This window comes from Onthophagus taurus, chromosome 7 (assembly GCF_036711975.1).
Source record: "Onthophagus taurus isolate NC chromosome 7, IU_Otau_3.0, whole genome shotgun sequence".
In the NCBI taxonomy this organism is placed as follows: Eukaryota; Metazoa; Arthropoda; class Insecta; order Coleoptera; family Scarabaeidae; genus Onthophagus; species Onthophagus taurus.
The window spans coordinates 19053786-19197964 of record NC_091972.1 but is presented as its reverse complement, the minus strand read 5'-3'; the positions used below and the strand labels follow the sequence as shown (position 1 = coordinate 19197964).

The 144179-nt window shown below is 33.8% G+C and overlaps 6 protein-coding genes and 2 long non-coding RNA genes across 10 annotated transcripts; 6 read left to right on the top strand and 2 right to left on the bottom strand.

Annotated features, from left to right (window-relative positions):
• Positions 1-58773: 58773 nt before the first annotated feature.
• On the top strand, positions 58774-64281 carry LOC111413553 (Origin recognition complex subunit 6). Its single transcript, XM_023044565.2, has 5 exons — positions 58774-58940; positions 59007-59375; positions 59435-59625; positions 59677-59803; positions 62706-64281. Exons 1-4 carry the CDS (start codon positions 58870-58872, stop codon positions 59796-59798), a joined length of 753 nt encoding a protein of 250 aa, XP_022900333.2. The 5' UTR covers positions 58774-58869; the 3' UTR covers positions 59799-59803; positions 62706-64281.
• LOC111413552 (phosphoenolpyruvate carboxykinase [GTP]-like) lies at positions 59729-84700 on the top strand. Of its 3 annotated transcripts, none has more exons than XM_071197338.1 (5): positions 59729-59803; positions 74414-74462; positions 82485-82757; positions 82807-83380; positions 83433-84700. In XM_071197338.1, exons 2-5 carry the CDS (start codon positions 74440-74442, stop codon positions 84501-84503), a joined length of 1941 nt encoding a protein of 646 aa, XP_071053439.1. In that variant the 5' UTR covers positions 59729-59803; positions 74414-74439; the 3' UTR covers positions 84504-84700. The 3 variants fall into 3 exon arrangements, with proteins under 3 accessions (XP_071053439.1, XP_022900331.2, XP_022900332.2); XM_023044563.2 differs by lacking the exon at positions 59729-59803 and adding an exon at positions 67477-67799; XM_023044564.2 differs by lacking the exon at positions 59729-59803 and adding an exon at positions 73773-73896.
• Positions 61265-61930, bottom strand: LOC139430399 (uncharacterized). The gene is made up of 2 exons (XR_011640880.1): positions 61754-61930; positions 61265-61472 (listed from the first exon to the last, which is right to left on the bottom strand). It is a non-coding gene; the product is annotated as an uncharacterized lncRNA (long non-coding RNA).
• Positions 84701-99302: 14602 nt separating the features above from the next.
• LOC139430670 (uncharacterized) lies at positions 99303-101765 on the top strand. The gene is made up of 2 exons (XR_011641057.1): positions 99303-100668; positions 101270-101765. It is a non-coding gene; the product is annotated as an uncharacterized lncRNA (long non-coding RNA).
• A 21289-nt stretch (positions 101766-123054) lies between these two features.
• LOC111417673 (phosphoenolpyruvate carboxykinase [GTP]-like) lies at positions 123055-125460 on the top strand. The gene is made up of 3 exons (XM_023050024.2): positions 123055-123306; positions 123364-123624; positions 123683-125460. Exons 1-3 carry the CDS (start codon positions 123260-123262, stop codon positions 125322-125324), a joined length of 1950 nt encoding a protein of 649 aa, XP_022905792.2. The 5' UTR covers positions 123055-123259; the 3' UTR covers positions 125325-125460.
• Positions 125461-137343: 11883 nt separating this feature from the next.
• On the bottom strand, positions 137344-138246 carry LOC111417676 (NFKB inhibitor interacting Ras like 1). The gene is made up of 2 exons (XM_023050026.2): positions 138071-138246; positions 137344-138017 (listed from the first exon to the last, which is right to left on the bottom strand). The coding sequence occupies exons 1-2, from the start codon at positions 138167-138169 to the stop codon at positions 137502-137504; spliced, it is 615 nt and encodes a 204-aa protein (XP_022905794.1). The 5' UTR covers positions 138170-138246; the 3' UTR covers positions 137344-137501.
• Positions 138247-138316: 70 nt separating this feature from the next.
• On the top strand, positions 138317-139380 carry LOC111417675 (Dolichyl-phosphate mannosyltransferase subunit 1). The gene is made up of 3 exons (XM_023050025.2): positions 138317-138566; positions 138623-138833; positions 138887-139380. Exons 1-3 carry the CDS (start codon positions 138469-138471, stop codon positions 139295-139297), a joined length of 720 nt encoding a protein of 239 aa, XP_022905793.2. The 5' UTR covers positions 138317-138468; the 3' UTR covers positions 139298-139380.
• Positions 139381-139675: 295 nt separating this feature from the next.
• Positions 139676-141778, top strand: LOC111417671 (kinesin family member nebbish). Its single transcript, XM_023050022.2, has 2 exons — positions 139676-140958; positions 141015-141778. Exons 1-2 carry the CDS (start codon positions 139765-139767, stop codon positions 141726-141728), a joined length of 1908 nt encoding a protein of 635 aa, XP_022905790.2. The 5' UTR covers positions 139676-139764; the 3' UTR covers positions 141729-141778.
• Positions 141779-144179: the final 2401 nt, after the last annotated feature.

Here is a 144179-nt window from a genome sequence, read left to right as displayed (position 1 = left end):
GGCAATACTTTTAGCACGTTTCGTTATCTATTGACGTTGTTCAAATTGTTAAAAAAGTAGATATCATGATAGAAAGCAGAAACCTTGAAGAAACTCGTGGTGATTGTCACTTATGACAAATAGGTTTGATATTACCTTCTATATGAGACCAAGTTATTGCACAAGCTAAGAGAGTTATGACGTCTTGTTAAGGATTGCAACCTCTTATTCCTTAATAAATCATTAATGTCCAACAGGAGGTACAAAATAAGGATTTGAATGAACCAAAGTAATATTAACATGTAAGGTTTATAAAATATCTTTTCAAACTCTGCCTTTCTTACTCATTTATGCTCTTATAGCATAGTGCATAGTGTAAATTAATATTGTATTTATTTAATTTTTATCACTACGTTTCTTCATTACATTTTACTTCAACTCATTTAGCTCATAATTTAAATTTGTTCGCTTTTAATCAGTAAGTACATGCAAAAATATGCAATTGGAACTGACGAATAAGGACAAGTAAGCGCGTCGATGAGAAAATCATGAAATGATATATAAGAAAAGAAACTGTTATTTAAAAATAGAACGATTAAATTTTTTTTATTGAATTACTTATATAATTTTGGTTGTTTAAAAATCGTTTAATTTATGACCATTTTCCGTTGGTCGTTTATTAAAAAAACGTTCTTGTCGAGGAGACTTCTCTTTTCGTGCCGCGAATGCACATTGAATTTTTCGGAGCCACGAGGGAAAAAGATAAATCCATTTCGGATCTCGCATACCAAAAACTTCAAACGGGCAATGACCACAACCGTGTGTGTCTGTCAAGCACGTAAATGCACTTGTGTACCAAAAAAAATTATCGATTTATAAACAATTTTTCTCTCATCTTTGTTACAATTAGAGAAAAGTCAAATAAACTAAATCAGTAATTACACAATTTATGTATTCGAGATATTTGTTTTACCTAAATACTAATTGATTTGAAATAAAAAAATTAGGTTGAGAAATATAAATAAGATAAATTTGAATAATTTTTATTAAATTTTTTCTTGATATTAGTAGAAAAAAAGAAAAGCGAAAGCCGGAAAGCTAATTATTCGTAACGTCCGCTATGAACAGTTAAACATAGTTATTATTGTTTACTCCGTGTAATCGAATACGTGTTGATTGCGCATTATTTTTTTTTCTGTTTGCACAACAAAAAAATCTATATCCCAAAATCGTTTACGTAGACGTCTCAAAAGTTAACTGAACCTTTAAATGAACGTACTAAATCTTTTCTATCGCATCGAAAGTTATAAAACTTTAGAAAGTGTCGGATTAAATTGAAAACATCTAAAACTATTTCTAAACATCCACACGAAAGATGAAACGTCCAGCTGCTGATAAAACCAAAGAAATCTTAAACTATTTACAACCAAAACAATGTCATCTGTTGTTTTTAGTAGATTACCATGCATCTCGTTGTGTACATATCTTTCAAAAATAATAACATTTGAGAATCAATTTCATTCCGTTTAAGATTTAAATTGAAATCGAGCTAAAAGAGTTTCAAATATTTCTTTTAAATTTATTTATTTATTTATAGGGTCAAAATTCTTTTAATAAAGTTTCTTCTTTAAAATGATGTAAATACTACTTATTATAAATGATACTACTTAGTAGAAGACTATAAATAATATAAATGTGTGTTTCTATTAAAAATGTGGTTTATATTACTATTTTATTAATTTTCTAGAAAAAAAGTTACACGATGAGTCACTAACACTTGATCATTATTTGGTTGATTTTTATTTGGCAAATCATTTTAATCAGCTTTTCAAGTTTATCTCCAGGAATCTTAGGACTTATTAAATAGTTGTTTATCAGAATATAAATATACTTAAAATAAGCATTCTCTCAATATTCTCTCAAGATATCTCAAGATAAGTAGCTATATAGAAGATAGCAACTTCCATTCAATGTTTATAGCATTTAAGGTGGTTGTTTATGGAAGTGTGAAATTATCGACAGTATTTGAACAAATGTGACTGAAATAAAAAATAATGACAGTTTTATATGGAATGGAAAACGAACAGAATCAATCCTTTTTTTGGTACTAAGGAGGAAAAATGCTTTATAGAACCCGGCCTACTAATTGTGTTGATGATGGAAGGTAAAAACTAAGAAACCATCTTGGTTTCAGACTAAAATGCACCTTTATTTCCTCCTCATTTAGAAACGTCTCATTTAGGAAATTCTTCGCTTCGATACAACCTCGATAATTCTTGAATATGCATCATTCTGCATAAAGAGCCATAACAAAGAGAATTATAGAAACTAAGAAATAATTTTAGGAACACTAAAACTAGATTCAATTGGCTTCAAAATCCATTATAACTTATTGAAATATCCCAATCGGTTCTTAAGATACGATTTTTTAAATATTTTCCATACAATCTCGCTAATTCTTCAATATGCATCGTTGTGCATAAACATCCATAACAAAAATATTTATAGAAACAAAGAAATAATTTTAGGCACACTAAAACTGGATTAAATTTGCTTCAAAATTCCATTTTACCTCATTGCAATATCTCAATCGGTTCTTGAGATACGGTTATTTAAATTTCTCGTTTTTCCGATGCAACCTCGATAATTCTTCAATATGCATCATTGTGCATTACCGGCCATAGCAAAGAGATTTATAGAAACTAAGAAATAATTTTAGGCACACTAAAACTAGATTCAATTGGCTTCAAAATCCATTATAACTTATTGCAATATCCCAATCGGTTGTTGAGATACGATTTTTTAAAATTTTCCATACAATCTCGCTAATTCTTCAATATGCATCGTTGCGCATAAAGATCCATAACAAAAGTATTTATAGAAATAAAGAAATAATTTTAGGCACACTAAAACTGGATTAAATTTGCTTCAAAATTCCATTTTACCTCATTGCAATATCTCAATCGGTTCTTGAGATACGATTGTTTAAATTTCTCGTTTTTCCGATGCAATCTCGATAATTCTTCAATATGCATCATTGTGCATTACGGCCATAACAAAGAGATTTATAGAAACTAAGAAATAATTTTAGGAACCCTAAAACTAAATTCAATTGGCTTCAAAATCCATTATAACTTATTGCAATATCCCAATCGGTTTTTGAGATACGATTTTTTAAATTTCTCGTTTTTTCGATGCAATCACGATAATTTTTCAATATGCATCATTGTGCATTACCAGCCATAACAAAGAGATTTATAGAAACTAAGAAATAATTTTAGGCACACTAAAACTGGATTAAATTTGCTTCAAAATTCCATTTTACCTCATTGCAATATCTCAATCGGTTCTTGAGATACGGTTGTTTAAATTTGTCGTTTTTTCGATGCAATCTCGATAATTCTTCAATATGCATCATTGTGCATTACCAGCCATAACAAAGAGATTTATAGAAACTAAGAAATAATTTTAGGAACCCTAAAACTAAATTCAATTGGCTTCAAAATCCATTATAACTTATTGCAATATCCCAATCGGTTTTTGAGATACGATTTTTTAAATTTCTCGTTTTTTCGATGCAATCTCGATAATTCTTCAATATGCATCATTGTGCATTACCAGCCATAACAAAGAGATTTATAGAAACTAAGAAATAATTTTAGGCACACTAAAACTGGATTAAATTTGCTTCAAAATTCCATTTTACCTCATTGCAATATCTCAATCGGTTCTTGAGATACGGTTGTTTAAATTTCTCGTTTTTCCGATGCAATCTCGATAATTCTTCAATATGCATCATTGTGCATTAACAACCATAACAAAGAGATTTATAGAAATTAAGAAATAATTTTAGGCACACTAAAACTAGATTCAATTGGCTTCAAAATCTATTATAACTTATTGCAATATCCCAATCGGTTCTTGAGATACGATTTTCTAAATTTTTCTATACAATCTCGCTAATCCTTCAAAATGCATCGTTGTGCACCAAGATTCATAACAAAAATATTTATAGAAACAAAGAAATAATTTTAGGCACACTAAAACTGGATTAAATTTGCTTCAAAAATCCATTTTACCTCATTGCAATATCTCAATCGGTTCTTGAGATACGGTTGTTTAAATTTCTCGTTTTTTCGATGTAATCTCGATAATTCTTCAATATGCATCATTCTGCATAAAGAACCATAACAAAGAGAATTATAGAAACTAAGAAATAATTTTAGGAACACTAAAACTAGATTCAATTGGCTTCAAAATCCATTATAACTTATTGCAATATCCCAATCGGTTCTTAAGATACGATTTTTTAAATTTTTCCATACAATCTCGCTAATTCTTCAATATGCATCGTTGCGCATAAAGATCCATAACAAAAATATTTATAGAAACAAAGAAATAATTTTAGGCACACTAAAACTGGATTAAATTTGGTTCAAAATTGCATTTTACCTCATTGCAATATCTCAATCGGTTCTTGAGATACGGTTGTTTAAATTTGTCGTTTTTTCGATGCAATCTCGATAATTCTTCAATATGCATCATTGTGCATTAACAGCCATAACAAAGAGATTTATAGAAACTAAGAAATAATTTTAGGAACCCTAAAACTAAATTCAATTGGCTTCAAAATCCATTATAGCTTATTGCAATATCCCAATCGGTTTTTGAGATACGATTTTTTAAATTTTTCCATACAATCTCGCTAATTCTTCAATATGCATCGTTGTGCATAAAGATCCTTAACAAAAATATTTATAGAAATAAAGAAATAATTTTAGGCACACTAAAACTGGATTAAATTTGCTTCAAAATTCCATTAAACCTCATTGTAATATCTCAATCGGTTCTTGAGATACGGTTGTTTAAATTTCTCGTTTTTTCGATGCAATCTCGATAATTCTTCAATATGCATCATTGTGAATAAAGAACCATAACAAAGAAAATTATAGAAACTAAGAAATAATTTTAGGAACACTAAAACTAGATTCAATTGGCTTCAAAATCCATTATAACTTATTGCAATATCCCAATCGGTTCTTGAGATACGATTTTTCAAATTTTTCCATACATCTCGCTAATTTTTCAATATGCATCGTTGTGCATAAAGATCCATAACAAAAATATTTATAGAAACAACGAAATAATTTTAGGCACACTAAAACTGGATTAAATTTGCTTCAAAATTCCATTTTACCTATTGCAATATCTCAATCGGTTCTTGAGATACGGTTGTTTAAATTTCTCGTTTTTTCGATGCAATCTCGATAATTCTTGAATATGCATCATTCTGCATTAACAACCATAACAAAGAGAATTATAGAAACTAAGAAATAATTTTAGGAACACTAAAACTAGATTCAATTGGCTTCTTGAGATACGATTGTTTAAATTTCTCGTTTTTCCGATGCAATCTCGATAATTCTTCAATATGCATCATTGTGCATTACCAGCCATAACAAAGAGATTTATAGAAACTAAGAAATAATTTTAGGAACCCTAAAACTAAATTCAATTGGCTTCAAAATCCATTATAACTTATTGCAATATCCCAATCGGTTTTTGAGATACGATTTTTTAAATTTCTCGTTTTTTCGATGCAATCTCGATAATTCTTCAATATGCATCATTGTGCATTACCAGCCATAACAAAGAGATTTATAGAAACTAAGAAATAATTTTAGGCACACTAAAACTGGATTAAATTTGCTTCAAAATTCCATTTTACCTCATTGCAATATCTCAATCGGTTCTTGAGATACGGTTGTTTAAATTTCTCGTTTTTCCGATGCAATCTCGATAATTCTTCAATATGCATCATTGTGCATTAACAACCATAACAAAGAGATTTATAGAAACTAAGAAATAATTTTAGGCACACTAAAACTAGATTCAATTGGCTTCAAAATCTATTATAACTTATTGCAATATCCCAATCGGTTCTTGAGATACGATTTTTTAAATTTTTCTATACAATCTCGCTAATTCTTCAATATGCATCGTTGTGCATAAAGATCCATAACAAAAATATTTATAGAAATAAAGAAATAATTTTAGGCACACTAAAATTGGATTAAATTTGCTTCAAAATTCCATTTTACCTCATTGCAATATCTCAATCGGTTCTTGAGATACGATTGTTTAAATTTCTCGTTTTTCCGATGCAATCTCGATAATTCTTCAATATGCATCATTGTGCATTAACAGCCATAACAAGGAGATTTATAGAAACTAAGAAATAATTTTAGGAACACTAAAACTAGATTGAATTTGCTTCAAAATGCATTTTATCTCATTGCAATATCTCAATCGGTTCTTGAGATACGATTTTTTAAATTTTTCGCTTTTTCGATACAATCTCGATAATCTGGACCTGGTTGTGCATTACTGCAGATTGTCTTAGTGTAAAGTTATTAATTTTGCTTCTCTTGTGATTTTCCCTTTCATTTCTCTTTTGTCACCATTACTTTTCTAAGGAAGTTCATCACATTTTCTCTTGTGCCTGTTTTAACTATAACTTCGCCGTCATTACTATTCTTTTTAACTGAACCAAACATACTTAAAGATTGTGTGCTAAGGAGTATCTGCTTACCAGCATCCAAACCTACAAAGATCCAACTCCAGATTCCGGATCTCTTTCAGATACTTGCAGAATATTCAATAAGCTGTGAGAGCTTGTATAGTATAGTATTCAGTATAGGGTCCTTCCTGCTGTCACATGTAAAAGTTTTTGCACAACCAGTTTATCTGTCACTCCGTTTTTGCCTTCTATTTCCCAGTTTTTGTTGCGCTTTCAGTAGGGGTACCCAATTAACACACCATACATGATCTTTTTTGAATCTATCTGAGTATAGCTGCATACTTTCTGATAAAATCGTTTATTAAGTAATAAAAATCTATATAAAAGTGATTGTCCAGCTTACGAACGCAATACGCAAGCTCTCAACAACTACAATTAAGCTATGTGTTGTTCTTTGATCACGGATCAAACTTTTATCCATTTTGCTATGTTCCATATAGAATCTGCGGCCTTTAGGTAGAGGGATAATACTTAATATCTGTCACACTTATCTGTCACTTCTAGAAAATAGTGACATATTTATATGGAGTGGCAAGCTAACCCAATCAACCCTTTTTTGACACCGAGGAAGAGAAATACTTTACACAACTCACCCTACAGGTGGTGTCAATAATGCAAGGTGGAAGCTATGTTTTGGTCACAAATGTTAGACTACGCTAAGCAAGTATCTGGGTTACCGACTAAAATTCGTCTTCATTTCCTCGGATTTTAGGAACTTGGACAACCTAATATCAGGAATTGGGTTTTCGCTCACAGTTGTGTCTTGAATTGGTTTTTGAATCGGAATCTGGTTTTCACGCATGCACCCTAGATTTATATCATGAAAAACTGAAACTTCCATTGGAGTTCTATCCTCATAAACATTTTTGTTATCAGAATCAAAATGTTTCTTCTTAAGTTCTTCTACATGAACTAAACTTCTTCTTTCTATGCAATATTTTTCCTTCCAATTTTTCCTTTTATTTTCTTGTTTTATCAATTTTTCTTTTAATATAGATAGTCTTGTTCTTGGTGAACGTTTAAGAAACAGTTCAGCTGGAGTCTTTCCTATTGTTGTTAAGAGTGTTTCGATAAGCAAACAATTTGTTATCTAACTGATGTTGTACTCCTTGCTGTGCCGTATTTTCTAACTTTACTGGACAGTATCTGCACTGTCCTTTCCGCAGCACCGTTAGAATGAGCGTGATATGGTGGTGTTTTAATATGTTTAATTCCATTTTGTTGACAAAACTCTTCAAACTTTATTGAAATCAATTGTGGTCCAGTATACGGATACTAACTGCTCAGGAAGACCATATCTAGCAAATACTGAACGGAGATACCTCTGCAGTAGTTGTCTTCATCAAGTTTATTTCGTCCTATTTTGAAAAAGAATCGATCAAAATTAAAAAGTCATTTTCGTTTTTGGTTGCAAAATCAATGTGAACTTTTTGAAATATCCTAGTCGTCTTTGGTCAATTTATTTCCAATGTAAGACTTGCATTTTCTTATTAATGTTTCCAGATCATCATCTATTTTTGGTCATCACACAACTTCTTGCTTGTAATTTTGAACGAACAATGCCAGGATGTTGTTCATGCAGCAACGAAGTTTTTCTGGAATAATGACTGTTCTACCGCAAAGTAAACAATTCTTGACTAAGGAAATTTCAGAATGTCGAAGAAAATATGGTTTTATCATCGTCTGCATAATTTTTCCAGCCATTTAGTGCATTGTCATAAACTTTTGAAAGAATTGGGTCTTTCTGTGTATGTTTCTCTATTTCTTCTGCTGATATCGGTAATTCATTCACCTTTGTATTCTAGCGGCAGCTAAACTTGGTACGAATTTATTTGGATAAAATATGTTTTGTAATGGCTTGTGATCAGAATAGATAGAGAATAATTATTTTCAGCATTATTAAGCATTCTAGATGCAAAATATATAGGCTTGTCGAATCCATCCACCATTTGTGAAAACACTGCACTAATCATACCTTGAAGCGTCACATATCAAAATTAATGGTTTATCCGGGTTATAAATTGTAAGAACCCCACAATTTTGTAACATCTTTTTACTCTCGTTGAAGCATTCATCACAACTTTTTCCACAATCCCATTTATTATTTTTTTCAAGCAATTTATATAACGGATGTAGGATTTAGTAGATAGATTTGGTAAAAACTTAACATGCCTAAGAAAGAACGTAAACTAGTTAAATCATGAGGTGTATGAGCTTTCATGATATCTGCTATTCCTTCAACTGTTGGATGAATTCCTTCTGATTTTATTTAAAATCTTAAATAATTCTTTGTAAGTGCCCAACCTTTCTACAGTTTTTACAAGAATACGTTATGTATCGATATTTTCCCAAATGAATTCCACAGCATTTACATTTCCTTTTCTCTTGATCCATTTCTTCATTTTTCTTCCAGTTTTCTTTTGATTTCCCATCTCATTTTTCATTTCTCAATTTTCTTTCTTCTTTTTGATTATTCTTAAAATAGTGAATTTCTTTTTCTTGCATTCCTTTTGCTCCTTTGTTTACCAATTCTAAACTTGTTGCCAAAGTCAATGCTTATTATTATTATTATTGCTGCTGGGCTGAGCGGAGCGGCCCCTCTCGCTGCCGCGACCTATAAGATCGATTGTAACTCTAGCCCTCCAAAGGTTTAGGGTAAATGTAGGTCCTTGATGAACCTTAGTATTGCCCTGAGGTCTTGAACCTTAAAATTTTGTGTCTTAGACGGCCTCTAGCGACGCAATTCCACTGTATATGTTCAGCTGTTTCTGACTCGTCGCTTCAAAGTCGACAAGTTTGATCCTGTGCTTGTCCAATGTGGAAGAGCTGAGGCATAAAACCTCTTTGGTTTTGTTTTGCGACGGAGTTATCATACTCTTTGCTTGTCTGTGACCTGGAAGTTCTTTCCAGCGTAAGGCTACCTTTAGGACCTCCCATTGTTGATTATTTGGCTTTTTTGTAATCCACAGCCAAGTTGGGGTCCAATAAAGGGCGTGTTCGCTGCTTCTTTGGCCAGCTTGTCCGCCTTCTCATTGCCCTCAATGTTACTGTGACCTGAAACCCACCATAGGGTAACATCATTGGCCCCAGCGAGTTCTCACGTTGCTGGTACACTCTCTGATTAGTGCGGAGTCACACGTGTAGGCCTGAATTGCCTTTAAGGCGACCCGACGGTCTGTGAAAATGTTTATGGATTTAGTGATAAGGCACTTGAAGCTACCTCCTTTTGTATATATAAATGGAGCGGTGTGAGACCGAGTAGGACTTCCAAAGCAGCCAGCGAACAGGATCTCATTGCACCCGTTATGTTAAGACATGCTAACCGCTAGATTTGTGTCAGCTGTTGTTGTGCTGTCTTATATATTGTTTTTGGCCACCAAACCAATGCGGCATAGGCGACCATGGGTTTGATTATTGCTACGTAGGCCCAATGAGGCATTCGTGGTTTGATACCCCAGTTCCTTCCTAGGAGTCTGCGGCAGATCTGGTTTGCCATGATGGCCTTTTTCCTCACCTTATCTAAGTGGTATTTAACCCACTTCTAGGTATTTAACTTCTGTTTTTAGATTAATAGTTCTGCTTTCAATGGAGGGTGCTTTTATTAAGTCAATGCTTTGTTAAATGTTCTTTCCTTCAACATTATTTCTTTTTGAAATTTTTCATTCCTTAATCCCGTAACAAACCGATCTCGTAATGCCTGTTCCAAAAATGCCTGTATTAAGCTATCTGTTCTTCTTAGACCACGGATCAAAGTTTCATCAATTTTGCTTTATTCCATATAGAATATCCGGCCTTCAGACAGAGAGACAATATTTGATATCTGTCAGACTTATCTGTCTCTTATAGAGACTTAGTACTATCTTGCTTCTTTCATTTTGTCTAGAGAATCTTTCAGGTATTGTATCGACCGTGAACTCTTGTAACTTGTTACTCCACGACCATTAGTATACCACAGGCCAACCTCTAACCTCATCCTCAGTACTTGGTTATAGAACACATTCCAAGGAGTTCAATCACGAACCCCAGCTGGGCTTCGTAGATCATCTTCTCTTCATTTAAATCTTCATTTATTTTTTTTTCACGATGCATGGTTAAACGCATTCCTAATATCTAGTAATTACTCTTTATCTACCTTCAACGAAACGAACCTGGGGGTAATTTAACACGAAATCAAATTTCATCTGATTAAATCGATGCACTGCTCAATAGGTATTATAATATGTACTGCTCAATATTTTAACTATGACATTAATTATAGAGCTTTTAGGCGACGATTTAACATCTCGCGTAACACATCTATCCTAACTGCTATAATTTTTGTGATTGCCTTAGCTCTAAAAGTAATAGAATGAGTCTCCCTGTGACTGATAAAGAAATCCTTGGCTGGTACCAACTCCGACCCATTGCTCTTAATTACTTCCATACTCCGTGTTCATGTCACCTGCCATTCAACACTGTTCAGCACCAATCTCTTTAAAATACACTCTGCCATTTTCTTCCAAACCATCCCTGCTTTGACATAAATGTTCAATACATCTCTGTGTTTCATCAAGATTCTCTAGGCCTTGATCAAGCTTCTCCACATTCCTCATCAATCTAGGAATTCTCACCTTGTGCCTATTAAACTCACGCCTCCACCACTTAACACTGTCTACTGGCATCCTAGTAAGCACATCTCGCAGATCTATTCGTAACCAGTTCAATGTTTTCCTCTCCCTCAATCTATCCTCAAACGCAACCCAATCCACTTTTTTTCAAACATTTTCCCCCAATATACACGCTCAAAGTGTGTTTGTTTTGATCTTGCAAATTAATTTGTTGGGTCTGACTATTTACACAATCATAATAAGGATGATTCTCCCCACATTCCAGATTGACGCAGACACAATTTTCGTTTATCTTAGAAGTTTTCGACGTTATGGCAAGCATGCATGATTCAAACATCATTTGTTGCTCTGAGTTCTGGAATCAATCAAATGTTTGATCTTAAACAACAAAAGTTTATTGAAATTAAATACTTATTATTTTTCCTATGTTTCTCAAGAATTTAAGACCGTATTTTAATCAAACAAAGACAAATCAAATCAAATGTAAATTTAAACTAAAATTTGCATGATTTTTGTTTCTAAATGCATCTTTGAATTATTCGAGATGATTATCAAATCCGATTTTTCCCCATCCGATTACGCCAGACGATATCAATTCGGTTGTCTATTTTGTCTATCTATCTATTTTTATCAATTTGGTTTTTCAAGTCGTGATGTTATTTACCTGATGATGATCCTCCGGCATAAGTCACGTCGCGACGACCGACGACGGGTCAAAAGATTAAAGATCGGCAGAACGGCCTCAGTCCGAGGAGAAATCTGATTAATATTTATAATTAGCCCGACGACGACGGGCTGGATGTCAACGGATGTGCCACCGAGAACAATGGACGTGAGGACCTATGACGACGGCGACGACGGTTCCTTCTATGTCACAAAGCGGACCTCTCGCTTTTGTAAACAAAATTACCGAATAAATTAGCACGATCGGGGCGCATCTTATCTGTCGTCGTCGCCTGGTTTAAAATTTCAAATTAACCACGTTCCGAAAAGAAGCGACTTCAAAAAAGTGGTAAAGGTAAATCTGATATTTAAACTTCTTTTAAATTGTGGGGTACCCAATTTAAATACAATAACGATTCTTTTTTCGGGATTATTCAATGAAAATGGGATCATAACAGGATGTGAAAATTAAACGATTTTTTCTTTCTTGTTCTAGATTCTAGAAATTAGTATTTAAAATTGAACTAAACTTTATCGGGAAAATTATACTTTTAAATTATCTTTAAGTTCAACCACAGATATGATACTCAAATCTGCATAGCGTCGTGTACACCTGCTTTTTGTTTCTTTTTTACATAAGAACGATTTAAAATGTACGAGAAAACCCTCAATATCTAGCAATATCAATACAATGGGGCCGTTACGCTCAAGACTTTAAAAGATTTTTGCAATAATTAATACTCCCTCTGAATTATGGTATACATTTCTCTAAAATTTATGGATTAAGGAAAGTTTGGAGAATTAACGAGTTTCTATCTATATAATATAATATAATATAATCTTAATTTAATTAATGAAAGAAACTAGAGTTCTGTTTGTCGAAGGTTAAATCAAATCGGTGTTTTGAGGATATGTACGATTCAATGCAAATTAAAAGGTCATACTACATGACGCTGGACGAAGCAGAACCAAAAAGGCGCTGTAAAAGCAAACGGTTCATAACTAAAGTTATGTTTATGGCTGCAGTGGCCAGACCACGCTATGACAGTGCTAAAAGACAGTATTTCAACGGCAAAATAGGACTCTGGCCTTTTGTTTATAAAGAACCTGCAAAGAGAAACAGCAAGAACCGGGTAAGAGGAACAATGGTGACCAAAAACATCGAGTCCATTAACGCAGCAGAATGCAAAAAGATGATTATCGATAACATTGTACCAGCCAGTAGATCCAAGTTGATTGGTTCCATATTGATGATAATGGATCAAAATAACATAATTCATAAGCAATACCACCATAGTTATCTCAATTTCTTATGCACAAGCCAGGAATTCTCAAAATATCAACATTGTCAATCATCTACATTAAATTCAGTTATGACTAAAAAAACTAAAGGTGATAGAGAAAAACGCTTTGCTTAAAAATTGATGATAATGAATCAAGATAACATAATCTATAGTCAATGCCACCGTAGATATCATCATTTCTTAGCTTCAAGCCAGGAATTCTCAAAATATCAAAATTGACAATCATCTGCGTTAAATTCTGTTAAAAGTAAAAAATTAAAGGTGATAGAGAAAAACGTTCCCAAAAAATTAATGATAATGAATCAAGATAACATAATTCATAACCAATGCAACCATAGATATCACCATTTCTTAGGTTCAAGCCAGGAATTCTGAAAATATCAAAATTGACAATCATCTGCGTTAAATTCTGTTATAAGTAGAAAATTAAAGGTGATAGAGAAAAACGTTTCCCATAAAAATTAATGATAATGAGTCAAGATAACATAATCCATAGGCAATGTCACCATAGATACCATAGATGTTGAATGCTTTCTTTATGTTGATGATGCTACCCTGTTGATTCGTAGTCCATGCATTGATGATTTACACCGTATATGGGATAATGTGATGCGTAGAGTTCATGATTGGACTGTGGCAAATGAACTTTCTTTTAATAACTCTAAAACGGTACATATGTCACTTGGCCTTAGAGATCTTCCCCCTCAGAATCCCAGAGGCACTAAGTTTTTAGACGTAATTGTAACTGCTCCAAAATTAAGTTTTGACGAGCATGCTCAAGCTGTGGGGGCCAGGGTGAGCCGAAACATTTACGCACTAAAACGTGTAGTTGATACGGTTCCTCCTGAAACTGCGAGAATGGCATACTATGCTTTAGTCCACTCGCTTTTGACATATTGTATATTGGCATGGGGAAATATTCCAGCTAGTAGTCATATTTTCAAGCTCCAGCGTAGAGCTATCCGTGTGCTTGGTGGGGTCGGTTTTACGGAGAACTGCAAACCTCTCTTCAAGAGGCTAAACATTTTAACTATTCCATCAGAATTTATATTGGAAGCAATTTTATATGCCAATAAGAATAAACACTCCTATGATATCTCTTCTAATTTTCATCATTATGACACGAGAGGCAAGCATGATATTCGGACTAATTTTTGCAGATTACAAAAGTCCCAACGGGGCCCGATATACACGTCCCAGCAACTGTTTAATCGCTTACCGCTTGACGCGAGAAGTCTCTCAAATGACTCTTTGAAGCGGCGTTTAAAGCCATATTTATTATGCGGCGCTTTCTATTCTGTTGAGGAATTCCTAAACACAGAATGATGTGTCTGAATTTTAATTGTAACTGCTTTCGTAACTATATAATTTTTTGTCAATTTGTAATTATATTATATATGTATTTTTTGTTAATACTAAGTAATCCATGACGAGTGTAAAGGAAGATATCTTAAAACACAATAAAATGAATTTGAATTTGAATTTGATATCATCATTTCTTAGGTTCAAGCCAGGAATTCTCAAAATATCAAAATTGACAATCATCAGCGTTAAATTCTGTTATAAGTAGAAAACTAAAGGTGATAGAGAAAAATGTTTCCCATAAAAATCAATGATTATGAATCAAGATAACATAATCCATTGTCAATGCCACCATTCCACATGATTATGAATCAAGATAACATAATCCATTGTCAATGTCACCATTTCTTAGGTTCAAGCCAGAAATTCTCAAAATATCAAAATTGACAATCATCTGCGTTAAATTCTGTTATAAGTGAAAAACTAAAGATGATTGAGAAAAAGGTTTCCCATAAAAATTAATGATAATGAATCAAGATAACATAATTCATAACCAATGCTACCATAGATGTCACCATTTCTTAGATTCAAGCCAGGAATTCTCAAAATATCAAAATCGCCAGCAAACATCGCCAAAAACCATGAATGAATTAGTAGATTGTGTTAAAAGTGCCTTCGACGCATTAACTAAAGAAAACTTAGATAACGTATTCTCGACACTACAAAAGTGCATGGCGTCATCCATGATGTCCTCAGCAGGCAACAACTATAAAATTGAATAAATTTGAATCTGAGTATGTTACAGAAAAACTTTATGAAAGTTGTACCAAATTGTATTCTTAACAAAATTGCTCTCTTGCGCTTTTGCTCTCAGACGCATAGATATCGAGAAAAATATGAAAATTTATAAATAAAGAAAAGCTTCGCCGTGAAGGGCGTTTACATTGAACCAGCTGAATTGTGTTTATATGTGTAAAATTTTCATTAATGTATGTTTACATTAAGTTACAAATTGAATTACTAATTTTACAAACACAATAAAGCAGTTTCCAAAGTTTTGTATACCAAATAATTTAAGACAAATTGTATACCATAATTTGGAACAGAGGGAGTATCAAAATTCAAAATCCCATCTATAAAAGCTTTGGTGACGTTTACGATGTTTTCGCGTAAGATCAAGAAGACACAAACGTGCATCGTTCGGATCTTTTCTTCTAGTGCATAAGATTCTCGTGGCATCTCGCTCATGCACCTTTTGTTGATTTTTATTTCAACCAATCGCGTGCACAACGACGGTGACGTCACCAAAGTTTTTCAAATTTTCATAATTTTTTTTTGGAAAAACTAAAGCCCAGTTTGAAAAATAAAAAATTATGGAAGTTTTCAATTTTACTAAACTATCGAATAAGCCAATAAACAAAAATGTGCAACGGCCCCATTAATAACTTATCAACTTGATTCTGTTATTCTATAATAATTAGTCGATGTTTACAAAAATTATAATTATATTATTGAAGGTTTGTAATAATAATAATAATAATATTCTTTTATTACCCAACAGGCATAGCTCAAAAAAGGATAACAATATATATTCAATAATGTAATAATACGATAATATATATTTGTATGTGTGAGAAAACACAAAAATTACAAAAATTTAAGAAATTAACAATTGACCAAATTATAAAGAAAATACTAATAAAAACTAAATAAGTGAATTTACATACAGGTTGTTGGCTCCTGTCTCATAATGTTTGTCCTGGCATAAGGAATGACGAATACGTAGCTATATCTTGAGTTCCTTGGAACTCCTTGGAACAACAAACCCTAGTCGATGTTATATGCGATAAGCTTTTGTAGAAACTTTTCATAAAACGCGTTTCTTCTGTCCGCCAAGGAAACCATATTGTGTCGCGTAAGCATATCATTTTGTGGTATACCTCGCTCAGAGTAAATTCCATCAGGTTAAAGAACTCACACGCATATAAGGGACTCCAAATCAGCCAAGCGTATTCTAACTTACTCAGAACGTAAGCACAATACAAGGTCTTTAATAAGCTGACAGTTGTGAAATATTTAGACAGACGCATCACAAAACCTAAGGGACTTAAAGGCCTCCGAACACAAATTATTGATATGTTTTAAAATCAAGAGGACCCCCAAATCCCTGTACTCCTCAACACGACTTAAGGTGCTGGCAGCAATATTGTAAGGATATATGCATGCTGACGAGCATCGGCTATAAGTAAGTACACAACATTTATCTATATTAATGTTAAGTTTGTAAGTCTTACACTATTGTGTTTAAGTTGTGCTGCACCTTATCTGCATAGCATACCCCAAAATTCGACAATCAATTTTTAGAAGTAAGTCATTTATGAAAAGAACAAATAATAGAAGGCCCAAATTTGATCCCTGTGGAACCCCTGAGGTAAGAGTGAACTTATTAGAAAAATATCCATTGTAAGCAACATAACATTTTCTATGTTGCAAATAAGAGGCCAGAAGTTGAATTGCTGAAGGAACAAATCCGAAAGAGCTCAATTTATGCAAGAGATTTCTATGGTCCATCAGATCAAAGGCTTTGGATAGATCAGTGTATATAAGATCCACTTGCCCACGTCTATCCAAGGTGCTGCAGATAAACTCGGAAATCGTAGCCATGTTGGCCATGCTAGGAAGCTGACACAAAGGGGCGTGTACTGGTGTACATAAAAAAATATAATAACTTTTCAAATAGTTTAGCAAAATTGGAAATTATCGAAATTGGTCTATAGTTTGAGAGGGACGTACGATCATCCTTTTTATAAACAGGCACAATTTTTGATCGTTTCAAGAGGGCAAGCAAATATATAACGGCAGTTAAAACTTGGCAACAAATCATCTCCAGCAGTATGCTTATTAGAAAATGTTGCCATTCATTTAATTAGCTGCTCTTCTGTAATGGGATGAAAAGAGTATGGCAACGGATTGAATCAAAATCAGATTCAGTGAAAGTTCGGTCAGTAGATACAGTGTGAACAGCAGAAAATATATTAGCAAAAGCATTTACAATATCTTGAGGATCAGCAAGAACATTGCTCTCATGATTAATCAGATTACAAGGTATTCTTGTGGTACATTTCTTAGCTCGGTGAAAATTTCGTATACTGGACGGATTTGTTTTGATGGTATCTTGTATGCTGTTAAGATACTTAATATAACTGTCGTTTATTTCATTTTTTAACAACCTCCTTAGTCGCCTTATCATAGAAGGCATCCAAAGCCTCGTTGACATCGGTATGAGAAAGCAAAAAAAACCAATCATACTTAAAGAAGTGAGCATAAATAAGATCGTAAATTATCAGAAGATGGAAACCGCTGTTGATTAGTAGGTGTAGAGTAGTAAACTTCCCCTTCAAAACTGGGATTATAAGAATCTTCTGGTACAACTGGATTATCAGATCTTATTATTTGAAAATTCAGGTCAGCATTAGAGATCAACAAATGCAACATTCTGCCATCTTCATTCTTAACGTTATTGTACTGTTTGGCATTAAGAACACTTAAAAAATCATGAAAGCCCTGCTTTTAATTGAATATTGACTAGAAGGTAAGATTAAATCAAGAAAATTGAAATCTCCAACAAATATAAATAAATGGTTAATTACAATAGCCTCAAGAGCAGTAGTAAATGTCTCCATATCATTACAAGATATATCAGGAGGAATGTAGACTAGTATGATTAAAATAGACTTGTCATTAATAAGACACCTAGAGATTACTAAATCTATCATAGGTACTGTTGCACGAAGATGATTAGTATCGATAATGTCAAATGGTATGATATGTTTTAGTGCAAGCAAAACCCCACCAAAAAAAAGTTCGTTGTCATAAATTGATTGATTCAACCATGATTCCGGAATCAATACCATATCAGCAGAAACATTAATAACGTTGTTATAGAAAATGTGGGTTTTTGAATTCAAAACGTTTTGGTAATAAAATGAGAAGGAACTATTTTGCCTGTTGGGTGTTATCAGTTTGTAAGTTTAACCACAATCAGATTGCTTTCATACAAAAGTGTTTATGTAACCACTTGAAGATAAAAGTTGTTACATAGTATTTTGAAAATGTCTATTGTAAAATCAACTAAGTGTGACAAAAAAAAATAGTCGTTGGTGAGTCACACAGATGTATAGCTAGGTAAGCGGCGATGTGTTCGGGTTATCGCTCTACTTGGCTAATTATGCACCCAGGTCTTTACTATCATCGAAAGGCAGGCGCAGGTGATAGCGGAGACATGCGGGCGCGAAACGTGCTCCGTTGTTGCGCGCCATGTCGCGTCGTTCGATTCGTTAGTTTTGCCTCTTCTGCTGCTACAAAGTCAGACACTCCGAACCATATAGTAATAGACATAGACCGATAGACGTAGACTCTGTAGGTGGAACGAACGCACAGGATGTAACCGTGATAACGGGCGACGGTACAATTCGAATACGTGATCGGATATCTTCATGGAAGCGACGTTTCAGGAAGCGCGTTCCATTTAGTTTGTTCTCTTTCTATGTATGTGTGAATGTCTGTGTAGTATGTCTCGAAGAGTTTAAATCGAACTGAATAGTTCAAGAATTTTTTTTTTTCAACTCTTTAAAAACCTGCATCTCAGTCGCAGTCTGATCACTTAAAGATTAAAACTGTCCAAAATTAAATTAATAACATATTGGTCCAAAATCTCTTTGAAAAATCTTGCAAGGTTAACAATATAACAAGATAAAATAACTTGTGACCAATCTTAATGATGAATCTTAGAGGCGTTAGCAATCAGAGGTTCTACTATTCTTAGTTTATGAGTAACTAATGATGAACTAATTGGAGATCATAATGAGCTCCAGCATGATCCATGTGAAGGAGATAAAACTTATGGCTGAGGAACTTCAGGGAGTGTTTTGGCTGCATTAGCAACCAACTATTTAGAGCTACAGTCTAAAAAGTGAAAATTGTCTTAATTTTTGATTGCCAAAAATCCAAATGAGTATAGCTGCATACTTTCTGGCAAAATCGTAAAAGATAATTAGATAATAAAAATCTATTTACAAGTGATGTCCAGCTTACGAAAGCAATTCGCAGGCTCCCAACAACCTCAGTTAAGCTACTGTGTATTAAGCTATCTGTTTTTCTTAGATCACGGATCAAAGTTTCATGAATTATGCTATATTGCATATAGAATATACAACTACAAATAGACCACTATCGCATTTTTAGATATAGGTAAAGGCTTTTTTACAGTTTGGACAGAGGGATTAAAATTCAAACTATTGCATCTAGGTATTGATGACTATATTGCCACAATACTTATGTCATATCTTCAAGAACGAATTTTTTGTGTGAGAATAAATGGGACCTATTCAGATACAAGATGTATTAGAGCAGAAGTATACCATGCCAAAGATGCAATGAAAAAGCTCTGTTTGCTGATGATATGTTGATTATGATCCAAGGTAGTTATTTGGAGGAAGTTATAGAACAGCTACAAGATGCTATTAACGACATGCAGAAATGGCTCACTAAATGGACCTGAATGAAGGCAAATGCGAATCTAAGATCTTTACGTTACGACGTTACCGAAATCCAACACGTATTATGATCAATAATATAGAACTTCATTGGAATCCTAAAGGCAAGGCTGTCTAATACTTAGGCCTGCATCTTGATCAACGATTAAATTGGGGTATTCACCTAAACAACAGATTAAATTTGGGATGTGCTATAAAGTTTTTAGGTAGTGTTTCCAAATACTTCCGTGGTCACTTTTATATTAAAAGTGCCCAAAATTAAATTAATACCGTATTGGTCCAGTCTCTTTAAAAAATCTTGCAAGGTTAACAATATAACAAGATAAAATAACTTGTTGTGATCAATCTTAATGATGAATCTTAGAGGAGTTAGCAATCATGGGTTCTACTATTCTTAGTTTATGAGTAACTAATGATGAACTAATTGGAGATCATGATGAACTCCAGGTATAACATCATCAATTAACAGGTTACGATCCATGATCCATGCGAAGGAGATAAAACTCATGGCTGAGGAACTTCAGGGAGTGCTTTGGATGTATTAGCAACCAACTATTTAGAGCTACAGTCTGAAAAGTGAAAATTGCCTTAATGATTGAAAAAATTCTCATGTATTCAATACAATTTACCAATTTTTATGTTTTAATAATGCTAATCAAGATTTAGACAAATTAGAACCGATTAAAGCTTTCTTCGAACAATATATTTCTTGTAAACCCACAATATATGGGATAAGGATTATCTAGGTTTGCCAGATTTTGAACTTTGTTTTGACATTCTCTAAATATGCCCGTACCAGATTAGTTGTCTTTGTTGAGTAAGGATATAAACCAAGGAACAACTTTTGCAAATCAGAAGATGGAAATCTGTGAGCTAGTGATCATGAATTGATGGAAAGAATACTTTCAAAAAGTTCTAACAACAAATACACCGCAGCCCCAATATGAGTTAAACCCAGAAGCACACAAAGATTAACCAACTATCGATCCGTCATCTATTGAGGATACAATAAAAACACTCAAAACCATAAAAAATAATAAGGGTATCCGTCATAAAATATGAGGGAAAACAACTTACAACCACCCTACCTACATACACTCATAGTAAAGATATGGAAAACAGAAGAGATCTCCGGGAAATCAGCATCATTTGCCATGTATAAAAAAGGAAATAAACTCAAGTATGCAAATTATAGGGGAATAACACTTAGCACAACTGATCAAGTCTATCAGACGTAATGCATAATTGACGTCATAATGCACGATAGCAATATACCAAACCCAATTAGTAGGGTTGGTCAAATGCAGATTAATACACAGCACATGCTGAGTGAAAATATTCTCAAGCGAATTCAAAGTGTACTCTTCAACATATCACTCGAATGTGTTACAAGAAGAATCGGACTCGATCTAAACGCAACCTTGATGAACAAGTCCGTCTAAATGGTGAGATTTGCATATGACCTTAGACATCCTTGGCAGATCAAAGGGCGGTCAAGGAAACTTTGCAAACCTAAAAACTTCTGGAAAAGAGATTGGACAAAAAATCAACGAAGACAAAAACATACTCCTGATTCAAAGTAATAGGTAACTTCAGCTACCTAAGCAGCAATGTAAACACTGAAAATGATGAGACATGGGATATACAAAAACGAATAGCCACTGGAAATCGCGCATTCTACGCCTTGTTACCTATTATGAGATCTCGAAATATCTATAAAGATTAAGAGGAAGATACTCAGAAAAATGAGAGTGGAAGGTAAGATATAAAAAACGAATTATATAAGCTATACAAAGCTCACACATAAAATTAATGCCGCAAAGAAAGTGTTTCTAAAACAACCAGGAGGAGGACGCATGGCTGGTAGACCAAAAGCAAGATGGGGAAACAACGAGACCAAGGGCGCTTAGGAGATTCTCGGGATGAGAAGCTGAAGAAGAGGCCGCAGACCGAGATAAATGGAGGCTAAGGATCGATTTGGACTAAAACGCAATTGAAGAAGCAGAAGAAGTCCTAAAATGTTCCATGCTCCAAAAATTATTTTATATCAATGCAGATGACGTCCTAAATTTTTGGCTGGTTTAAGATCAGCGAAGACAAAACCAAACCCCCGATTCCAAGTAAGAGACGGAGATTTCGTGTTGGCTAGAGTGTCACAAATGGAGACTACAACTTCGAAGTAGTAGACAACTTCAGCTACCTAGGCAGCAATACAACACTGAAATAAGTAAACACTGAAAATGATTTCCCAAGTATAGGAAATCGCGCATTCTACTCCTTGTTACCTATTATGAGGTCTCGAAATATCCATAAAGATTAAGAGGAAAATACTCACAAAAATGAGAGTGTACAAAGCCCACACATAAAATTAATGCAGTAAAGAAAGTGTTTCTAAAACAACCAGGAGGTAGACGCATGGTTGGTACATTAAAAGCAAGATGGGCGACCATGTGTCTAGGGACGCACTGGGATATAATGCCATTGAAGAAGCAGACGTAGTCCTGGAATCTTCCATATTCCAAAAATTGTTTTATGTCAACGTAGTTAACGTTCTAATTTTTTAGTTGGTTTATGTTTTTCCTGAATAATAGGGAGTAATTGCTTCCATCTCCAACATGGAGGATTAAGAGATTTTTGATCAAGATTTCCTCCTTCTAGCCTTTGATCAGCCAACTTCTAACCACAAGGTAGCAGCTTTACCATATCCTTGTAGGATTCCTTACAGGGAGCTATCATCACTACCAGATGAACTCTGTTTTTTAAGCGAGCTAATACATCGCGATCAATCACTCCTTTTTCAACCTTAACATTAATTGCCAAATATACATTGAGAAAATAGGAGACCAGCGTAAACGCAACTAGGAGCAACGTGCTGTCTTGGATATGCTAAAAAGTTGGAAGGATCATGAAGAAATGTGATAAATGCTAATTGTTTTTACAAGCCTTGACATAGTAGCTTGACATAGGAATTGGAACATATAAATTCTACACTGCTGATACAATTCTAAATAATAATAGAAATTTTGCTCCAAGATAAAGTCATCTTCACTTTCCTAAAAAAGGGAGCATCCAAAAAATTATCTTGCAATCAACTATGCACAATAAATATTTCTAATAAGCTTAATATGTCTTGTACACCAGAATATGGAGTCACTATACTCTATTTTTTAATTCGGAGGAGTAAAATGAAAAGTCACGTTTACAGAGTGTAATTTTTCAAAGCTATTTTTTGGCGAGAGTTTTAAAACCAGAGAGGATTTTAAGTAAACTGTAATTACGAATTTAATTACTTATTTGTTTAAAACTAGAACTAACACAAGAAAATTCTTAACATGAACGAGATTCTGTACGAACCGGACATCCTGCAAGCAAAAGTGGAGGAGGTAATAGCATACTTAAAAAAAGGAAAATCTCTAGGATACAACGATATAATACTCCTATTTTTTTTACTCCTAACTTTTGCAAAATCTGAATCAACATGGCTCACTGATTGGTCTGCCTCTACTTTCATTCCTATACATAAGAAGGGTGCAACAATCGTACCATTTCCTTGATTTCGTACCCGAGTAAGATTCTGCTCTGAATTATTAATCTAGAAGTGTTTTGCTGAAGTTCAGCGACTTTTAAAATATTTTGCAAAAGCACACTACTTATTTGTGCCGTAACCCAATCTTATCCTTATTTCTAAAAAATCTCGGTATAACCTCATTATCCATAAAAAAAAAGTTGCAACTCAGCCTGACATTTTATAAGATTTTCATTTTATACAGAATCATTCCAATCACGTCACGATGTTTCAAAGCATCTTTAATTCTAGAATGTCTAAATCCAACCATGTAAGCATGATTGTCTCAACCAGATCAGATTTTATTTCATACTGTAATCTCATCTGTACAGTATAGAGGTTACAACTCCGAGAAGGGTTAAGAAAATATGAAAAATAGTGTACTTCCAGATCATTACCAAAACTAATAAGATGAAGAAGCTCGACGAGGAATACAAACTTATCATACTAGAAGTATCGTACTTGAACTCGGTATTGTTCCAGATCCTTCTAGACCACCAGCCAGCGCTGACGTAAAAGCAACGTCACTGGACGGACTTCTATTGATCTTGCACAACTGATCCCAAACATCAGCAAACAAAGAGTCACACTAAACTTCATTGGATCAATAGTTAAAGGAGTATTAGGAACCTTAGACGCAGAAGATACCAGCTTTTGAGGAATTTTTGCAATTTTTGGTATGAACAGTGTTTCTGATCAACTTAATTTGAACTCCTTGTTATTTAAATCAGCAAATAAGGAAAGAAAATATTTTTTTCAATTTGCATTTTTTTGGAAACCAGGATTTGCAGGATTCTTTTGCAAGATTTGGGTTGAACAGAATTTCTGATCAGTTTAATTTGGGTTGTATAGCATTCATTACTAATTAGAACAGCAAATCAGGAAACAAAACATTTCTGTCAATTTGTAATTCTTTGGAAACCAGGTTTTGCTGATTTTTGTTGCAAGATTCGGGTTGAGAAGAATATCCGATCAATTTAATTTGAATCGCATCGCATTCATGGAATTAGTTAATATAGTTTTAGTGTTAGTTCTAGTTTTGCATTAGCAGTATCACCAGAACTAGCACAAGACCTAGAACTAGAATCATTTCCGTTTAGCCATATTGAGAAACGTGCGGATAAACCCGAATCTTTCTAGTTCTAGTCTAGTTTCTAGTCTAGTGTTAGTTCTAGTTTTACAGTAGCACTATCACTAGAACTAAAGCAAGACCTAGAACTAGAGTCATTTGGGTTTAGCCATACTGAGAGATGTATGGCTAAACCCGAATGTTTCATATCTAATTTTCCTAGCGCAATTTCTAACCCGTCTTTTTGGCACTTCAATTTAAAAATACTCCTCCGAATTAAAAAAATTGGGTATAGTTGCTCTTTTGTATTATATATTTATCTAAAATGCATGTTTATATACTTCTACTATAAATAATGAAATGCGTATTACATATTAATTTAGTTTTAACATTTTTCTGTATTTTTTAAGACATCAATTTTATTGAAATGTAACGAACCCGTACCACAAACCAACAAACACATGCCTTTTTTCCCCATAGTTACACATTACCATCATGAACCCAACACAGACACCAGCTGATGGTATACACAAGATGCATCTCCTCGGCCCAGTAGACGAAGTCGACCGGCGGCAGATGTTTCATAAGAAGACAGACGGCACGCGCCAGTAAAAGACGCCTACAGTGCGTTTAAAAAAACATGACGTACAGTTACCGTTTATATTAATAAAGATAATAAACGGTAAATGAAACGATCGCATCTCTTTTCTAATCTAACGGTAAACAATAAAGTATTGTTTTAGAAACGAAGAGATTTCTTAAGAAAATTTTTTCAAAAAATTAACGGTTTTGATCGGACTGTAGACGGGTTAGGGACCGACTCCCTCGAGATACACCTGAGTCGAAAGACCGTTGATGCAACAGAAATAATGATTTTCTTAACACGTGTCGCGGCAGAGCGCTCGTAACGACTTTTACTTTTTCACTTACCGCACATGGGGGTAGGTTTATAGGGCAGATGCTGTATTATAGTCCGTATGTCGTCTTATAACGTCTTCGTTCAATTAATTACAGTAGTTTACAAAATAACAAAAAAAAAGGGAGTTAAAATAAATTTCATTGTGTGATTTTTCACGTTAAGTAATGTGATGTAACACATTTCTCATCAATTTTAGATTTCGATTGTTCATTTTTTTTTGTTTTGTGGCTAATGAAAATGAAAATTGTGCAGCAAGGTGAAAACCTGAGAAAAAGAAAATATATCGGGTTAATAAAGTTTTTTTTTCGTTTTCAAATCAAATCAAGTTATGTAACATCTCATTTTTTGTTTTAATTTCTTATTTTCATTCTATGGGTGTAATTAGGGTTTGTTGAGGAGAAATAATTGGGTTATGAATAAAAAGACAAAGATAGATAAAAAGAAGATTGTTCTGGGTGTTTGGATCCTGGGCAGGTGGCGCTCCAGGTCGATCGATACTCCTGCAGCTACTCCCAAAGCATCATTCCCGGTAGCCGAGGCAACGGTGCCACCCCTCACACCTGTACCTGACAATCGGCCGACCGAAGCTCACCGTTCCGCCCCCGTCCTAGGAATCATTCCGAATAAATTATTCATCCGAAACCCTCGCACACATAAACATTGAACGCGCCCTTTTCACACAAAAAAAACACAGCGTACCCACACCTTATCTCTCCTTTCACATAAACAGCCACAACAAAACAACTCACCCCTAAGATCCAAACAAAAAAATTTTTGATTAAGTTACAGCAAATTTAATAATAATAATAATGTTTATTACCTCAAAAACAAATATTTACATAAATATATACATTCATAACAAATCTAGACATCAAGACAAACGGATCAATTTATCGCAATAAGCGATATCTTCCAAGAGACCCAACTGGTAACAGTGTATATGTAATTTTAAATAAATAATTATGGCTACCAAAAAAGTCATACTAAATGATGTGCTAATAAAACTGAGCGAATTAGCATATTTGAATTATGTAGCGAATCGACAGTCAGTTACTACAACAAGGAAGCAGACACAAAAGAGTGCAGCAAAAGATAGATGAAAGGCGTATAAACACGTATAGGACAAGAAGAAGATAGTTGAAGAGATAGCAGATGGCGCCTCAAGGCATTTTGAAAACTTATTAAACTAGCTGCATTGCGAACAACGGCAGGAAAATCGTTCCACAACACAATCGACTGGAGACAGGAGATTTTGCAAAGGCATTCACTTATCTCTGGTACTATCCCGTTAATGATACCACCTGATTCAGTTCAGTTCGTTACTTCTTCCTTATACTTATCTACCTTACCCTCTCTGCCTACTCATCATCTTCCTACCTCACATTCTCTTCTTGATCTTATTATTACATCCTGTCCAGACGGCATACTTACAGCTACCTGCTTTGCAATTTTCCAACCATGATTTAATCTATTGTGCTCTACGGGTGCAGCATCTGAGTCGTTCTCGGCGAGTTGTGACTTACCGTGATCACTTAGGCAACGCAGGATGAGGCACCCGCCTACACCTTGGCTGAGTGATGAGATAATGCTAAGAGATTTTATTTCTACCAGAGGCTGTCTGGAGTCGCGACGAGAACATTTTGGAGGACTATGAGGTCTCTTGGAGCGATTGACTTTCCGTCTGTCCAGATGGATCTTGATTGAAATTCTTACCTCTCTTTAAATCTTGCTCCTTCTCTCTTACGCTTGTGACCGCGACCGAAGTAGGTGAAATATAGACTGTTCCAAAGAACAGTTGAAATATGAGTTAGGGGAGTAATAACTATATCTTGAATGGTTAAGAGGAATCTGAATCCAATACCACCTGCTCCAACACTAGTGGACTTGGAGTAAGTTAAAGCATCCCCGATCTCAGCATCTGTAACCAAGCTGAATGAAAAGGAAGCACGTTGATAGATTTCATTAATAATATTCTGCCTAGTTATGTTACCAACCACCACAGGAGGATTCGCAAAATACTCCGCCAAAGCAGCAGCATCAAGAGTGGGTTGATCTGTGGGAGACTCTATAACACCAAGTGGTTCCATTGTTTTCTAAAATGTCTTATGAGTGGCTCCAGACAACCGCTGATAGTAGTGCAATCTTTTAGCGTTTTGCATCGATGATTACAACGGTTGCGCAGCACACGATAATGTTTCCGATTGGTAGCAGAAGGTCTACATTTGAAAAATAACTTAGCATGATTGCACTCCCGCATGAGAGACTTAATCTCATCATTTAGCCAAGGTGCCGGCATGTGTCTAACTCTCCAGAGCATGCTTGTCATAGAGGTCAAGAACCTTGGAATTAAAGTACTCCACCTTAGCATCTATATCAGGCAATCAGTAAAGTGGCTGCCAATCAATTTCGTTCGTATCAGACATCAATAACCTGCAATTTATACTTTGAAGATCACATATCTCTCAATCACAATGATTGGTGTATTTTGAAATTTTATATAACTCTTAAGAGGAGGTTGTTTTGAAGTTGGATAATTTTGATTTTTATATAAATAAAAGCAAATAACAACAAAGTGGTAATAACAAGTGGGCTACAAACATAATTACTGTACGAGTGTGAAGAATTGTACGACGAGGTCTAAGACTGAGTCGTGTAATCACACGAGTACTGTAATTATGCTCTAGCCCACGTGTAATATACAACATTTTATCTACGACTGCTAGAAAATTACTTAAAAATCAATTTCTTTCAAAAGGTCTATTTTGACATTTATAAAAATATTTTGAAATGATTGTTGACAATTTTGAATTAATGTCGGTTTCAATAACATGTTTACTCATTTGGAATAAGTGTTTAATAATGTAAAAACATAACAATTAATGTTTATAATAAATAGTATTGTTTCTCTTTAAATAGGTAGTACTTTTTCTTTAGTAGTGTTGCTCGTTTCAATAAATTAAGTCTGTTCTGATTGGACTAAAAATGCGTTACGTAATGAGACCAGTGCAGTAATGAACTTCATTACGTAACTCAAATCATTTCAAATGAGTGTGGTAATGATGACTTATTCAAGCCGTCGTAAATAAAAAAAGTTACAATAACTTACTTACTCAATCATTGAAGCTAATAGAATCGAGAAAATTCTTGGAAAAAATCTAAGATTTTTTTCATTTTCAAACATTTCTCTGAATTTTAAAGTTTTCACATCAACTTCTTTGATTTTTCGACTGTTTTTTTTCCAAGAATTTTCTCGATTCTATTAGCTTCGATGATTGATAGTAAGTTATTGTAACTTTTTTTATATTTTATTATTGATACTCTTTATATTTAGTTTTCGGCTGAAGATGGAATACTAATTTCGAAACCGGTACCGATTTAGAAAGTTATTATTTGTTTTTATTTATATAAAAATTTACACTTACAACATAGATAACCCTCTAAATTTTGATTTTGTCTTAAAAATGATAGTAACGTCGTCGTTGACGTGTGTAAAAATGCAAATTACTTCGGAACTCTGATTAAACTATCACGGCGGACGATCTCGCGGTGTACTTTTCAATTATACGAACCTGTTACACTCGCTCTGTTACGTACAATACAATTTTCACTCCGTCTAAACGGGCCAATTTGCGCCTGCTTAACTCGCATTAATCAACGCGTCCAATAAAATTTCTCTTTTTACACTTTCGCTATCTATTTAGTTATTATTACACACAAAAAATCTTACGAAAATAATTGCTCTATATGATTTTTTTTTATTCAGATTAATAATGCATGATTTTTGTTTCATCCACTTCGTGTTCATCAATTCTGAGTAAAATATGTTGCAAATCATATCATTTATTAAATCTGGTGTGGGCAGAACGAGGGAAGAACGAGAAAGAAGGTAAAAAAACGAGGGATAAATTGGAGGACTCACATAGGGAGGTGATATATGCGATCCTGGAATCATTTGGTAAAGTGGAAGATATAGTAATAAAACTACAACTCAAAAAGGGGGAGTTGAAGGCTGCAACGGAAGCCGAGGAACAAATAGCGAAATTAGCAACTAAAGAAGTTGAAACATATCATTTATTATTTTTGATAATTTTAAATACTTATTAACATTTTTTACTAAAAAAAAAAGAAAAAATAGGAACTTGTTTTGTGGTTATTACCGATTATCTCAATTTTAATCATGTAACATCCTGTGTATAGAGACATTTCTTTGCGTTTTTATGCAACAAGTAATAATTCTCAATCAAAAAGCAATTTTAGAAAATTAAGCGGAAATAAAAGATAATTTTTAATGATATTTGTCCAAATTTAATGGTTATTTCGAACCAAAATCGACTATGTTTCGATATTTTGTAGTGAAAGTAGAGAATGTTAATATTAAAATTAGAATAAAATAATCATTTCCGACCTTAAAACTTAACATGTCTTTCGATTATATCTAAAAATCAGTTCATAAAGATAATAATATTCGCAAAGATTAAGACTAAATCTTCTCTTAATTATGGATATGATTTTGAAGACTCTGATAGAAATAGTGATGATGAAGGAAAATTCAAGGAAATGGGTTTACTATACTACATGCGGATTACAGAGGTGGATTTTTAGAAAATTGCTCTTTACGCTTCCAAATATTTCACAACTGCATTAACCAAAATCTAATTGCAGCAGTGCAAAATTTACCTGGCAAAGCTGTAGCGATCGCCATTTTTGCATATTCAACCTACTTATCAACAATGTGGTATTTCCAAATGCCCAATTGTAGCAGGAACAAAATGTGAATTGAACAGTTCGGCTATGGTATAGTTTTGATAAGGTATTATCACTTCCTTTATCATAGCAATGTTGTAGATGTCTTGATTTCCGATGGTTGATGAATTCCTGTGGACCATTAACTTCCAGATTACATTTCCCAAGAAATCGCCGATGTGTTTTGCCTATAAAGTTGTTTAATCTAGCGTTGCAATTGGGCTGTTAGCAGACTTGGTCAGAATAATCTGGGCAAAGATTGTGGTTAGGTCATTGTTCCGCTCCTGCTGTACCGTCTCGACCGCAGGCAACTTCGGCTTGATACACTAAAACAATGATGGCGAACCTTTTGAACTGGACGTGTCAAAATTTTCAAAACTCTCATACACAAAAATTTTAATAAGTATTTGGTATTTTCAAATAAAAAAAGATTTATTTTTTGCAGTAGTTAACCCAAAGAATAACATCTCACAGTAATATGTTGAAGAATATATTGTTAATAACGCCATTGCTAGATTCTTTATGTTACTAAATGTTACTGTCAGATAATCTGTTCCAAGCATTCAAAATTTCCAGTTCCGTAGTTGCACTCTCCTTCATTATTTAAACGTTTCCGCTCCAAATTTTCAAGCTTCACTCTTAACTCAACGAATATATGACTCCAAACACTTTCTTGAAATTCTACCAGTTCCATTTCTAAATTTTCAATTTCCAACCATTGAAAATCATTTAAATCCAAAGTATAGTAAATAACTACATCCGGATATTTAATTATTTTAATGCTTTCTTGAAGGCTTCTAAATTGGTTAAATCTTTTACTGAACTCTTCAGATAATTAATTTATTATATTCTGGTAAAAAGTATACACTTCGTTACATTAATGGTCTTTTCAAAGTACCTTTTAACGGAGGAAAATATTTGTAAGTTTTAGATTGAATATCTCGTTCAAAAATTTTAAGTTTACTTTCAAAAGATTTGATGTATCCAAACATAAAATCAATACTATTGCCAAAACCTTGTAATTTTAAGTTTAGTTTATTCATATGAACAGACAAATCTGTAAATAATATCCAATTATGTTTCGTCAAAACATTCCACAAATCGCTCATGAACTTTAGCCATCTCACATTCATTAAACATTAGCAATCCACTGTAGGTTGAATCGACTTCTTGCCAAAGTGCAGAAAATTCTCGCTTATGGAGAGGTCGAGCAGTGATAAAATTAACAATTTTTGTTACATCAGACATTACATTATACAGTTCTGAAAATCCTGATTTAGCATACAGTACCTCCTGATGGATAATGCAACAGAATGGTACAATAAGATGTCTAACAGTTTCCATAAACAATTTCACGAATCTCACATTTTTTCCAACCATATTTGGTGCCCCAACTGTTATGACTGACCGACACATTTTAGAGATATCAATGCTAAGTCACTGAACGTTTCTATAACAAGCTTACATATTTCGTTTCCTGATGTGCTTATTGGCACTGATTCTAACTTTATCAACTTTTCTCTCATAGTAAGGCCTTCAGAATATCTCGCAATAATGGTAAACCGTGCAATTGATGTGATATTATTTATCACATCAATTATATTATTATTTAAGTCTTTTTTTAGTTGATGTTGTATGTACGTTTTTATTAAGATGTATTATTCTTTCTTTCTTTTCTATGGAATAAGCAACATAATAACTCGCTGATGCTAAATTGATAGAGGTTTTTACAAATTTAACAATGGAGTTTGATTGAAATTTATAGACGTTTAACTGCCTAGCAATGTATTCCTTTCTATCATCCATAGTTTTCTTCAAGAGCTCACAATGAGTAGTTTCAAAGTGTCTTTTTATATTCCATGTTCTGCTTACTATCGTTTCATTACACCAAATACACAATGCTCTGTTGTTTCTGTCGACAATTCCGTGCATCTCTGTTAATACACTCAATGTCACGAAGGTATCACGATGACATTAACCCATTTAGTGGTGTGAATACGCACCGACGTTTTTAAAATTATGTTACAGCCATATACTTCCAGATTTGTGCTGGCTGTTTGTACGATAATACTATAAGGTTGTTAGACTATACATATCAAAATATTTCATAATTCTTGCTATTTAAACCATATTTGCATCAATTGTTTTCTATTGAAAAATTCTGTTCTAAATATACAATAAAAATAAAACTATTTTTAGTGCATAATTCTTTAAAATTTTGACATTTGCAAGTTTTTACTGCATATTTTCCTCATATCTTGAAACGTGAAATAAAAATATGAATTCTAAAAATACGTCTTGAAACATTAAAAGTGCAAAAGCACACGATTGGGATGTATGATGAGATATAAGGATTACATCATCTTTCGTATTATCAGAAACCAGTTAGAACCATTTATTCGATGAATTCCCTAGAAATAGTCGTTTATGGACATAGTGTGTCAATATATGTGTAGTAAGTTTAGCGTTCATTTACATGAAGAGTGCTTTGCGAAGTATCACCATAAATGATTATACTGTTCATCCCATTGGTGCGTTTTTGCATCAATTTCAGTATAATAGTTATTTATATTACAAGTGGGCTAGAAACATAATTACAGTACGAGTGTGGAGAATACGACGAGAACACGACTCGGTCTACGACGAGGTCGTAGACCGAGTATCACACGAGTACTGTAATTATGCTTTAGCCCACGTGTGATATACAGCATTTTATCTACGACTGCTAAAAATTACTAAAAAATCAATTTCTTTGGAAAAGTCTATTTGACATTTATAAAAATATTTTGAAATGATTGTTGACAATTTTGAATTGTCAGTTTCAACAACATGTTTACTCATCTGGAATAAGTGTTTTGAAATGTAAAAACATAACCATTAATGTTTATAATAAATAGTATTGTTTCTCTGTAACTAGATAGCACTTTTTCTTTTGTATTGTTGCTCGTTTCAATAAATTAAGTCTGTTCTGATTAGGCTAAAAATGCGTTACGTAATGAAACCAGTGCGGTAATGAACTTCATTACGTAACTCAAATCACCTCAAATGTGCGGTAATAACGACTTATCCAAGCAGTCGTAGATAATAGTTATTTATATTATAAGTGGGCTAGAAACATAATTACAGTACGAGTGTGGAGAATTACACGACGAGGTCGTAAACCGAGTCGTGTAATCACACGAGTACTGTAATTATGCTCTAGCCCACGTGTGATATACAGCATTTTATCTACGACTGCTAAAAATTACTAAAAAATCAATTTCTTTAGAAAAGTCTATTTGACATTTATAAAAATATTTGATGATGACAAAAATGATTGTTGACAATTTTGAATTGTCAGTTTTAACAACATGTTTACTCATCTGGAATAAGTGTTTTGAAATGTAAAAACATAACAATTAAAGTTTATAATAAATAGTATTGTTTCTCTGTAAGTAGATAACACTTTTTCTTTTGTATTGTTGCTCGTTTCAATAAATTAAATCTGTTCTGATTAGGCTAAAAATGCGTTACGTAATGAAACCAGTGCGGTAATGAACTTCATTACGTAACTCAAATCACCTCAAATGAGTGCGGTAATGATGACTTATCCAAGCAGTCGTAGATAAATATTTTTTATCAAACTTCATACTAAAGTTGGTATTTGTTAGTCTTATGTTAGTATTACTATTATTGTTTATTTATGGGTAATTTGTTACTAAGTTAATAAATGATTATCAAAATATTTTTGTGTTGTTCGTTTATCTTACCAGTGCCAGTGGTTCATTTTTGCACCATCTTATTATTCAAATACCATCTTATCTCAAATTATTTCATCAGCAACTCGAGTTACAGATACGTCAGCTACACTCATTGATTATGTTATTGTCGATGCAGATGCACCCGTAAACGATTCGGGGGTTATTCCGGTGCATGACATAGCTGACCATTCCTTAGTTTACGTGAACTTAAATTTATCAGGCGTGAAGGTATTGCCTAAAATATTACACTACAGGGATTTTAATAGTTTCAGTTTAGAACTGTTTTCAAGAGATTTAGTAGCAATGCCCTGGCAAAATATTGTCAAACTTAACAATATTAACGATAAGGTAAATTTCTTAAACTTTTTTATATTGACTCTCTTTGATGTCCACGCTCCAACACGCATTATTACAACTAGAAAAACTTTTCGCCCTTGGATCACCGACAATATAAAACTGTTGATGAAACTTAGGAATGATGCGTACACTAAATTTAAGAAAACAAGAAATCCGGAAAATTTCAAATACTACAAGGAGTTGCGAAATTTTACTAATTCTTCTATTCAAAAAGAGAAGAGGGCGTATCTGTCACATATGTTAGATAGTAAAAATTCTCGTGAACTTTGGCAGAGTTTCCGGTCGATGGGTATTGTTAGTGTCAGGCAACGGACAATTCCTGAATCTATAGGCAACGCCGATCAAGTTAATGAGTTTTTCCTCGATGCACAGATCAGTGTGTTGGGTGACGCCAATTTAATTCGGCATTATCAATCTAATATCTTCCCTGGTGTCATCGAATCACTGTCCTTTTCTCTCGCTTCGGAAGAGGAAATGTTGGATATTCTTTGTAACATTAAGACAACTACAGTTGGAGTTGACGGTATTAGTGTTAAAATGTTGAATATGTGTTGTCCAACAATTATACCGTATATATGTCATATTGTGAACTATTGCCTTGAATTGTCTGTGTTTCCTGACCTTTGGAAGATTGCTCAAGTCACGCCAATTCCAAAAACATCCAGCCCTCGGGAACTTAAAGATCTCCGCCCCATAAGTATTTTGCCTATATTGTCCAAGATTCTGGAAAAAGTGGTTGCTACTAGACTTACCCAGCATCTAAATAAATTTAATATTCTACCAGTGCGTCAGTCTGGCTTTCGTTCAAGACACAGTTGTACGACAGCCCTTCTCGATGTCACGGATGATATTTTCCATGCAATTGACCAAAAAAGCGCCACGATCCTGATTCTCTTGGACTTCTCTGAGGCCTTTGATACCATTCACCACCCCACTCTCTTAGCAATACTCCACCATATTGGCCTTTCGGAGGGTGCCATAAAGTTTTTTAATAGTTACCTCCTGAATCGGTCACAAACTGTTAAGCTTCATGGAAAGGAATCTTCAGCAGCAGTGGTGTCCTCAGGCGTGCCGCAGGGTTCAATTCTTGGCCCTCTGCTCTATCTAATTTATACGGCTGCTTTACCAAAAGTACTAGACTATTGCACTGCTCAGATGTATGCTGACGATACTCAGGTCTATTACTCATTCAATGAGAATAACATTGACAAGGCTGAAAGAGCTATCAATTCTGATTTAGACAAATTGGCCCACGAAGGTTCAAATCATTGTTTGATTATTAATCCGTCTAAATCAGCAGTTATGGTATTTGGGAGTGGTGGTGTGGTAAACAGGGTCAAGGGGTCTCTGAGTGTCGGAGTGGGTGGTGTTAAATTGAATTTTACGGACGAGTGCTGTAATTTGGGTATACGTCTTGATACCGCACTCCGTGGACATGTTTCTTCACTAATTCGTAGAGCCTACGTGACGCTTAAATTATTGTACAGTAACAGGAGCTTACTTAACCAACGTTTGAAAATCCAATTATGTGAAGCTCTTGTTCTGTCCATATTCAATTACGGAGATGCTTTATATCATCCATGCTTAGACTCTGTAACCAAAGTGCGTATCCAAAGAGTGCAGAACTCATGTCTGAGGTTTATATATGGTATTAAAAGACGGGAAAACATATCACACACTCTGAATTGGGCAAATTGGTTGAATATGACGCGTCGTAGAATCCTTCACAGTGCTTGCCTCTTTCACAGAATTATTATGTATAAATGTCCACCATATTTAGCCAATAGAATCAGGTATCGCAGTGACGTGCACAATATTAATATACGACATCGGCACATGTTATGCATACCACGCCATGAACTTCAAATCTTTAAAAGATCTTACTCTTATAATGTAACTACTATTATGAATACCCTTCCTGATTCAGTCAAGCAGCTGAGTGAGCGAAGTTTCAAGTCATATTATAAAAAAATTCTTTTGATTGAGCAGAACAGCATTTAAATTTAAATTTTAAATTTAAGTTCTTATTAAGAGGTAATATTCACTTTTTACATTTCTGAATTGTATGACCTAACAGGACAGGGGGAGATTGTTCGCGGCAGCTTGTTCAACCTTTTCTTCATTTTGCTATGTTTTTGTTCTTTAATTTTGTTGTATTTTTTTTATTATTCCTTATTATTGTTATCTTTCATTGCTAACTAATTTAGGTGCTTACTTCTGTTAATATAGTTTTTTTATATATATATATAGTTAGTGCTATCTTGTTTGAAACCACTTTATTTATTATTTCTATTATATAAGGGCCGATGAAAAACAATAGCAGACAAGCTATGTCTGCATTGACTCGGCTCTTTTTGATGATGCGCTGTTATTAAGTCCGGTTTTGTTGATAATTTCAGAGTGTTTATTATTTTATTTACTTTTATGTATTATTTTTTGTATTTTTTTTGTGGGCTTGTAAATTCTTTGTTACATCATCAATAAACATATATATTATATTATATATTATATTATTATATATATATTATATTATATATTATATTATATATTATATTATTATATATATATTATATTATATATTATATTATTATATATATATTATATTATATCTCATAAAACAATTTTTTTTTCAAACGCCTGTGTTCATTTTTATACTTTTCATTCCATCTTATCTCATGGAAAATTATAAAAAAACCGATTTTTTTTAATATAAAACAGCGTGGGACTAAATGGGTTAATAATAAAGGAGATTGTATTAAGTACTAAAAAATCTTTGCTATAGTATTTAACTATTATTTACCTATAAATTATTAAGTTGTTCTACTTTTTCCAACTCAACTTTCACAATTCTGTTTAATTTCTATAAAAATAAAGCTAGCTTTGTCAAATTTCGACTACACAATTACTACATAATAAATAATAACTAATAACACACATATTAATACACATTGCCATAGTAATATAAAACCTGACGAAAAACAAAAATTTATAATTTGATATAAAAAAATTAAAAGTTGCTCTACTTTTTTCCAATACTGTATGTCTTATACAGATTTCGGGGAAGAACCTTTTTTACACCAAACTCTTGCGGCTCCCAATATTTTCAGATAGGTAACTACGACTCTTATTACAAAAAGTCTGGCCAGCCCTGCTATAGATTGTGTGACCCGTTTGAAAGCGGAACACCCTCGTAAAATTTGTATTTATTATTCGATTTCGATAATTTCTTTTTTAATTGTAGAGCGTAAAAAACTGTACCTTAGGACAAAGAGTGATATTTTTCTTAAAAAAACCAAGGCCTACTATTTCACTTTTTAGGTGCTAAAAATGAAGAAATCATATTAGGAAATTTTTTACAAAAAATCTGAGTACACCACTGCATTAAGCACCGTTTGAAATGGGCATATACCAAATTTTATCAAAAATGGTTACAAATTAACACCGTTACAGATAATTGAAAAATACAATATTTTATGAATTTATTTGATCAGATGGAGTAAACCATGACAAAAAAGAAAATAAAATACAGCCAATAATACAAAAACTATTTACATTTGTAACCATGGAAATAAAAGATAGTTATCTAGTAAACCATGGAAATAAAAAAAAAAGAATTGAATTCTATGAAAGTGATTTAAAGCATTACTTCTGTCAGTTTTGTGCTTATAAAAATTTAATAAAAAGTGTGCAATTTAGTGGTGTAATTATGGAACGACTAAGTGTCAGACACAAAGTTGAAATTGTACGCCTTGTTGGCGATAATATTATTACGAAAAGAAAAGCGGCTATAGAATTTAATAACAGGCATCCAGATATGCCTCCGGTTAGTGTTAGCACCGTTCACCGGGTAAATAAGGTATTCAACGATACAGGCAGTGTATCAAAACAAATTCTAAAAGTTCAAAATCCACGCCGGGAAATTAGAAATAATAATCAAATAGTGGAATATTTTTATAATAACCCTCATTCGAGTTTGAGAACGGCTGCCATAGATTTAAATATTACAAGAGAATGTATTAGAAGGTGCCTTACAAAAAATAAAATTAAACCCTATAAACCAAAATTTCTACACACTCTTGAACCAAGAGACGAAGAGAGAAGACTAGAATTCTGTTTATGGGCTCAAGGTGAATACTTGGAAAACAGATACTTTTTAAGGGAAATTTTGTTTAGCGATGAGGCCACGTTTACAACAAATGGCGTGGTGTCATCGCAAAATTCAAGGTATTGGTGTACAGAAAATCCAGAGTGGATCATCAACGCAAGGCGACAGTATTCGCATAAAATAAATGTGTGGTGCGGAATACTTGACAACAGAATTATTGGTCCATTTTTCTTTGAGGGCAATTTAAATTCAACAAAATTTTTGTATTTCTTAAGAAATGAGTTTTCGAATGCGCTAAACAATTTACCAGCTCTGGTATGTGCGAATATAAAATTTCAATTAGATGGGTCTCCCGTGCATAACGCAGTAGTGGTAAAGCGTTGGTTAAATGAAAATTTTGAAAATCGATGGATAGGAAGAAATAGTCATCTTATTGAATGGCCGCCAAGATCTCCTGATTTGACACCACTCGACTTTTTTCTTTGGGGAATCCTTAAACAGAAAGTTTACAGGTCAAGGACACAGTCGCTAGATGAACTGCGTGCTAGAATAGTTCAGGCATGTGCAGACATTACCCCAGAGCAACTGAGGAATGTAACAATGAATGCACGAAGAAGGTACTAGTATATTAAAAAACAAGTTTCGTAAGACACGTTTGAAGTGCACAAATTCAAATTGAAAAACGAGTGGCGAAGCCATGAGTTTTTTAATGAATGAGTGCTTTAAGTCTTATGAAACGTGTTTTTTATGCTATTTTTTGTAATTCGCGTTTTATCCTCTTTTTTTTCTCAAAAATAAAATAAATTTTGACAATGTAAGGAAATAGGTATGTAGCAGTTGGTAACACCGTAACACTTGAAAATAGAAATTTGAATTGACAATTAGAAACTGTCAAAACACAAAATGTATTCACCTAACAAAAATATTTCATGTACACCTCCCAAAATAAGAGAAATTGCTCAGAGTTCAATGTCCTCATCATTGTGGACCTTGTATTCGATGCTAAGAACGTGTTTAAACATCCATAGACAAACATTGTCACATTGACAAGTAGAAAAATTAATGACCCAATGCCACCAACTTGAACTGGTTCCATAAAATGTTACTAAAATCTCATTACAGCATCGGATGCTGTAAGGAGTCTCATTACAGCACCCGTTTGAGTACTGTTATAGCTTTCATTACCGTCGCGAATTACAAAAAATAAATGTATCGAACTTAACGGTGGATTGGTGGAAGCAACAGACATTTAACTAGTTTTTATTTTCTATTAATACCTTGAGTGTTGTTTTTTTCTTCAATTTTTTGAATTTCTGTTAAATATTGTTAAATAGTTTTGTATTATTCTCTGTATTTTATTACATTTTTGTCATGGTCTACTAGATCAGATGAGATTAATTTATAAAAAATTATATTTTTCAATTATCTGTAACGGTGTTGATTTGTAACCATTTTTGATGAGATTTGGTATATGCCCATTTCAAAAGGCGCTTAATGCAGTGGTGTACTCTGATTTTTTGTAAAAAATTTCCTAATATGATTTCTTCATTTTTAGCACCTAAAAAGTGGAATAGTAGGCCTTGTTTTTTTTTAAGACAAATATCACTCTTTGTCCCAAGATACAGTTTTTTACGCTCTACAATTAAAAAAAAAAATTATCGAAATCGGATAATAAATAGAAATTTTACGAGGGTGTTCCGCTTTCAAACGGGTCACACTGTAGATAGACATAGTGCTAAAAATAGTTAAAACAGTTTCATAAAAATGTCGATGTAAATTATAGCACTTTAAATTTTGTGCGAGATAAAAAATTTAATTATAAATTAAAAAGTTTAGGATACATAAATATTTTTAGAAATGAAATTACTGATAAAATCTAGTTCAGTAACGCATTATAATTGACATAAGGGCGTGAACTCGGTGGTTTCTGGCGCCGAGACGCCCCAGACGACGTCCGTCGTCCCCGCTTTGTCTGTATCAGAGGGCGTCGCCGTGACTACGACGCTGGCGTCGCCCGGGCGTCGGTCCGAACTCCAAATCTCATTGGCTTCCGGACGCCCTACATCCGTTCAGCGGCGTCCGTCGTCGTCCCTCTTACGTCCCGACGCCCGATCATCTCCGTCTGACCTACCTGTGAGTCATCTCACACCAGGTTAGTACAAGTTAAAATTTCACTAACGAATAAAAATTTTTATTTTAACATTTTTAAATTATCTTAAATTTTAATAATAATTTATGGTATACAGTAGTTCTTAGAGTTAGATTGGGATAGAAACATTTAACATATTTTATACACGGTGTTCAGAATATTTAAAAAACTTTAAATTTTACAAGAGTAAAGTGCATTTATTTGAGAAGATAAGGAAATAAGTTACTAGAAAAAGTTATTCAAAAGTAAAAGGTATCTGATATTTGATCATATAATATTTCTGATCATTTTTGTACTAATAGGCCTTGATAGTGACAAACTTTATTGACACTTCGCTTTTATACTTTATTAGCCATAGTATTGTCAGCTTAAAATGCTAAAATGTTATGGGAAAGGCGAAAAATGTTATCGTCGAGTTATTCAGGAATTTAATGAAAAATTCCCCAATGTGGACGTTTCTGAGACTGCCGTAAAATAATTTTGAAGGTATTAAGCACTGGGTCATTATTGCGAATACCTAGAGAAAAGAAGAGATACGATGAAAATGATGCACTTTGTTGGTATTACGTTCAGTAGAAGAACACCCGAAATTATCATTAAGAAGAAGAGCTGAAAATCTCCAATTTGCCAAAAGTCGCAAATTCAGAAGATCAAAACAGTGTTGTTAAATACCTGGGTATTTATTTTCAAGAGTGCTACAATGACGGAAAAAATGCATGAAAGTACTGAAGAGAGTAGAAGTAGTAAAGTACTGATTTGAGTAAAACAAGGCGATACAATGTTGAATCCAAATTGTTCCTCACAGTCCTCAGAGCGCATTTAAACAACTGGATTGGACCCAAAAAGGCATAAACATTGATTGCAAATGCTTACATAATTTGCGCTACGCGGCCGATATAGTTCTTATATCGTATAGCCTTGGAGAGATTAAACTAATGCTGAACGACTTAAAGGAGGTGTGTGCAAGAGTTGGGCTAAATATCAACGAGGAGAAATCAAAATTTATGATCAATCTTGTTCCCAGCTCTAACATCAACATTGTGAATAATGAGATTGAGAGGGTTGACAGCTATGTATATCTTGGATAAGAGGTTCGGGTGTTGAGAGATAATCAAACAAGCGAACTAAACAGAAGGATCACACTCGTATGGGAAACTTAGAGACATCTTCAAGAGAAAAGGTTAACATTAACGATAGTCACTGCCAAGAGGGTCCAAGTAACGCAAAGATAGATGGAGAGGTCGATCCTGGGTCTAAGTCTGAGGGACTATATTCGAAATGAAGACCTATGAAGATGAAAAGCTTAAGTGGAACTGGGCGGGTTATGTCGCGCGAATGAAGAATGAGCAGTGGACAAAACGGTTCGTTGAGTGGAGACCGCGAGCGAACAAACGAAGTAGACGTCTAAAGAATGACCAACAATTGTATTCAGACGGCATAGAATAGAATCGAATGGAACAGAATAGGGGAGGTCTATGTTCAACAATGGACGCAGAGGACTGCTTGATGGTAATAATCATAATAACTTAATCTAAATACGACAGATTCGTCTAATGATAATCTCTTGGATTGTTGAATACCTACCCGCCAGATATTTACCCAGCGCCCATCACTGATCAAAACACAACAAGATACATCCATACAAGCCAGTTTTTAGTCATGTTTTGGAAGTCGGCAATGAAGCAAAACGTTTGGATTTTGGATTGTGGGTTGGCAATATTGAAAGAGGATTTCATAAGAAAATAATGTTTTCTGATGAATCATTTTTCTGACCAATGGTGTTGTGGCTTCGCAACATGCACGATATTGGAGCATTTTCGAATACCACGGAGGCGTCAGTACTGCGTTAAAGTAAATGTGTGGTGGGCCATTTCTCATTACGGAACAATAGGGCCATACTTCTTTGACACTACTTGTAATGCGAAGAGTTATTTAGCTATGTTAAGAAATTTCCTCGACGGTGAATTAGACAATCTTCCATTAGAATACAGTCGTTTTCAACAAGATTGATGCCCAGCACATTATGCCAGTTAGACCATACGTTTCCAGACCACTGGATTGGGAGACAAGGACCAGTTCAGTGGCCTCCTAGGAGTCCAGATTTAACATTAATGGATTTTTTCCTATGGGGCCTATTGAAACAAATTGTTTATCGCACACCTCAAATAAATGCCACTACTGATGCGGGGGAAAAATTAAAAAATGCATTTTAATTAAAAAAATATATATAATCAAAGAAATATAAATAAACTTAAAAAAAAACTGGAATAATCATAATCCATACTAAAAAAAAAAAAAAAAAATTCAGCAAAAATTTAAGAACTATACTGGTGAAAAACCAAACTTAAGAGAATAGTCGGGAATACTCTGGTCAGGAGGTTAATTTGCAAGAAAAAGTCTGAAATTGCAATAGTTATAAACTAGACTTCAGCAAAAAACAGGAGTTACATTGTTCAAAGTCCACATGAAGTCTGAAATTACTGTTCAGAGAAATCAAAAAATTGATTATAAACTAAACATGATTTTTCATGGCAATACTTATGTGTTCAATAAAAGAATGCGAAGAATATGAACAAGAAACCAATGGACTTGTCTTGTTATTGCACAGGACAGGAAATCACCAATATGGAAACTTTGCCAATGCAGGATAAGCACAAAAGCAAAGTAACAGCTGCAGAAATGAGGTACCGAGTGGTACAAGATCCGTATAGATAATAAGAGGCTCCCAAAAAGATGATGATAGCTGTCAGTATCAAGAACGAAACATACATAACGTTGGCAGAAGACTAGGTACTACTTCTAAAAAACTAAACAATGCTTTCTGAAGACTAGATACTGCTCTGAAAGATTAAATACTACTTTCTGAAGACTAGATACTGCCGCCAGGTCTAAATACAGCATCTGGAACACTAAATACTGCTTCCTAAAGACTAAAATTGCTTTGTGGAAACTAAATACTGCTTTCTGAAGACTAGATACTGCTGACAGGTCTAAGTACTGCAAAAGAAAGATAAGATATTGTTGGAGAAAACATACATAATGTTGGCAGGAGACTAAATTAACCCTAATTAACACTAAATTGCTTCTAGAAGACTAAATACTGCGTTCTGAAAACTAGATACTTCCGACAGGTCTAAATACAACGTCTGGAACACTAAATACTGCCTTCTAAAGACTAAAATTGCTTTGTGGAGACTAAATACTGCTTTCTGAAGACTAGACACTGCTAACAGGTCTAAATGCTGCAAAAGAAAGATAAAATATTTTGGAGAAAACATACATAACCTTGACAGAAGACTAGATACTGCTTCTAGAAGACTAAATACTGCTTTCTGAAGACTAGATACTGCCGACACGTCTAAATACAGCGTCTGGAACACTAAATACTACTTTCTAAAGACTAAAATTGCTTTGTGGAGATTAAATACTGCTTTCTGAAGACTAGCTACTACTGACAGGTCTAAATACTGCAAAAGAAAGATAAGATATTGTTGGAGAAAGCATTAAAAAGGCGCCGGCGCCCCCTTTTAGGAGTGCACCCCTTGCACACCCCGGTAGAGCCGCCTCTGACAGGGTGGTAGTGTGTTTGAGTAAATAAACTTACACTTGTGCATTGTTAATTTGGAATTAGTTAATTGACATTAAAATAAATTTAATGATCACAATTAAATAAAAGTATGCCGATGTTTTCGAAAATTAGTAACTTATTTCCTTATCTTCTCAAATAAATGCACTTTACTCTTGTACCATTTAAAGTTTTTTCAATTTTCTGAACACCGCGTATAAAATATGTTAAATGTTTCTATCTTACTCTAAGAACTAGCAAAATCTTTTATCAAGATTAACTTTTTTCGATAAAATTAAAAATAAAAAGGTTTTTCCTATTCAACACCTTTTCCGTAGACATACTGTATATTGTATTAATTAAAATTAGTTAAAAATTAAGATTGAAAATTTTTTTAAGTCCAGATCTGTACAAATGCGTTATCCTGCAATAAAACCCAACTCATCTGACTTTCCAGGTAAAGTTGGCCGGGTTTTAGGAGCTAAAAGCGAGCGGGTAACTTATTGATTTTCCACCCCGGAGGCAGAGGGGTTTCAAATCGTAAGCCTCTCTCTGCCCTAGGAGAACTTTTTTAGCGTGTTTACGTCTGGCGATTTTTAAAAGATTTAAACTCGCAATCAAGTAGAATTTTAATCAAGTTAACTCTCTCAAAAATGAAACTATCGCGTTTTTCTTGAAACAAATTTTTTTTTTGGCACTCTCTCTTTTTGATATTGATACCAATCCCAATTCGAACGATGCACGGTGAAAATCGATGCCGAATAAAGAGAGTAGGTAGTCCAAACAATGCGGACACGTTCTCACGACCAGTGTCCAAAGACACAGTCCGAGGAGTGTACGTGACATCAACGATTTAGATCTCGGCGACTTTCGAATGACCCAACAACCTTTAATCAATTCAATTTTTTTTCATTAACATCATTGATTTTTCACTATAAATGTTTTAAGAGAAACATATTTTTTGGTGTCTTTTTTTTTTAACTTCCTGTACCCAAAAAACCAAACATTTTTAGTATTCACAACGCGATCATCCGCGCAGCCAGAGCGCCTCATAACTGTTTCTTCGCTTCCGGACTTGGGCTTCGGGGGTACGTGTCCAGAACCAAGAAGTACCATCAAGAAGAACGGCCGTTTACCATTAACGTCTCTCACCTACATTCTTCTTGAATCTAATATAACTGTCACGGAAATCATTAAACGATTTTCCATTTTTTCTTTTATGGACTTTAGTTCTAAGAAACATAATAGAAGAAAAGTTAAACAATAAAGGTCATCGTATCTTATGGTTGGTTTCAAATCATCATCATCTTCTCCTCCCTTTTGTTCTTCCTCGATGGCTGCGAGCGGTGACCACAACGCATGGTATTGAATGCGTAATGGCCCAATGGGTAACGACGACGACGACGAAAGAAGATGTGGTGTGCTTGGTGGCCGACGGAGGTCTCTCGAAACCGCTTCATTTATTATGCAAGAAACGTACGGCATTTTCTGCTCTTTTATTTCGTGATCGGGACGGTATTCTGAATGCTTAATCGACCGGAGGCCCGATTTTATATCCCGGTCGCCAACCGGCAGCTTCCAACGCAAGCCACCGCCGTCGTCGTTGATGCGTGAAGACGCGATTTCCCCTCTAAAAGAACTGTTAAATCGACTCGTCGTCTTTGTCTTACGAACAGTTAAGAATGGAGGATTTCAACAGTGTGATTTGTGGTTAAAATATTAAAATACGTTTAAGATTCTATTTAAAATAGAAAACATATTTTATTGTTATGCGATTTTAATAGGTTTGCTACCGAGTTAATGTCAAGTTCGTTACTAATTAATAGTGGTATGAATGCCATAGCGATGATGTAAGACGAGATCGTTGCGTTGAAATGTGGATCATCGTTTCTTGCTTGGCATAAATAACTGCGAATTTTGTCCATGAATGTCTAACAACCATCTCGTTCCAATCAGAACACCAACGGAGATGTCGGGTGTTTACAATCGGAATGGGTCCTTTATATGGAATTATTGCGTTTTAAATCAAAACTGATCTTGAATCGTTAATAATTCGAATTATTTAAGTGAATGATTGAAACATTTCAAATCTTCAAGAAATTTTCTAAATTATCTTAACTCTTTTTAGTCGCTTATGTTCATGATACTATTTACAAGTTGATTATTGCAGACAAAAATTGTCACAAAATTTATATATTTCAGTAATTTTGACCTTGGCTTACAAAATTAGGTGTCTTTACGAATTGAGTTTCTTGGGCAGATCAGTTTCTGTGTTACCCTTTAAATTAATCCTGTTTGCATAAACTTCCTTTTGCAGAAAATATTTCGTTAACTGTTCTTTTCCATTTTAATGCAGTACCTATCTAGAATTGATTGAGTACTGCCAAAATGGTCGTCTTCTCCGTGTAACATATTAGATGTGCCAAAATGCTTTCTTTTTGATGATGATCTTGAGATTAATCAAAAAATTGTCTAATTGTGTCTCTCGCATATCAACACTCAAATCCCAACGCTTTCAATCGTGTCCAATCTCTTCCTGTCGTTTTCGGCAGGAAGTTTTTATTCAGAACTTTGAAAATCATAGTGAAAGAAATTTAAGAAGCCTAAGTAAATGAGCTAAACAAAAAAAAATAGAAAGTTTTTAGACTTTAGTATCTTATACTCAGGTAATCTCACACATTATTAGTACCTCTATTTGTGTTAAACTGTGTTAATAGTGACCAGTGTATTTATAAAATGGGTATTTACCCCAGCCCAGGGTACTGTCGAAATTTACATTAGATCAAGTTATTATGATTAAATAATATGGAATATATTATCATATATTCCATATTATGTTGCATGCGATTCTATTCTGTGCTGTCTGAATCCAATTGTTGGTCATTCTTTTGACGTTGTCCATCCAGCGTGTAGGCGGTCTTTCTATACTTCGTCTATCCGCTCAAGCAACAATTTTACCACCTTTACCACAATGTTGAGTATATCATTTACGCCAGTTCTTCTTCCTTTCATATGTGGTACCTCAGAGTTACACCCAGCAACGACCTCTCCAACTTTCTTTACGTTACTTTGAGCCTCCTTTCAGTGGCACCGTTAATGTTAAGGTTTTGGAGCCTTGAAGATGTCTCTAATATCTTTGATGTGCCAAAATGCTTTCTTTTCGATGATGACCTTGAGATTAGTCAAAAAATCGACCAATTGTTGTCTCTCGCATCATATCTCTTCCTGCCACTTTTGGCAAGAACTTCTTATTCTCAACTTTGAATGTCATAGTGAAAAAATGTTGGAAACCTGAGTAAAATGGCCAAACAAAAAAAAATAGACAGTTTTTAGTCTATATAGTATCTTATATTCAGGTAATCTCACACATTACCTCTAATAATGTGTTAAACTGTGTTATTAACTATCCGATTCTGCATTTTGTGTTAAATCACATCGTCTTAACTCCTTTTAGTCGCTTATCTTCACAGTAGTATTTACAAGTTGATTATTGCAGAAAAAATTGTCACAAAATTTGATATTTCAGTAATTTTGACCTTGGCTTACAAAATTGGTTGGTCGAAATTAATATTTTAGATGTAAGTTACGTTGGAGATAAAGAGGTGTCTTTACGAATTGAGTTTCTTGGGCAGATCAGTTTTTGTGTTACCCTTCTTTTGCGCAGAAAAATGATAATGCTGTTGGCATAAACTTCCTTTTGCAGAGACGATTTTGCCAACTGTTCCTTTGCATTTTAATGCAGTATCTAGTGTTGATTGAGTACTGCCAAAATGGTCCTCTTCTCCGTGTAACATAGCATATGTGTCAAAATGCTTTCTTTTTGATGATGATCATAAGATTATCCAAAAAATTGTCTAATTGTGTCACTCGCATATCAACACTCAAATCCCAACGCTTTCAAAATGATCGTGTCCAATCTCTTCCTGTCATTTTCGGCAAGAAGTTTTTATTCAGAACTTTGAAAGTCATAGTGAAGAAATTTAAGAAGCCCAAGTCAATTGGTCAAAGAATAAGAACGAATATCTTATACTCAGGTAATCTCAGACATTATTAGTACCTCGATTTGTGTTAAACTGTATTAATAGTGACCATGATAGGCGTTGGGTAAATACCCGACTGGTAGGTATTTATAAAATGGGTATTTACCCCAGCCCAGGATAAATACTGTCGAAATTTAGATTAGATCAAGTTGTTATGATCAAATATTATTATTAATATTATTATACAGGCTATTCAGAAATTGGCGGATAATCTACATGACATTCTACGACCGATTCTGAATCGAAAATCTTAATGTTAAAATATTGTTCTACTATGTTGCCAAATGTGTTTTTCATGAAGATATGATAATGAAAAAACGTTAAAAACGAACTTTAAAGCTAAAGAAAATAACTAACAAAAAAACTAGTTTTCAAAATTCTTTTTATTCTAAATTACAGCTTATTTATCAACAGATATTGAATATTAATGATTATTTATGGACAAATCATCCGACCTTTGAGAACCTCATGAAGACGTATGAAGCATGATACAATATTTTACAATTAAGATTTTGGCTTTTGAATTGAACGAAGAATGTCGCTACGTGTAGACTATCCGTCAATTTTTGAACACCGTATATATTCCCTATTCTGTTCCATACAATTCTATTCTGTGCTGTCTGAATCCAATTGTTGGTCATTCTTTTGACGTCGTCCGTCCAGCGTGTAGGCGGTCTTTCTATACTTCGTCTATCCGCTTAAGCAACAATTTAACCACCTTTACCACAATGTTGACTACATCATTTACGCCGATTCTTCTTCGTAGGTCCTCATTTCATATGTGGTCCCTCAAAGTTACACCCAGCATCGACCTCTACATCTTTCTTTGCGTTAGTTTGAGCCTCCTTTCAGTGGCACCGTTAATGTTAAGGTTTTGGAAGATGTCCCTAATATCTTTGATGTGCCAAAATGCTTTCTTTTTGATGATGACCTTGAGATTAGTCAAAAAATTAACTAATTGTTTTTTCAAAACTTCGAATGCCATAGTGAAATTTAAGAAGCCTTAGTAAAACGGCCAAACAAAATATTATTTGTGTTAAACTATGTTATTACATCTATCCGATTCTGCATTTTGTGTTAAATCACATCATGATGAGCACTTGCATTAGATACTGATTATATCAGATACTGGTTAACGGATTTGTAGTTGGTTCTAGCGTAGCTTGATAGTTCATGCGATTGACCACTAAAAGGCGAGATGAACAAGCTTGGAAAGAGGCATCTTCAGGACACCTGTTAATATTTTGTAGCGAGAGCTTATGGCCAATTCTCCGCGTTTTAAAGCTTGGTCTGGATTGATCTGTCCATGCAAGAAGATAATGTCATTGGTCATTAGCTCTCGTATTAATCAAAGGGCCGATCGAAACTTGCATACGAGGGGGTTTCTTTCAAAATTAGATCGGTAACGCGTTTAGAATTGCGATTAATGTCCTTGAGATATCAGACTGCAATGCTTAAGTTCGCCTGAACATAGATAACCAAGTTTGCGTAAGCTAATAGGTTTGTCTGAACATCAGTGATTACAACAGGCACACCTAACCAAAATTGTGAGACTATGTACCTATAAAAGTAAAATCATTTATGATGTTTACTAAGTGTTATTATTTGGTATTTCCATTTGCACGATACCATAGTATATCACCACCAGTCGTCCATACATGCTTTATGTTATTGGATGTGATATACATGAACATTTAACAACCCTGCCGAGATGAGACAAAACTTACAGCTCAATACCTGGCAGACTCTAATCTGTACATAGAAGGGCAGAAGGAAACAACGCCAAGCGTAGGCTAGTTAGGAAGACTTGGTTCGGGTCCCGGCGCTGCTAATTTTTCCTTTCAGTTATTCCTGTCCTTAACGTGTAAAGGTGTCCTTCCTTCTGGTTCTGTTTCATTTATAATTAGGAAGAGATCCGCATAGTATAGGAGAACATAAAAGAGTTTACATTAATAATACACAATATATAATACTTATCATATAATATAATATACGGATATATAAATAATGAAATAGGGCCAATGGACACTATTAATCTCATCAGTAGAGCAAAAAGAGCTAAGTAACAATAGTTTTCTTGAATGGGGTTTTTTGATAATGGATTTTTGGTTTTGGATTAATGTGAATTAGTGTTGCATTCTGGTAAAATTTGCTGGAAAGATTCTGGAAAATCTGTTTGATTGGACAGGTTTTGATTGGGTAAGTGTTGCAAGTTTGTATATCTGATGGAATCGGAAATAATTCTAAAGGTTTTGTTTTGGGCGGTGTTTTCGGCGTAGGCTATTGATGCGAGGATGACGTTAAAGGAGATTTTATTGGTAAGATTTAGGTGATTTTGATGGTTTTTACAGCGGAGGATGTCTTGGGTATGGATGTTTGTAGGTGAAAGGACAAGGTTAATTTTTGGTCTAGATCAGAAGTGGGGAATCTGCGGCCTTGGCGCCGCATACGGCCTCCGTTAGTTTCTTGTTCGGCCTTCATAAAAAGCTAACTCTTGTAGATTTTGAAATGAATAAAGAACGCTATGATTATAAGTTTGAATAATTACTAATAATATCAAATATTTCAAATGTTAGGTCATCTCATGTAAAGCGATAATATTTATATTTTCTCGGCGCAAGTTTTATATTTTATTCGCATTGTAACTAAAGATTTTCTTTGTTATGAAGAATTTCTTGCGCTGGGTATAGTTAACTCGCGGAGTTAACATTTTCAAAAACTTCAGAGAAATAAGTCATCGATTACAATTAAATGTTAATAATTTAATCGGCGTCTGCACCGGTGGCGTACGTTCCATGAGAGGTAAAAAAGAAGGCAAACTTGACAAATATAATATCATGCTGCATTTTGCATCAACAAAATCTTTGCGCAAAATTCATCATTTTACAAGCCACTGCATAAGCTATTGCCATTATGATATTCGCATAAATGTGACGCATTGCATCGTGATTTTCCACAAATACTAACTCTAGACGAGGAAACATACAGTGTTGATCTACCGTACCACTGCAAGGTTCGTTGTGTATCTAAAGTGGTACAAGACCAGTTTTGGTAAAACTTTTAACTTTACGACTACAAATTTTAAACTTTTATCTAGAACAAGCAAAGCTATGTGATGTATCAGACGAAGCGTTTTGCAAAAACATCGCATTACTGTAAAATACAAGGCAAAACAAAGCAAACCAAACGTTTCGAAAAAATGTTCCGTTCTGGATTCTTTAATAGAATATTTTGAGAGCTTATGACTGACACACTGGATATCACAGTGGTATTCCAGGTGGTGTTCAAGTAGGGTCAATTAATCTTTTATTGCTCAATCAGATCATGTTTGTGGTTTCAATTGGTTCCACTATTACTGGAGTGTTTCATATGTTTGCTTACTTTTTGTTTATTTTTTTCTGCTTACCCAAGCAATAAATCAATAAAGCTATCCAAAAAGTATAACTTTAGATATTAACTTATGCTGCCTGCAGTATTACTGCCTAATTTAAAAGGGGCCTCTAATGGTAAAAATGTTCCCCACCTCTGGTCTAGGGTGATGCCTAAATATTTGATTTCTGTTTTGGGCAGAATGTATGAGATTAGTATTTGTCGAGGAATCTAAGGTGGGTTTGGATATCTAGAATGGGCGAATATCGTGACATCTTCATAAATTGCGAGTTTAGTTTGAAAGATTTTGGGGAGATCTGTTGTGTAAACATTGAATAGGTGTGAGATAGAATGTGGTTGACTTTAAACTTTATCCACAGTCAGGAAAAGTCAGAAAAGTCAGGAAAGTGTGGTAGCTATGGGTTAGTTTGATGAGGTTGAGAATATATTTGGATAGATTTAATTTGTGGATGAGGCCGTCGATCTATACAGTATCTAAGCTTTTTCCTAAGCCTAAGGCAGTATAGGTTCAAGTATTGATATGTTCAGTAGTATCGATAATAATCGACATAGGATAGTTGATGATGGTGTTGTTGTATAATAATAATAATACTTTATTCCCCCCATTTTACCAAGAAAGCGTAGAGTACGTCAATTTAACAATAATTGCATTGTAATATAATACACATTGAGTTCAAACATTAAGCTGGAAAACAAGTCATACCATTGACATCGAATTTTCCGTGACAATAGCTCTCAGTCTTCTCCGGAATCCAGGAACTGGCAGGATCTTTGTACCTTCCGAAATGTGATTGAAGATCTTGATACTCTGGTACCGAGCCGTTTTCTGATTCTTAGTAAGGTGCGTTTTTCGTGGCACCAGATAGCACTTCACCTTCCCGCGCGTTTTTCGAGGATGTGATAATTCATATTTTTTGAAAAATTCAAAGTAATTCTTCCTAACCAATACAGCACATTCCAGAATATAAATTCCATACAAGGTAGGTATTTTATAGTCTTTAAAGTAACTTCTACAGCTATCAGTATTTTTTAGACCAAAGATTGCTCTTACGCACCTCTTTTGTAGTATGAAGATTCTATCTATACCAACACCACGGCCCCAAAAGACAACTCCATATCTTAGCAAGGAATACACATAAGCATAATAGGCACTTAATGCTGCCTCAATGCCATCTGATCTGGAAATAATCCGAATGGCATAGGAAAAATGACTGATCTTGCCAGCAAGGAAATCAATATGATTGGTCCAAGACAGTCCAGGATCGTATAGGGAGTGGGAGTTTAGTATTTCTATTTATACCCGACCGCAGACTTAAATAACTTCGTGGAACACTTACATAAGAGCTCCTGAGCAAGATCTCGAGTAGAAAATTTACAAAAAACCAATGAGGCAGTCTAGTAAACAGTTATAGCTCGTTGAAGACGTACATCGTCTTCAAGAACTGCTTGTTCAAGAGGCTGATGGATAGTTCTTTATAACACCTCAGGACATTAGTTATACTCTGAACTGATAGATATCTCAGCATCCACTACAACTCTTCTAGGTTTGAGATAGCTGTATCTATTTAGATACACAAACATCTTCTAATCCAGCTTATTAAAATTATCGATTTCGATTATTTCGAAATAAATCTAAGGAAAATTCAATATTTTAGCTGCAATAAATAGTTCTTGTTGAAAATTTCTCTCATTTTACATTCCTAGAATTTCATGATTCCTCCATCTCTATCTCTCAAACCCTCATCTGAAAGGACCAATTACAGGATAGTTCCCTACCATTCGTTCATCTCAATCCTAAAAGAGATGAAGGGAGTTTCAGGATACGCTGTGGAAGGGAGGAATCTGTGGAGAGTTCGTTTTTAGAAAGGCTCCGCCTGACAATCTTCGACCGCCAATGAGAGGAAGGGTCCTCTTAAGAGTCAACCAGCAGCCAGCAACTCCGTTTGACGCACTATACATACTAACAGCGACGAATTTTGAAATCGGAGAAAATCATTTTTGGAAATAACTTTAGATTAGATCGATGTCACGCGATTAATTCCAAGAGGACAACGTCTGCGCCAGAATGGGATATCCACACGGTGATCCAAGGTTGGCACGTAGTGAGGTATTAAAGTTCCCCACAGCACTAAAAAGTGGGTCAATACCGTCTGCTCATTCCAGATAGCATAATCAATAATTCACTCTCTCTCTCTCTTAAAAAATAAATAAAAATAAAAAACATCGCTCCGGTATTCGAATGGCGTACAAAGTTTTCTCGGCCTTAAAACAATTCTTCTTGTATAATTAATAATCGTAACACCATTAACCTACAAGTTAATAATTTTCTCGATTGTTTAAAATAAAAACTTTAGTATTCATGAAGTTAACCAACTTCAACTCCGATTTATTTAGTCCGAACTCTTTGATGATAGGATTACAAAACCCACAAATATTCATGGTGTCGAAAAGAAAGAAAAATTTATTGTCCGAAAATGTCACCTTGGTCTTGTTGGCATTCGATGCGCGGAAGACGATTTCGAAAGAGATTTCGAGGCGCGGTACCCCTCTTCTCTTCCACCTTTGAATCGAGTCGATAAGGAGATGCTTTTGGCACATCTCCAAAACGAAAGGCGGCGGGTCGCCGGATCGGAATGTAACGGCTCGACGAGCCCCTGTAAGGAGTTTACTACACGGTGCATACTAAATAGGCTACTATATACTCTTTGAAAGTTTGCCTCTTTGGTCTTAATAGATTGTTTCAATGAAAGAAACTCTAGAAAATTCTATATAAGACCCAAAACGAAAAGAGAAATCTAAAGGATTAAAATTATTACAGTTTATCCTAAATTTATAATAATAAATATAAAGTCAAGATTCTATATAGATACTTTTCTCTAGAGATATTTTTATTGAGATTGGTAAGATTTGAATATGTAATAATAAAATCTAAAAGTAATGTTTGTATAAAAATAATGTGCTATAAATAAATTAAAAATTTAATTATTAATAATTAAATAAAACTTGAGTCTACTTACCCTAACGCCATCTATACGTAACGGCTCAAATCTTCCTATCCAATGTGTATTGAATACAGTTTTCTTTATCTCCTTTTAAACAGAAATACTTCCCAAGTATATGGAAAGTTGCTGAAATAATAATGATACCAAAACCTGATAAACCACAAACCAGATGTTGCATCATATAGGCCAAGCTTATTATTACAGTTACTATCAAAATTGTTTGAAAAATTACTATTAAAGAGATTAAAAGCTGCCATAGAAGAAAAAACACTAATACCACCACTACAATAACGAATACTAACGAAATAGCAATGGAAAGGAATAAAGTCTGCTCCGTCGTATTTGTAGATGTTGCACAAGCTTTCGATAAAGTCTGGTTAGATAGTTTAAATGACAAACTAGACCAAATACTACCATTAATGTATAGTCAACTATTAAAATCGTATCTAGCTGATCGATATTTTAGAGTAAAATACGAAAACGCTTATTCGCCGTTACATGGAATATAAACCGGCGTTTGTCAAGTAAGTGTGCTTGATCCAACGCTGTACTTACTCCACATCTTCGACCTTCCTCAGATACCAGAACCTTTATTCGCAGTTACATTCGCAGATGACATAGCGATCTTGGCTGCTGAAATAAGTTACAATTGGCGTTAAATTCTACATACAATTTACTTGTAAGAAAGTAAACTATGTCCCAATATACATAAATGACAATGCAGTTCCTTATGCCAACACCGCAAAATATCTTGGAATGACGGTGGATGCCAGACTCAAATGGAAAACTCATGTCAAGAAAAAAACCTTCTGGCTTATTAGCAGAAAATCTACGTTATCACTAAGAAACAAGTTTCTAATATACAAGCAAGTATTAAAACCAAAATGGACATACGGAATCCATCTGAGAGGTTGTACCTGCAAGACAAATGCAAGTCTGAGTCAAAGATTCCAAAACAAAGTACTAAGATGGATAGTGAATGCACCTTAGTACATAAGAAACACCGACGTCCATTTCGACTTGGAAGTAGCATCGGTGTCATCAGAAATTGCATCCAGCTTCTTGACAACGAGGATGTCCTGCGCCGCCTTCAGAGTATGAAGCCGTTTTATTTAGTGACCCAAACGTGAACAATAGTGCGGAATTATAACAAAAAGAGTAGTAACTGACATGTGTGTTTCGCGTCTCGCAGTGTGCTCGTTTTGTATTACGATCCTACAACTCTAAAATATGACAATATTTATCTATATTAAGTGTAAAGCAGACTGGGCTACTGGGTACAGCTGCCAAACATTATTTTGTTTAATTTTGTGTAATGTCAAAAATAAGTAACCATTTGTATGTAAAGTAGCATGTCTATTTTATACTATTTCTATTTGGCCAGAATTTGCAGCTTTTTTATTGCCGCTTCTCGCATACCAACAGCCAGCGGTTCTTATCATTCCAATCATCTTCACCCAGTCCTCTCCTCTTCATCTCCTCATTGATATCCTGAATCCATTTTTTCCTAGGTATACCTCCATTGTTTCTTTTTGCTGGCACCCAGTTCCAAACCTTAAGTGGGAGTCTCTTTTTACTTATTCGACGTAGATGTCCATACATCTACGATACATATAGTGTATCTACTGTGCGTGATAAATATCCGGATCTCATGAGCATTATCGTGGATGACTTTAATCAACCATCCACTACATGGACTTCACCTGAATCTGTTGTTTCATTAGTGCCTACGGGAACCTTCGAGCGTCGCACCGATCACTTTCTTAACACTTACTCTTATTGTAACTTGTAGTCAATTTATTAATGTTTTAAACGATAATAATAAAATTTTAGAACTTACTGGAATATTGAAAACGGCTTGCGTTATTCCAATATTTAAATCCAGTTGGTATCCAATTACCGTCCTATTTCTATCCTTTCAGCTATCGCCAAGGTCTCTGGAAAAATTATCCACGAATATCTTAGTCTCTCTATTTCTCACTCTATAATCAATAAACAACATGATTTCCTGTCTGTGCGATCGGCTTTAAGCGAGGATACTCAGATTGACGCCATCTACACCGACTACTCCTTTAATCTTGTTCACTGGATTATATCGTATTTATCTAACAGAAGTCAGGCGGTCAGGATTGGTAGCTGTATTTCTGGTTACAAACCTATCACATCCGGTGTGCCTCAGGGCTGTATCTTGGACCCTTACTATTTGTAATGTACATAAACGATTGTATGTGTATGTAAGAGAAGGGGAGAGTATGCAACGCACACAGCACTTACGCCCCAACCCTTGTGCATCCTTCCAACACTCACTCCGGTTATGTATGTATGTTACGGGGAGTGCGTATTCTACACACGTCACCTAGGCCACAACGGGCCCCTTGTACATCCTCCTCTAAGAGGTTTGAGATGTTAAACGCGAGCTTAACTCGATTTCTAGCCGATTCCGATTCCTGACCGAGCCCCCTCTCAGTATAGCAACCGTCATCTTTCTGCAATAAACCTATTCGCCGCTCCGGGTCTGAGGCCCGAACCCTTTTAAGACGAGAGATTTCGTTTCCAAAGGTTACGTCTTCGCAGAATCTCCTCCACGCCCCTCTGTTCTTTCGGCGAACACTTTCTTTAAACTCCGATAGTTTGCCTTTACAGCAGTGCCAATCAGAATTTAATCTCGAGCTTTTTACTTTATTGAAGGCTGCTCTGAACTCCCTCTTAAGGTCGCTGAGCTCAGTGCACCACCACAGAGTGGCACGTCCTGAATCAGCTTCCAGACGGAGTGGACAAGTGTTTTTATACGCAATTGTCAGGGAATCTGTCAACACCAATGATCGTTCCTCAACATCCCTGCTCAAATTGGTTTTAAATTTTCAAAGTTTTTACTCTATGCCGACGATAATAAAATATTCACAAGGATCAGGTCTAATCTGGACTGTCTTAGACTACAAGAGGACCTTGAGTTTGTTGAAGCGACAGTAGTCATGCAAGCGATGACTACTGTCGCTTCAACAAACTTTACCTAAATTACAACAAATGCCAAAAAATTACATTTACTTGGAAACCTTATCCTCTCAACTTTTCTTACAACTTTAACGGTACTGCTATCCGGTCCACAGATAAAGTTAAATATCTTGGCATCATATTGGATTCCCAATTGCGATTACATCATCATATTGAATTTGTGTTAAAGAAATCTTTACGTAACTTGGGGTTTGTTATCAGAGTCAGTAAGAATTTCACGAGTCAAGACAAATCGTACTGTCATGTTCTTCACCCGTCTCTCATTTAACATATACCTCATATCCTCTTCGTCCTCTACAAAAACTGTTTGATCGTCCACGAACAGCATGGTATGTATGTGGTTGTCTCCTACCCGTATTCCCATCGGGTTGCATTTCCTTTTCCAATGTTTTGAAGTAAATACATACAGATCTTGAATATTAAGTATTATATAAGTAGCATTTCATTATCTATAAAATAAAATGTTTAAAAATGTTATTCTCTTCTTCTTCATCTTTGCGCGACTAAGATTGACTAGTTGCTATACACAGTGTGTTAATTAATTATCGTATCTGACGTTATCATTGCAAGTATGCAACCCATATCACAGTATTGGTATCACAATATACAAATCGCGTACAGAGCGGGTATAGTGTGATATTGGTTGCATATTTGCAATGATGACGTCAGGTACGATAATTAATTAACACACTGTAAGCCTGTTCTATAACTTACAATTAGACTAGAATTTACTCACCTAACCTTACCAGTGAGGGGGGCGGAAAAACGTTATTGTATGTTATTATCACAATGGTTCTAAAACTAACAGTTTCTTATTGTTTATAAATTACTAATTGAAAAAGATTAACCTTAAATATATTCTTGATATATTCATATTTTCATAATCAAGTAAAATTCCCAAAATCACCATCATAGATGCCAATCATTCTAATCAACTACTATACCGCCATCTATCCAATCATCCCAAAACTAATTTTAACATCACTGATTTGTGTAAACAACTGCTTTGTTTATTTAGTACTCTTATAGGTATTCATTATTTATTTCGTTTTTATCACAGCCATTTTAGTGTTATTTATAAAATTAATTATTAAAATAATTTCCATCAGCGGCATCTATTGCTGAATGTCAGAACTTTAGTATTATGACAACAATCAACAAACTTAACCTCTAAAAATTAATGTTTTTAATTTCAAATTGAACAATTTAATAATATAATTAAAATGGATTCAGTAAATGCTCGTTTAATATCAACTTTAGCTCATAAACTGGGATTAGATGAACAAACAACAACGTAACTAAAACTTTTAATGATCATAAAACATAACCTTTAAAAACAATTTTTATTTTATTTTTTTAGAAAAGGCCAAGAATATTTACGAGTTTACCAAAATAAATCATCATCGCTGCGTTTGAATATTCCTGATTCTACAAAAGCTGTAATTTGTTTAGATTTAGCTTCAAAATTATCTGGAGTTACCTTCGATCAACAAGTTGCTTTACAACTCTCCGGGTTAAAACAACGCGTTTATTCGGCTCATTTAAATACAATCGAGAAGTTTTTAGATTTAGATAAGCCGGTAACCATCTCTGAAGTATGCGTCCAACTTAGTTGTACAGAATTAAAAGATTTCTCTGAAAATATTTTAGAAAAATATAAAGATAATTTTCCTCACGCTGATATTTCTCATCCTCAATATGTAGCTATTGCTATTTGGAGTGCATCTAAGTAAGATCACTTTTTGGGTAATATTTGATTACATATTTAGATTTTTGTTTTATTTTAAGAACAAAAAATGTAAAGATCTCAAAACAAAGCGTAATTGGTATTAGTCGATTAAAAATGGGACAATTTAAGGAATTAGAGCAGAAGTTTAACACATTTTTGGCACAAACTAAAATTGCTGGGGGTGAGAGGGTGAAGAAACAAGCAGAGAAGGGTTTGGTGCAGAGCATTGAGAATTTTGCTAAAAATAAAGGTAAATTTGGATTAATTTTGTTTTAAATTCTTTTATGACTTTTTCAAGTAGAAAATGAGTTAAAATCGAAAGGAAGTGGGGATAAAGATGAAGAAATTGAAGAAGATTATGAAGTTTGGAAGGAGAGAATTTTAAAGGAAGCTTATAAACAATTAAAAAATAAGAATGATTAATTAAGGTAACAAAAAATTTTTTTTGTATTTTTATAATGATTGTGGTTTTATTTTTGATGAAACCTGACCTAAAATTTTAATCCTAACAATTACATAGATCTGCAAAAACAAGGGGTGTTGATTGTTGTTGAATGCCTGATGATTATTTCCAAAGTAATTTCCTGCATGGAATCAGAATATGACCTCAGCATTAGACCAGCACAGCAGGATTTTGAGATATTTGTTGCTATTTTGCAGTATTACAATATTATTTTGCTGTATTCCATCTATTTCATCATATACAGCGTGTCCCGTATCTTCCGCATCAGAGCATTATACGGTTGTAGGATACATTATTCTGAAGCGATCTTTCTAATAAATTTTTTTCGAAATGTTTATAATAACCGCACGGGAACTGTTTAAAGGAACTGTTTTTCGTCCAATCAGCAGATCGCAAATCAGACTCAGGTAATCGGTGCCACCCTCGGCCGGTCCGCTACGCCGATGATAACTCGTTTCCCACGTGTACTCACCAATAAATTCGTCATGGAAAGAGAAATAAACTTTTTCGATGAATCAAAGTTGTCCGTTATTGGTCGTCGTTAAACAGTTCCCGTGCGGTTATTATAAACATTTCGAAAAAATTTTATTAGAAAGATCGCTTCAGAATAATGTATTCTACAACCGTATAATGCTCTGATGCGGAAGATACGGGACACGCTGTATTTCCTTTCCATTCAAAATGCACTCTCGAATGATAATGTACGATTTTTGCATTATAAGTTATGGCCACTTTAAAATGACATATTGAGTTGGAACCCAGCATATTGATCAAATGCGGAGGACACGCCAGTCCGAATTTGTATTGTATTTAACTTTTATGAAATTTCTTTTGCTTGTGTTCCATAGATCTTGTGCCAAATCGCCTTTTGTGATGAGCATGGCTCATCACTAGCGCAACCAACAATATGCTCCAAAACTTTTAGTTTAACCCCTTGCATACCATGTAACCTATACATGCTATGTGTAGTATAAGGCAGTCTGGTATGCAGGCGGTTAAGCGCTTAAAAAGTGTTCTTAGCTTGTGTCACTACATTAATGTATGTAAAAAGCAGCAAACCAGATGTTTCCAATGTTTTTATTGATGCGCTAAGGAAGCCATAATTTGATGCAATGAAAATCAAATCTGATTTTATTGTATTGTCATATTTTTGGTATTGTTTGAAAGAGCTTAAAATGCTCTTTTAAGATATTTTCAGTAAGACCGTTTGGTTTAAAACAAATAAGCTACAGTAGAAACCACGAGGGCTGGCAGTGACTTGACGTTTAAAAATGGTATGAACCAAGATATGGACATACGACTTAGATTATTTCACCACATACGTTTAAATGTATGTTAGATTAGTAATAGAGGTTATATGTCAAACATTGCCAAATTTAAGAGAGGATGATCAGCGAAAAATCGTTAATATTAATTTATAATAAAATTTATGTAATTATTAATTTATTTAACAAATACTTTAAAAGGTTATTTACAGGTCGCAAGGGATTAAGTAAGTTTTATTTAAACAGTGGTTCATAATTTATTAATTAATTATTAATTTATTTCATTTTCGGCTTGTGAAAACACTAACAGATTCATGACAATGCTCACAAGACGTTTCGATTTGAGGTTATAATTATAGAGTTACATCCCTTAGAAGAACAGATGCAAGGTCTATAGAACATAAGGTTACCCAATTCCCTATGCCTCTGTAGGCTCTGTAGTATCGATTATTACCCCGCAGAATGACGTCACTGGTTCGATACAGTCAGAGTAGAGTTGAGTAAAAGATAGCCTATACTGTGGTACAGTCTATATAAAATATTTAAACCTCGCATCGTGTTGTGTTGTTCATCGAACCAGCTACGTCACTGACCCACCTTGCCCCTCAGAGGAGGAGAATCGACATTGGGTAACCTTATGTTCTATAGACCTTGGAACAGACGTACTTTTTCGACGTGGCTATTTGAATTGTACAGCAGACATACTAAACTAATGCTATCTCTTTCTAACACACATTGCTCTCTAGCGGTTTGTGAATTTTAATTTACTACGTATGGCATTTGTAAGAGCGGAAAACGATGATTTACTGCCAGCTCTCGTGGCGTCTACTATAGACGGCGTTATCTGCAGTGATTACATATTTTTGTGATTTTTGAAAAAAAGTTAAATGGAAAGGTACTATTTACTTCACAGACCCTTTATTATTAGTATTGCTGCCGGGCTGGGGAGAGCGGCCACTCTCGTTACCGCGACCTATAAAATCTATTGTAAGTTTAGCCCTCCAAAGGTTTAGGGCAAATGTAGGTCCTTGATGAACCTTAGTATTATCCTGAGGTCTTGAAGCTTTATGTCGGTAGGTAACAGGGGAGTTCTACCTAAAATGTTGTGTCTTAGACAGCCTCTGGCGACGCAATTGCACAGTATATGTTTAGCAGTTTCTGACTGGTCGTTGCAAAGTCGACAAGTTTGATCCTCAGCTTGTCCAGTGTCCATCAATCTTACATACCTGATATTCACGCACATATTGGGATTATTTAGTACAACATCGTTCAATATCGCATTTTGAAGCGCAAAGATAGTACTGAATGATGTAATAGATAGTATAGGCCGAAAAAATATTGCGCGTCCCGCACATAACTTCAAAGGCAGTCAAAGAAAAAAACATTTTTCTTGCACATAACCTCAGATATCTCAAAACCTTGACATGATGGTCCAATTCTGACCTCTGATTATGATTCTACGCAGAAAATTACTTCTGATATGACTCTCAGCTGACCGACAACAAAACATTGCAGATCTGTGGTACTTTCATTTTCAATTCTACATTATATCCAAAATTTGTGGACTTGGTTGAAACAATTTGTGAATGGTTCTATTTTTAGTTATCTTGGAGAGAGGAAGAGCATTATGCTAATGAGTATCCAAAAATATGAAGGAAACGTATATGTGGATTTATATCAATCATTCTTCAAATTAACCTGCTCAGAAACACAACAATCTCCATCAGTGCATAGGCTAAATAGTTATACTGATATCATGATGTTTTGCACTTGAACCTGTTGGCTACTGATGGTGGTTAAACTAAGCATCCTAAAATATAATGTCAGGAGAGCATTTAATGAACCTTAAAATACTGATAATATAGGTTGAATATTTTATTGAGGCAATGTGCCTTAGATAGCCACTTGACTTCAGGGTTTAATAATGGACACTCATGTTCATCATACTTTCATGGAAAATTTGCGAAAAATTCGTCATTGTTAGATGTGTTTATATCAGAGCACAAGTCATTTTTGAAAAGGCTTAAATTATAAGTCTTAAATTTTTGCTAAACTAAAAATGACGTAAATCTTAAGTCTTTTTAACTGAAACCTAAATGATTTAAGTTTTAAGTCTTTATCAAAATAATTTAAATTAGTTTTATTCACATTGCCACACTTAATTATTGGCACAGCAACTGCGCTTGTAGAACTCGAATTTATTTTTCAAATACATATTCTGCTTATTTAAATTTCTCGCAACAAGATTAGGTGCCAGTTTCGATATTGCCTTCATGACAATTTTTTTTTGAATCGTTTATACTTACTGAGGTTATATTTCTGCATCCTTAAAATCATATAACCACCGAAATTTAAATTTTGGATGGGTGGTGGAAGCAATTAAAGCAAATCGAGATAGATTTGAAATTTTTAGATAATGTGCAAATTTAATTCCTAACTTATTGTTAGACAAGTTTCTATTGTTGAACTTAGGTATTTAAATTGTTGATAAATAGAGAATATCGTCATTATTGTCAATATCTACAGTTATGGGTATTGTTGGTTCTATTAATTCATCTTAATCACCGTTCTCATTCAAGACATGTGACCAGATAATTTCCCGTTCCGAGTTTATTCCAAATTCTGTTACGGTTTTTAAGAAGCTAGAACTATTATCTGCAATAGTTTCCACTATTTTGCTTTCAGATATTCGAATTATTTATATCGTACACTATCTCCGCAATTTTATCAAATGAGTTAGTACTACTGAGACGTTTTCATGCCACTGCAAGTGATTTTCGGTGTAAAGTTTGTTCATCTACCCAATGATAAATAACACCAAGAAAACTCCTGTTTTAGACGACCAGATGTCAACAGTTATGCAGACAAATGGCACATTCTCTAGAGAAACTTTTATGTCACGAAGCGTCTTACCAGTTAACACAGATATTTTCGTCATTGCAATATTTGTGGACATAACTCGTAGGTTAAGACCATCAAAAATTTGAATAAAATTTCGATTACTAATAACAAACTGTAGTCATTGTATTAACAAGAAATTTTTGCCTGGGCTATACTGAGCTGTTTTTATATTTACCAGCTTTGGCACATTTTCAGGCATATTTCTATTAGTGCCTGTGTTCTCTTTAGTTTTATATTATAACTTATTAATAAATACTTGATTGCATTTTTATTAGAAGTTATTGTTAATACTTTTCATTACAAGAAGCCGCCGTTAAAGAATACAGTTCTTGAAGTTATAAAGCTAATCTATAATGATTTGAAATTAACAAATTTTTTAGAATGATGTCTATGAGCAGATACTCAAAAGAACAAGTCACTAAATTCGCTTATTTGGAGTTTTGCTCCAAAACACGTGCTGGATTCAAACTGGAACATTTTGGTATCAAAACCACCTATAGAAGTTGCAATCTTTTTAGCAATTTGTTAACGAAGGTTTTTCACCAATTTTATCCATCATGAATACAATGGGCCTTACAATCGAAAGTCAAGCCAAATCGCATCTTTTACTTCTAGTCTAAATGAGAAACGCATCAATTGATCTGAGCAACGTGTGTCTGATGCTGCTAAAAACGCCAAAATTTCCGGAAAAACTCAGCAAGATTTCGTTGAAGAACAGGGAATACTCTACGGACCAGACATGGCAGAATACTAGTGGCAATGATCTTGATCAATCATCTAACTATGCCGTTAAGGCACTTCGCACACAATTTTTGGGGATATGTGTCTACAGCCTAAACTAGAATTCTATTAAAATTCTCACATTTGTAAAAATTTCTTCCAAACAGCAAACAAGAGCATGGTGAAACTTGAAATTTATATTTCAAGTGATTGCAATTTCAAAACTTTATCATATTAGTAGCTCTAAACCTAGGATTTAAAACTCTATTCGGTTGTGTTGTTTCAGATTATCTACAGAGACGCAAATGTGTCAATCACAGAAACAGGGTTTTGTTTTGCAACTCAGATTTAAGCTTTGTTGTACCGTTTTAATTCCAATATCTAGTAACAAATGGTCTTTTGTTCTGTAATTTAAATGTTTTTCTTTCTAAAAACAAGAAAAGAAAACGTTGTGAAGCATTATCTTTCACATTAGAATACTACCTTAATACTGGTAGAATTAACGTCTTGTACCGAATTATTTTTATAATTTTACTTAGAATATGTGAGGGTATTTGTGTGTGTTACCCACAGTTACATTTATTTGCTAGAACCAGTTTCCTTTGTACTTCCTCTTCCATGTCTTCTTGTTTATAAGCTATTCCGCATACACGAAGTCCACTTCCTCAAAGTTGTGTTGATCTACTATAACATTTTGATTTATTCTCCTATCTATTGCCACCAAGTATGTTGTTTTTGCTTCATGCATTATAAGACCCATCTCTGCTGCCTTCCCTGTTACACTTCTGAAGACTTGCTTCATCGGCGCAATGATTCTGCCTATTATGTCAATATCATATGCGTATCCCAGAATTTGGACTGATTTGGAAGCCCGCTTGGTAGTTCCATAATATCCTCTCTCGGCGAATGGCTTTATTCTTTCTCCAAGTATCATCGTCTGTACTTCATAAGTTACGTTGAGCAATGTAATGGTAAATTACCCCTATGATGATTTCTCTAGCCAATGCTTCCCGCCCCATTAAATCAGTTCGGCCGTTATGTCGTCTGAACCTATAAGCTTCTTAATTTTTGTTTATTTTATTGCAACCTTGATATCCTCGAATGATGGTTCTTCTCCCTATGATACCTTTGGGATGTTTGTAATTTCCTCTATCCACCTTATATGTAGTGACTATTCGAAGTGTTCCCTCCATCTCTCTGTATTTTACTTTTCACATGATACTTCTGGACTTAAGTTCTTTAGGTTCACCTTTTGGTAAATTTTCTGACATAATCATTTCTCAATTTCTTGGATTTTTTTGTTGTTATATTCCTTCTTTCTCTTTCCATGTATTTTCTTTTCTTGTTGCCTTTTCTCTCTAAAGAGTGTATCCAGTCTTCTTGGCCTTCTTTTTTAAAGCTTTACATTTACTTCGTTCTTTGCGTTGCTTGCGTCATTTCCAAAATCGCCGTTCTGCTTCGTTGACGGTTGATTTTATTTTTTCCCACTTCTGGTCAATGCGGAGTTCTGGTGTGATATGTTCGCGTTCTGAATGTTACTCGTTATTTTTCTTACGTGGGTTTCCAGCTTTCTCTTTCAGTCTCTTTTAATGATCTGACATCACATATGTTGGAGCTGTGCCTCTCTATGAGTCTATGAGACAGTGATCGATTTTGTTGAACGTCAGACCGTTGTATATTTATTTGTATTTATGCATGGCATGGCTAATAAGATATTGACCTTGTAAATAGAATGTGCGTGTTTCCATCATCATTGATTTCATCTTGATTTCGTTTTTCATCTGTAAATTGCTGGCAACATAGTCTTGAATTAATCTCTTAGAACCCTATGACGAGTTATCTTGCTTTGTTCATTGACACAAATCCTGTTCCATACTCATGCTACTCTTTAATGGCAGCTATAATATCATAGTCGCTTTTGCATTATTCTATTATTCGGCTACCTCATCTCCTGTTATGCTTGTATTGTTGTAATGTACAGTGACCGAACATTCCAGATGCACCTGATTGTAGCTGCCATCACATTCATTTATATATTTTTCCTCAATAATTGCAAGGATGGTTGTAGGACAGAATAACCAGAAAGGTCACTACCTGGGGTATCCTGTCAAAACTGATTTTTCTGCTTCTGTTCTTTCATGATTTAGAGGATAAAAATAAACACATCTGAGTTGCTACTTAGACAAAATGGTAACCTATGTTATTTATTACGGCAAAATATGGTTTCAAAGTACAAGTTGTATTTGATGAAACCTGTTTTTGATCTCCAAAACAGTGAAAAATATACTAAGAACAAAAATCTAAAAGAAATTCTATTAAAAAACCTAATTAATTTTAGTTTAATCCGTTCAACTTTTGAATTAAATCAAGTTTTATTTTGAATTGAAATGGCGTGCAAATATAGTTGTCTACATTTCTGCGTAAAAATGTAATTTTTTTTCACAATTTTTAAACTATCATCAATTTTTAGCTCAAAACTTCTTTTAAAAAAATCTAATTTTTGATTATTTCTTTACAAATTTTTTTTCATATCAGTATAGAAATTGTTACGTGATTTAAGTTAAATATCTTAAAGCTGTAAATATAGTTATCTACGCTCCATAACAAAATTTCTTATATATAACTTTAAAAATTATGTATGAATACTAATATTTTATTCACTATTAACTTTTTTTTAAATATATTTATTTATAATTTTTGATATTTCTATAAAAATTTTATTTTTATATTTGATTTAAATCGCGATTTATTCCGGTTGGTCGTTCCGTACACGTGTTCGCTGTTGTTTTATCTTGAACTTTTTGCCCTTATTCAACACAGTATTATTCCAAAGACTCGCTCTCGCGTTTTGGTTTGATCGAAGAGACAAACGTCAATTTTTTTCGAATTAATCATTAAACATCACAATGACATCCTCAAAAAAATAGTCTTAGTTTTTTTTATTGGTAACCCGTATAATTTTCGAAGTGGAAACTATTCAATCAAAATTTCACATTTACACATACATATGTTTCATTTTTCTTTAAAATCGTTTTTTTAAACATCATTTTGGTAATATTGGTGAGTTGCAAATTGGTGAGTTATTATTTTTTCTTATTCTCCTTTGTGTTTGTGTTAAGTTTTTTTTTGCGCTAGGTTATTTGTATGGTGGAGGGAGTTTATATCTTTTTTATGGATGAGAAAGAATCAAGTTCAATTAGTTATTCAATTAAATGAAAGTTGGATTAGATTAAAATATTTTTATTGGGAGTGTTTCAGAATGTTACTTACTTTTTTTGCGTTTTTCTATTTAAATGAAGTAAAAAGAATAGAAAGGAAGGGAAAGGATTTTATTTTAATTATATTTTTTTAAATTTATGATATTGAAATTCTTTTAATTATTTAAATAGAGTTTGTTGGCTGCCAAGACTAGATTAATTTTAAAACCAACTTGGAACTAGTTTTATTTTTAATACTATATAGAATCAACCCACATTGTTATATTAATTTACTATACTTTTAATTTATCTCTTACTCATATACTCTCTATAATAAATAGCAAACAAAAATATTTTGGTTATCCTGCTTCTAATAAATTGTTCCAATTCGGTACCGTTAATTTCAAGATTAGATAGAACGTTGTATTGTTAGCAAATTATTAAACGTGCTGGATTCTCCTTAACAAAATATTTAGTTTTACTAAATCTTAGCCTTTTTATGAGGTTCCAAACGTCGCAAGGAATTAGTTTAAATTGCTGATCCCATTTTATTGAAAGGCAAAATTGATTCCAATAGGTGTTCAGTAATAATACATCGAATGAAGGATTGTGGCTCTATCAGATACCTCACTTAACAAAGTAATCGTCGCTGAACATGCTGGAGGACGTTAGAAGGATCGTAACATTTTTGAATTTCTTTATGAACAGAACAAATTACCTTAGAGATTTAAGAGCATGGTTATTGGAGTTCACAAAAGCAACATTAACAATGTTATCTGTTAGTTTTAGCATTATGAGAAGTTCATATAGGAGTCAAATGGAATGCAAGTGTCAGGAACATAATCCGTATTTTGAAAATTACCCATGGACTTCCTAAGCTTATTAATTTGACCATTCACTATTTTGCAATAAACAGCAGAATCGAAAAGAAATATAATGAGCTCAATAAATCTCTCTTGGGTGATACACGCATGAATTTAAATCAGGATTCACTGACTTATATCCTTTCTATTACCAAATACAGCAGGATGTAGAAGGAATAGGAGACCACGTGCAAGGACGCAATATCAGGCATAATCATAATTATCGCATACCTACACTATGTTTTATTGCTTTTATAGCTGCTCAAACTTAACAAAATGTTGACAGCACTTTTTTGTAGCTTAAAAATGTGTTTTATGCCACTACCAATTCTCCAAGCAACTATATCATTAGCAGCTACGCTCGATGTTATTTACAATTTTTGCAAACAAAAAAATAGTGTCATAATAAAACTAATTTTTGGAAGATGTAATACGTTATTTGAAACGTTTTCCAGTCATTTTGCATAACTGAACATGAGGAGGCTTCCACGATCACTACAAGAAATTACAAAAAACGATGAGCCACCTCGGTACATACACTCAAAACAAAATGAATATCTGAGGGAGGGAAAATCATTACTGCTACTTAAATATCGTCGCAAAATTCGACAATTTGTAAAGTAAATTCGAACAAAATCCTCACAATATCTCGCATTACACGCCCAAGCAGACTGGTTTACATTGTGTTATCTCATTTTGTAAGTAAAATGAGCTGTTATTATTTGCAATCGAAATTCGATTTAGCACAGCATCCATTTTAAGTAGTGAATGTTTGGAGAATTGATTTGTAGCTTAAGAATGAGCGACTATAAATTCAACAAGCAGAATTTGCAAAATACATGGATGTACACAATTAATCTTTCCACGGTATTTCAACGGTATTTGTATTTGGTGCAACTTTACTCTCATTTTCGCCACATTACAGCCACTGAATGTCTCGGTGTCAAGAAAAATTACTACAAATCACAATGTAATGCGTCGCAAAAAATCAATGAGTTTCACAGAACTTTCTAACGGCATAAGATTTTGCCACATTACAGTCACTGAATATCTCGGTTTATGGCGTCAAGAAAGCTTACTATAAATCACAATGCAATGCGTGGCGAAAAATCAACGGTACAAGACATTAAGCTCGATTTTTTGCTACAAGCATTACCTCATAAACCCCAAACATTTTTGCAAATTCAAGATTTTGCAAGCTTTATACGGATGTTCCCAAAGTTAGAGTTAGTTTAAGGATTTGTTGATAAAGGCTTGTTCTATACTGTCAGAGTTCATGTCTGACCAATAGTCAGTACATTTTCTTGTACTTAAGTCTGAGTTCTTCATATTTTTTGTTGGCATGTGGTCTCCTCCTGAGCTTAACACCTAGAGTCATAGCAAGATTAGCTGTATTTTTGTAGGGAACTAGTTGTTGATGGCTTGTGTTTAATCCGTTTATTAGTAAAACATTTTCATCAAAAGTGAGCAAGTCTGCTGTGTATACGAGATCCCAATACAAAAATTATCTTGTTTCATCCTAAAATAGCGTTAATAGGATTCTAAAATTTTTGAATATTGCACAAAGTTGCAAATCATACTTTGTCTAAGATTTGCAAAATATCGCTGAGCTTCTTTTCTTCTAGTAACCTTTCTATGGTATAAATAATTCTGTGAATCACCCTGTTAATTTCATCACCCTTCGCCCCTCTATTTTCTGATATCAATTCAATAGGTTTTCTTTAAGATAGTTATTGCCTTTTAGATTTCTTCTCATTTGTGGGGTGTTTTCACCTCAGAACCCAATAGCTCTTTGGTCTTCAGTGGGACTGCCAGAGTTTTTCTAAGATTATTTTGAAGGTCGGTGAGTGATCTGAGGTTGGCTCAAGATTGTCTACGATTTACATAAATTACTTGACATATGCTTGATGATGTAGAAATCAATTCTCTATCTTTGCTGGTGGTTAGGCCCGATCCCCAATGTCTGTGTTTTGCATTACGATAAATCGATTACCTACGGCTTGAAAGAACTGTTCTTTGTACTAGTGCTAGTTATAGTACCATTTTCAATTTAGATAATTAGCTCTATCGTAGCTATGGAGGCAAAAATAATCTTTTTTGAGGACTACTCAAATGAGAACTCTAAGAGCTATAACCTTTAGCATTGTGAGAATATTTTTAAATGAGCCAAAAAGCGTAGAAAGGGATTGGACCATAGAAAAACCGGATATTGGGCATTCCCTTCGGCCGGAAATCCGGTTCCGGCATATCTATCCGGCCATTATGGTTATAATTTCTGGTGCATTTTTGAAGTGATACCCTATATTGCCACATTATTGCGATATTTGAATAAAAATGAAATTAATAAGAAAGCTTGGCAAAGCCTGGAATATCCGGCCAAAGACGGATATTTGGTAACTATCCGGTATCCGGCCGGATTTTAAAAAATGACTGGATAAACCGGATACCGGATAGTTACCAGATATCCATTCTACTACTAATATTGACAGAATAACCGAGGAATGGTTGGTGAAAATTGCGAAGGAAAATTCATCTCCGGGAAGACCACTAGAGCGCTGGAAGGAAAACTAAATATTTATGTCTTGTCAAATCTTAGATATTTAATTCCAGACATTGTACAACCATAACCTTGTTAGGTTGTATCTATTCAAACTTACAATTTTATAAATGTAATATAGTGTGAGATTATGTACAGGGTGCATAATTCCGAAGGGTGCTCCGAAACTAAAAGAGATAGAAAGAAAGTAGCTTACATGTCATGATCTCGTTTTTCGCGAAAATGCTAATGCCGAAAACTCCGAACAGCTATCGTGTTTTGTTTGCGCCCTATGGACAAAAACTGAAAAATTTGCAAAAACGACAATCGTGAATATCTCACTTATCATTAAAGATAGAGTAGTATAAATAAAACGTTATACAAAGAATTCAGTGGCGTATATAGAATTTTTTCCCCATCTCTTATTTTCGAGATTTTTGAAGTAACTAGTTACTAGTCATTGTCAATATGACGGAACACCAGCACATAATGCCAAAGTTGTTAGTAAATTTTTAAATACTACTACAAACTTTGGCAATAATTGGAAACAATGTTTTCCATCATGGTATGGTTATCACCATAACAACATTAAATTTTAAATACATACAATAGTTTTAGAAAGAACAAAAAAAATTGATACATTATGTTCCATCATAGTATGTATGGTTATCACTATAGCAATATTAACTTTTAAATACATACATTAGTTTTAGATAGAACAAAATGAATTTTTGTTAATTATTCAATAGCTATAAGAAATATACCCCACAAACTATATATATTTGTTATCAGAATTTATAACAAATATATTATAAAGTTATAAAGAGTTAAGTATTTTAGAAGTTGAGTATTCAGTATTTGAGTTGTGTTTATAACTCAAAAACCGTGTTGACTAGAAAAATTCTACGTGCACCATTGGATTCCACGTGAAAAAATCTATTAGAACCAGTTTTTACTTTTTTACTAAATTTCCGGATAGCCGAGATACAGGCGGTGTCTGAAAATCGTAAATTTCAAACACTCCCTGTATATTAAAAACGAAGAGGGCTATGAAAATTTGGTTTGCGCCATTGTAAGTTTCACAAAAAAGTAGCTCAGGTTCCCAAAAGCCACAACATTCTATCTTTCATAATAACTGAGATACTCTGCAAACCCATCGAAATTTGGACACCCTGTAAAGGTGTCTCACGTAAGCGGTAAAGTAGAGAAATGGCATTAAGGAACCAATACATATTTCTTCCTTAGAGAAAAGTTGTAGGAAATTTACCACACTATAAACGGAAAATATGTTTATAAATACAGCGTGTTCTACAAGGACGTACCGAAATAAACATATATTATGTTATTTAAAATGGAAGTATATTACGTATTCCGATTCTACATATAAAAATATGTTAACTGTGAGAAGATATATTATGTTGATACCTAGTGCTTTTAGTTTAGGAGTTATTTTAATTAGAAACATTTTTTAGCTTTTTTTAGATTACATTTTAATCTGAATTACTCATCGAGCAGTCGAGCTAGAAAGTTAAAAATTGGTGGTGTTTCTCCTTGGATATCCTAAAATCGAACGACATTGGTTATATCGGTCTATCTTATACAGGATGTTCACAAATGTAACTATCGTTTTACCATATTCATTCGCAAAAAAATCGAAAATTTTGAATGGGTCACTTTTGTTTACCTTATCTGATAGAGAATTTAATTCTCTACAAATCTTCTGTACATATCCCTATACCTATCAGTTGCAGTTTTTGAGATATTAATCAAAATCATGCATTTGACAAAAAAAATCAAATTTACAGAACATTTTTAGAAGAAGAGTAGCTAGAAGATGTAGATTTAAAAACTAGATAAAGAATGATAATTGTCGCTTATGTGGGACACCTGTATATTAAAAAAGATTATTGTTATTACTTAATTAAAAAATTAAAAATCAACTAGAAACAACATTTATTTTTAATATTTAATAATAATCAACCTACATTTCTTTTCTAATTATTTATCCTAATCTTATCTCAATAACAATACAAAAGAAACACTTAAAATAATCAAGTTTTTTTAAACTCAATTTTTTCCAACTCATCCTCTTATCTCCGGCCCAAAACAATTCTCAATTCAAAACTCCAAATATAAACATTAATAATTTTTAATTTAACTCTGCCCACAAAATCATCTTGGTGTATTCATCAAATAAATTAAAATCTTGTACGGATTCTTCGAGATTTATACTCGGATTCAACGTCCAACAGATTATTTCTCTTTTCCCGTTAGAAGGCGATTAAAAGTGTCATTCGATCTAGTTATTTCCGGTGATTTCTATCGATTTCATTATTATTACAAGTTCGTTTTCGAAATCTTATATGTGTGGCCATAACACACAAATACTTATGACGTATTGAAAAAAGAAACGAAATATATACTACGCAAAGATAAGAAATGGGTCTCTATTTAAGTGGCCGTACAGTTCGTAACTTGTACAGTCACTCCTTCATGAATGGACTTGTTTTATTGTAAGCCATTATTGATATATAACAACAAAAGTAACTTACCTACATTAAAATTTGTTTTAATTTGTAAGTATTTTAATTTTAAATTTAATAGAGTGTATGTGTTGAGTTGTAACTTGCTTATCTTAGAATGTTTGTTGAGAGATTTCAAAACATGGTTTATTTAATTTTTTAATTTATTAATATTTGTAATTAATATTTAATAGTACTTTGTTTGATTTAATTATTTTCTTTGAAAGTTTTTCTTCAAATTAAATCAAAGATTAAAGAGAACAGTTTTTTTTATCACAATTTGGCTTTTGACTTTTAATATTCCATACAACTCCGTACAATGGTCAATTATTTTTTTAAGATAACCAGTAATCTTTATCGAACATACTTAAAAAAAATTAAATACCATAATAAAGAAATCAAATTCTAAACTAATAATTTAAGATGAGACTGAATCAAAAATTGAGTTCAAATCTTAAATTTTCTAGCTTATATATATGTAGTTTTATCTCCCCCACCAATAAAAACTAATCTTAATTTGTAAACAATTTTTGTTGAATTAATTATAATTTATTTACTTTTTTTGTTGCAGAATTGAAAATATTTCTGGGTTTAAAAATGAATTCGAATGTAATTCGTAGGTAAGCAATCTTTTTTATACATTATTTTGAATTCATCATGATTTTGAGCCGTTTTGTGATAAATTACGGATGTAGAGAAACCGTGTGTGACCTTTTTATAAGATAAACTCGGGGGCTCGACCATATACTCATTTTTATTACTCCTAAATACATTTGCTTATTAAGTTCTCTTATCACGTTCTAAAATTAAATCGAGTAAATACTCTTTAATAACTTTATTGATTTTTTTAGATGATGCAATAAGTTTTATTGTTTCTTTTAACTTTATTTCTAAATATCAAATTTTTTTTTAATTCTAAAATGTGTAAGTTACCACATTTATTAATAGCACGTTTGGTATCACGTTTTCTAAGCAGGCATTGTGTAACAAGATTGATGTCGACTTTCATTGCCACAACGATTAATGCAAAAATGTAATTTGATCGTTAATAATCGATTTCTTACAATTGGAAAGAGAAATATTGTTTGGTGGAAAATTAGAAATGATAATTTTTTTAGAAATCAATCTGTTTTATAAATTTAACCTCAAGAAGCTTTTGTACGTTTCTGACTTGGTATCAATAATGACAAATCATTCAAGAATTGTAAAGTTATCTTTATTAATTAAGACTTCTAGAAAAAAAAAAACGTAACCAGCAAATGTGAAAAGATCTAAAATAGCTCAACATTGATGTTCATGTATGTCTAAATCCTTCTATGTCAAGACAAGAATATGGATCAAATTTTTCATAGTACCTTTACTAATTATAGAGCTTAATTATGATCAGTCCATAATTAATAGTTTCTTTGATCGCATATCGAGTTGGGAGCATCTACAGAATAACCAGTACATTTATTTCCTGTTGAGTCTCATCTGCTGAACTTTCTGTCTAACATAATGCTTTCAATTCAACTTGCCATAAAGGTAGAGAATGAGATAATTTGTTGTGTAGTTCAAATATCTATATTCCTTGTACCTCATATTATTTATCATTACCATATATTCTATGTTATCCATATTGATATTCAATTTCTTGAATATAAATACTCAATATCATCCTCTTCATTTGCGACAATAACTTCGAAATTGGTGAAACCAGTTTCATAATTATTTCTGGCTGATAAGTCTGTATATTGTTCTTCGATTGAAATACATTAAGTAGATCTTGAGCAAATAATTCAGCTTTTTCTGACTTTTCTTTTGCTGCAGGAGTAGCCTGCCCAAAATTGGATTGATTTCGTATAATCATTATGCATAAATCACATCATTTTTTTATAATCTATTGCTTTCTTGGGTCATCTTCTCTCATTCCCATGACATGTCCATACCATTCCAGTTTTCTGGTCTCTATTTTCTACACTGTAGTGTAGATCTATTTAGGTCTATTTGCGCGTTTTCTAACCTTTTCATTAAAGATATGTTTCCTTAACACTTCTTTATATAATCATTGTCTTCCTCTGTGTTGCAATAATCACTTAATCATCAGCGAAAAACGTAGTTAGGTGTAAGTAATTAGTCAGTTATGTCAGTAATTAGGTGTTGATCATCGATTTCTTTCTCTATTCCTGCGCATTTTTATTTTTAGTTCTTCAGAGTTTCATCTAGGACGTACATTTCAAACAGACTTGGCAATAGGGAGGATGCTTGTCTTAGTCCTTTCTTCACTTGGAATGGCTTAAAATTTTTTTTCTCAATTTTACTGCACTTATGGCATAGTTTCTTAATTATTGAATATTCTTAGTTAATATTATTCATGTCTTGCTGGAAATCTTGCGGTATACCGAAACGGTTTTTAATATTAATTAACTATAACTTTTATCACCTCTTGAAGAAGAAGATGTATTAATATGAAGAAATTATTATAATAAAGTTTATAGTTTTCTCAAAAAAGTACCTTGCACACAAGTTCTGTTCTGGTGGATTCAAGCTTCTCTGTTCATGGGGAGGTCATGGACCATCAGTTTCTGGACTCAAGCATATCCCCGTCTCGTCCCCCCATCTCGCTCTCCTCCTTCACCTAGGTTTCGTTCCTTGCATTCATTTATTAAGAAGTTGCTACCCTGTATTCGCTGTTTGTGATGAATGTTGTACTCTGAGAGCACTGGTTCCTTGTAGTAGCTATATACAACCCTTCTCAACCTTTTTTTCTTGAAGACGTATGTGCTATTTTTCAGTTTCTGAGTTCGCGTCTACGTCTAATATCCATATGTCATTATGGATAGGCTGGCTATTGCACAGTAAGCTTTGTTGGGCAGCAAAGTATTCTCCAGCTACTTTCTCCAGCTCTATTTCAAGATATACAAATTGTGTCACCACTCACGACTCTGCCGGAGTTAACCTGCATCATTATTTTTGTTTCCTCTATATTTGTTCTCAACCCCACCCACTTCACCACGTTCTTTATTTACCTATAAGTTTCTTCTGCATCCCATCTTCTTCGACTTAAGATACTGTCATCCGCATAGGTCACTGATTTGTTTATATTATATTTAGTTATATGATATTCGCTTCATATCCTCGATTACTATCTCGATGTCATTTTTTTTTGGGATGAATCAGCAGACTTTTTCACTTATAAGTCAGTAATATTCGATCTTGTTCTACTTTGAACGCTACTTCCAATTCTTTCAGGCCTAACTGCTTGCCAGGACTTGTCATGTCTGTTCCGTCTCATTTCTTCTTGAAATAATGATGATAACTTTCCTGCCAGCTTTTGGGCGATCTTCCAACTGGACGCTTGTGTCCTGGTCTTTATGTTTTTGCTCATTTAACGACTCGTGTTGGGTTCATCCTATCAACATGGTCCTTCCATTGCCGATTTCGTCCTCTCGTCTATATCACCACATTCTCCATTCCCACATTTTTCATTATGTCATTTTTTTGTAATGCCTTAAGGTTCCCATTTCTGTAGTTCTCATTATGGCTTTTGTGTGGGATGTCTCGAATTATCTTGTCCATTATAATAAGCGTTTTATTGTTTTTAAAATTTTTACAATTTTCCCTTTAATAGATTCTACTATATATCCCCCCTTTCCACACCTTCGCCTCCTCGCCCCCATCATCTCCCTCACCTATCTTTTACCTTCGCCCCCCTCTCGCAAAATCTGCTTCCTGTCCATTGCCTCCTCCCTTAGCTCACTACATCCTCTCAGCATGTGTTGCAGCGTCTCCCAATCCTCTCCACACAGCCTACACCACCTCTCCACATCATCCGCCCAATACCTATTCCCCCTCTCTTCATTGCCACGGCGGAATCTGGCCACCAATTTCTTCCCTTCATCATCCTACTCCATCAACAAATATTTTGGCAGTTTTTCAGTCACTATCTCCCCATACCTTTCATTGTATCTCCCTTCTCGTATCTGTGACCTTCTTTCCTGCCTCTGTATATCCATGTCCCTATCTCTCAGTTCTCTCCACATTTCACCTCTTTCCGCTCTTCTGTTTTCGATCCCAGTTAGTGAGTATCCCACTCTTCTATAATATTCTTCCCTGTCTCTTTGCCCATAGATTAGCCTACTCTCCTTAATTTCCCTCCAGCAGTCTCCCAGAATCCTGCAAGTTCTTCCTTCTATCATTTCCTCATTCACTGTTCCACTTTAACCTCCTCCCTCAATATATACTCTGGAGTGTCCCTTGCCAACCCTAGCACCCATCTTCAATATCGTGTTTGTATATCTTCCAGCAAACCTTGTTCTCTCCATCCCCATACTTCTGCGCCGTACATCATTGTGCTCCTTACGAAGCCATCAAACATAACCTTTTTTTTCCCACGTCCCTCCCGAAAGTTCTTTCTCCCCATCCCCAAACCTGTCCCATCACCCTGTTCGCTCTTTTTGCCATCGCCCTCACGTGTGCCCCTACCTTATTACTTTCCGCGAAACTATATCCCAGGTACGTGTACTTTTTCACTTGCACTATCTCTCTTCCCTGCCACCTCCATTCGTTCTTCCTTCTTCTCCCCCCTTTGCAGAACTTCATTATCTTTGTTTTCTCGACATTTACCTCTAACCCCTTCGCCTTAAAATATCTTCCCAGGGACCTCATCTCTCCTTCATCTCCACCGCCTCTCTAGCCACAACCACCAAATCGTTCGCATACGCCAAGGCGTGCATCTTTGTTCCTCCTATCACCACCCCACCCATTTGCCCCTTCGCAAGTCTCTTTTCCAAGTCCGCCGTATATATGGCAAATAGTGTGGGACTAAGCAGACACCCCTGTCTCAATCCCTTTGTCGTCCAGAATACCTTACGTAACTCTTCCCTCACTTTAACCGTGGCCATCGTCTCCTAGTACATCTCCTTCACCCTCATTTCCTCCCACAACTTCTCTCTATCCACGTTATCGAATGCAGCCTTCAGGTCAATAAACAATCCATACAGTTTTCCCCCCTTCTTGTTCAACTCCCTATCCAGCAGGTGTTTCCGAATGTATACACTGTCAAGTGCCCCTCTTCCCTTTCTGAATCACGCGTGCCCATCCGGCAACAGTTCCCCCCTCTCCATTTCCTTTTCCAACCTCCCCAGCAGTATCTTTGCATAAATTTTGAGAGTTGTGTCCAACAGGGTGATCCCTCTATAATTGCTCACCACCCTTTTACTCCCCTTTGTATACAGTGGGCATATTATCTCCATCCTCCACCTGTCTGGAAACCTCTCCCTCATCCATACGTCGTTTATTACCTTCCATAGTTTGTTCATCACCGTTTCCGTTGCCTCCAAACATGCCTCATTCTGGCTCTCATCCTCTCCTGGCGTCCTTCCCCTCTTCAGTCCCCTCAACACTGCCTCCATTTCTTCCAACGTTATCTCTTCTCCTCCTTGCACCCCTCGCTCTGCGTCTCCAGTCTTTTCTCTTCCACCCCTCCCAACAATCCCATGAAGTAGGTTCTCCATTCAGTAATTTGTATATCTCTACTGACTTCCTCTCTTCCCTTCCTCATCCTCTTTCAACTCCTTAATCTTCTCAGCCTCCCTTTCCTTCAGCTCCCTTTTCTTTTTCTTGCATTCTTCTTTGTATTTTCTCCTGGCCTGTATATATCTATTTATCTTTACCTCCCCTCTCTGCCACTGTCTTAATTTCCTTCTGGCTTCTCTCTTGGGATCTCTGCATTCCCTATCCCACCATTCGTTTCTTCCCAGCCTAATCCATTGTCGCCCAGTATCTTTCTTCAACGTCGCCTCCCTAACCACTTCAATTAGTTCATTCATCCCGTCGGCCCCCTCCACACTTTGACCCCAGCTTGCCAACTTTCCCCTATAATGTTCTATAGCCCTCTTTCAACCAATCTACCCTAATGTATTTTGCACCATGTTCCATTATCTTTCTGTTTCTTCTTCCCCTCGATCCCTTTATGCACACTTCTAGAGGCTGGTGATCCAACTCTACCAACGCCCCAACCCTAAATATTTCTATCCTCACCCACATTCCACTACCACATAATCTATCACGGACGCCCCCCTTGCACTCATTATAAGATTAAACGTTAATATCTCTGATATTTTTTTTCATCCAGCAAAGACTGCTGTACTCCCAGTTTGTTTAGTATTCTTAGATTCCGTTTCCATTCAACTAAGGCTTGAAACAGATTTTGTAGCTCCTTTTTTTTCTAGAATGGGTTGTTGGATGAACTTTTTTTTGCAGAGCCATTTCTTCCGTTTTTGTCACTCTTGGCAAGAGCGATCCTGTCTTTCACTGGGATTAGTTAGCGCAGTCTAGTTAGTTTTGCAAAAAAATATATTAATTTGATTGAGTTAAGGTTGAAAGAATTTATGTGTATTAAGTTTGACACACGATTTCTAAACAAAGGAGTAGTACAACACCCTAGGCAAATAATTTTAAAAGATGGCCTGTTTAGTCAAGTTTCCAAAATCGTAAAACACTTGCCATTTTTGTTGTCATAAAAAATATTATTGCCTGTTTTTCTGCAAAAACACGTTATTTAAAAAATTCATATTTTTGTATGTTATTTGTATTTACTTTTTATTTCCTCTTAACTTTGTTAGAAGATGTGCCAGTCAATATCTACGAACTACAAAATGTGGTTTTAACAAGATGGTTAATCTAAAAACAAAATTAAACAAACAAGTTTATTTATTATTAATTTTATAGCATTATTTTCTTAAAACTAAGGCAAATGCTCAAATTATTTGCTGTCGGCACTAATACAAGCTCTGCATCGTCACAGAAAAGATCTTTTCTAGTTGTGCAAATCTCTTTGCATTTATTTCTTCTGCTGCTGTATAAATATTGTAGCTCAGTTCGGTAAGATTTTCAATCGGTTTTTAATACACTGTTTCTTTTATGCAATCCTAATAAGAAAATCAAAGGGATTTAGATCCAGAGAATGAGGAGGCCACGTAATCGAACCACGACGCCCAATCCATCTTTCTGGGTATTCTGTATGCAATCCCATACCAAGGTTTATATATTAAAGGTTGTCTAAGTTCCTATGCTGCAATACTGTGATTTTAGTTTGTTGGCGAGGGGCAAGAGCAGGAGCGTTTCGTGACGTAAGCGATCACGGATTGCGCACGCAACCTCATGGCCATGTGGTGCTCCATGCCTTTGTTTAATTTGAATTGCTTGGCGGTATTATTTTCCACATGTGACGTTATGCGCAGTATGATTGCGTACGAACCTAGACAACCTCTTATATATAAACCTTGATCCCATACAGGACAAGCATAATGAGCTGGGCAACCATCTTGTTGAAACCATATTTCTCTGTAGATATTGAGTTGCACATCTTCTAACAAAATTGTTAAATCATTTTGGAGGAAATACAAATAACATACGAAAGTATGAATTTTTTAAATAACGCGTTTTTTGCAGAAAAACAGGCAATCATATTTTTTAGGAAAAGAGAAATAGCAAGTGTTATACCATTTTGGAATCTTGACTAAGCAGGCCATCTTTTAAAATAACTTGCCAATAACTTGTTCAGAAATCGTGTCAAACTTAATAGACATAAATTCTTTCAACCTTAACTTAATCAAACTAATACTTTTTTTGCAAAACTAACGACTTTTGTTGTTCGATTTGTGATTGCTATAGTAGCATGGTTCATTAGGAATACATTATTAAAAAAATCACTATTAAATTGCGAACATTTCTGACCGTAGTACCTAAAGATATGATGTACGGGAATGATTTTTAACATTTTCAAAACTATGTCTATTACCACTTAACTAAGAGACATAGAATTTTTTTCTTATTTTTACCAGAACAGGTATGGGTTGGCCTCTCACCCGGAGCCCGCTTGACGTTGAGTTTCTGGACACCTGTATATAGATTGGAACTCGGCCATATATTCGCTTTTAGAAGCTGACACCAGTGTTAAGCAATTTTTGACAAATTTATGTTATATTTTCAAGTTTTAATTTTTTTCTAGAATATTCCAGTACTAATTTCTCGTTCTAAAATTAACTATTGAATCGTCAAGAAAAAGAAATATTGATTGAAACTTGTTTATGTGCCGGATAAAAATCATTATTGAAAAATCTATTTCAGTAAATATCTTGAACTTGTTTACATTTTGCGATCTTGTTTAAATAAAATTTCCGTTACACGCCAATATTTTTTTTTTCATCCAAAAACATGGCTCTAACGAAAATAACAAAAATATCTAGGCTTATCGATTTCTCGAAACGTGCAATACAGATATTAAATAAATAAGGTGTGTACATAACATGTTGTCGTCACTTGACCTTCGATTGACGTCAAGAAGGGGCTCGTCTATGCGTCCAAACGCGATTGGACGTTTCTCGCAGGCGTGTTAGGTTGTTGCTAAGCTAAAAAGATTTGTGGGAATTTTACCACAATTTTATTTAATAAAAAATTCCGTTACTTATCGGCGAGTCTAATAAATAAACCAATATTATTCGCTTCAAATTTATCAATTTATTAAAAAATGTTGTTAAAAGATTCCATTGTTATTTCGCTTTTATTAGTTTTAATTTGAATAATAAAGTTGATGCGTCGAAGAATTTTATTGGTAATAATTGAAAAAAATTATTCTTACATTTTTATTTTTCGTTTAGAATTTTAGTCGACTTAGCTCGCTCTTATCCAAGTCAATATCATCAAGTGTACTTAAACACCCTTCAAAACCAACAAGTTCGCACCCTCACGGTCGTTCATGGACAAATTGATCAATTGCCACAAAAAGTCAAAGATTTCGTAGAGGAATGTGTAGAATTATGTTGTCCGGATAAGCTCCATATTTGCGATGGAAGCGAAGAGGAAAATAACAACTTAATTAAAGTGCTTGCCGATAAAGGAGTTATCAATCAAGTCACTAAATTAGAAAATTGGTAAAAAAAAATTAAATAAAAATACATTTTTTAACCAATCCTTTTTTAGTTGGTTAGCGAGGACTAATCCAAAAGATACAGCTAGAGTTGAAGCAAAAACGTTTATTTGTACCGAGGAAAAACACGATGCCGTCCCAAGATCTAAACCGGGTGTACAATCAAAATTAGGACACTGGTTATCCCCTGATGACATGGATAAAGCCGTTGCAGAACTCTTTACTGGTTGCATGAAAGGAAGAACCATGTTTTTGCTTCCATACTCAATGGGGCCGATTGGTTCCCCCTTATCAAAAATAGGGATCCAATTAACCGATTCGGAATACGTCGTTTTATCAATGAGGATAATGACGAGAATGGGTCAAGCGGTTATGAAACACTTAGGTAACAACGATTTTGTAAAATGCCTCCATTCAGTTGGCACCCCAAAAAGTGAAAGGCATGAAAACCCTTTATGGCCTTGCGATCCCGAGCGTACCATGATCATGCATCGCCCCGATTGCAATGAAATCGTTTCTTATGGAAGTGGATATGGGGGAAATTCGTTGCTGGGAAAGAAATGTTTTGCTTTAAGAATTGGGTCAACTATCGCTAAAAGAGAAGGATGGCTAGCTGAGCATATGCTGGTAATTTTGTTGTATTAATCCAAAGATAATTATCATAAAATTTTTTCTTTAGATTTCTGGTTTTACAAGACCAGATGGTTGTAAATTCTACATAACAGCCGCTTTTCCATCGCAATGTGGGAAAACTAATTTAGCCATGATGACCCCAACTTTAAAAGGCTACAAAGTTGAATGCGTTGGGGATGATATCGCTTGGATGCGTTTCGATAAAGAAGGAGTTTTACGCGCGATCAACCCAGAAAACGGATTCTTCGGTGTAGCCCCCGGAACGAATCATGAATCAAACCCAATTGCTATGGAAACAGTCAAAAAAGACACAATCTTCACTAACGTTGCATCAACAAGTGATGGAGGTGTTTATTGGGAAGGGCTTGAAAAAGAAGTCGATTTAACCCATCTTAAAATTTGCGATTGGTTGGGTTATGAGTGGACCCCCGGAAGTAAAAATTTATCATCTCATGGAAACTCAAGGTTTTGTTCTCCAGCTGTGAATTGTCCAATCTTAGATCATGCTTGGGAGGCACCTGAGGGTGTCCCAGTTTCTGCGATTCTCTTCGGGGGAAGACGCCCCGAAGGAGTTCCTTTAGTTTATGAAGCTTTAAATTGGAAACATGGCGTGTTCGTTGGTGCTTCAATAAGAAGTGAAGCCACTTCCGCCGCAGAATTTAAAGGAAAAACAATTATGCACGACCCATTCGCTATGCGTCCATTCTTCGGGTACAATTTCGGAAAATATATCGAACATTGGTTGAGTATGGAGAAGAAATCACAAAAATTACCCAAAATTTTCCACGTAAATTGGTTCAGAAAAGGGAAAGATGGAAAATTCCTTTGGCCGGGATTCGGAGACAACGCGAGAGTTATCGAATGGATTATGAGGAGATGTGCTGGTGAAGATGTCGCTATTGAAACACCGATTGGTTGGATTCCTAAACCCGGGACTCTTCATATTGAAGGTTTGAACCCAACGCCCAATATGGAGGAATTATTAAAAATCGATAAAAAATTCTTTTTGGACGAATTAACGGAAATTGAAAAATATTTCGATGAAAATCTAACAACGGATTTACCACAAGCGATGAGAGATGAAATAAAAGCTCAACGAGAGCGGTTAAGTAAATAAAAAAAATAAATTAAAAAAATTATAAAAACGCATGTATCATAAAGAGAAATTTCAATTATTTTTCTTTTGTTTTTCTTTTTTCGTTTATTTGAAATTATTATCATCAATCAGTATACAATATTTTTGAATAATTAAGTTTTATTTAATTGTGATATATATTAAATAAATATTTATGTTTAAAAAAGTGTTAATAATTATTTTATCTTGTGTTCTTCGTTCATTTTCTCTGTATGTTATGATCATAAGATTTGATACACTCTAAAATCCTTAGTGATGTCAATCTCATTAAGCACCTTCTCCAATTCAAGGCGATGAGATCAAAATGCGCTGAAGATGAGAAAACAGAATGAAAAAGGCAGTGAAGACTCGAAGCACTCGATAGAACGGCTGTTATGCCACTTATTTTATATTAATTTAAGAACAAGTGGGTCGATCGGGAGTTAATACGTGGCAACAATATAATATGATGGGGAAGCAACCAGGAACACTCCATGCCATCAATCAATATTAGGATTCAAGGATGCAACACGATGGCAATATTGGAATAACATCAATGATATCCGTAGAGATTTCATAATAAAGAAATGAGAAAAAATTATTAAAAGAAACAATAATGTCCATAAATGTAGTATATTATTATGCTGAATTTTATCATCATAATAAAAAATTTACAAGTAATCTTTAAATTATTAATTACCTAGTTAAACGAAATGCGTTGTTATAACTTATAACATATAGATTAATTATTAATACTTTCGTGACCGATCACGTAGTTTTACGTTTTTATATTGTCATCAGTGAGGAGCCGCTCACGTATTTTTACGTTTATATGACATTACTTGCGGCTCCTGGCATAACAATACGTAGTGGAGATGCCGGCCATTGACGTTACCCTAATTGTATATTGAGCGGACACGAAAGTGTTAATAAGAAGTAAATTTGGTGTTAAAATATATATTTTAATGAAATCAATTGACGTGATCTGTATTTATTGTAAAATTATTATTGGTTTCCTTTTATTGTACGGTTCCATAATTTTGACGAGCACTGTACAGGATGGGCAAATTTGGGTGTTATTATAGGCCAGGGATGGCGAACCAATGGCACGCGACACAATATTTTGGGCACGTCACTGATCACAAAATTCATTATGATGCACTACGAAAACGTGTGAAGTAGGTATTATATGACGAGCGAATGCGAGTGATTCCTACAATCTACATCACGAGTTTTTATTGCTAATGACGCATAGTTTGTTTATGCATAACATAATTAAATTTGATTACCGGTGCGAAACATGCTTACTGGATCGTGTTGACACTATTAAAGACCTGGGCATTGCTTTAGATAGCAAACTACTGTTTGATCAACACGTTGACACAGTGGTGGCCAGAGCTAATAGGATGCTGGAATTTGTAATGCGCTCTTCTGAATCGTTTTGCTGCCCTAGACCTATTATTTCTTTATACAATGCTTTCGTTAATAGTATTTTATCGTTCGGCAGTACAGCTTGGAACCCTCAGTACGACGCATACATTAACAGAATAGAGAGGATTCAGATAAGGTTTCTGAAGTATCTCTCCTATAAATTCCGGCATCCTCATACAGATTACCAATCTGCCTATCAAATGTATCATATGCCCACACTTCAGCAGCGCAGAACTTGCAGTGATGCCTGCTTTCTGTTCAGGTTAGTCAGAGGTTACTGTGATTCTTCCTATCTTCTTTCACGCATTGATCTGCATGTTCCCCCTCGTCGGCTGCGCTATGACCAGAGCGCGGCGAGTTTAGCTTAACGACTCCAAAACTCGCCCCATCCGGGCCTCGATGTTCAGAGGCGTCGCCGTAAGGCGACTAGCGTGTATCACAGAACGAAATTTCTAGTACTCTTTCAGTATTGTACACAGGTGTATGGTTAGGTTTTGATTTATTTCTCACGCAAGTGTATGCCAGTTTCTTGATGGCTAGCGTGTCCTATTTTTATCGTCGTAAGTCGCTAATATTACAGATCTTGTGATCTTTAAAATACAAATACGGGGCGCGTTCACAGTTATAACCAGTGGGAACACCACGCCACTCACAGAACAGTAGTATAGGCAGACAGTGGCAGACGCCACTGTCTGCCATTGCCGAACAAGTTGTTTCGTGTGGTGGGGGACGCGTAAGCTAAACTCGCCGCGCTCTGGCTATGACTTTCTGTTCTATGCGCCGACTGCCCGGACAAATTCGTATAAAAATTCCCCAATACTTTGCATGGAGAGGACAGTGGACCGTCTTGGGTTGGACATATTCTCCGTCACGCTGCACAACTTCAAGCAAAATATTCGTAATGCCGTGCTCGCCCTACGTTGTAGCGGCTTGAGTTCTGCCTTGAATTGATTTAATCACATATGCTTAAGACCATTAATTAATTAATTGATCGATTTTCAATTTTCTGTTCATACAATTTATTGTAGTATATAAAATGTATTACAGTGGAGTAGCTTTTATGTGGGACTGTGTCCTGTTGCTACCCCCGTGTGTGTAAATAAATAAATAATAGTGAATATTTGATTTGAAGTTTATTTGAGTTTTATTTATGATTTTAACTGTTATTTAATATGGCTAGTTCAGCAAAAAAACAAATAGTGCAAAATAGAAAGAGTATCAGAGAATTTCAAACTTGGTGGACAGAGAAATATGGCATGATCAGTAAAGGTGACAGAAAAGTGTATTTCTGGAACATCGTCTGTGAAACGGCATTTTGAAACAAATCACAAATCTGTTAGTCAAAAAAGCGAACCAGAGCAAAAAGAATTAATTGCAAGTGCATTGAAATATACTAAATATGTTCGCAAAAATTGTCATACGAGCGCGGCAAGTTACGCGGCTACAACACACATAAAAATCTAGGGGCGTCAAATCAGGACTCCTTGCAGGCCATGGAATTGGACCTCCTCTCCCAATCCAGCGGTAGGAAATAATTCATTTAATGAATTTCGCACATTTTGTGAATAGTGCGCAGGGCATCCATCATGTTGGAAAACCATGTTATTCCTGTTTTCTAAACGTACACGGTCCAGCATTTCTATTAAATTATTATGTAAAAAATCACCATACGTTGCGCCATTTAAATGATCGGGAAAAAAATGAGGACCAATCAAATTATTTCCAATGAGCCCCATCCACACATTCACATTAAATTTTCTTTGGTTGCTCGTTTCCTTCGTTAGATGTGGATTTTCGTCAGTCCAATAATGGAAATTATGAAGATTTGTTATACCTTCTCTTTTAAACTTCGATTCGTCGGTCCATAAAATCCTTCTCAAGAAATATTCATCCTGAATGTCAGCATTTAAAAGAAACCGGCAAAATTGAATCCTTCGTTCAGGATCGCCGTCTTCAAGTGCCTGGATAGGTGTGTAATGATAAGGATGGTTGCCCATTTGTCGAAGAGTTAACCAGACTTAACATTGTGATATCCCCAAATTAGCAGCGACGTTTCTTGTTCTGGATGTGGGTGCTTCATCGAATGTTTCCAAAATGTCTTCTTCCACATTAAGTCCAGCACGTCCTGCACGTTCGGCTTTTCTTAAATTGCCAAATACACTAATATGAGCAATTCGTCGATTTGGATAGCGTTGCTGATATTCTCGATGTCTAAATTCCATGGCTTACTGCCAAAACGCAAAAAATTGTTTAACCGATGGTTGTTAACCATTAATGAATTGAATTTCAACCGCAGGTGTAATCGATTTTGAATTTTATTCACATTGGGTAGGTTGTCAAAATTGTGCTCGCACCAATTGTTATCTTATTATTGGTTAACTGGAAAGACATTTTGCCATGCTTCATACCTCATTCGAAAGGTAACAAAACAGAGAAGTTTTTACAATAATTTGTATGCTGAATGTATCATCGAAATTTTGAAATAGACGCTCATGAATAAACACTTTGTTTGAAAATTAACTTAAAAACCGAATATTTCACTTCCTGTATATTTAAACCATCGAAATATTTACAGTATTTCTTGACTTTAAATGTGTATTAGGATGTAATCTATCCAGAGAAGTCGATACATTGCCAAAGAAACTATTATTACTCTCTAAATTTCAAGATTTGTAAGAGTATGTACTGAATTGTACAAAAAGCAAAAAATTTAAATATTTTCTAAATTATTCACTTTTCTATAAGGCATATTTAGCTTAATCAATTACAAGTGAGCTCTAGAACAACGTATTTCAATATTCACGTTTATGTACCAGTCACCCTGTATAGAAAAGAACATCATTTGATTTTTGAGTTTCAGATTATTTCAGGGATAGATATTGTATCAACCAGCAACTTAGACAATCCACGCACCAACTTGGTTGAGGGACAATGTAAAGATTATTTTCTATAAACAATTCTTTTTAAATAAGTAACTATATCATGAAAACATATGCAAAAGATTAAATTGAAATACCACATAATTTGGTAGCAAAAAATTCCCAAAGAAATCATTTTATTTGATACAAAAAAAAAGAAACTCCCCCATTAAAAAGTTTGAATTAGATTATACTAGTATTTTTTGGAGTGGTTTACACTCAATTTCAAATTATTAAATGTTTTGACAATGTTGATAATTAAAGCTTTATAATTTTTCAAACACAAAATGCAAAAATTTATTGAATAGTACCGTTTTTCAAGCACAAATCCAGTGAGTAGCGTTCAGACGGTTTTTATCTGGAAAGATTACACCGTTCAAATCGCGAATTTTCCCGATATGTTTTGGTCAATTAATAAAATTGAAAACGACTCACCGAATAGATGTTGTTTCCCTTGGATTTTACTTCGAAGCTCAGCTGGAAAGAACAGATAAATTAATTTATTGTGACAAAAAAAAAGAATTAATACGATACCTTCACATCCTTCAACATCCATAAAATAGCAATCCCATGATGTCCTATATCACATCACTAATATCACCTAACACTTAGCATAAATATAGCACGCATTTATCACTTAATGTAAGTAATAAGTTTTACTTACTACTTACTACTTTATCACCCTTAAATGCCCGCATATCAACTAAAATGCGTTATTAGCGAATCAACTTCCAAACATCCCCTCCTTAATTTATTGTGGGAAGAAGGAATACTGGAGGTGAATAAACAAAAAATGTGAAGACGACGGGCTGAAGCGGTTTTAAATCGTTTTTTGGTTTAAAACTCAACCTTTCAATAAAAAAATTACTCGTTTTCTCGAAACATTTCAAATAAAACTTACGTCATTTTACTAAAATAAAACGCACTAATCGAACTTCAATGTTCAACACTTCCTGCTAAAGAAAGTCTATCCCCCAATATAACAAAGATAATTTAAACTAAATAGACTGTAATTAGAGAATGGTTTGACGGGTTTTAATGTTTTATATCTCAATTAAAAGTATGTGTCTGACTGAATGCGGTTGTCGAAATGCCCGATTCGAAATATTTAAGGATTTTGACTAAAACACAAAAAACGAATTAATCAAACACATCAATTATCCCCTTAACTAGTTGACCAATTTTAATCATCAACATCTCGATCGAAAGTATGAACCACAATGAATGCGAAGGCGGAAATGCCCGATATTAAAATTTACTAATAATTACCTACGTACGGTTATTTAAATGACTCCACGTATCTACCGACTGGAAGTCTAGCCCCCAATAAGAAAAAATTAATTTGATTAAATTCGCTATAACTAAAGAACGGTTTGACCAATTTTAATGTTTTATATCTCAAATGAAAAGCTTGCGTCTGGCTGAATGTAGAAGATATAAACATTAAATTAACAAGGCGTATACACGCATAACATTCTATTACATGAAACTGTAAGTGCATTTTTCTCGAAACATCCTTTTTACATCTGGTTAACATGATTCCTAAAAAACTACTCATTCGATTGACTTGAAATTTGAATTGCACTTTCAAATAGCATCTTTCTATCCTATGACTGACCGTACAGAGAAACTGATACGATATACACATGATTTTTTTTGAGATAAACTTATCGATTTGAAGAACAAAATCGATTATCTTAATTTGACTAGGCGCCATTTTGCCAATAACGTTTTTTTTTGCTTAGTTCTAGTTCAAACGATAATCACAAGTATGTACATGTATAGAAAAGAACATAATTTGATTTTTGAGATTCAGATCATTTCAAGGATAGATATTGTGTCAACCAGCAACTTAGACAATCCACGTACCAACTTGGTTGAGGGACAATGTAAAGATTATTTTCTATAAACAATTCTTTTTAAATAAGTAAATATATCAAGAAAACATATGCAAAAGATTAAATTGAAATACCACATAATTTGGTAGCAAAAAATTCCCGAAGAAATCGTTTTATTTGATACAAAAAAAAAGAGACTCCCCATTAAAAAGTTTGAATAATACTAGTATTATTTGAAGTGGTTTACACTCCATTTCAAATTATTTCATGTTTTGACAATGTTGATTAAAGCTTTATAATTTTTCAAGCACAAAATGCAAAAATTTATGGAATGGTACCGTTTTTCAAGCACAAATACAAGGAGCGTTCAAACGGTTTTTATCTCTAAAAATTACAAAGTTCAAATCACGAATTTTCTCGATATGTTTTGATCAATTAATAAAATTGAAAACGACTCACCGAATGGATGTTGTTTCCCTTGGATTTTACTTCGAAGCTCAGCTGGACAGAAACGATAAACTAATTTGTTGTGACAAAAAAAATGAATTAATACGATACCTTTTAACATCCATAAAATAGCAATCCCATGATGTCCTATATCACATCACTAACATCACCTAACACTTAGCATAAATATAGCACGCATTTATCACTTAATTCAAATAAAAAGTTTTATTTTTCTAAACTACTTTATCACCCTTAAATGCCCGCATATCAACTAAAATGCGTTATTAGCGAATCAACTTCCAAACATCCCCTCCTTAATTTATTGGAAGAAGGAATACTGGAGGTGAATAAACAAAAAATGTAAAGACGACGGGCCGAAGCGGTTTTAAATCGTTTTTTGGTTTAAAACTCAACCTTTCAATAAAAAAATTACTCGTTTTCTCGAAACATTTCAAATAAAACTTACGTCATTTTACTAAAATAAAACGCACTAATCAAATTTCAATGTTTAACACTTCCTGCAAAAGAAAGTCTATCCCCCAATATAACAAAGATAATTTAAACTAAATCGACTATAATTAGAGAACGGTTTGACCGATTTTAATGTTTTATATCTCAATCGAAAGTTTGGGGGCTAGACTTCCAGCCATTTCAATAGCCGTACGCAGGTAATTAGTAAATTTTGAAATTGAGCATTTCCACCTTCGCATTCATTGTAGATCATACTTTCGATTGAGATGTTGATAACTAAAATTGGTCAATTAGTTAAGGAGATAATTGATGTGTTTGATTAATTCGTTTTTTGTGTTTTAATCAAAATCCTTAAATATTTCGAAACGGGCATTTCGACAACCGCATTCAGCCAGACGAAAGCTATCGATTGAGGTATAAAACATTAAAATCCGTCAAACCGTTCTCTAATTATAGTCGATTTAGTTGAAATTAATTTTTTCATATTGGGGGCTAGACTTTCGGGCGTTCACACGTGCATAAACAACGAGCCGAACACGGTGTCATTCCGAGGGCTGTACAGGTGTCCCAATTTCGATGTCCGCATAGGCTATCTCCGAAACTAAAAGAGATAGAAAAAAAGTAGCTTACATGTCATGATCTCGTTTTTCGAGAAAATGCTAATGCCGAAAACTCCGAACAGCTATCGTCTTTTGTTTTCGTCCTATCGGCAAAAACTGAAAATTATGCGAAAACGACAATCGCGAATATCTCACTTATTATCAAAGATGGAGTATTATAAATAAAACATTATATGGGCAACTTTTTACGAAGAATTTAGTGGCGTAGGTAGAATTTTTTTCCCATTTTTTATTTTCGAGATTTTTGACGTAACTTTATTTTTTTAAATGGAAACCATAGTTGGCTATGACCTAAAATAATTTGTTATTTTCTTCTGATAACAAATATATATAGTTTGTGGGGCATATTTCTTATAGTTATTGAATAATTAACAAAAATTCATTTTGTTCTATCTAAACATAATGTATGTATTTAAAAATTAATGTTGCTATGGTGATAACCATACATACTATGATGGAACATAATGTATCAAATAATTGCCAAAGTTTGTATTTAAAAATTCGATAACAACTCTGGCATTATGAGCTGGTATAATGCACCAGCATGTTAGGTGTCAAAGTATAATAAAACTAAATAAAACTTTACAATGAACTTCGAAAATTATGAAAATGTAACATGATGGAATGCTATATGTTATCAGATAAGAATGCGACGTTAGCCGCGGAATTATATTTCACAAGGTATTCAGAAAGAAGACAACCGCACGTAAGAACCTTCAGCCGGTTAGCAGAAAATTTAATAGATTTTTGGTCATCAATATATAATCGATAAATCCATCAACATCTTGCAGAGAAATTGAACAAGACGTCTGACCCAAAAACCGCTACTTCCGAATATGAAAGAAAAATATGTATAAACCATACAAAGCGGGCCTAACTCATTATTTACGTGCAGGAGATGTCAATCTAAGATTAGAATTTTGTAGATGATATTTAGAAAAATTAAATAATCTGCTGTTTGTTCAAAATATCATCTGGACCAATGAAGTCTCTGAGTGTTCAAAGAAGGTTGAGGTTCAATGTATGGTGTGCCCTTTTAGATAATAGAATGTTGGCATATAGTATCCACCATAAAAACTTAAACTCAGGTAATACCTCAATATATCAAGGCAGCACATTGTGCCTTTGGTCGACAATTTGCCATTAAATAAGTCTCAAATGATATATTTTCAATATGACGGAGCACCAGCACATAATGCCAGAGTTGTCAGTGAATTTTTAAATACTACTACAAACTTTGGCAATAATTATAAACAATGGGCACGTTCAGCCGGTGTCAACTGTTAAGTTGCTATATTAGCAGTCGCGGCTGAACGATATGCTAAGTCAGCGCTGTTACGCAGCAGTTTAGTAAATATCTCAGCGTAAGTAATCTGCGCTTAGTTTGTCAGCGGTTGTGAAATTCTAGGTTAGGATTAATATTTTTTGTTTCTTCCCTTTAATTTTGAAAACTGGCAGAACTGTATAAAATGAGCCTTAAAATCAACATCATCATCCATTATCTCTTGTAATAACACAAAATTTTCAAAAATATTATTGTTGGCCATAGTTTTAGGTTATGCTGAACTGCTAATTCTCAATTGCTTGTTCAGCCGATTTCGTTCCGCTGTATTAAAGCTCATACAACTAGCTGACTGATTTAATTCAACTGTTGACACCTGCTGAACGTACCCAATGTTTTCCATCGTGGCATTGTTATCACCATAACAACATTAAGTTTTAAATACATACAATAGTTTTAGAAAGAACAAAAAAAATTGATACATTATGTTCCATCATAGTATGTATGGTTATCACCATAGCAACATTAACTTTTAAATACATACATTAGTTTTAGATAGAACAAAATGAATTTCTGTTAATTATTCAATAACTATAAGAAATATACCCCACAAACTATAAATATTTGTTATCAGAAGAAAATAACAAATTATTTTAGGTCATAGCCAACTATGGTTTCCATTTAAAAAAATAAAGTTATGTCTCAAATCTCGAAAATAAAAGATGGGAAAAAAATTCTACCTACGCCACTGAATTCTTCGTAAAAAGTTGCCCATATAATGTTTTATTTATAATACTCCATCTTTGATAATAAGTGAGATATTCGCTATTGTCGTTTTCGCAAAATTTTCAGTTTTTGCCGATAGGGCGAAAACAAAAGACGATAGCTGTTCGGAGTTTTCGGCATTAGCATTTTCTCGAAAAACGAGATCATGACATGTAAGCTACTTTTTTTCTATCTCTTTTAGTTTCGGAGATAGCCTATGTGGACATCGAAATTGGGACACCCTGTACAAGGTTAACGGGAGAAAATTGAAATCGGGCATTTTGTGATTTCGATAGAAGAAATTGTGGCGAATCGAATGACGTATAGATCTTGATCATCGGCTACATCGTTTACGACTTATCACCACTTAAAAAAGGTCATTATCGTGTTATTTTCGTGTATCTTCGCATTATTTATATTCGCGTTTTAGCGGAATTGGAAAGAGATTTCGAATCGGGCATTTCCACTTTCGTATTGACCAAAGATTAAGCTTTCGAATGAGGCATTGTTTATCGAAATCGGTTGACTGGTTCTCTTGTTATAATCAAAATACTATACATGTAAAATCCTATCTAATTAGGGGCTAACTGCGCATAGGTCGAAAGTCTAGCCCCCAATATAAAAAAATTAATTTAAACTAAATCGACTGTAATTAGAGAATGGTTTAACGGGTTTTAATGTTTTATATCTCAATTAAAAGTATGTGTCTGGCTGAATGCGGTTGTCCAAATGCCCGATTCGAAATATTTAAGGATTTTGATTAAAACACAAAAAAACGAATTAATCAAACACATCAATTATCTCCTTAACTAATTGACCAATTTTAGTCATCAATATCTCAATCGAAAGTATGATCTACAATGAATGCGAAGGTGGAAATGCTCGAATTCAAAATTTACTAATTATCTGCGTACGGCTATTGAAATGACCGACTGGAAGTCTAGCCCCCAAACTTTCGATTGAGATATAAAACATTAAAATCCGTCAAACCGTTCTCTAATTATAGTCGATTTAGTTTAAATTATCTTTGTTATATTGGGGGATAGACTTTCTTTTGCAGGAAGTGTTAAACATTGAAGTTCGATTAGTGCGTTTTATTTTAGTAAAATGACGTAAGTTTTATTTGAAATGTTTCGAGAAAACGAGTAATTTTTTTATTGAAAGGTTGAGTTTTAAAACCAAAAAACGATTTAAAACCGCTTCGGCCCGTCGTCTTCACATTTTTTGTTTATTCACCTCCAGTATTCCTTCTTCCCACAATAAATTAAGGAGGGGATGTTTGGAAGTTGATTCGCTAACAACGCATTTTAGTTGATTTGCGGGCATTTAAGGGTGATAAAGTAGTTTAGAAAAATAAAACTTATTATTTGAATTAAGTGATAAATGCGTGCTATATTAAATATAGCACGCTATATAAATTTTATGCTAAGTGTTAGGTGATATTAGTGATGTGATATAGGACATCATGGGATTGCTATTTTATGGATGTTAAAAGGTATCGTATTAATTCATTTTTTTTTGTCACATAAAATTAGTTTATCGTTTCTTTCCAGCTGAGCTTCGAAGTAAAATCCAAGGGAAACAACATCCATTCGGTGAGTCGTTTTCAATTTTATTAATTGATCAAAACATATCGGGAAAATTCGCGATTTGAACTTTGTAATTTTTAGAGATAAAAACCGTTTGAACGCTACTCCTTGGATTTGTGTTTGAAAAACGGTACCATTCAATAAATGTTTGCATTTTGTGCTTAAAAAATTATAAAGCTTTAATCAACATTATCAAAACATGAAATAATTTGAAATTGAGTGTATACCACTCCAAATAATACTAGTATAATTCAAACTTTTTAATGGGGGAGTCTCTTTTTTTTGTATCAAATAAAATGATTGCTTTGGGAATTTTTTGCTACCAAATTATGTGGTATTTCAATTTAATCTTTTGCATATGTTTTCATGATATATTTACTTATTTAAAAAGAATTGTTTATAGAAAATAATCTTTACATTGTCCCTCAACCAAGTTGGTACATGGATTGTCTAAGTTGCTGGTTGACACAATATCTATCCTTGAAATGATCTGAAACTCAAAAATTTAATTATGTTCTTTTCTATATATGTACTTGTGATTATCGTTTGAACTAGAACTAAGCAAAAAAAATATTATTGGCAAAATGGCGCCTAGTCAAATTAAGATAATCGATTTTGTTCTTCAAATCGATAAGTTTATCTCAAAAAAAAATCATGTGTATATCGTATCAGTTTCTCTGTACGGTCGGTCATAGGATAGAAAGATGCTATTTGAAAGTGCAGTTCAAATTTCAAGTCAATCGAATGAGTAGTTTTTTAGGAATCGTGTTAACCAGATGTAAAAAGGATGTTTCGAGGAAAATGCACTTACAGTTTCATGTAATAGAATGTTATGCGTGTATACGCCTTGTTAATTTAATGTTTATATCTTCTACATTCAGCCAGACGCAAGCTTTTCATTTGAGATATAAAACATTAAAATTGGTCAAACCGTTCTTTAGTTATAGCGAATTTAATCAAATTAATTTTTTCTTATTGGGGGCTAGACTTCCAGTCGGTAGATACGTGGAGTCATTTAAATAACCGTACGTAGGTAATTATTAGTAAATTTTGATATCGGGCATTTCCGCCTTCGCATTCATTGTGGTTCATACTTTCGATCGAGATGTTGATGATTAAAATTGGTCAATTAGTTAAGGGGATAGTTGATGTGTTTGATTAATTCGTTTCTTGTGTTTTAATCAAAATTCTTAAATACTTCGAATCGGGCATTTCGACAACTGCATTCAGCCAGGCGAAAACTATCGATTGAGATATAAAACATTAAAATCCGTCAAACCGTTCTCTAATTATAGTCGATTTAGTTAAAATTATCTTTTTTATATTGGGGGATAGACTTTCTTTTGCAGGAAGTGTTAAATATTGAAGTTCGATTAGTGCATTTTATTTTAGTAAAATGACGTAAGTTTTATTTGAAATGTTTCGAGAAAACGAGTAATTTTTTTATTGAAAGGTTGAGTTTTAAATCCAAAAAACGATTTAAAACCGCTTTGGCCCGTCGTCTTTACATTTTTTTGTTTATTCACCTCCAGTATTCCTTCTTCCCACAATAAATTAAGGAGGGGATGTTTGGAAGTTGATTCGCTAATAAGGCATTTTAGTTGATATGCGGGCATTTAAGGGTGATAAAGTAGTTTAGAAAAGTAAAACTTATTACTTAAATTAAGTGATAAATGCGTGCTATATTTATGCTAAGTGTTAGGTGATATTAGTGATGTGATATAGGGCATCATGGGATTGCTATTTTATGGATGTTAAAAGGTATCGTATTAATTCTTTTTTTTGTCACAATAAATTAGTTTATCGTTTCTTTCCAGCTGAGCTTCGAAGTAAAATCCAAGGGAAACAACATCCATTCGGTGAGTCGTTTTCAATTTTATTAATTGATCAAAACATATCGGGAAAATTCGCGATTTAAACTTTGTAATTTTTAGAGATAAAAACCGTTTGAACGCTGCTCCTTGGATTTGTGCTTGAAAAACGGTACCATTCAATAAATTTTTGCAATTTGTGCTTGAAAAATTATAAAGCTTTAATCAACATTGTCAAAACATGAAATAATTTGAAATGGAGTGTAAACCACTCCAAATAATACTAGTATTATTCAAACTTTTTAATGGGGGAGTCTCTTTTCTTTGTATCAAATAAAATGATTTCTTCGGGAATTTTTTGCTACCAAATTATGTGGTATTTCAATTTAATCTTTTGCATATGTTTTCATGATATATTTACTAATTTAAAAAGAATTGTTTATAGAAAATAATCTTTACATTGTCCCTCAACCAAGTTGGTACGTGGATTGTCTAAGTTGCTGGTTGACACAATATCTATCCTTGAAATGATCTGAAACTCAAAAATCAAATTATGTTCTTTTCTATACAGGGTGTTCCGGTGACTCGGGGAATAAAATTAACCTCATATACTAGAGCAAAAATGATGACGATTCGTGAAAAAAAATTATTATAAAAGTCTTCAAATGGTCAAGATATAGGCCATCAAAGTTCAGAAGTTTTAACACATTTTTCTAAATATTTTCAATACCATTTATGGTAGAGCGTTGAAATTTGGTACAGGGTAAACAAATATCAAGCAAAATCATTGAACCAATTTTGACTTTGATCGGGCGGCGGCAACCATGCTATACAGGCTGTCCCTAAAATTTGTTTGCTCAGAACTTTTTTGTTCGCTCGTAACCCTATATTTATTTTTGTACTTTTTAATAGAAAATTTATTTTAGAAACTATTATCACTCTTTGAAAATTTTGTTAAAAAAACAAATTGAGCTGTTAACTTGCTTATGTCGTTTAAACACAAATGATAGTTTTTTGTTAGTTAAGTTTTTATTAATTTTAAGTGTTCAAAATGGAGAGTTACACATTTAGTGAACAAACTGACATGATTTTGACATTAGGGAAATGTCATGGAAACGCCGTAGCAGCCACTAACCGTTATCGGGAGGAATTTCCGAATCGCAGAGCGCCCAATCGAAAAACATTTTTAAGGACTGAAACCCGTTTAAGGGAAAATGGGACGTTTAAGCCGAAATTGAGTAAGTAACAGTAACGTAAGATCAGTCCGAACACCCGAACTAGAAGTAGATATTCTAGACTACGTAGAAGAAAATACTACAGCTAGTACTTTGGATATGGCGAGGCACTTTTTAACTTCAAAAACAACTGTCTGGAGTGTTCTTCACTAGCAACAACTTTATCCATTTCATTGTTACAAAGTTCAGGAAGTTCGACTGGCTGATTACCCACTGCGACTGCAATATTGCCAAATAATGCAGCACAAAATCCAAATTGATGATCAGTTTTAAGAAAAACTGCTTTTTACAGATGAATCCACTTTTTCTAAAGATGGAATCTTCAATTTGAGAAATTTACATAGTTGGGCGGACGAAAATCCAAGATTTAAGAAAACTTGGAAATCACAATGGAGATTTTCTCTTAAGAGCCCACTTTACCAGGTCGGTCAGTTTCTGAGGGGCGCAGACGACGGACGTTCGGAAGCAACGAGGCGGAGTTTATTTTCTACTAGGCCCGACCCTTATAGATAAAAAAAACATCGTGTTTATTTTATTACGATTCTGTTTCTCGTCGATGTTGTTAATGAAGAAATTAAACGACTTCTTCTAAATATTATTGTTTATTAACAATTTTTCTTAATTACGAATTACAATCAATCTTTTTATTGACTTTCCAATTTATTTATTATTTTAGTTATTATTTTGATTTTTTATTAATAATCGTAGTCGTAGCCCACCTTTTTACTACGTTTGTTTTTTTAAGTATTTTGGTTCACAACAATTTACATTACGCAAATATCAGTTTTTTAATGCTTTTTTTCGATATGAATAGAATAATAATTTTTTAATAGAGAAATTAGAGAAAGAAGTTGAGAACATCTAAGATTATGGGTTTATAATTCAATTGAATGTAAGGCAAAAATCAATTTCAAATGCAATAAATAATTTTGCGAGGCATAATACATTTATATCATTTTGAAACGAAAATAACATTTATAACTTCATTTTATATTAAAATAGATATATTTGCAATACAGGGAATGTGAAAAGTTCGGTACAACATTTATAAATTATATCTTTGTTGTATTATTATGCGTTCGTTTGATATACAGGTGTCTCAGAGTAACCGTGTAAGTAATTTTATTTGAAAACACAGGTAGTTACAAAAATTAAAGAAAAAATAGCTTAATAAATGTGGTTCCTTTATGAATATTATTACTTTTCATTCGAACTTTTTTAATATTTCTGTTTAAAAAAATGGACTGCATGGTTTGCATCACCTTGTATAAGTAAATGAAATAATATATAATACCTAATTAAAAATAATATTAAATAATGATTCAAGTATACAAAATATGGCTAATAGTGTAATAAATAAAACAGCCCTGACTAGAAAAATCTTTAGGAAATTTTAATTTGCCATCGTTGAATAGATGTAAGCTCTTGAAATTCGCTCGACACTTCACCTCGACGATGGCATTTTTGTTTTTTATTGTTTCATTTGGACTTGCAACTAAGAATCCATACATCCTACGGATGAATAGAGCTCAAGAGTTTGCTGGCAAGTTATATTTACTTTCAAATTTTTTTAATGCAAGCCATTCATAGTCTTGGTCATGTTTAGTGTTATTATTTCTAGCAAATTTCGAGTACAAGATTGATTTAACTTTATTTAAGCAAGACGTGTCATTTCTCATCCTACATACATCACCAAATCTCGATGCAGTTAGGCACAGATACCTTTCTTGGATCCATATCTGATTGGTACTTTAGCTTCTGGTAAGAATTTGTATTTTATTTCTGATAATGCATCCATCTTGCAAGTTTCCAATAAATTCTTCTTTCTTTTATATTCTTCGTGTGAAATGTCACTCATAAATTATAATAGAATTGCTATCATTACCCTGATCGGCTTTCGCTACCTACCTGAATTACCCTGTATACACGAGTATTTTTTTTATGTATACAATTATTTTATAGCAGTACCACTCCGGATGATGAATCGTAATTGACGTTCGAACGTTTAGCGTTTACAGTCTTTATTCAGTCTTTATTTACTTCTTCTGAAGCTGTAACTAAATTAATTCTTCTTTACCTGCGTCCTTCATAGACTGCTATGCCATGTCACTTACGGTTTCTCGATATTTTTGGAATGGTTTTGTTAACATAAATGGTATATCCACACATAACAATAATTCTTCAGCCTGTGTATATCCGGTACCGACAGATAACAGAAACAACAGCAGAGTTTATCTCAATAGACTCTTTGCTTTCTTCAGTGTAAAGCTTCTTTTTTATCCCGCACATAAAACATAAAAGAAATGAGCTGCTACGCCCTTCTTTTGACTCATTAATAAATTTAATGTGAGTTTTGTTGCAGTTGAATGGATTATTCTCCACCATCAGTATTTGGTTCTGCATCATTTGTATTATTTATCTTATGGTATCGCTTCAAATAATGTATCGTTTTAATTTTTACTGTGATGGTTTATTCTTTTTAAATAAGTCCTTTTTATGTGTGCCACAGTTTACACAATAAAATTAATAAAATTTAAGTTACCTTTCGGAATGAATACATTTTTCAATTGAATCTCGGACTATAAAATATGAAATTTTAGATTTTATAAAACTTTATATCGTAAATTATTACCGTCTATTACTCCTTTTTCGAGAACATCTTCAAATGCTAAGGGCTAGTTTTTTAGATGAACATACTTACCCATTGTTTATAAAAACTTTACACAAACTAAATTAAACTAACACTATAGTACACAATAAAATAACAACTATTGACTATAAATTCAAAAATTTTGTTAAATTACACAATCATTAGTAGAAAATCACGGAAAATAAAGTTCAAAACGTACTTTTGGAAATGATTATTTTCTCTACCACATTAAAAAGTAATAGATAAAACAAGGAGCTTCGATGAAGAGAGTCGATGTCAGCGCCGCTCAGTCGGCAGGAGGCGGGACTAACGCGGTGGTAATACTTCGTGGGAATCTTGACGGAAAATATTCATTTTTACGCTACCTTTTTGCAATTTTAGCAAATTACAAACTATTCCTTTATAACTAAAAGTTTTGAAAAAATTTATTTGAAAAATATTACTATTTTCAAGTATACTATCATGCAAGCTAAAAAAGAACGGCCAAATTCTATAATATCGAGGAAAAAAAACCCTTTTTTTGGAAAACTTTAAAAATTTTCACCATGCGTTATGTAGAATTGTTAGAAGAAGCTATGTACAAAATTTCATCCAAATATTTTCATAAATAATGTATGTTTTTTGTAATTTGCCGAGCTGTATGGTAAGGTAGCCTCTTAACGTTTGGGCCGGCATTATGGGCGATGTAGTTATTGGACCCGTTTTCTTGCCATCAAGGCTGGATGGACATACATACAGGCGACATTTAGAAGAATTAGATGATTTTTTAGATGACGGTCCTTTAAACACAAGGCAAGCAATGTGGTATATGCATAATGGTGCTCCTGTGCATAGCACACAAGCTGTCCAAGAATTTCTGAGGGAACGTTTTCCGGGACGGTGGATTGGACTAGGAGTAGGTGCACCGATAAGCGGGCCCCCCGATCGCCGGATCTTACACCTGTAGATTTTTATTTATGGGGACGCGTTGAATCGCTAATTTACTGCGTTTAAATCAGTTGATCGAAAACGAATTGATCAACTGAGGTTGCGAATTGTTGATTCATTTGATCAACTTCAAACTGAGATCGATGTTCTCCGCAGAGTGCGCTTTAATTTAAGACGGCGATATCAGACGTGCATTTGCTTTAGTATTTTTTTGTTCTTTTTTATTTATTACTATTTGTTTATAATTTTATTGTTATTGTTAATATTTTTGTTAGAATTTTTGTTATGTTCTTGTTTGTTGTAACCGGAAATTAAATTTATTGTTTTGGAAATTACATTCTTTTATTCAACTAAAATAAATTAACACTGGATTTAACTAAATCTGCACTTAGAAATGTATGCAAATAATGGTTATTAGCTCAGTTCGTTTTTGAATTGTCATCGCCAACTCAGATCTTACGGAATATGTTTCCTTTTTTTGTTTGTTACGATTGAAATCAAAGCTTAACATTTTCGCGTATAACTCGAAAACGGTAAATGTTATCAAAATTTTCAAAGAGTGATAATAGTTTCTAAAATAAGTTTTCTTTTAAAAAGTACAAAAATAAATGTAGGGTTACGAGCGAACAAAAAAGTTCTGAGCAAACAAATTTTAGGGACAGCCTGTATAGCATGGTTGCCGCCGCCCGATCAAAGTCAAAATTGGTTCAATGATTTTGCTTGATATTTGTTTACCCTGTACCAAATTTCAACGCTCTACCATAAATGGTATTGACAATATTTAGAAAAATGTGTTAAAACTTCTGAACTTTGATGGCCTATATCTTGATCATTTGAAGACTTTTATAATAATTTTTTTTCACGAATCGTCATCATTTTTGCTCTAGTATATGAGGTTAATTTTATTCCCCGAGTCACCGGAACACCTGTATATCGCTGCTCCAGTAAAACACGGACGCAACTGCAATTTTTTAGAAAATGAGTTACTCGCGTAAACTAACGCAGAATATTTCTATTTATCCGCTAAAAAAACGCCATTACCATTTATTAATAACAATTAGCAAATTAAACTGTTAGAAACACACAAATTAAAAAAAACGATTTCGTTTTTTGCGTCTCTTGTAAAATTTACCGATTTCTAGTTACGTCCATATTCTTCTGGTGCAGCGATATGTACTTGTGATTATCGTTTGAACTAGAACTAAGCAAAAAAAAAATATTGTTGGCAAAATGGCGCCTAGTCAAATTCGGGCATCTCCACTTTCGTATTGGCCAAGGATTGAGCTTTCGAAAGAGACATTGTTTATCGAAATCGGTTGACTGGTTCTCTTGTTATAATCAAAATACTATACATGTAAAATGCTATCTAATTGGCGGCTAGAAAAATTGGGGGCTAAGTTCGCATAGGTCACAATGACTCACAATGGAAACAAATTGTAAAATCTTAGAAAATAACCAGATATATACATTTTGTACATTCCACGAATTGCCGGTAACATTCGAAAAATAAAAAAGTCAATCACCTGATATTTAATGCGATAAATATGAATTCTTATCTATACATTCTCGAAACTGTCATGTAATATGGAATGTGTCAGATGAACATCTCAAAAATGATTAAGATAATATTGTATGTTGGATTTACGTTGTTTGTTAAATTTTTAATAACAATTCGTTTAAAACTAAGAATCTTCTACAGTGTGTCCCCGGATTGTGTCCCCGTAAGGTATAATTGACGATAAATTTTTGAATTCAAATTCCATCTTTTGCAATTAAAGTCTGGATGTCATAAAACGAAATATAACCAAGTTTTACGTCAAATGTCCTCAAAGTACCAAAGTTAACGCAAGAAGTTTGTTAACTGTTGCAGGTAAACTGGTCTTTCTAAGCAATGTACGACAAAAGTTGATGAAGATAAAATGTTTGTTGTGTTAAATTATAGCGATATGCCGAATTTTATTAATTTAGGATATAAAAGCAAAATGCAGATTTTTAAATCATAAGATTAACAAAACATTTTCGAACTAAACTAAATTAACATAAAAGCTTATTCAATGATACCGCCATCAACACTAACATAATTCAGCCCTTTTGCGACATTGTTTATAACTTTTTCTAATATGGTCCAACGGAATTTCTCTAATAACTGTTTCAATTTTTGTTTTAAACGGTCTAAATTGTTATTAAAATTTTCAGTGTACACTTTTTGTTTTACATAACCCCAAAAATAAAAATCCATAATAGATAAATCCGGATTTCTTGGCGGCCATGGTTGCGGACCATATCTAACAATCCATTTTTTTCTACCAAATAACGTATTTAAATAATTTATAATTAAAATGGTGGAATGTGGGCCGCAACCATCTTGTTGGAAATATAATTTATTGCGTTTTTCTAAATCCACGCCGTGAAGATAATTAAATAAACAATTTTCAAGTATTTCCAAATATCACAAAACAGCACACCACACATTCACTTTCTGGGAATACTGGTGTTTACAAGCTATGCGATAATGTGGATTAGTCTTTGACCAGAATCAACAATTTTGTGATGTAACCACTCCATTAGTGGTGAACGATGCTTCGTCCGAAAATATTGTGTTTTTTAAAAAAGTTCTGTCTTTTAAAATTTTGTACCCAAGCCACAAACAATAATCTAAACGTTTTGCTTCATGACCTAATTCGATAGTGTGGATAGTTTTGGTTTATACGGCAATATTTTATTTTCTCGATAAATTCTTTGTAAATGGGATTTACTTATACCGACATGAACTGCCCTTTTTTTTAACGACACCTTACCGTAATCCATTGCGTTTGTTACTGCAACAATCGACGACGCATCATGTTCATCTAAAAGCTTTTTTTCCTTCCTTTTATTTTTCACATTGCCCGTTTCCGTAAATTTTTTAATAACTCTCTTAATTGTTTTTTTATCTACTAAAAATCCAAATTTTTCCTCAAATTGCCTTAAAACTGCATTGTAACTAATGTTCCCCAGTCCATAGCACTGCACTATAAATATTTTATGTTGTAATGCAAACATGATCAATTAATATTTGACAATAGGTTAAAGCTAAGCTATCAAATGATAATTGTTAGTTCACTCAGATCTCTCTGTCTTCATTGTAAAACGAAATATTAAAAAAAATTTTCAAGAAAAAACTCATTTTTTTCTTTTATATGCTAAATTAATAAAATTCGGCATATCGCTATAATTTAACATAACAAACATTTTATCTTAATCAACTTTTGTGGTACATTGCTCACAAAGACCACTTTACCTGCACCGGTTAACAAACTTCTTGCGTTAACTTTGGTACTTTGAGGACATTTGACGTAAAACTTGGTTATATTTCGTTTTATGACATCCAGACTTTAATTGCAAAAGATGGAATTTGAATTCAAAAATTTATCGTCAATTATACCTTACGGGGACACAATCCGGGGACACACTGTATACAGAGTAATTCAAATTCGACCCCCACCATTGGGATCTCAGAAAGCATAAGAGATACAGAAATGGTTAAATTGGGGCAAAGTTGCGTATCTTAGAAATCATTTTTCAACTAAATTTTTGGATGTAGCCGTTTTAGTTTTTAAAATATGGCCGGAAAACAAAAAAATAACTTTTTCGTTTTTTGCCTGTAACTTCTTTATTTTTCGTTTTTTCGTGAATCTGAAAAAACATTCTTAAGCCAACTTTTTATGAAATATGTCATGACACAACTCGAGTTTAAATGGAAACACTTAGTGCACAAGTTACAGCCTCCTAATAAGATATTCGTATTTTTTAATAATTCAGTGTTTTTTAAAATGAAATACATTGTCTAACATATCATTCAAATCAGAATTAATTATCCTATTTTTTTATGTGAAAATCAAATATGGCGCTTATAAGAAAAAATAAACATGATGATAGTTTCACGAAAACGAAACGTGGGAGAAAATTTCTAGTTATGTCATGACATTTAAAAGTGTTTAATAATACATTTGTAGTGAACAAATGTATTTATTTAAATACATTTCGATCGTTTATAGAAAATATTTCTTAATACAAAAAATTTAGGTACGACGTCTATATTTAAGTAATAAGGCTATCTACTACCATTAATAATAAAAATAATATTAATAGTAAAAACATCTATTAATATTATATAGGGTGCCCATTATGTATGGAATATTGTATATATCTTGGCAAGTATCAACTTTATAAAAAAACATTTTATACAAAAGTTGGTTAGTATTTTATTTGCCATAATAAGACACCATTCAATTGTTTTTATTTCAGAAAACAAATGAGCAACGAATAACATTTAATTTTTTTTAATGGCAATGTACCCTTTCGTTAGGCTCATTTGATAGAGATTTTTTTTCTCTTTACGATGACGTAAAATTTTAGTACCCTTATACTAGAAAATTTTTGAAAAAAATGTAAAAACAGTTTATTAAGTTAATTTTGCCAATAACATGAATCTAGATATCCGAAATCTTATTTGTCCTAACAATTAAATGTAAGCTATTGAATGTGACAGAATCTTGTTTATTTAAATAAGTTGGTAGATCAAAACAGAAAAATGGTTCATTTAATAGAAACTGAACGCATAGAAATTTTAATTATGGTCGGTTATGGGGATCGCAAACGAACACAATTAGAAGTATGTGAAATTTTCAATGAACGTTATCCACATCGAGAACCAATCACTCAATCAGTAGTTAGCAAAACTTCGAAACGTTTTAGAGAAACTGGTAACGTTAAAGATCTATCAAAGACTGGTCCGCAGAGATCTGCAACAGATGAAGATAAAAAGATCGATATTCTCATAGAAATCGAAGAAAATCCAAACATTTCAACTCATCAGTTATGTTTAAACCATGCTCTAAGTAAAGGTTCAATACACAAAATATTACATGCAGAAAATTTACATCCGTACAAACCGACTTTATTGCAAGAATTATCCGAAGATGACTACGGTCGACGTGTTGAATTTTGTGAATTTATGATGGAGCGAATCCAAATTTTCTCAATAATATGGTTTTCTCTGACGAGGCTACGTTTTGTTTAAATGGTAATGTAAATAAGCAAAATTCTCGATATTGGGCCGCTAAAAATCCCCATTGGATGATTCAAAATCACACTCAAACACCACAGAAATTAAACGTATGGGTGGGAATTTGTGCAGATCACATAATTGGACCTTTCTTTATTCGAGGTACTCTAACTGGTCACCGTTATTTACAATTATTGCAACAGCAAATTATCCCAGCTTGCCAAGAAAACCTTGATGATCTTTGGTTTTAACAAGATGGGGCACCGCCCCACTATCATTTAGATGTACGTCGATATTTAGATACGGTATTTCCGGCCCATTGGATAGGCAGAAGAGGGTCTGTAGAGTGGTCACCCCGATCTCCGGATCTTACACCTTGCGATTTCTTCTTCTGGGGAAATTTAAAATCTAAAGTTTATGTAAACCGACCTCAAAATCTGACAGAATTAGAGCAACGAATAAAAGAGGAAGCTGCAGCTATTTCTCCCAGATCGCTAAGAAATTCTTTTCAAGCCTTTTATGATAGATTGGGCCACTGCCTTGCAGTTAATGGTGAACATTTTGAACATTTATTGTCGTGCAAACCATTTTAGTGCTAATTTCGTTTTGTCTTCAAAGTTTAATAATTTTCATTTACACTAATTTTTAGTTTATTTGTTTTATTTTGTATGTAGATTTAATTTACGGTAATAATTCCAGAGGTAGTTGACGATCTCGGATATCTAGATTAATGTTATTGGTAAAATTTTCTTAATAAACAATTTTTACATTTTATGCAAAAATTTTCTGATGTAAGGGTACAAAATTTTTTTACGTCATCATAAAGAGAAAAGAAATCTCTATCAAATAAGCCTAATAAAAGGGTACATTGCCATTTAAAAAAATTAAATGTTATTCGTTGCTCATTTGTTTTCTGAAATAAAAACAATTGAATGGTGTCTTATTATGGCAAATAAAATACTAACCAACTTTTGTATAAAATATTTTTTTATAAAGTTGATACTTGCCAAGATATATACAATATTCCATACATAATGGGCACCCTATAATGAAACTAATTTTATTAGGTATTGTATTTATCAGGTAAATTATGTATATCAAAGCCGGATATTTTGTAACTATCCGATATCCGGCCGGATTTAAAAAAATGGCGGTATAAGCCGGATACCGGATAGTTGCCGGATATCCGTTCCACCACTATAATGAACACTCCCTTCCCCATATTAATCTGTTATATCGAGATTTTATAGTATTTGTATTTAATGATAGGAAAAAATGTTAATTTTTATTATAATAGCCTTCTTCTTTAAAATAATTTTCCGTTTAAAATGTTAAATGGAAAAGTTTATGAGTTCGAGATATAATGAAGTTGATAATCGAAGCATGTAGTTTTCCTTTCATTCAATGGAAATTTCTAATTGTAACGATAAAAATGCTAAACGTTTATTTTTTTAACCTAATTTAAAAAAATTTACGGAATTTGTATCGAATTACTACGTTTTCAGCAATAAATGTAACAAGTAATGTTTAACATAGAAATAGCGCTGATTCATTAATTTAATAGATTAATCCTTTAATGTTATAAAAAAATTGTAATAAGCTATTTTAACCAAAGCATTAATTTAACTTAATCAATTTTATTATCAAAACATATGAATAAAATTAGAAAAGCAATCTGCTTAATAAATAAAAACTGATTGATTCTGGTCGTTAACATATGTAGCTAATAATCTCGAATTTAGATTTAATAAGTGACGAATTTCCTTTTTTTTTTAATTAATATAAATTAATAAATGTACGTCATTGATTAAAAAAAATAATATAACGTATGAATTAACGTAATAACTTTGGTGTTGTTATTAAAATATGTTTTTATTTTAGATAAAAAATTTTAAATATCGACACACCTCCGTTGCGGTTTACGCAACGTATTTCCTTATCGAAATAGAAAATTTATGACTTGAAACTTCATTATAAAAAGTATCCCCAGCAAAAAATAAAAGTACGAAAACACCAAACGATACGTAAAGAAATATTTGCGTTATCGCTAAAATTGTTGAGTACTTGGAAATTTCCATAACAACTACGATAGGTTTTTTTATTATTTCTTTTTTTTGAAATGTTAAAAGCATTTTTTTCCAGCGAAATTAAAGAATAATAAACAATAAAATATGTTCATATTTATTTATTAAGCATGCTTAAGAAGTTTTGTAAATTTTTATTATTTTAATTACAAATAAAAATTAATTTCCTTGAAGTGTGTGCGCATCTCAATTACTCTATCATTGGACTACACTCTATTTCTTAATTCAGAGGAGTGTTTACAAATTGAAGCGCCAAAAAGAAGGGTTGCTTGGTCAGTTTTAAGCAAAAATTACACTAGGAAAATTTGAGATGTTGCCGGCTGCCTAGAAACACTTCTCACAGTATGGCTAAACCCGAATGATTCTAGTTCTAGGTCTTGTGTTACTTCTAGTGATAGTACTAGAGCAAAATTAGAACTAACACTAGACCGAGAACTAGAAACATTCGAGTTTAGCCAATATATATACCTTTCTAGTTCTAGGTCTAGCGTTAGTTCTAGTTTTAGTTCAATAAAAATATGCAACATAGTGATATTTTATGCTAACTAGCGCTACCTACCACTTACCAGTCGTCTTAAGACAGGTACGGCTAAACGGAATGTTTCTAGTTCTACGTCTAGTGTTAGTTCTAGTGCTAGTATTAGCCTAGTTATATTTGTTATTCGCTAGATTATTATATATTTTTATCGAGCTATAACGGACACTGCCTTACTCGTATTAATGCGTTATATCGAGGTTTTAGTGTAATGTCAAACTATGTACAGTGTCTCACAAAAGTATTCGGAAAATCTTGTTTTCACCCAAAAAATGCAAAATTATATTATTATTTCGATTTTGAGATTAAAAGCATTCTTTTATTACAAATAAAGTCTCATATCTTAGACACAACAAAAATATGATATTAACCTAACTTATACATTAAACTGTTATGAATATAGTCACAAAAGTATTCGGAAATTTAAAACACAGTAGGCTATGTAGGTTTTTTTCTAAAATTCTACTACATTACACTACATTAGCAGACAAACACGCATTGCTGGAGGTTACCTATTCAATCTGAATGTAAAGTTTTGGTGAATCATTTTTGATTTAATTAAATACGGAGAATGGTATAAAAAATGGGAAGAAAATCAAAAGAGACCACGTTTGAGGAAAGAAAAATAATATTCAATCTGCGAAGGGAAGGTAAAACGTTGCAAGAGATATTAAACGCAACAAATAGAAGAGTGTCAGCTATCCATAGCATTTTGCAAAGGAATTCGCTTCAGTTGGGACAGCGATCGGGAAGGCCTGCAAAACTTAAGGCTCGTGATAAAGCTGTTATTATTAGAAAAATTAAGGAACAGCCACGTACTTCTGCGCCAGAAATTAATCGAAGTCTCGCCGAGTACAGTGGAATCCATGTCAGTGATGAAACTGTGCGACGAACTCTTAGAGCTGCTGGTTACAATGGACGTACTCCACGTATAAAGCCGCTTATAAGTGAGAAAAATTGGAGGAAGCGTTTGGAGTTTGCAAGAAAATACGTAAACTATGGGCACCGAGTTTTGGTCAAAAGTAATCTTTAGCGATGAAACCAAATTTAACATTTTTGGGCCAGATTGTGGTAATAAAGTTTGGCGAAAAGTGAATACCGAAATGCACCATAAAAATACAGTATGTTCGGTTAAACACGGGGGTGGTAATGTAATGTTGTGGGGCTGTATGAGTGCAAATGGCGTCGGAAACATGCAATTCATTACTGATAAAATGGATCACCGGCTCTACATCCAAATATTAAAACACAATTTGAACGCTAGCGCCAATAAACTCGGACTTTCGGGTCGTTACATCTTTCAACAAGACAACGACCCGAAACATATAGCCCAAAATACAAAACTTTGGATTTTGTACAACACCCCAAGTGTTTTAGGAACACCGCCTCAGTCCCCGGACCTTAATCCGATTGAGCACTTGTGGGCAGATTTGGAGCGTGCCATCCGAAAACATAGAATTACATCAAAAGATAGACTTAAAACAGCAATAGTCAAAGAATGGGAAAAAATATCAGCCGAGAGAACACGAAAACTAGTGTTTTCGATGCAGAACAGATTAAGAGAAGTTATTAAAATGAAAGGATATGCTACTCGATATTAATTAATAAAAAAAAAGTTTTACTGAACTAGTTTATTTTTTAACGAATACTTTTGCGACCTGATTCAACCTCATTATTTAGTTAAACTGCTATTTTTTTTGTATTTATGTTGAGAAAAAGTTTAGTTTTTACGTTTCAATAAAAGTTTATTCCACTATGAAATAATATTGATAAAGTTTTTGTTTTAAATGAAAACTAAAGAAAGTTGTTGTTACTCTCCTGTCCCATAAACTGATTCCCGAATACTTTTGCGAGGCACTGTATATTGACATGTTGCATTTTATGTAGGACAAAGTAAATAGTAGTCCGTCCTGGTTTTTATTATGTTTAAACAAATAAGTAATTAAAATCGTAACTACAGTTTACTTAAAATACTCTCTGGTTTTAAAACTCCCATCAAAAAATAGCTTTGAGAAATTACACTGTGTAAACGTGACTTTTCATTTTACTCCTCCGAGTTAAAAAATAGAGTATAAGCGATTTTATGGCGTGAAACAGCCATAATACTTATAATATTGGCCTGAATATCAGAATTGTCATCCTGTATATGATAACTTTATTCACGGCTGCTCTGAATAATATGGTGGTAATTTTTGAAAACATCCTTCTTCTCCCGGTCATCCTCTAACATACACTTTCCCTTGTAGGATGGATTTCAGAAAGCGATATTTGTATCTGATTTTCATAATATGTCCAAGATTTCCTCTCCTGATGGTGTTGATCAGCTCCAAAACCTTTTTCATTCGCTTTTAAAAATTCGTATAAAATTAATTTCTTGGAATATGAATATGAAAATTTCCCAAAGTGTTAATAAGAGTGTCCTCTTTCCAACGAACCATCACGTTTTGAAAAATAACTTTTAGTTTTTTGAGAAAACAATATTTGAATTTTCGATGTTGCAATTTTCATCGATAATTTTCAAAATTCGCTATAAAATTTATTTCTTGAAAGATCCTTGTGGCAATATCACCAATTTATTAATTAGAGTATCCTCTTTTTAATGCAACAAGCCGTTTTGAAAAATCGCTTTTAGTTTTCAAGAAATAAATTTTTGAAATGATCGACTATTTTTTCGAATGTTGCAATTTTCGCTGATTAAGTTTTAAAAATTCGTACAAAATCCATTTCTTGGAATATGAGTATGAAAATTTTCCAAAGTGTTAATAAGAGTGTCCTCTTTCCAATGAACCAACCCGTTTTGAAAAATAACTTTTAGTTTTTTGAGAAAACAATATTTGAATTTTCGATGTTGCAATTTTCATCGATAATTTTCAAAATTCGCTATAAAATTTATTTCTTGAAAGATCCTTGTGGCAATATCACCAATTTATTAATTAGAGTATCCTCTTTTTAATGCAACAAGCCGTTTTGAAAAATCGCTTTTAGTTTTCAAGAAATAAATTTTTGAAATGATCGACTATTTTTTCGAATGTTGCAATTTTCGCTGATTAAGTTTTAAAAATTCGTACAAAATCCATTTCTTGGAATATGAGTATGAAAATTTCCCAAAGTGTTAATAAGAGTGTCCTCTTTCCAATGAACCAACCCATTTTGAAAAATAACTTAGTTTTTGAGAAAACAATATTTGAATTTTCGATGTTGCAATTTTCATCAATAATTTTCAAAATTCGCTATAAAATTTATTTCTTGAAAGATCCTTGTGGCAATATCACCAATTATTAATTAGAGTATCCTCTTTTTAATGCAACAAGCCGTTTTGAAAAATCGCTTTTAGTTTTCAAGAAATAAATTTTTGAAATGATCGACTATTTTTTCGAATGTTGCAATTTTCGCTGATTAAGTTTTAAAAATTCGTACAAAATCTATTTCTTGGAATATGAGTATGAAAATTTCCCAAAGTGTTAATAAGAGTATCCTCTTTCCAATGAACCAACCCGTTTTGAAAAATAACTTTTAGTTTTTGAGAAAACAATATTTGAATTTTCGATGTTGCAATTTTCATCGATAATTTTCAAAATTCGCTATAAAATTTATTTCTTGAAAGATCCTTGTGGCAATATCACCAATTATTAATTAAAGTATCCTCTTTTTAATGCAACAAGCCGTTTTGAAAAATCGCTTTTAGTTTTCAAGAAATAAATTTTTGAAATGATCGTCTATTTTTTCGAATGTTGCAATTTTCGTTGATTAAGTTTTAAAAATTCGTACAAAATCCATTTCTTGGAATATGAGTATGAAAATTTCCCAAAGTGTTAATAAGAGTGTCCTCTTTCCAATGAACCAACCCGTTTTGAAAAATAACTGTTACTTTTTGAGAAAACAATATTTGAATTTTCGATGTTGCAATTTTCATCGATAATTTTCAAAATTCGCTACAAAATTTATTTCTTGAAAGATCCTTGTGGCAATATCACCAATTATTAATTAGAGTATCCTCTTTTTAATGCAACAAGCCGTTTTGAAAAATCGCTTTTAGTTTTCAAGAAATAAATTTTTGAAATGATCGACTATTTTTTCGAATGTTGCAATTTTCGCTGATTAAGTTTTAAAAATTCGTACAAAATCCATTTCTTGGAATATGAGTACAAAAATTTCCCAAAGTGTTAATAAGAGTGTCCTCTTTCCAACGAACCATCACGTTTTGAAAAATAACTTTTAGTTTTTGAGAAAACAATATTTCCTTTTGGAAATATCACCAATTATTAATTAAAGTATCCTCTTTTTAATGCAGCAAGAAAAATCGCTGAATGCACCAGAAATTATAACCATAATGGCCGAATAGATATGCCGGATAACCGGAAGGGGATGCCGAATATACCGTATCCGGCTTTTCGCAAAATCACTATCCGTTCCATCACTAGTCCATTATATGAACAATTTTTAACTTGCACTGTTTTTATGAATAATTTTAATGTATGTCGTTCCTTAAATACAAAAGGGCCACATTAAAAATAAATCTCAAAATCGTTTAATTGCAAAAATGTGATCCAAATGTCATGTTTCAAATTTTGGTATGCCTTTTTGTATAAAATGTAAATTTAGATTTATGGCCTTTTTGTATTTAATAAGCGATATGTCGCAGGCAAATGGTTATTTCAGATAGATAGCTTTTTCCTAGTCAGATACTGTCTGGCTAGGCAAAAAGTAGTTCGTTACAGTTTTATCTTTAAATGTCCAGGCAAATACTATTGGATCAGACAAATAGTATCTGTCTAAGCTTGTTTTAGGCAAACACCATGTTTTCGATACAACAATGCAATATTGAGTAGGTACTTGTTCCTATCGTTATCAACCTACTTTTCTTAAATTAAAGTCACTAATGAGTGTCAAACGAGTCTAATTATTTGCGTATCATTTTCAAAGAAAAGCATAATCATTTCATATACTTTTATTACGTTTAATAAAAATACAAATAAACGATTTATTTCTTGAAGACTTAAATACTAAATACTAAAATTTGTTTTGACAATTGTTGCTGGAATGGCATCTACTATTGCACATCATCTTATTTTTGAAACAAGTACACCTCATTTGCCTGAAAATATTTTAGCCATATGCTATTTGCCTAGGAAAGTAGAATTTAGACTGAAATAAATGGAATAAAACTATTTGCCTATGCAGATAGTATCTGACTAGGAAAAAGCTATTTACCTGAAACAACCATTTGCCTGCGACATATACAAATTCGTTACTTTTAGTTCAATAAAAATATACAACAATCTAATGCTGAATAACAACTAAAACTAGGACTAACACCAGTATTAGAACTAACACTACACCTAGAACTAGAAACATTCGGGGAATAACCCGAGATTATCTACGAACATGGAATAGAATAACTTCGTTATATTCGAAATTCGTTCTAAGGAGATCCGTTATATCGCGTTTTTACTGTATAATATATTAATTTAATATTTTTTCTTAATTCCTATGAATTTAAGAAATAAACTTCTTCCACATTTGTTCTTATTGCATCATAAAAAATTAGTTGTTGTTATTTATGTTGAAAGAGATGTTGTTGTTGCAAATAAGTACATATGTAGAAGTCAAGGTTTTGCAATCAATCCGTGTCGTACTAAAGTCCAGTGAACGGGAACTCATAACAACTTGGCAACTAACAAGACAACACCCACAGAAATCGACCAATCGCGAAAAGACCTCCGGAATATTCTCCGTTACCAACTCACAGTCACACCACTCTCTCACGCCAAAGGTTAATCGATTATAATTTTATCGTTAAAAATAAAATTTACAACATAAAGATCGGGAACAAAATGGACCAATAAAAAAAAATAACTCGATTTCTAATTATAGAAATTGATAAAATGTAAAATGTAAATGTAATTAATTACATTTTTTTTCGAGGATTTGTCTTTACACATAAAAATAATTGAGATAAAAAATTTGATATGAGTGGGCTCAAAGATCGAGGAATAATTGTAACGAACAAAACTTTGCGATACGATCTTATTGAAATATCAATAAAAAACGGCCAGTTTGAACGAGTTTAACGAATTCATTATATTCAAGTGAGTGTCGAAAAAAAAAAGAGATAAAACATGTGATCGATTTAGATCCAGTCCAAAGTATTCACCTTGACTTCCTTGTTGATAAAAACTACGCATTGGGCAAGCCTCCAAATTAACCCAAACAAGATTTGATACTAAATTTATGTATTTATAAAACAAAACATTAAAATCACCTTTGTTCTGTCTACAAATTGTTTGTCAATATTTATTCCGCAACTAACGAATATATGATCCAAAAATCTGTTAGGGTTGATTCATTCTGCCCAATATATTTATTAAGAAAAACGACGATCATCACGTTATGACTTCTCATGGTGAAGTCATAAAGTTACAGAAAAGTTTCCAATATAATAAATCATTGTCTAAAAGTTGGACACACTTTTATGGCCTACCACCATGTCTAAACATAAATATTTCCTCATTGAAGTTGAATGCTCGTTTCATTGCAGAAAGTAAAGCTAAAACGATAGAGATGGATAATAATAATACATAAATCACAGTTAGTTTTTAGGTGCCTCTGCCTATGTTTTACGTTGATAACATGCATCAATTCCAACTCACTCCAATACGACACATTCAACATGGAGTATCATATGCTCAAGCACTCGCTAATCAAATGATGTCAGCTAACACCCAACAACATGGCTAAGCCTGTGAGCCTGAAGAAATGATTACCAAACTCATGGAGCAAATATGTTAAACTTCGACCTTACTTACCATCATCACCAATCAACTTAATTCAACCCAAATATAAGATAACTTTTTAGAACTCCAGTGGCCTCCAACAACACTCTCGAGAGCTATTTCGTAATAACAAAAAGCAACACTATGTGATGTTCTTCAACGCATTGGGCAAGAAATTTTTTGCAGGAGGAGATCACAACGCAAGACACCCAACATGGGGTTCAAGATACAACACCAAAAGGAAGAGAATTAGTTAATACTATGAAAAGAAATAACCTGCAGCAAATATTTGATGGTGTACCAACATACTGGCCGACTGATATAAAAAATGCTGATGATATTGATTTCTGCATTATTAAATGATTCGATATAAAGAAATGTAAAGCAGAAACTCGCTTTGATTTGTCTTTCACAGATTGATTCACAGATTTTAAATGAAGAAAAACAGAGAAAACCTAATGTTGCTAGATTAACCATTAAAATTATAACTGCACATCGAAACAGCGTTGGAAAAAAAGAACAGTCAGCAGTTGCAGAATATTGCAACAAGAAACGATTTCTATAAACGAAGATACATGCCAGGAGTAGCCACTACCACCAGAAGATGCCCAGAGCAACCAAATATGAAAGAAAAACAATTAAATCATTACGATTTAAAATAGCCAGAAGAAATCACCTTTGTATAGACCCATAAGGTCGCTACCTAAGTCTTCGACTACAACATAATTTAAATATAATTCTGGTGTGGATGAAAACGTTGCGAATCATCGCCAATCAACTTAAATCCAAACATGTTACCTTTATTATGCGTGGAAAATCTTGCACTCATAAGATGCCAAATACCGAAATATGCACCTCGATAGACACATGGGAGAAACATATTTTCTCTAAAAGCAAGCAACTAGGTGTAAAGTTACGTAAAATCTACTGTATCATTCGCTATGACAAAATATTGATATACAAAACAATTCTGGAACCACTGTGGACTTACAGAACACAATTATAGGGTGCTACCAGTGCTTCCAACATAGCAATCGTTCAGCATTTCACAACAAAGTTTTGCAAACCATCGACAACGCATCTTTCTACGTCTCTAATGAAACCATAAAAAGAGTGATCCACCAGTTCAGCTTACGATACACTGAAATCTATTGTCGTTCGATCTGCTTTCTGGGAAAAGATAACTCCTACATTTTGTATGACACTAAATTTGTATAAGATCTATAATAATTAATTTAGAAGAGATCAATCGCCTTATCAAGATTTCCTTTTTTATATGATACGTTATAGCAGAGGGCGTCGGATATGGTAACTGCTGTTGTTGCTCATATCGCGGTTGTCTCCGGGAGTTACCAAGCCATTGCTGCCGCTGCTGCTGCGACCTGTTGAGGTTGACTACGTCATCCGGGTTCTACGCATTAAGATTCGGTAATTCAAGCTGCCTCTACATTAACTTCAATTAATTCAACAATTGTTCAATTAATCAAACAATACCAAACAACGATCATTTTATCGAGCACCTCTCAAAATCGGTTTCCACATCCATCATTGTTCAAGACTTTAACATCGTTCTTGACGTTTCTAACCTCTCTCACTCTCTCTCACGCTCTCTCTTGTCTGACACACCTTAATATCATTCATAGCTTTGTCAGTATTGTGCCTGTCAACTTTTAGACTTTCTGCACACAGAGATCATCTGGAAGTCATCCAACCAGCATAAATTTAGACGAGATCGTTGCAATTTGTTAACCAGGTTTGAATTGATATGGTATTAATTGCGTTCAAGAAGATATTGTATTCATATCTGATCTGGAAAGTTATTGAACAAATAAAAGGAGGTACCATATTTTACCGATTCTAAAACCTACCTTAATTTTTAAGTATTTTTTAAAAAAGTTACATTTTTACCATTTTGTAATGATTATCCAAATGACCATTGGATTAAGTTTAGTACCGCCAGCACAACATGAAAGGTTAATACAGTGTAATGTATTTTTTCATGTCCACTTGTTTTTATAGTTAAAGTTTTGCACCCTTTATGGCAACAATTCTGCTACTCGGCACGTCAAATGTCAGAGGAGTTTCGTCCATATTCGTTATTTGGATTAGTTCCACACTGGTTTTCTTTCGATGTTGAATCATAAAGCGATGTGGTATTTTCTGAGATTTGCGACAGAAACAGGGAGAACATCTCCAGCAAAGCATCCTCATTAAGAACAATTCAATACAGTAAAGTACATACTAAGAAAGAAAAAACAGGAGGATGATATGTATATGCCAGATGCGATCACAATAGATAGCGTACATAGGATTCCACACTATGGAACCATAGGATAACACACTATTAAAAAATGCCATATAAAGGGATTTAATGCTGGTAAAATTAGTAAAGTTTATACTTATTCTGATAACAAACCCCACATTGAGAGAAATATATTCTTGAACGAAGATTATTACTCTTGGCACAAGCTTATCATATTCTTGTATATCCACAAGAAGATCATTTTGTTGAGTGAAGAAAAACCACATATTCTCAAAGCAAGTATACAAATATTCTTGATTCTCAAGAAAATGAATTCTTAGTGAAAGTAAATCAATCATCTTGAAAAAGAGTGTTCAAACCCATTGCCACAAGTATAGCCAAGAGTATTCTATGGGAAACCATACCGAAATCCAGAAGTACAAGAGCTGTAAGTTCTTAAACAATATCATCAATCACGCAAGTCACCGCGGTGGCACATCCATATCCTGGTATAAAACCTGACTGATAGCGAGGCAACAAGTTAAAAGTGTTAATGGAGCTGAGTCTCCAACAATTTCTCAAATATCTTCGCTAAAGTAAGTAGAATGCTGATCGGTCTCAAATCCTTTACATCCTGCGCTGGGTTTCTTTTCAATATGGACATCACAAGTGACTCCTTCCATGCTTCAGGAAAAGTGCAAGTATCTATGCGCTCATTAAAGACATGAGTAACATATTCAACGGCCACCGGGAAAAACACACCCAGACATTTTGAGTTCAGTCCATCAGCACCTCAACCTCGGAAACGTGCTCGAAACGCATCCTCTGATCGGGTGAAATCAAGGGATTAGAGCGGTAGTGCTCAATGATCATGTCGTATCGGTAATTGAGGCTGAGGCAAGACAAACTCAGAGTTAAGAAGGTTCGGGTCTATCAGAGCAGGAGGTAACGTTGTATACTCCTTCTTTGAAATACTAAATTTTTGATTTCTGACCAAAGACGCTTTTTGTTATTATGATGTCTGTCACACTGGTACTTAAAATGGGTACTTAAACTGGTTGCTGACAGCTTTGGTGGTTTCATTCCTTAGTGACTTATAGTACTCATGATGCGAAGCTCTTCCAGATCTCCGATAACGTTTCAAGGCCGCGTCTCTCAGTCTCATCATGCATTTAATAGTATAAGTGATCCAATGTGTGGGCGGTCGCTTGGAGACAAATTCCCTCTGTGGACAATACTTATCAAGAAGGCGCAAAATATTAGAGTTGAAAAACCACAGTTTAACATTTACATCGCACATGTCGTAAATCAGATACCAGTGAATACTATAGAAATCCGCCATCAGCAGTTCGAAATTCAGATTATTAAACGATTCACTGGGAATTGGAATTCACAATAAACGCAGTAATGGTCAGAGATGTCCCCAAATCGGAGGTTCCGTGAGATTTCAACTCAGTTTCCTCATTGGTAATGATAAAATCAAGTAGAGTAACACTTGTCTGTGTAATGCGAGTGGGAGAGTCGATGATTTGATGTAATTGGGCGATTCTAATACTTCGGTAAAACGCATCACACGGCTGTCGCCGAGAGCCAAATAATCCAAATTGAAGTCTCCAGTACAAAATAATTTATCATACTTGAAAGACATATCCGCCATCACCGCCTCAAACTCCTCCAGAAACCCATCAAAATCCCCCCCGCGGCTGCCGATAAACCACACCAATCGTAAAAGATACACTTTTATGCATAAACGCCACCCACAGATATTCGATGTTTCCAGAGTTAAAATATGACACCTTACTTGGTCCGAGATTGCGATTACAAACGAAGAGATCATAAGAAGTTACATGATAAGTGTTAATTCTGTAATCATCAGAGAGCCATGTCTCTGTCAGGGCGAAAATGTCATACTTGAGCAGCACCGACATAGCGAAGGCGTCAAAGTGGGCCGGCAAAGATCGTACAGCTAATCTGAGAGACATTTTATGCTAATTCTGAACAATTGCGATAAGCCAAAAACTTATGAATCGCGAACTAATAATAAAATCTAATAAACAAGCTATAAGCAGCAACAATGGTAACATGCATTGCCAAGCAACTATACAAAGGCTTATTTAACTCATATTCACAATTGGAATTATTCTTTTATTCCTCTTTAAGTTCTATTCTAAGTTCTGATTCCAATGCCATTTAGACAGTGTCCTTAAATCCATTTCAATACGTCATCTTCTAGTTTTGGCCATTTTGCATTCAATATTTGCTTATTTTTTTCAGTTTAGTTTAGCCCGCCAACCACGAATGGTTTTTTCTGTCACTTTCTGTTGTAGTCATCATAATATATGAATACCTTTTTTTTTTGCATTACGAAACTAGCTACTAATAAATTAAATCATTGTACTGTTATAAATCACTTTTAATTCAAGTTCACTGGCACCGTAGACTACAATGACGCATCATAGGCTAAACAGTGTTCTGGGATTCTGATGGCGAGGTGGGAGAGAGACAGTGTTAGCAAGCTTGTGAATCCCCGTAACTGTTGTTCATCGTATCGGTGCACTATTGCTGCGATTTGAATTCAATGTTGCCAGATAGAGATAGTTCAGTGGCACCGTAAACTGTAATGACTCATCATAGGCTAGACAATGTTCTGTGTTTGTGATGACGGAGCGGGAGAGAGACAGTGTTAGCAAGATTCTTTTCCAAGTTGAATTCGATGTTTCCAGATAGAGATAGAAATTTTAAATCAAACATTGAATATTTTTATATTAATTGCGAGCATACAAGATTAAGTTATCTCTTGCTTAGCATCTAGTTTCTTCACATTAAATTTATTAATAGTTTGTGTGCAAAATTTAGTATAAATTTAGTCTCAAATACTTCAAAACTTAACCCAACAAACTTTATTATCATTTATATTTGTTATTTAATTTTTTTTCTCCATTTAATAATAAATAACCATAAAAATAACGAATCAAATAAAAAGTGATTACAATAGCTTTTCTTAAAATTTAATCTTTTCACGTTAATTTGATAAAAATAATTTTTAGGTTAACTTTCCTTTGTGATTTATCTTGAGTAACGAAGAAAAAGTAATCGTTTCTTGTATTTTTCCACTCACTCTTGAGATTGTTGACCACAAAGACTTCGCTTACCTGTTAACTTGACCCCTAAGGTTTAAAATTCTTTGTTACCCTCATTAATATTTTTAGTTTAAATAAATGTTATGTTTTTGTTCAAAGAAAATCCTATTTATTTCAATTCTTCGAATCGGAATGTTGCAAATTTTATCTCTGAGGTTTTGAAATAGAAGAAATTTTATCAATTTTAGCTTAAAATTGTTTGAGTGTTTAACCAACCTAAAAATTTTTATTATTTATGCTACGATTCAATAAATTTGTTTATTGAGTGAAGATTAAATCTAATCCAACTTTAAGCAATCAATACCTTAAAAAAAGTGGAAATGAGTAACTCTTAAAGCCTACATCCTGTTATTGTATCTAACTTTATCAAATACAATCGTTCAATACATCTTGAAATAAAAATAAAAATCCAATTAATCAATTTAATATAATACATAATACGCAAAATGTTATCTGATAAACAACTTTTTTTAATGAAACGTACTTTGTATTTTATCACTGACACACCCACAACAAAAAAATTATCTCTGACGTTCTTTTTCCTTCGGGAATCTTCACCTTAATTCCGTCAACAGTTCAATTACAACAATGAATGAAGATAATTTTGTTGATCTAAAATGTTAAAAAAATACTTAGATTATGTCGTATTTTGTAGGTTGTAGAGCGCACCACGATATAGTCTGGAATAGTCTAGCTGTCGCCCCTCCATTTCGGAGTGCTATATAAGCGAACCCACCGCTTACACATTCAGTCAATAAGACGAACCTTCCGATTAACGTTTAAAAACGTCCAGTTAATCGTTCGTTAACCTGGCGAATAAAACTCTTCGTTTAATAGCCAAACATCATAGAAAAAATTGCTTCGTTTCAAAGTGTGATAAAATTCATTTAAAGTATACCTTCGGGTTTTACACGATTTATCATAAAAGTTATACCTAAACTAATAATTTCCAAAATGCCTGACGGTAAATATTCGGTTCAACACTCAGTCACCATCCAAGAGTAAGTAAATTATTTTATTTAAGTCACAAAAAAATAACACCTTTTTTGTTACAATAGAAAGAGGAACTCGTTGAAGTATAAAGTATTAACAAGCGCCGAAACCAACGTTTTAAGTGGAAAAACACGCAGTTTCGAAGACATCAAAGGAAACTTCGATGGGCTTTCCGCAAAAATTAGGAACTTCATCGAAAAATCAGCCGATTTATGCAAACCATCCCAACTTTACATTTGCGACGGCAGCGAAGAAGAAAACACTCAACTCCTTCAACTTTTAGTCGAAAATGGAGTCGCCAAACCAATCGATAAATACCAAAATAGGTAATTACAAAAAAAAATTTTAATATTTCCAAATTTAACAAAAAAATTTCATCTCCAGCTACTTAGTAAGAACAAATCCGGCCGATACAGCTCGCGTTGAATCAAAAACCTTCATCTGCACCCCCGATAAATACACCTCCGTACCAAGAACGAAATCAGGAGTCACCCCAAGTTTAGGAAATTGGATTTCACCCGAAGACATGGAAATCGCCGTAAAAGAACGTTTCACCAACTGCATGGTGGGTCGCACCATGTACGTTTTGCCATTTTCCATGGGCCCCGTTGGTTCCCCCCTTGCAAAAATCGGCATCCAACTCACCGATTCGCCCTACGTCGCACTCTCGATGCGAATCATGACCAGAATGGGAGCTGAAGTTCTCAAAGTACTCGGCGATGACGATTTCGTCCGTTGCCTCCATTGCGTCGGAACCCCAAAAAGCGGAGTCCACGAAAATCCTTTATGGCCATGCGACCCAGAAAGAACCATCATTTTACACAAACCCGAAACGAATGAAATCGTATCTTACGGAAGCGGATACGGTGGAAATTCTTTGTTGGGGAAGAAATGCTTCGCTTTAAGAATCGGCTCAACCATCGCTAAAAAAGAAGGATGGTTAGCCGAACACATGTTAATTATGGGCTTTACAAACCCCAAAAATGAAAAGATGTATCTTGGAGCAGCGTTTCCTTCGGCTTGTGGCAAAACGAATTTAGCCATGATGACCCCATCTCTAAAAGGCTACAAAGTTGAATGCGTTGGTGATGACATCGCGTGGATGCGATTCGATAAAGATGGAATCTTAAAAGCTGTTAACCCAGAAAATGGATTTTTCGGAGTAGCTCCCGGAACCAACAGCAAATCGAATCCAATTGCAATGGAAACCATCAAAAAGAACACAATTTTCACCAACGTTGCTTCAACTAGTAATGGAGGCGTTTTCTGGGAAGGAATGGAAGAAGAAGTTGATCTGAAAGAAACCACCATCACCGATTGGAAAAACAAAGAATGGGATCATCAATCAAACGCAGCCCATCCAAATTCCCGATTTTGTACCCCAGCTGCTCAATGTCCCATTATTGATCCATCTTGGGAATCCCCCGAGGGTGTTCCAATTTCTGCAATTCTCTTCGGAGGAAGACGCCCAGAAGGAGTTCCTTTAGTTTACGAAGCTAGAGATTGGAAACATGCCGTTTTAGTAGGAGCCTCCATGAGAAGCGAAGCCACCGCAGCAGCTGAACATAAAGGAAAAATGATCATGCACGATCCTTTCGCAATGAGACCATTTTTCGGTTATAATTTCGCCCATTACATTGAACATTGGGTTAGCATGGAAAAAGAAGGAAGAAAAATGCCGAGAGTTTTCCACGTAAATTGGTTCAGAAAAGACGCAAACGGTAAATTTATGTGGCCCGGATTTGGAGAAAACACCAGAGTTTTAGATTGGATCATGAGAAGGTGTAATGGTGAAGATGTCGCCGTTGAAACTCCGATTGGATGGGTCCCAAAACCTGGATCTATCAATTTAGAAGGATTAGAAAATCCACCTAACATGGAAGAATTAACTAAAGTTGATAAAGAATTCTTTTTGAAAGAATTAGATCAAATTGAAAAATATTTCGATGATCAACTTACAACTGATTTACCCGAAACGATGAAAGATGAATTGAAAAGGTATAGAGAGAGATTATCTAAATATTAAGAATTTTAATTTAATTTTTAAAACATTCTTCTCCAAAATGTAGTATTAATGTTTACATGTTTTTCTTTTTGCGATAAGCAATGTAAATGTAACTTTTTAAATTTAAATAGAATGTAATAAATATTTTTATAGACGATCATAATTTTTTAAGTGATTATAATATTGTAAGAGATATCAATAGAAATAAATTAATTATATTTTTTTAATTTATTCTTTTTAATTATGCTTTAAACGTCAGAAATTTTATACTTCTTACTTAAACGATTCCTCGATATTATCCCATCACATAAGTCTAAAATTAAAGTTGTTCTGTAGCTGAATAACTTCGTCATCAATATCATCTTAGCTTTTTTCTACTATATACAGCTATTATCAAATAATAGTCAAATAATCAAATACCAAGTAATAAGTAATAAGCAATAAAGACCAAATTGATAATTGGTGAAAATTTCCAAACAATCTCCAAAACGGGTTTGTTTATTGGAAAGAGCATACATTCATTGATAATTGGTGAAATTGCCATTAAAATATTCCAAAAAATCGATTTTCCACGACTTTTTAATTCTCTAATGATTTCCATTAAGAAAAAAATTCGATTAAGTTAAAAAATTTATATCTAAAGAACTAAAAGAGATACTTCAAAGCGGGTTTGTTTATTGGAAAGCGAATACTTTAATTGATAATTGGTGAAAATTTCATAAACATTTTCGAAGAAATCGGTTTTTCACGATTTTTTTACGTTTCAAAGAATTTCCAACAAGAACAAAAAAGTTGGATGGAGTTATAAAACTTATATCTCAAAAACTAAACGTGATACTCCAAAATGGATTTGTTTATTGGAAAGAACATACTTTCAATAATAATTTAGGATAATTTCATAAACATTTTCCAAGAAATCGATTTTTCACGATTTTTTTAAGTTTCAAAGAGTTTCCAATAATAAAAAAGGATTGGATTGAGTTAAAAAACTTATATTTCAAAAACTAATAGTGATACTTCAAAACGGGTTTGTTTATTGGAAAGAGCATACATTCATTAATAATTGGTGAAATTTCCATTAAAATATTCCAAGAAATCGATTTTCCACGACTTTTTAATTTTGTAATGATTTCCATTAAGAAGAAAAAAAATTCGATTAAGTTAAAAAATTTATATCTTAAAAACTAAAAGAGATACTTCAAAGCGGGTTTGTCTATTGGAAAGCGAATACTTTAATTGATAATTGGTGAAAATTTCATAAACATTTTCGAAGAAATCGATTTTTCACGATTTTTTTACGTTTCAAAGAATTTCCAACAAGAACAAAAAAGGTGGATGGAGTTATAAAACTTATATCTCAAAAACTAAACGTGATACTCCAAAATGGATTTGTTTATTGGAAAGAACATACTTTCAATAATAATTTAGGATAATTTCATAAAGAGTTTCCAAAAAATCAATTTTTCACGATTTTTTAAGTTTCAAAGAGTTTCCAATAAGAAAAAAGAGTTCGAATGAGTTAAAAAACTTATATTTCAAAAATTAAACGTGATACTTCAAAACGGGTTTGTTTATTGGAAAGAGCATACATTCATTGATAATTGGTGAAATTTCCATTAAAATATTCCAAGAAATCGATTTTTTACGACTTTGTAAGTTTCTAATAAAAGAGATACTCCCAAACGGCTTTGTTTATTGGAAAGAACATACTTTCATTAATATCTAGTGATAATTTCATAAAAATTTTCCAAGAAATCAATTCATTCTGTGATAACAGTAGTAGCCGAGTTCGCTTGCGGCCGAGGCAGAGCAATTGGGAGTTTTAATACTAATAGATATAACTATTGTATGTTTTGTCTTTAAGAGGCTACGTAATGTGAAGATTGAAATCAGTTGTGACGATTTTGACGATCAGTATTTTAGAACTTAATAGAATATCTAAATTAGATCGCACCATATTTTCAACTTTAATCTTCTTTGGTATTGGCAACGATGTTCTTTATTTGTTAGCCGTTCCATCACTCTCCCTGACAAGATCCCAGCAGTAGTAGCCCATCATCGTAGTGTTCCAGTGACTTTGATAACGGTGTTCCATCGTAAGGATGTCTTCGTAAAAGCATTCACCCTGCTCGTCGCTTACAGCTCCTATACTTTCCTGGAAGAAATAATCTTGTAGCTGTTCAACAAATCATTCATGATGGATTATCTTTTCTGTTACCCAAAAAGCCCTTCAAAACTGCTTTAAAAGATGACCTAGCAGCTAATTCAATATTTGTGAGTTTGATATCAAAGACTGGATCTTTCAACAATTTTCTTATTTGTAGTTCAACATATATATCTTCTTTCAGCTTTGCTTCACTCAATTTGGGAAACTTTTCTTTCAAATGTTTGAAGGCTTGCCTTCCTTTATCTAAAGCTTTTACAAAGTTCTTCCCCCAGCCCAACTTGATATGATGCGGAGGCAAAACGATTTTGTCGATCTTATCCAATTGAGTGTTTTTCACATTTTCTTTTTCAGCAACATATAATTTTCTTACAGGTTCCTAGTGCCTCGGCTGTCCCATAGGCACAAAAAGCAAGCAATATTTCGTGAACCCACTCTGTAAACCTGTAAGGAGTGCAACAACTTTTAAATTGCCATTCATGATCCATATTATATTTGATTGCCTCTAGCAGCGAAGCTATAGTTTCATAAGTTTCTTATTTGTTTACTGTGTAAGGTTCCGATGAAAATGTATTGCCATTATGCAGTAGTCTGCTTTAAAGCTCGTTTTACTGGAGTTAATAAAACGTCGCCACTCCCGTGGGTTATGTTATACAACTAGCTGCATCATCAAACCATTGATATCTCTATAGACGCACATTGAATTCTGCATGTCAAAATCTTGAACGAAGGAACTACCTCTTGATCTAAAACAGCAAATTTTTATCCCTGGAGCTAGAAGGTTCCGTTGTTGCAGTCTTGATCCCATGAGTTGTAGTAGCTTGTACTTTCGAAAGTTTTAGATCACAAACCAAATCGTTTAGTTCCTTTTGATTGAAGAGCTGAGGCGAAGTGTCAGGAGATTGAGACTCTTCTACATGTTGAGCACCTTCTGATTCACTTGACGTTGAGTTAGGTCCCGTGGCTTGCATGGTGCAATCAGGAACAGGGAACCCTTTATTGTTGGTAAATGCATTGAAGATATGTTTGGATACTTTATTTCATGTCGAGTTTTGTTAGAATGCTCTGGAATGTTTGCGATACAGAAGTGACAGTCTGAAAAAATGGCCTTTACGCTTACACCACATCATAGAAAATTAAGATTCAAACAAAAAAATAGCGAAATACTGAAAATAAAAAATAAAAAAACCCTAAAAAGCCAAAAGTCTTACTAGAACGTACTAGAACATTTGGAAAGTGTATTGGAAGGTAATTCGGATTCTATATACCATATTAAATACATATAAATTGATATATCACATATCAAATGCAAAATGACTAGTGTAATTATTGTACACTGATGCAACACAGTTTTATTTCTGATGAGTTTCTGATTTTATTTTGTACTAATTCAAATAACTATTGTATACCTAGCCAACGATAGGCAGGCCGAGGGCAGTGTAATTGAAACCTTCTACACTAATACAAGCAACTATTGAAGAAGGTAGAATCCAAAATACAATGAAATAGTAGTAGAGGAGCGACCAAAGTACCTGATGATGGAGGAGGATGAGGAAGTTGGTAGCCAGGTTTAGGTGTAGGAATGAAACAAGGACCAACAGATATTGGATAGAAGATGAGAAGAGTTGGTGCAGGCTGTGTAGGGAGGGTTGGGAGTCTCTACACCATCTGTTGGTGGAGTGTAGTGAGTTGAGGGAGAATGTGATGAATTGGAGACAGGTATTGGGGGAGAGGGCGGAGGGAAAAGGATGGATGGGGGAGGTGGTGGCAGCAAGGAGACGTAGGGAGACAGGGAGAGGCTGGGGATAGGGGTTGGATTTAGATTAGTTATGGATATTGTTGTTCTTTTTTTTAACGTTGTAATCTTCTCAAGACCATAAATTATAATTACAACTACTGAAGGAGAAGGCTACTGAAAAGTTGTACCAACCACAGTAAATCAAACAAATAAATATAAATTGAAGATGTGATAATAATGTAATAAACACAACTGAAATTGTTATTTTTGTTTAAAGAAGCTGCTATTTCGTACTGAATGAGGTAATTTCGTTAAAACGTAATTTCGTTCAACTTTCAAATACTTTCCAAGAAACGCGGAGGAGGGAAGTACGTCCAATTACGTATGGTGGAGCAAAATATTTGCATGGGACCGAAAGGCAGATCGAAACGCTGTCAAAGGGCAGCTTATTTTTAGTTTTCAGGCTGCGAGAGACAAAATATTAAAGCATTATCGTAAAACTAATTAGATTTATGCTGCAGTTTTAATTCTCGATTCGCGGCATAAGATAGAAGTTTTTGATATGACAAGATGGAGCCAAGAATTAAAAGAGACTTCGATTCAGAAATTTGAAGATGTATACAAAGCCTATTTCCATCAATCAGAAGGCCAACGTTCGAAAGTAACGGCATTAAGTATTCATTATTGCACTAAAACAATAAGATGCATGACGAGATTTCGATACTTTTATGAGACTCTCGTACGAGAAACGAGACGAGACGAGAGCGGAGGTTGCGAGACGAGACTTGATACAAGACTTATTAGTTCATCGGCGAGACGAGAGAAGACTTTATGAAAATCTTCTAAAACTAGGCATGCTCCTTGTCTGCAGGTAACACGACGATTTCTGACTTTTCTTTAATAGATCGGAGTGCCTTCTTTTCATCAACCGTCAAGTTGAATTTCGGTGGTTTTGCTGACTTCAGTACTCTCGCAACTTCTTGTCGGATCTCTTCGGCTTTTAGTGTGGGCATCCCTCGAACAGCTGCTTCCACTTCTCAGATGATTGTTCCTCTTTTGGGAACTTCTTCGGGGCGATTGCGTAGTTCAATCCTTTGGCGAGTACAGTGGTTTCGTCTTTTGTTAGTGGGACACTCGATCTGTTGATGACGATTGTTTCTACTGGTAAACAATTACTTTTCTTCTTTTGTATCCAGCGTTCCGGAGTTTCAAACTTCTTGATGTGCGTATTACGAGTGTTCTGGAATTCACGATCAGCCTTCTCCATTGTTAGTCTGTCCACTTCGAATCAGTTTCTGAAGAAGGTTGCAACATGGCATCCGAAACGTCAAACCTTTTCTTAAAAGACGTTCAGCAAAACCCGAAAGTTTCTAGTGTTAGTTCTAATTTTAGTTCAATTCACACCGGCCATGAAAACCTTCGTACTTAGATTATAATGATTGGATAATATGGTTTTCGACAGGGAAGGTGCACGACCAGGCCAATCACTGAAATAGTGCGCTACTTCGTTGAAACTTCGCCTCTAAGCTCATTGTCGAGATAGTTGTCCTTGACTTAAGAAATGTTTTCTTTAACTTTGACTAACTTCTTAATATTTTCTGCGAATTATTAGAAACTATTATGAGGATAAAATACTCATTACAGATCAAACAATCGAAATGTTACATCAAATCTAATGTTGGTTACATAAAAAAGTAATATTTTTTTAAGAAATCTTGCTGATTTTAACGTTTGCAAAATTACGTCAGGCAAAAATATTTTACAATTATCTAAAAAGTTTGAACGTTATTGCGTTATCTTGATTACTTAATAACTGTTCGCGGATTTTCTACGCTCGGTATTTGAAAAGGCCTCGCGAGTCAGGTGACGCTGCTATCGGTTCAGAACGAGGACAACACGTAAACATCTGTTACAATCCACGCAAGCAACAACCGGCTGGTGTTGCATCAGAAACACTCCTCCAAACGCGAGCCAATCAGAAAATTTCTTTCGGCGCCTGTCTGGCGTTCTGCTCTAAGGTCAAGGTTTCGTAATTTTATATCGTAAGAGGTGTGTACTTTTCCATTAACGGAAACCAATTCTATAAATATAAAACCTACGAAAAAAAATTATAATAAAAAAATTAGTAAAGAAAAAATTTAATAAAATGTTAATTTGTTATCTAATCAATAATGTATTTATAAAAAATGCGGAAGTACTTTGTGAAGTGGTATTGTTTAATAAGTATTAAAAACGTTGACCTCTAACTGACCTTCATAGTACTTAGAAAGGGATATTTTGGCAGTTTGCTTTACTAGGTTATCAGTTTTATCAATGAAGTCTATGTTTGCGTCTGCTGTTGATTTTGCGTGTTTTTGTTAACGCGAATACTGAGAACTGTTGCAACTATTGCACTTAAAATTAGAGTGGCTAAACCCACTCTCATTTTTCCAAAATTATTTGATCATCTAAAATACTATGATAAAGAGACTATTTTATTATTTTAATATTTATGAATCCAGATGATAGCCTTACATTCATAGACAAAGATTGTACCTGAATTTTAACATCTTTAACTTCACAATCAAGAATCCAAGTTTCCAAAAACCTGGAAATTAAGCAGGATTGGCCCATATATATTGGTACAATACGCTTTACAAACCTTGGATTGGCCTAGTTTTTAATAAAGAGCGCCATCTCTGTTTGGAGGGAAGAAACAAATTAGTAGAATATTAGTAAAAATAAATTTGGTATTTAGAAAACGAATTTTGAAAGCATGAAATTAGCAATAACATCATTATTTTTTATATAAATACATGAAAGTATAAATCATATATGTAGTATATTTTTATTGAACTAAAACTTGCACAGGACTTAGAACTGCAAACATTCGAGTTTAGCCGTCTTAAGAGATGCATGGTTAACCCGAATGTTTTTAGTTCTAGGTCTTTTTTTGTTGCTCCCGGGTTGGGGGGAGCGGCCCCTCTCATCACTGCGACCTGTAAAATCTATTGTTACGCCCTCCAAAGGTTTAGGGCAGATCTAGGTCCTTAATGAACCTTAATATTGCTTCAAAGCCTTGTTTCTTAAAGTCAGTAAGTGTCAGGCAAACCCTCGCTGCCTCTTTGGACAGCTTGTCCGCCGTTTCATTACCCACAATTACCTCCAGTCTGAAAAATGGTTGTACCCGAGCTTAAGGGCATCTTCATGTGGCTTTTTAGTGTTTTGTTGCCATTACCTACTCCGGATGCAGCTGTCTTTGAAGCATCGGTGTACCAGGCCACGGCTCCTGTTTTGAATTGAAGCTCACCCTTCGTCCATTCTTCCCTGCTTCTAAACATAACCTTGTATAGCTGATCGAAATTATATTTTGTCGGTATAAGATTCGTTTTAATTTGAATTAAGTGTCCTCTGAGGTTACTCCCAATCAGCTTGAGTGATGAAGAACATGTCTTCAGTGACAAGGCACTCAAATCTATCTCTTTTGTATGTACAGGCTGGGCCAAATTGGATACTTTTAAAAGGAAACACCTCTTTCTATAAAATATAAAGGAAAAATGATATCACTGTCTGAGGCTCGATTTTTATAAGAAATTTAATGGCGACAACCGCAAATTTTTCAAAAACTGCACATATAAGTTTTAAAGTTGTATATTTCAAAGAAGACTTGAACGAAATATCAAGGGTGCTAGGTATATTTTTGGAAAGGAAATACTATGCACTCGTCGAATTTGCAAAAAATTTTTAGGTTGTTCCATTTAAAAAACCATTTTCTTGTCAATAACTGCTAAAATATTGCTTTGAGGGAAAGGTAACTATTCCATCGAATTCTACATAAAAAGTTGCTTTGGAAATGTTTTCACAGAAAGGAAGATTTATCAATAAGAAAAAAGTGATGACGACTTTTAGAAAATGCACTTTTTTGAAAAAGACCCTGTATCTCTGAAACCGTAAGAGATATAGAAACTGTAAACAATTTGTTTCAATCGTCCCCAAAAATAGAAATCCATAATTGTAAGATCAGGACTACGTGCTGGCCATCAAATAGGACTATTTCGTTCAATCCATTTTTGACGAAATTGTAAATTTAACCATTTGGCAAAATGTGAGAATGGTAAGCTGGGCAACTGTCCTGCTGAAAGTACATTAACCGTATAAAATTTAAGGGTAATGGGATTTACATCGCTGCAATAACGACAATGCTGGGAAGAAACAATGTCATTTGTTGAAAAGCTATCTGAAAAGCAGCGTCTTCCTCATTTAGTCTCTTTGTCTGCCTCTTTATGGATAATACAGAACCCGTGTCAAAATTTTTTTTCATCAGTTTGCGAGTCTCACGTGAGATATTCTTGTGTCCGGATATTTTTGCTGGAATTTTTGTATAACTACACGAAAACATGATTCACTAGTACCATAGTACAGTACTAAATAAATTCTCCCTTTCAGGGTTAACATCGCATGAAAAGGCTTAATCTCACCAACATAAGTTTTATGGTTTTTATGGTTACATATCATAAATTGAACTTCAATTTTCAATTTAGAAAAAAGTCCAATTTTTACATAAAAATTAGAATAATTAGTTAACTTTTATAGTTAGAGTATAAAATTCATGCGGTTTAGTAGTTTGAAAATATCCGACGCATTATTTATGCTGAGATAAGTTTGAAAAATCAGTAATAAAAATTTTGTTCCTCTTTGTAACTCGATTCGTGTATATTTTTGCAAATTCGACGAGTGCATAGAGTTTCCTTTCCAAAAATATACCTAACACCCTTGATATTTCGTTGAAACGGTGTTTCAGATTATGATCCCTAATTTTCCTCTATCTCACCCAATTTCAAAAAAAAAGATTGCTGATATCAAAAAACTTTTAAATCTTATGTTTGGGGAAAAGTGGGAAAATACTATCGAAGATTTCATTCATTGATTCGAAACTGTTCTAACCTTACAATCAGTAAGTGTAGTAGAAGAAGATGACAGTTTGTGACTGTTTAGTTCCTGAAGTTGTCCATATTTAATTATTCATTAATTAATACATTTCTTATATTTTTAATAAACAAATTTTACTTGCTAACCATTTTTTATTGGTGAATAAAATCAGGGATAAGATGCTGAGAAATTAAAATTAACTATTCAAAGTTTTTATTCGTTGGTACAAAACCAACTTTATCCTGAATAATGATACAAAACCAACCACCTTTGTTCTGTCATATTCGTGCAAAACCATTCAATCAAAATTTTGAACCATGGCGCTTACTATTTTGGAATTGAAAATAAACGCTTATTTTTTGCAAAGAAGAAAGTATTTTTGGAAAGCTAAAAGTATGCTCTTTTCAGTAACATCATAATCAAGTATAGTTTGTATTTAAAAAAACACAACTTTGTGTTGTATCTCAAAAATCATCAAGTATGTTTAAAATGTTTCAACGGCAGTATATTCTATTTAAAAATGTGTTTTAAGAACGTATCAACCTCATTTCTCTAATTTGAAAAATAAACGAAATATGAGCATTTTTTGAAATTACGAAAATTTGACTTTTTGGCTATAACTTAAAAACAAAAGAAGATAGAAGTTTAGTGTTTACGGCATTGGATTAGTCTCGAAAAAAGAGACCTGGACATGGCACCTACTTTTTCCGTATCTCTTATAGTTTTTGAGATAGCCTATAATAACACCCAAATTTTCCCACCCTGTACATACAAAAGTGACAGCTTTGAGTGCCTTGTCACTGAAGACATGCTCTTCATCACTCAAGCTGATTCGGAGTAACCTCAGAGGACACTTAATTCAAATTAAAACGAATCTTATACCGACAAAATATAATTTTGATCAGCCATACAAGGTTATGTTTAGAAGTAGGGAAGAATGAACGAAGGGTGAGCTTCAATTCAAAACAGGAACCGTGGCCTGGTACACCGACGCTTCAAAGACAGCTGCATCCGGAGTAAGTATGGGCAACAAAACACTAAAAAGCCACATGAAGATGCCCTTAAGCTCGGATACAACTATTTTTCAGACTGAAGGTCTTGCTATAAACTTCTGCACCGTTTTGAACCTTGAGAAAAGACAGAAAAGTGCATCGATAAACATCTTTACCATTGCCGGCGCTAGCAAATGAAGCACCAGGGTGCGGGAATTGGAGTGGCGCCCCCCCACCAAGCATTTTGGGCGGCATGCATTTTAATTAAAAAAAAATATATAATCAAAGAAATCTAAATAAACTTAAAAAAGACTGGAATAATCATAATCCATACTTCAGCAAAAATTTAAGAATTATACTGGTGAAAAACCAAACTTAAGGTAATAGTCGGGAATACTCTGGTCAGAAGGTTAATTTGCAAGAAACAGTCTGAAATTGCAATAGTTATAAATTAGACTTCAGCAAAAAAGGAATTACATTGTTCAAAGTCCACATGAAGTCTGAAATTACTGTTCAGAGAAAATAAAAAATTGATTATAAACCAAATATGATTTTTCATGGCAATACTTATGTGTTCAATAAAAGAATGCGAAGAATATGAACAAGAAACCAATGAACTTGTCTTGTTATTGCACAGGACAGGAAATTACCAATACGGAAACTTTGCCAATGCAGGATAAGCACAAAAGTAAAGTAACAGCTGCAGAAATGAGGTACCGGGTGGTACAAGATCCGTATAGATAATCAGAGGCTCCCAAAAAGATGATGATAGACACCCAGAAAGAAGTTGCTGTCAGTATCAAGAACAAAACATACATAACGTTGGCAGAAGACTAGATACTGTTTCTAAAAAACTAAATACTGCTTTCTGAAGACTAGATACTGCCGACAGGTCAAAATACTGCAAAAGAAAGATAAGATATTGTTGGAGAAAACATACATAACGTTGGCAGAAGACTAGATATTACTTCTAGAAGAGTAAATATTGCTTTCTGAAAACTAGATACTTCCGACAGGTCCAAATACAGCGTCTGGAACACTAAATACTGCCTTTTAAAGAATAAAATTGCTTTGTGGACACTAAATACAGCTTTCTGAAGACTAGATACTGCTAACAGGTCTAAATATTGCAAAAGAAAGATAAAATATTTTGGAGAAAACATACATAACGTTCGCAGAAGACTAGATACTACTTCTAGAAGACTAAATATTGCTTTCTGAAAACTAGATACTTCCGACAGGTCTAAATACAGCGTCTGGAACACTAAATACTGCCTTCTTAAGACTAAAATTGCTTTGTGGAGACTAAATACTGCTTTCTGAAGACTAGATACTGCTAACAGGTCTAAATATTGCAAAAGAAAGATAAAATATTTTGGAGAAAACATACATAACTTTGGCAGAAGACTAGATACTACTTCTAGAAGACTAAATACTGCTTTCTGAAGACTAGAGACTGCCGACAGGTCTAAATACAGAGACATTGTGGGTAATGAAAAGGCGGACAAGCTGTCCAAAGAGGCAGCGAGGGTTTGCCTGACACTTACTGACTTAAATGAACAAGGCTTTGAAGCAATACTAAGGTTCATTAAGGACCTAGATCTGCCCTAAACTTTTGGAGGGCGTAACAATAGATCTTACAGATCGCAGTGACAAGATGGGCCGCTCCCCCCAGCCCGGCAGCAACAAAAAAAGACTTAGAAGACGGGTTTAGCCGTCTTAAGAGATGCATGGTTAACCCGAATGTTTCTAGTTCTAAGTCCTGTGCAAGTTTTAGTTCAATAAAAATATGCTATGTATATTGGTAATTATACTTTGGTTAATTGTAAAATAGATGAACAAAGAGTTTTTTTATTAGTGTTATGTTATCATCTAATAATGATTTTAAACTTATTAAAGCAACATTGTTGATGATGAAATGAAAGCCCATATGAGACCTAATAAGCTTGTTCAAAAACAAGGATTAAAACGTTTCTACCTAAAATCATGGTGAATTATACCACATGAATATTTTTATCATCAGGAAAAGATGTTGGAATAATAATAAAAGTGCATTCTTTTTAGTTCTCTCGTTGACCATGAATTTTATAACACATATTTTTTCTTTCTTTATCCATGCTTACGTAAAGGAGGTGTGACTTTTATTATCGTTTTTTTTTCTACACTTTTTTTGCGAAACGTTTCAACCTCTTAAAGGTTGATATGATAATTGGGAATATTTTTAAATTAAACAAAAAATGATAAGATACTTTTAATATTTATTAATCAGACCTATATTAATTTTTAAATAAGCTTTTAATAAATACTTTTTCGAGTTAAATTTTACATGTACTCGAACATGTTAGAATATTTTTAATCTTTTCTTTAATGAAGTCAAAACAATTTTGATCCAAATACTATCCAGAATCTTTTCCACTACTTGCTTTACGAACCATAGAGAGTTGAGAAAAGCTACTTTTACTTGGTGGTGGGTTTAATTTGCTTGTAATATAAATGAAAGCTTCGTAAAGAGACGCTCTTTGCATAGCTGAAGCTGTAAAATGTCTCACTTTTTCTCGATTCGACCAATTTGATGCTTTATTTAATGTTGATTCAAAATTGTTTTCGCATTCTTTAGTTTTGTTACCCACTACTATTATGGTAACCTCTTTTTTATCTTTGTTTTTATCAATATCTTTTTTTAACCCTACTAAAACGTCAAGTGACTCTGGTTTATCAGTATCATAAATCAATATGTATCCATCGGCTAAAGATAAGTAATGCCGGGGGAGTTGGTGGCTTGTTGTTCCATTAGCTGTTGATGTTTGAGAGTATTGTATACCAGCTGTATCATAGAATCGAACTTTTTCACGTGTTCCACGATCGGATTCTATGTTAGCTACGTAAATATCTTCGATTGTAGGATAAAATTCCTTAATTTATTTGAAATTAATTAAATAAAAAAAAATAATTTAAGATAATTTACCGTTGATGGAGAAACATTTCCGTAAATAACTTGTTCCAAAATAGACGTTTTTCCAACCCCTTTCATCCCACAAACGACTACTTTACTAGTTTTTCCCATTTTATTTCAAAAAAATTGTGCAACATATGACAAGAAAATGTGTGAGGTTATGTAAACGTCAAAACGAAACGTCAAAAGTGTTGTTTTAACAGATTTTTCTACATATTTACAGAAAACAGAAAAATTTCCTTAAATAACTTGCTCCAAAATAGACGTTTTTCCGACCCTTTTCATCCCACAACGATTACTTTATTAATTTTTCTCATTTTATAATTACTACAGTTTGTGAGGTTATGTAAACGTCAAAACTAAACGTCAAAGTGTTGTTTTAACAGATTTTTCTACATATTTACACGAAAATGTCCTCAAATAAATATTCTATACTATTACCTACTTACAACGAAGTAGAAAATTTGCCAATTATAATTTGGTTAATCGTAAAATACATGAATAAAAGGTAATTTTTTTATTTGAGGTTATGTTATTGTATAATAATTTAAAACGTTTTTAAAGCGGTATTGATTACGAAATCATAGTAATTGATGATGGAAGCCCGGATGGGACCCTTGAGGCAGCTAAACAATTACAAAAGATTTATGGAGAATCAAAAATTGTGCTTAGACCAAGAGAAAGAAAGTTAGGTTTGGGTACAGCTTATATTCATGGAATTAAACACGCCACAGGAGACTTTATTATAATTATGGATGCAGATTTAAGTCATCATGTAAATCCACATACTAACATAATCACAATGTTACTAAATATATTTTTTTATAGCCAAAATTCATTCCTGAATTTATCAAACTACAAGAATCACAGAATTTCGATGTAGTCTCAGGAACGCGATACAAAGGCACTGGAGGTGTAAACGGTTGGGATTTCAAACGTAAACTTATCTCAAGAGGAGCTAATTTCCTTACACAGCTTCTTTTAAGACCAGGAGCTTCTGATTTAACTGGCTCTTTTCGTTTATATAAAAAACATGTTTTACAAATGCTAATTGAAAGCTGCGTTTCAAAAGGTTATGTTTTTCAAATGGAGATGATTATAAGGGCGAGACAGTTTAATTTTACTGTGGGTGAGGTCCCCATTACGTTCGTCGATAGAGTTTATGGTGAATCAAAACTTGGTGGATCTGAAATCTTTCAATTCGCTAAAGCTTTATTGTATTTGTTTGCTACTACATAAACACAAAATTAGTTAGTTAATAAGTTTAATATTTTGTATCTACGTAAATGTTTAAATAAAACATTCCATTTTATAACCTTTAATTTTTAAGATAACTTTATTTGTGCTGCCATCTATCGGTGATGGGTTTAAGTGACATAAATCAAATTAAATTAATTAAAGTTGTTTTATGTAACATTTTTACATTTAATAACTTAATCATAATCAATAATGATTAATATTTATTATTTTAAATAATATATTTATGTGTTTTTTCTGATTTTAAAATAAATATCTAGAATATTTTCATTTCAAACCAGTTTTAGGTTGGTATTACGTCATCTGAATTTGAAGTTTTTAACGGACATAAACATATACAAACCCCCAAAGAACACGTGTCGTTTAATAAGTGATTTTAAAGTTTTACAATTAATTTACAAACAGTTCTTTATTGTTTATTTTAAAAGGAGTTATTAGATTAGTTAATAATGGCCGTTTCCGCACCGTGTACTCCAAAATTAACGTCGAATCGTGGGTGTAAAATCCCAGTTAGTAATAACTTTGAAACGCCGAAATCTGCTAAAATTCGTGCAAGAACGAGTAAAGAAAACGACGAAATGGGTGTAACACCGAAACGAATGCACGGAAATTATAATTCAATTACTCAAACCCCAAAATGTTACAATAAAGTGATTATTGAAACTCCTGTTTTAAAAGCACGAAGTAGTCGTGATAAAAATGATGAAATCAGTAACTTAACGGTTGCTGTAAGGATTAGGCCTATGAATGCGAGGGAATTATCGTATGTAGGGTCCTCCAATATGGTTAGAATTGAAGGAAAGGGGCTTGTAATTCCTTCAAACGCACCTGGAATGGGGAATATGAATCATTATTTCGAGTATGATCATATATTTTGGTCTTGTGATCCTAAAGATGAAAATTATTCTAGTCAAGAAAGTATTTTTAACGTATTGGGCGATCCTATACTTGATAGCGCCTTTAAAGGCTATAATGGATGTTTATTTGCTTATGGACAAACAGGTTCTGGAAAAAGTTACAGTATGATGGGTGATACGATGTTTCATATTGATGAACGTACCGGGATTATCCCAAGATTTTGTCAGAGATTGTTTGAGAAATCAAAACACATCACAGAACTTGATAATATTAAATCAGTCAGCATTGATGTTAGTTATTTCGAGATTTATAATGAAAAAATTTATGATCTCTTAGCTGTTAGTACAAAAGATACTGAAAAAACGGCGTTAAAAGTGCGCGAACATCCGGAATGGGGGCCTTATGTAGTCAATTTAAGTGTTCACTCAGTTAATTCTTATGAGGAGTTACGAGAATGGTTAATTATGGGGAATAAAAATCGAGCCACAGCTGCAACAGCAATGAATGAAAAATCATCCAGATCACACAGCATTTTCTCAATTGAATTAAGCTTGTTGGAGGACGAAGAAACTAATTCAAGTAGAAGAAGCAAAATTAGCTTGATTGATTTAGCTGGGAGTGAAAGATTGGGAAATTCAAGTTCAAAGGATGAAAAAACTAAACAAGGGGTTTATATTAATAAATCATTATTAACTTTAGGAAAAGTTATTTGTGCTTTATCTGATCACAAAAAAAATAATCAATTTGTGCCCTATCGCGAATCAGTTTTAACTTGGTTATTAAGAGTAATTTAAAGAAAATTTAATCATTTTATACAAAAAAATTAATTCTTTATTTTTAGGAAAGTTTAGGCGGAAATTCTTTAACATCAATGTTAGCAACAATATCTCCTGCTAATTCCCAATTAGAAGAAACCTTGGCGACTTTAAGATATGCGTGTCAAGCTCGTTCAATTATAAACCGCGTCCGAGTCAATGAAAATTCGCACGATCGAATTATAAAAGAATTACAGGCGGAAGTTGAAAGATTAAGGGCCTTACGACAAGAATGCGAGAGAAGAGCCGAATCCTCAATTATTTGCATCGATGAACTCGAAGATTTACGACATAAATTACAAGAAGCTGAGGAAAAACGTGATTCGGCTAAAGCTTATTGGGAAAGGAGATACATCGAGACTACGAAACGACAACAAGAAGAATTAGCGGAAGCGGAACGACGAAAAGAAGAGTTAGAATCACGGTTGAGAGTTATGCATAATTGCGAGAAAAATTCCGTGGTAATTTCGCCGTATAAATCGAATTTTTTTGAAGAATTGAAACAGATTTTGGATACAGAAGAGAAGGAGGCGAAAAAGATTATGTCAAAGGAGGAGGTTTTGACTCAAATAACACAAGTTTTTGATATTTTATCGACGTTAAATTCTACCGTTGATAAAAGTGATGATCATGTTAAAATTTTATTTGCTAAAGCGAATAAATATTTGCAAGCTTTTGAAAGCGCCCTTTGCAAAAGTTACAAAACGGGGATTTCAAAGAGCGTTACTTTTAATATTTGACATTAATCTTTTTATTAGTAATATTGGGCCTATATATATTTAAATTTAATATTTAACTATTAATTATTCTAATTTTTATAAAAAAATATATATAGAAAAAATTTTTGTTTCATAATTTATTAATTAACAACATTTTAAATTTAATTCCTTTCCAATATTTATCCGTAGAAATTGTTTATTTTACTTTTATTATTTCTTTTTATTCCCCAGTTGTTAATAATAATAAGGCCGTATGGAAGAGATTCCAGTCGTGATCTTGCGTTAAAGTTCAAATGGTAAGTTGTGATTGATATTAATTTATAATTTTTTTAATAAAACTTTTATTAATACTTGTTAGAGAGAAAATGTTACCCTCCACGTCTAAGTATTCCTCATCCTCACAATCCTTGAAATAAGCAGAAAGAAATCTTTCCAGAATTTTTATTTGCGGCATCACTGAATTAACTCGCGACAATAACCAAGCACAATCCATCTCACTACACCAGAACCTCTGCAAGTATGATGCACTCTGGTCTATTCTTCTGGTTTGTAGAGGAGGAAATTCGTGGTGATGCAGTAGATCCAAGTAGTTCACCCCTCTTGGCGGATATTGACCATCCATACGATAAGAAACTTTAAAAAGCGACGCTGAACTTGTTCAATCATCAGCCGATGCGACGTATAAATAGGATACCATATTCCTGAAGCGTATTGAATTTTCTAGATACAACCAAAGCTATAAAGAGCGTTCTTAAGGTACCTACTTCAATCGCCAACTCGACCCATGATCCTCAGAATAAAACCCAAAGTGCTCCAAGCCCGCGAGCACATCTCTACAATATGGAGCAAGAAAGAGAGTTCGGAATCAAAAATCACATCTAGATCTTTCGTAGTATAGACTTTAGTTAAAGGACTCGAAACCACCATATAAACCGTATCGATCTTATTCAATTTTTTAGTAAATGATGCGTAACAGCATTTATTGGTACTTAGTGAAAGGGAATTATATTGGCACCACTCCTGAATCATATGTATATTGTCTTGTAAGCATCAAAGGCTTAAACAGCCAAAGCATAGCGTGCATCACGTACAAAAAGTTAGGTATTTGGTCCTCGCCCTGAGTGAATTTGGCAACAAAACCACTCATTACAATAATCAATTCATTTTCAATGACTTGCTGGATGTTAAACAATAGGAAAGTAGGGGCAGTGTCAGTAAGATCTATCGAACTACCAGAATAAACAGATGAGAAAAAGGAAGCAAAAGCGTTTATTATGCCTGTCGGTGCAGTATACTCTTCTACATCATCCCTAAGAATCGATGGTATTCTGCTAGTACTTCGCTTGTGTCGGACGAAGTTCCAGAAATCACTAGGATCACATCTTAAGTTGCAAAAAAACTTCGTAAGCAGCATCGATTTGACCTTTTACTAGTGAACGCATTCTAATGAAATGATCGCGGTAGAATGTTTGTTTACTAGCTGTGTATTTGCGTCTATAGTATTCTTTAGTCTAGGTCTTAACCATTGAGGATAATCGTTTCGTCTTTGTTGAATACAAGGCACTGATTTCTGTATCAAACCATAAAGAGCAGAATAAAATAAATCCAAGATTTCATCAACGTCCTCAACAACCTCCAAAAATATCCAATCCAGGAGAGCAATATCATCATATAAAACTGGAAAATTTGCTTTTCGAAAGTTATACCGAGGGATAGCAGCTTTTGGAAATACTAATGAAGATCTCGTAGTATCAATTGGCAGGCACCGGACAACGCCGGGTGGTGACTATCTTCAAGAACAAGGGGGTACAATTCGCTATAATATAAAAAAATATATAAAAAGGAACTCAAATATTCTTAATAATAAGTCGTAGTATAAAAATGCTTCTTGTTATTCTCCATTTTCATCATGTTTACAACATGTAAAAATTATATTTATTGGTTTTGTAGGTAGTATTATTTACGGTACACACAAATTTAGTACAGGTATCACATTTTATGGAATGCTTAAAGTTACTGTCTCGACGTGGATGACATCGTCCCCACTTTAGGGTTGCTAACTGTTTGGGACATCGGTATGTTATTTTTCTTCCTTTAGTTTCAATTGTAATTTTTACACTATTCGGTATTCCTTTTCCATCTTTTTCAATATCTGATACTCTTCGATTTATTTCTGCTTGGATAAGTCAAATACTTAGGTTACTATAAAAAGTGAGTGGCGTTGACGCTAAGAAGGGCCTGGGCCAGATGGAATACCCGCAATTATTATTAAGAACTGTTCTATGTCATTATCACTCTATAATAAATCACTTCAGTCTGGAGTTTTTCCGCGTATCTGGAAGCAGGCACATTTTCTTCCAATATTTAAGTCTGGCGATCGTAGCAAAGTTATTAACTATAGACCTATATCATAATTATCGATGTTTAGCAAATTACTTGAAAAACTTATATACAAAAACATTGTCGAATTCT

Coding starts and splice junctions, on each gene's coding strand:
- LOC111413553 (XM_023044565.2), top strand. CDS start 58,870: ATGGATTCAGTAAATGCTCGTTTAATATCAACTTTAGCTCATAAACTG. Junction 58,941..59,006: donor TTAGATGAACAAACAACAAC/GTAACTAAAACT, acceptor TTATTTTTTTAG/AAAAGGCCAAGAATATTTAC. Junction 59,376..59,434: donor GCTATTTGGAGTGCATCTAA/GTAAGATCACTT, acceptor TTTTATTTTAAG/AACAAAAAATGTAAAGATCT.
- LOC111413552 (XM_071197338.1), top strand. CDS start 74,440: ATGAATTCGAATGTAATTCGTAG. Junction 74,463..82,484: donor AATTCGAATGTAATTCGTAG/GTAAGCAATCTT, acceptor TTTTTCGTTTAG/AATTTTAGTCGACTTAGCTC. Junction 83,381..83,432: donor GGCTAGCTGAGCATATGCTG/GTAATTTTGTTG, acceptor TTTTTTCTTTAG/ATTTCTGGTTTTACAAGACC.
- LOC111417673 (XM_023050024.2), top strand. CDS start 123,260: ATGCCTGACGGTAAATATTCGGTTCAACACTCAGTCACCATCCAAGA. Junction 123,307..123,363: donor CACTCAGTCACCATCCAAGA/GTAAGTAAATTA, acceptor TTGTTACAATAG/AAAGAGGAACTCGTTGAAGT. Junction 123,625..123,682: donor ATCGATAAATACCAAAATAG/GTAATTACAAAA, acceptor TTTCATCTCCAG/CTACTTAGTAAGAACAAATC.
- LOC111417676 (XM_023050026.2), bottom strand. CDS start 138,169: ATGGGAAAAACTAGTAAAGTAGTCGTTTGTGGGATGAAAGGGGTTGGA. Junction 138,018..138,070: donor GAAATGTTTCTCCATCAACG/GTAAATTATCTT, acceptor AAATAAATTAAG/GAATTTTATCCTACAATCGA.
- LOC111417675 (XM_023050025.2), top strand. CDS start 138,469: ATGTCCTCAAATAAATATTCTATACTATTACCTACTTACAACGAAGTA. Junction 138,567..138,622: donor GTAAAATACATGAATAAAAG/GTAATTTTTTTA, acceptor ACGTTTTTAAAG/CGGTATTGATTACGAAATCA. Junction 138,834..138,886: donor ATGCAGATTTAAGTCATCAT/GTAAATCCACAT, acceptor ATTTTTTTATAG/CCAAAATTCATTCCTGAATT.
- LOC111417671 (XM_023050022.2), top strand. CDS start 139,765: ATGGCCGTTTCCGCACCGTGTACTCCAAAATTAACGTCGAATCGTGGG. Junction 140,959..141,014: donor TTTTAACTTGGTTATTAAGA/GTAATTTAAAGA, acceptor CTTTATTTTTAG/GAAAGTTTAGGCGGAAATTC.